The sequence below is a fragment of the Ammodytes marinus genome, assembly GCF_949987685.1.
Source record: "Ammodytes marinus genome assembly, chromosome: 11".
Lineage (NCBI taxonomy): Eukaryota > Metazoa > Chordata > Actinopteri > Uranoscopiformes > Ammodytidae > Ammodytes > Ammodytes marinus.
In genome coordinates this window covers 9,578,500-9,704,164 of record NC_137215.1, presented here as the reverse complement: position 1 = coordinate 9,704,164, position 125,665 = coordinate 9,578,500, and the positions used below count along the sequence as shown (strand labels likewise).

At 41.8% G+C, this 125,665-nt stretch overlaps 7 protein-coding genes across 8 annotated transcripts; 3 read left to right on the top strand and 4 right to left on the bottom strand.

The window, feature by feature from the left end:
• Positions 1-26,381: 26,381 nt before the first annotated feature.
• On the bottom strand, positions 26,382-32,719 carry ubac2 (UBA domain containing 2). The gene is made up of 10 exons (XM_080037339.1): positions 32,577-32,719; positions 32,025-32,149; positions 31,044-31,163; positions 30,248-30,354; positions 29,721-29,844; positions 29,540-29,587; positions 29,243-29,351; positions 28,745-28,887; positions 28,381-28,533; positions 26,382-28,127 (listed from the first exon to the last, which is right to left on the bottom strand). The coding sequence occupies exons 1-10, from the start codon at positions 32,605-32,607 to the stop codon at positions 28,020-28,022; spliced, it is 1,068 nt and encodes a 355-aa protein (XP_079893465.1). The 5' UTR covers positions 32,608-32,719; the 3' UTR covers positions 26,382-28,019.
• Positions 32,720-36,034: 3,315 nt separating this feature from the next.
• Positions 36,035-62,000, bottom strand: dachc (dachshund c; the record flags this gene model as incomplete). The annotated part of the gene is made up of 11 exons (XM_080036922.1): positions 36,035-36,372; positions 37,489-37,593; positions 38,228-38,356; positions 39,620-39,770; positions 40,314-40,510; positions 44,055-44,192; positions 44,326-44,443; positions 45,191-45,369; positions 48,817-48,927; positions 53,647-53,756; positions 61,405-62,000. The coding sequence occupies 11 exons, from the start codon at positions 61,998-62,000 to the stop codon at positions 36,335-36,337; spliced, it is 1,872 nt and encodes a 623-aa protein (XP_079893048.1). The 3' UTR covers positions 36,035-36,334.
• A 7,603-nt stretch (positions 62,001-69,603) lies between these two features.
• Positions 69,604-72,853, bottom strand: mzt1 (mitotic spindle organizing protein 1). The gene is made up of 3 exons (XM_080037370.1): positions 72,591-72,853; positions 71,992-72,137; positions 69,604-70,314 (listed from the first exon to the last, which is right to left on the bottom strand). The coding sequence occupies exons 1-3, from the start codon at positions 72,640-72,642 to the stop codon at positions 70,291-70,293; spliced, it is 222 nt and encodes a 73-aa protein (XP_079893496.1). The 5' UTR covers positions 72,643-72,853; the 3' UTR covers positions 69,604-70,290.
• Positions 72,854-73,332: 479 nt separating this feature from the next.
• bora (bora aurora kinase A activator) lies at positions 73,333-77,389 on the top strand (the record flags this gene model as incomplete). The annotated part of the gene is made up of 11 exons (XM_080036856.1): positions 73,333-73,515; positions 73,693-73,799; positions 73,957-74,002; positions 74,127-74,205; positions 74,319-74,363; positions 74,495-74,551; positions 74,655-74,914; positions 75,365-75,527; positions 75,639-76,216; positions 76,363-76,503; positions 77,157-77,389. The coding sequence occupies 11 exons, from the start codon at positions 73,333-73,335 to the stop codon at positions 77,175-77,177; spliced, it is 1,680 nt and encodes a 559-aa protein (XP_079892982.1). The 3' UTR covers positions 77,178-77,389.
• An 847-nt stretch (positions 77,390-78,236) lies between these two features.
• dis3 (DIS3 exosome endoribonuclease and 3'-5' exoribonuclease) lies at positions 78,237-85,881 on the bottom strand. The gene is made up of 21 exons (XM_080036272.1): positions 85,582-85,881; positions 84,952-85,109; positions 84,495-84,691; positions 84,142-84,215; positions 83,788-83,955; positions 83,390-83,554; positions 83,014-83,127; positions 82,678-82,815; positions 82,408-82,554; positions 82,153-82,269; positions 81,967-82,068; positions 81,733-81,797; positions 81,494-81,578; positions 81,237-81,364; positions 80,936-81,022; positions 80,615-80,771; positions 79,872-80,086; positions 79,393-79,561; positions 79,086-79,244; positions 78,851-78,973; positions 78,237-78,579 (listed from the first exon to the last, which is right to left on the bottom strand). Exons 1-21 carry the CDS (start codon positions 85,798-85,800, stop codon positions 78,511-78,513), a joined length of 2,856 nt encoding a protein of 951 aa, XP_079892398.1. The 5' UTR covers positions 85,801-85,881; the 3' UTR covers positions 78,237-78,510.
• Positions 85,882-86,688: 807 nt separating this feature from the next.
• On the top strand, positions 86,689-104,760 carry pibf1 (progesterone immunomodulatory binding factor 1; the record flags this gene model as incomplete). 2 transcript variants are annotated; one of them, XM_080036442.1, is made up of 18 exons in its annotated part: positions 86,689-86,955; positions 87,162-87,262; positions 87,718-87,916; positions 88,129-88,248; positions 89,129-89,262; positions 89,574-89,682; positions 89,873-89,992; positions 90,103-90,164; positions 90,342-90,467; positions 91,224-91,322; positions 94,745-94,910; positions 96,382-96,532; positions 96,893-96,983; positions 97,690-97,792; positions 99,987-100,117; positions 102,759-102,843; positions 103,857-104,039; positions 104,368-104,760. In XM_080036442.1, the coding sequence occupies 18 exons, from the start codon at positions 86,689-86,691 to the stop codon at positions 104,419-104,421; spliced, it is 2,301 nt and encodes a 766-aa protein (XP_079892568.1). In that variant the 3' UTR covers positions 104,422-104,760. The 2 variants fall into 2 exon arrangements, 1 of the variants encoding a protein (XP_079892568.1); XR_013845086.1 differs by lacking the exon at positions 99,987-100,117.
• A 2,118-nt stretch (positions 104,761-106,878) lies between these two features.
• klf5a (Kruppel like factor 5a) lies at positions 106,879-116,275 on the top strand. The gene is made up of 4 exons (XM_080036647.1): positions 106,879-107,206; positions 108,278-109,421; positions 110,849-110,908; positions 113,886-116,275. The coding sequence occupies exons 1-4, from the start codon at positions 107,042-107,044 to the stop codon at positions 114,062-114,064; spliced, it is 1,548 nt and encodes a 515-aa protein (XP_079892773.1). The 5' UTR covers positions 106,879-107,041; the 3' UTR covers positions 114,065-116,275.
• The last annotated feature ends 9,390 nt before the right edge of the window (positions 116,276-125,665 follow it).

Sequence of the window (125,665 nt, the reverse complement as noted above, 5' to 3'; positions counted from 1 at the left end):
GGTTGGTTGTCACAATGTGTCAGAGTGTCTTTGATGGTAAATTACTTCTTCATTACAATAAGTTGGAAAAAAAGAGAGACACACATTTCTAGCCAACACCTTAAGCTTCAATTTAATGTAGGAATGGCTATTGACAGATGTTTTGGTGATGAGCAATTCTCACTAGAGTAAAAAGTGTGCCTACTTACCCCGTTCTCCCCTACTTAACGGTCCCAGTGTAACTTTTTTTTAATAGGGCATAAGGGTTAAGAAGTTGCATGCTGCATTACCAATCTACTAGAACCAGGCCCGCCCACACAAATGGCTGGGCCCCTGAAAACCTCCAGTCAATGGGCCCCCCTTACTCATACTTTACCGTATTTCCCACACTATAAGCTGCACTGGACTATAAGCCGCAGGTGTTATAATGTTTAATTACCATATGTAAGAATTCGTGCACAGAGGGGATTGTCGGGAAAGAGATGGCTGCTTGAGGAATCTCCCATTTATTAACATTTCAACAAACAAGTTGCATATTTGCAAAACGTATTCAAGTGTTACCATTTAGTGCAATAGCTACTAGGGATGGGCACGAGTGTTTTCACTACTCGTGTGATCGCTTGCATTCCTCGAGGATCAATCGATTCCTCGTTAAACTTTTTTCTATTTTTAGAACGCAATGCATCTGTCTGCAGAACAACGGTTCACCGCAATAAAGCGATCAATGCTTATTGTAAAACAGTCACAGTTGCCATATGATATTAAGGATTTATTCCCACAAGTTTAAAACACATGTTCCTCACTGAAAGTAATTAAATAGACGGGCCACAATTTAATCCGATCGAGTAGTGGGGAGAAAAAAAGAGAAAAAAAGCATGGGCTGCAGTTGTAACAAAAAAAATTGCCTACGTCACCATTTAAAATAAGAAGGGAAGCAAATAATATTAAATGATTGTCCTACAATTTAAATACATATAAATAACTCACCAAAGCAGATATATCCAACCGCGTAATGCTCACTCCATGTCTGTGAATAATTTACCGCGACTAATTCCTCATTAACGGAATGTTACACCGGTCGGTTTTTGAATCTTATCCCCATATTCCCTATTGAAGGCTTCTTAACTGTTGTTGGCTCGGAGCGAATGTGCCTGAAGTAAGCCTTGCTTCTTCTTTACTTTTCTTTCCAAGCGGAGAGCACCTTACATGCTCACCTGGAGTCTAGGCTACTCATTACTAACTGAGAGTAACAGGTGTCATCTCCCCTTTTTATAAACGTAATTTTATCATCTGCTTTGAAATAATTGGACAGTTATATTCCTGACAATGTTCTGGAGAAAGGAGAGACCGTGTTCAGCTCCGCGGTGCAGTGGAGAACACAGGCTGCGCTGCGATGGCACGGAGGTGGCAGTTATTTGCAGTTGCTTTTTGACACAACGCTCAGTTTATTGCACTTGCATCAAAATATTTAATTTTGTTAAACTTTATTTTATCCGTTTTGTGCCGTTTTGTACACATATATAACATTTTAAAATAGGGGCGGCCCGCCAGCCGGCCTAAAGGCTACAAACACTAAAAAAAACAAAAAACTATTTTCCTCATTCACCAATCGAGTTCATTTGAAACGAGGAGTACTCGAGTACTCGATTACTAACGCCCATCCCTAGTAGCTACAGAACATATACTGTGCTGTGTAATAACAGGGTCGAAAAATTGGGAAAAAGTCGCGGCTTATAGTCCGAAAAGTACGGTACTTGTATCAATGTGTGTGTGTGCGCTCATCCCTAAATAAACACATACATGTATTTGTAGATAGACTAACTATCTTATCAACCAGGGACGTGTAGCGAGAGTTTGGGGAGCAGTAGCTCAAGTGAGAAAAAGGACTCTGTTGTGATTATTATATATATATTTTTAAAAATAGTAGCACATTTCTGACTTACTTACCAATGTATTGTAATACCCTAAAACTCACGCAATCGCTTAATATTCAACATATTTTTACAAAATAACATTGGTTTTCTTGAGTATTCACTAGGTTTATCACAGGAGCAGGCAACAACAAAGGACTCTATCACAGATATTGACTATGCTGCGGGCCGCCTCTGAGGTGCAGTAAAGAACTGGTCAGACATCTTTATGGTGTGACACCTGGGTCTGGTGGTCTAATGCAGTATGTTCAGTATGTGACATGAAACACTCATGGAACATTTTTCAAATGGTACCTGGCTGCTGGTGTCAACCTGAAGACATAGGTCAAATACTTTGGACCTTATTGTCCCCAAAGGGAAATTCTTTGTCACAAAAATTTACGTTACGAATTTAAACCTATTTGTAGACTCAGGAAAACAACAGAGTAATAACCTTGTCAACTTTATAAGAATGAAGAAGAACAACAAAAGGTACACCTGTTTTCTGTTTTACCTGAGGAGTCCAAATACTTTTCACAGTTCATAGAATAACACCCAGACACAAGTAGCAGGAAGACCTCATGGAAGAACATGTTAGAGGAAGAGTGACCCAGCCCGGAGGAAGCCCGGGGCCCCAGTCTGGAGCCAGGCCCAGAAAGGGGGCCCGCCTGCGAGCGTCTAGTGGCCGGGTCTGCCACGGGGCCTGGCACAGCCCGAAGAAGCTACGTGGCAACCCCCTCTACAACTGATGGGCCCACCACTCATCAGAGGAACCGCTGGGGTCGGGTGCGCTGCCTAATGGGTGGCAGTGAAGGGCGGGGACCACGACGGACCAGACCCGGGCGGCAGAGGCTGGCTTTGGGGACGTGGAATGTCACCTCGCTGTGGGGGAAGGAGCCGGAACTGGTGTGGGAGGTGAATTAGATCTGGTGGGGCTTACCTCCACGCACAGTCTTGGCTCTGGAACCGTACTTCTGGATAGGGGTTGGACTCTATTCTTCTCTGGAGTTGCCCAAGGTGTGAGGCGCCGGGCTGGTGTGGGGATACTCACGAGCCCCCGGCTGGGCGCTACTACGTTGGAGTTTACCCCGGTGGACGGCAGTTCGGAGTATTCGGCCTTCTTGGAGACCCTGAACGGAGTCCTGCATGGGGCTCCGGTAGGGGACTCCATAGTTCTGCTGGGAGACTTTAACGCGCACGTGGGCAATGATGGAGACACCTGGAGAGGCGTGATTGGGAGGAACGGCCTCCCCAATCTGAACCCGAGCGGTCGTTTGTTGTTAGACTTCTGTGCTGGTCATGGTTTGTCTATAACAAACACCATGTTCGAACATAAGGATGCTCATAAGTGTACATGGTACCAGAGCACCCTAGGCCGAAGGTCGATGATCGATTTCGTGATCGTATCATCTGATCTGTGGCCGCATGTTTTGGACACTCGGGTGAAGAGAGGGGCGGAGCTGTCAACTGATCACCATCTGGTTGTGAGTTGGGTCAAAGGGTGGGGGAAGACTCTGGACAGACCTGGTAAGCCCAAACGGGTAGTGCGGGTGAACTGGGAACGTCTGGCGGAGGCCCCTGTTCAAGAGATCTTTAATTTGCACCTCCAGCAGAGCTTTTCTAGCATCCCTGTGGAGGTTTGGAGCATTGAACCCGAGTGGTCGATGTTCAAAACTTCCATTGCTGAAGCCGCGGCAGGCAGCTGTGGTCTCAAGGTCTTAGGTGCCTCAAGGGGCGGTAACCCTCGAACGCCGTGGTGGACCTCGGTGGTCAGGGAAACCGTGCGACTGAAGAAGGAGTGCTTCCGGGATAAGTTATCTCTGGGGACTCCTGAGGCAGTTGCAAGGTACCGAGAGGCCCGAAGGGCTGCAGCCTCGGCTGTGTCAGAGGCAAAGCAGCAGGTGTGGGAGAAGTTCGGAGAAACCATGGAGAAGGACTTTCGGTCGGCACCGAAGTGTTTCTGGAAGACCGTCCGGTACCTCAGGAGGGGGAAGCGGGGAACCATCCAAGCTGTGTACAATAAGGATGGGACGTTGTTGACCTCAACTGAGGAGGTAGTCGGTCGGAGGAAGGAGCACTTTGAGGAACTCCTGAATCCGACTAACCTAATCCTCTATGTTGGAGGCAGAGCTGGAGGCTGGTGGGGGATCATCGTCAATTTCCCTGGTGGAAGTCACTGAGGTAGTCAAACAACTCCACAGTGGCAAAGCCCTGGGGGTTGATGAGATCCGTCCAGAAATGCTGAAAGTAATAGGTGTGGAGGGGCTTCATGGATGACACGCCTCTTCAACATTGCGTGGAAGTCGGGTACAGTGCCGAAGGAGTGGCAGACCGGTGTTGTGGTTCCTATTTTCAAAAAGGGGGACCAGAGTGTGTGTGCCAACTACCGGGGTATCACACAATGCAATGTGTGCATTGAACAATGCGGATTCCGTCCTGGCTGTGGAACAACGGACCAGCTTTTCACTCTTGCAAAGATCCTAGAGGGAGCTTGCTCATCCAGTCTACATGTGTTTTGTGGATCTGGAGAAGGCTTATGACCGGGTTCTCAGGGAGATACTGTGGGGGTGTTGCGGGAGTATGGGGTGAGCGGGTCCCTTCTCAGGGCTATCAAATCTCTGTACGCTCAAAGCGAGAGCTGTGTCCGGGTTCTCGGTAGTAAGTCGGACCCGTTTCCGGTGGGGGTTGGCCTCCGCCAGGGCTGCGCTTTATCACCAATCCTGTTTGTGATATTCATGGACAGGATATCAAGGCGTAGTCGTGGTGGGGAGGGGTTGCAGTTTGGTGGGCTGAGGATCTCATCTCTGCTGTTTGCGGATGATGTGGTTCTGATGGCATCATTGGCCTGTGACCTTCAGCTCTCATTGGATTGGTTCGCAGCCGAGTGTGAAGCAGTTGGGATGAGGATCAGCACCTCTAAATCTGAGGCCATGGTGATCAGCAGGAAACCGATGGATTGTCTACTACAGGTAGGGAATGAGTCCTTACCCCAAGTGAAGGAGTTCAAGTACCTCGGGGTCTTGTTTGCGAGTGAGGGAACAATGGAACGTGAGATTGGCCGGAGAATCGGAGCAGCAGGGGCGGTTTTGCACTCGCTTTACCACACTGTTGTGACGAAAAGAGAGCTGAGTCGTAAGGCAAAGCTTTCAATCTACCGGTCGATCATGAAGGCTGGGTAAAGACCGAAAGAACAAGATTGCGGGTACAAGTGGCCGAAATGGGCTTTCTCAGGAGGGTGGCTGGCGTCTCCCTTAGAGATAGGGTGAGAAGTTCAGTCATTCGTGAGGAACTCGGGGCAGAGCCGCTACTCCTTTGCGTTGAAAGGAGCCAGTTGAGGTGGTTCAGGCATCGACTCAGGTAAAATAATCCATATATGCCAAAACTGTACAACAATATATCAAAGCCAAATTTTGTAACCATATGGCACACAAAAAAGTAAAGGAAAGTAATGCATAATTGTAATAAAGAACTACATTTATCTGAATTGGAGACACCTGAATTCATCAAGGAAATTATCTTACTGTAACTCAAATTTAAAATAGCTCTTCAAGTCTAGATTATTTTTTGAGAGTTCAAATTAAATGGATGCTGGGTTGAAAGATTCTACAATTCTTGGGAGAACAAATTTATATTTATTTTGTGATTAACACATTACTACAACTAGGTGGGAAGCCAAAAAGGCATACTGTATAAGGGGTCAAATTATAAGTTATACAAGTTCCCTGGCCAGCCTCCATTCCCCCTCAGCTCAGTTTTGTGGTACCCAGTCCACCTGCCCTGGGTAAGGGTGGGGGAGTATATCATGTTATGATGTTTAATCTCTAGCGAACACTTGGCGAATGTTTGTTTATGTTTTTACTAACCACGTTAATATTTGTCTCTCAGAGCCAGTGCCCCGCCTAGCCCATTCCCCGAAATGTCAAAATCGTAAATATAAACAGCTAATGGCTCTGAGTCAGGCTTTTTAAAATTGGTGTTAGCGACTTTTTTTCAGCGTGCCGTGCACACAGGACGGACATAAAGCGGAGGGTAGCGGAGGAGTAGATATTGGCATTTTACCCAAGTTACAATATTTAAAATGTTTGTTTTGTCGTTATGGTTGTGCAAGTTTTAAATGGTTATAGTGAATATTTCTGTTAAAATTAATGTTAAGCTTAGTTAGGTTCTTGGCCTCTGAAGACCATGGGCCCCCCTAGGGCTGGGCCCTAGAAAGCTTTCCCACTTTCTACCCCTTATGGGCGGCCCTGACTAGAACTATTAGAAACATTTGCACACACTTTTCCTACTTTATTTTAGTAACATTTGGTGGGGATGTTGTAAATGTATATTTTCCATGTCAAAATGAGTATTTCTCTGCATGAAGTAATCCGTTAAATAAGCAGACATAGCGTTCACAAGCCAGTCGTTTCGTCTCGGATAATGTAGCATGAGGAAAAAGATGTGAGGCACAAAGAGAGAGAAAGAGGTGCTGGTTGTAATCTGACTGATTGACAAACAAGAAACAAACATGTCATTTTCCCCACGTCTGCTTTATTTGTGCTCCGTTCATTAAAGCTCTTGTTTACCAAAAACTCTACCGAAACATTTTTATATTAAATCCACAATGTTATTGCAATTTCTCAAGCGGAAACACGCTACAGATCTATCGTTATACGAGTTTTGTCCTTCTGGCAAGGACCAGACAATATCATCAAATCAGACTGTGATTTTTTGGCTGCAGTAGGATTTGCCATTAGTGTGATATTGATCATCCGAACACAGTAGGACACATGATGGGATGCACAGAAATCTAATTTTCCTCTAAACCGAATATGGAAGAGGTCGGTCAGCACAGAGTTGGGAATATTCACAGATAAATGCAATGAAAAGAGATGGAGATGAGTACAATCAAGAAATAAGATTAGTACAATTTCAGATAAAGGGAGAATAAAGCAAGTCCAGGGGAAACAGTGCTGCAATACAGAAATGTTATCTGATCTGATCTTTGGATCTGCAAGAAATATTGACTTGACAAACACTAGAAAATCAAGCGTAATATCTTACAACAAGAGTAAGTCTGCAAGCAAAATTACTCAACGGTACATTGATTGTGCAGAACGTATATGTTAGGAATACATTGCAGATTGCATTAATCCACATTAATCCAAGAAGCAACATTGATAAAAATCTTCCCTAAAAATAGGCTCTTGCTAATGTACATGTAAATCGAAAGAATCTCTGACTCAGACTGCGACAGTGACGCGTCTTCTCACAACCATCATGCTATGGATCGAAAGCCTTTTATCAATGTGCTGTATGCACAGGCCAGATAGGGCCTGACAGACAGCTCTACAGGGGTTTCCCATCTCAGGCTCATGCTAGGAGGGACTCCATACAAATCAGGCGCCTGCTTCACCAAAAATCAATCATCACACAAGACAACTGCCTTTCCTTCCGTGAGGACAAACCTCCGATGAATCATACCAAGCTAAGCATCAATTCAATGACGGTTTTAGTGCACAAAATTACAGTGGATACAACTTCCATCTCATCTCACTTCACGTGTTCAAAATCGACTGATATGTTTATCTGAAATCAATAATGCAGGCTAGGTCATAATTACCCCAATCAGTTTGCCTATTACCACACCTCTTGTTTAATTTCAGTAATCTATAGATAATATGCCAAGTCAAGCTCTGCACATTGAAAATGTATTTTTAACACTTTACTGAGTCCTGGCTGAGACTTGTTGTTTTGGCCACGTGCCAATTGGCAGTGGCTGCCTGACCTCATGAAATGACAACAGTTCATTGTCTATGCTGATGGTGTAAGCAGGGACAGGTCAAACATAACCTGACTAAAATGGAGTACCACCACAAAGGGTATACCTACATAATATAATACATACATTCATCTCAAGCCTATCTAATGTCAAACATGAAAACTGAGCTGCATACTGGAGCATGGATGGATGGATTATCAACAACATTTGATTAGATAGCTTGGGGGAAAGCTTTGACACATCTACATGCACATGAACAATATACAGTACTTCTATCCTAATGAGGACCCCAGGCTTACTCCTGTCAAGTCCTAATCCTAAACCCAAAATTACCCTGGAAAGATTTAGCCAGAACACATACATACACATAGCCACAGTTCCCTTTTAAACTGTACCCAGTCTTTAAAGACAAGAGTCCGGGGCTCATACTCAGCTGTGTCCTTTCGGGTAAAGTGACAACAATGAGTGTTAAATTCAGACCTACTTTCCTCAGTAATCAGGTCAGGTCCGGACAGGTGCTCCCTGACTGATAAAGAGCTGGGAGAAAGGAGGGCTCCATTGTCACTGATGTTTGGGGAGTCATTTGTATGACTAACCAACATTAACAAAAAAGTGTGCAAAGCAAGCAACCTGGTTCTCTTCAACAGGGCTGGGAAAATACACTCAATCAGTAATTTTGCTTGGGGAGCTTTGGGGAGAAGAGAATTTGAAAATTTTTCCCAATGTAGTGAACCATTATTGTCCTTTATATCATTTTTTTATTTTTTATTATAACATATTCGATGCTGCACAATTGAAAAAAGGTCCACTACGTCACACTTATGAAACAGTTTGCATTATATATTGCATATTGGTGAATGGGTAGCTACGTAACTTGAAAAACTTGACTTTCCCTGAATGTTTCTGTTGAAACAGGTAGTACAGTAATTTCTATGAAAAAGAATTGGGTCAGATTTTTCAGTGGAAATATAAACGATGTGACATTTCTGCCAGTATCCGAGCGTATTCCTCATACAAACAGGAGAAGAAGAAGCTCAACCTGCTAGCCACAACAGCCGGAGTATTTACTGTATGTCAGAATCATAATGTTAGTCAAACTAAAATCAACTTAAAGGGGCAACAGAACTTACCTCATCCATCAATATAACCGATCATTCACACAAGTGGTGTCACGATACCAGAAATGTAGTAGTCGATACCAATACCAGTTAAATTCCACGATTCTCGATACGTAATTCTTTACCACGGTCAAAAAAGAAAACAAGAAATCCCATGTAATCCAACATACATTCCGTATATTAAACATTATAAAAAAACAGCATTGGCATTTAAGTATTTAAAACAAACAATACTGTCTTTAATGAGGCCTACATATGATCTGATATTTGGCTGTGTGTGTTTGCTGACTTTGCTCCTGGTCAAGATCTTCTTCTGGCTGATACTGTAAAAGGAAAATTAGGAGATTTCAGTCATCAGGTACATCTCAATGAATAAGAAAACAGCAGAGGCTGCATTCACAATGCAGCCTACACACTCACACACACACAAACACACAGATTGCAAGCAGAAGTTTACATTAACTGACATGGTGATGAAAGAGAACATTCCTCCTTAAATATTTATTTAAAAGTCTAACGTTTTATTTTGATGAAGGATGACAAACTGCACATGATGACTGCAGGCTATTGTTAGATTAGCCTACGTTAGCCTAAACACGGTAGAATTTAACTATGGCAACATAACTGATTGGCTACACAGCAATGCCAGCTGCCTTGAACTAAAACAATGGTAACGTTTATTTTAGAATAAGAATAACACTGGATACTTTGTTGTTAATGTGAAGTTAACATGAACTGAAACTCACTCACCTTGAAATATTTGAATGAATCTCTGGACATTGATCTTTAAGATGCTTGGCTAACGGCGAAATTCCGATTGGTGTGTGTTCGGTCCGTTTGGTTCGTCTCCACTTTGAGGCGGAGCTGTCTTTCAGCTGCGCCTGTCGCCATCTTTAACGGGTTGTTGTTGTTATCCCATGCCGGTGTATGGACGGTGCGCACACTTTCGGCGTTCTTCTTCCTTTGGCATTTAGCAGCAGACTAAAACAAGTATAGGCATATATGCTGCCCCGTCAGCTCTAGAGGAATTGCACCTCCGGAACCTACAGTGCCGTAAAAAAACTAGTACCGTCAAGTTTTCTGAATTTTTGCATCGACTGGTACCAAAAGTATCGGTTCTCGTGTCATCCCTAATTCACACTAAGTCACATCATGTTTCATTGTTTTGGCCTCTAAGTGAGAACACCTGAGGTGTGATGTGACAGACAATAACGTTTTTCTTATCTTATTTTATCTCACTTCACGGCCACTGGCGCCGCTATTGAGAAGGAATTTCTGAAAGTTCCATACCACCCCTTTAAAAGGTGCTACAAGGAATTTTTAAATATTTCCGAAACAGTCTAATTTTTCCTCTGATTATCATAAATGACATGTAACAGCAAACAAGACCATCAGTGCAAAGAATGCTATTTGTATATAGTTTTTCTTAATGCCTTTGTCATGGATACGTTCACCCAGAAATTACAGCTGGCATGGTAAAAACACTACTGCTTTTTTCCAAATGGGGTGCAAGAATTAAGACAAATTGAAAGTTCCTCTGAGCAGCTTTAACCTATAAAACATTTTTAAATACACTTTTTGTTTTGTTTTGTTTCTCAACATATTCGAGTTTAGCCTGAAATATCTTTTCCCTTCACAAATTTCACTTTCATTGTCTCTCCTTCTGTGGAACTGTATCAAATTCATCCATTTCCACTCTGCAAACACTGTAAAGCCCATACAAATATTGATCATCATCGGTGAGCAATTAAACATGTCTTCAATTGGCAGAGGCGCATCATACTTTCCATAGGCGTGTTCTGAAAAGTCAATACTGTTGTATTGTATTATTCAGTGCATTGCTCCTGATGCCAGGCACTCCCATCAAAGCTGGCTGCTTATTTAGAAAATTATGCAGCATGCAATGCAAACATGACAAAGAGCAGACTATTGATTTTTTACATTGCAATTGTCCTCTTGACGCATATTGCAGTTTTATGGTCGGGGTGCTGCTGCAGAGGCTTTTCAAATGTCTGCATGCATGTGAAACATATGCATTGGCAAAAATGTGTATTCATCTTTCTCTCAGTGTGTCAGTGGAAGAGGGGCTAAAAGAGAGAGAGAGAGGGAGGTGTACTCGTCTTAATATTGGCCTGTATTTCATGAGCAGAGTGGCAATGGTATATGTTAGTTTTGTACTTGCCTTTGCTGTTGCTGACACATCAATGTTCAGTAGCGGCCTGATCGCTCCAGTCAATCCAGACTCACTGTGCTGAAGCTGCCAGAGGAAGCAGAGGAAGGGAGTTACTTAAAGTACAATAACAGACAGACGAAACGCTTCCTCAGTCATGATGGCGCACCAGAAACTGCCCTTCTAATTACTCTTATTTCATGAAACAACCAATTTTTACGCTCAAGTAACTACACCCAAAGCAGGGTAATAACAGTTCCATGATAATAAGATGGGACGTAGAAAACCAGAAACTTCAACCAGAAATCTGCAGAAAACAAAAAGTGCAAGCAGGAGAGGATTGGTAGCTTAAAATTAAAGCAGGTAAGGTTTTCTCTGCAACTCGTAATTAACTATGTCTGACTAAATTAATAAAATAAAGTTTTTTGTTTTTGGACTTAACATAAACTAATTCTTTCCTCAGTCTCAGTCAATTGTTGCAATACAGAAAAAGTACTGGGGCCTCGGTTAAGAAAGTCAGTCTCACTTTTTTTACATGGCTGTGTGGCAATGTAACTGCTGCTCACTTCAGATCATTTACAAAGTGTTTTATGGCAGAAGGTTTTTTAAATCGCTTTTCGGCTTTAAATTGTGTTTTTCGTTATCTAGCCTCGCTCATTAACAAATCGGTTTGGGGCACACACGATTACATGATATGACATGGGTTTGAATTTGCTTCATTTCTATCATTCCATATGACCTCTCTTCTGTGTACCAGTTTCCAATTTATTCATCTTTGTTTTCTCGCCAATTAAACAAAACAGCTCTTTAATCTTTTGTTTGATTTCTGCTTAGAGATCTGGCTTAATTTAAACACCTTTGTTTACACTGGGCTCCAGATAAAGGTCACTAAATAGAGGGCATCGCAGGGATATTAAACTCTAATGATTATGAGTCCTAATTTAATTTTGAAGACTCAAAACATTCAGTTACTATACACAATCAGAAACATTTTCGGCATTCACTATAACGTTTGTGCTAGGATTGATATCTGAACTCTTCTATTCCAGAGGTAACACATAATACATTTAATTGTTAAATATAACGATGCACATACTATTTCCCACATTATCATACAAGGAAACTAATGTCATTGTGCATCTCTTCCAAAACCAACAAACAAACAACAGTTATTATCTGTATTGGTGTTAACTAGAAGTGCTCTGTGGTTTGCAGTGTGTACAGCTCTACTGTCACCCAGTTTGAACACACAACGTGCTGGTTGTAAACAATGTCGACAATCAACACTGTTTTGTGATTTGGTTTGTTCTCTAAAATTGTCATGGTTGAGTCATGGGATAGTTTAATCAGATAGCATCTGGATTGTGCCATTCTATCCTGGGAATTTGATGATAACTTATTTCAGTGACTCAGCATACAGCAACATTATCTACCATTACAGCTTGACGTAACTTGGTTTGAAACAGCATGAAATCACATTTACCAGCTCAAATGGGCCATTAATGTCTGGAAGGCATTTCCAGAAGATGGAGGGGCGGTGTGAGAGAGCTCATTCTTCTAAAGGACGTCTGAGAAGGCAGCACTCCTGAGTGAGGTGATGAGAGGGAAGACATGAGATAGGCCTTGTCAGTCACGTGGTTAATTGGAGAGGAGAAACATTATGTTGTTTTTATGCAAATACATTAACCCATATCCCGTTAAATGAATTGTAAATGTTATGCTTTATTATTTTAATTAAATGTCTATTGTTTGCCCCTAAGGCCCTGCTACTACATCACTAGCTGCATGTTGACGTGAGGTGTAGAGATATCTGATATGCTATAGGTATGTTACCGCTCCAGATCTAAATGTCAATAATTGTTGTCTTGGTTTATATCATCATAATGTATTGTTATGTTATCTCCCTCAACCCATCAGCAAAGAAGTTATAGCCTTTGCACACCGGGCGTGACGCGAATAAACGCAACGTAAAAGCGAATGTTTTGAAATGTGAATTTTGTCGCGTCTCACTTTAGGTCTGGTAGGCGTAGGCTTATCTTTTTTCCTGGAGTTCACCAACACCCTTTAATCTAAAAGATAATATACAGTATATAAGATTATATATTATTATATATTATATTTATATTATTGTGTGTATACGAAATCTACAAATGTAGCCTACAAGTAGCTCACTAGTTGTTATAGAGAAGTCCTTTTTTCACAGTATATGGACGTTTAAGGCACGGAAAGCACTGCGTGATTAGCCTACTCAATGGCCCTGCTGATTAATAACACCTGGGGTTTGCAATGCTTTCAGAAAAATGTCGTCTGTGAAAAAAAAACTTAGTGTGCATTAGCTACTTTGAATGCACTATACAGCGTTTCTTGGTGCCTAAATATGAACCTTTTTTTAACAACTTGCAGTGTGAAAACACTGACTACAAACTTAAAGTAGGCTATGTTAAGAATTGGCATAACTCGTCTAGAATAAATGAGACACTGACTGGTTATAAAAAGAGCAATTAGCTTGTTAGCATAATTAACATTAGCAAGAAAAGTTGAACCATGAAAAACGGTGGGAACGGGACTTGCATATTACCTTCTAGCCTGTGGAAGCTTTTATTCACCTTTTAATTGTCTTGTTAATTCATCTTCGAAGTTGCCTACAACTTCAAATATTGTCCCTCAGTAGCAGCAAACATCAAAAGTAGTCACTTGTCAGAGATACAGATAGTAGATATTTAGCTGAATATTGCTGCATTCATGTGGTGTCGGAATAATCAGTACATTTCTTCCCGACTGGGAAAATGCAGGTGAAGTGGGTGGAGGTCCTGGGAAAGTTTTGTATGCGCTTCATTTAGCGGAGATTAGCCTCGTTTGAGATGTCGCCGTCTTGCTAAGACCTGCGCAACTATGACGCTCGGCTTGCTGAGCGCACAGCATTTTTGCAGCATTTTTGTTGTGCGCTCAGCAAGACGCGCGTCATAGTTGCGCAGGTCTTGCTCAGACCTGGGTAAGTCGAACGAGGCTAATATCTAAACTAATATGACCCCATTGAACAACGTGGGATGTGTGACAAAATCTCTATCCCGGGCGAAAGTCCTGAAAATGATTGCATATTGTATTTAATGTTTAGACAAAGTGTAATACAAAAAGTATTTCTCAATATGAAGATTAAACTGGTAAAAAGAAAGTATGAGGATATCTATAAGGGGGAAAAAAAAGTCCTATTCACCACGTAGTGTGATAATAGTGTAACCTGTTGTGGTCATTTTCAGGACTTTCGTCCCGGGTAGAGATTTTGGCACACATCACATGTTGTTCAATGGGGTCATATTAGTCAATAGGCTCGTTCGACCTCCGTTGTGGCTCGTCTGGAAAGTAGACGAGAGTAGCCGAGTGCAGTCGGGGGAGTGACGAAAATGCCTGACTGAAGCCGGACAGCTCCGAGTCGGAAGTAGCGTCCTTGTTGCGGATGCAGTTCGTTTTCTAGTTTTATTTTGAAGGCCTATTAGAAACATATTCGCAGGAGAGTCACACATGCTACAACCGATTAGAAGCAGAACACAACACAAAGACGAGTAAACACTTTAAAAGCGAGGGGCATTTTCAAAACAAGAAACGAGATATAAGCTAATATCCCCATTCCCCACACATCTTTATCTTTCTTGTTACTTTACTAGAACACCTACTTTTAAGTGATAAAGAATAATTTACAAGAATAATTTACAAATCCAAATAAAGGAGGTTTAGTATTTCTCCCTTCACATAACGAATATGATCGGCCTAAATAAAGAAGGTCTAAGAAAAGATCCCTTATTATTATTGTAGAGATGGATATGATGAACTGTATTATGATGTGTAACAAACAAACTACTTGTTGTAGTTTTGGTCTGGCTTTGCGACACTACATGTAAAATACAATCCCCAGACCATTTAGATCACTTGAAATAAGCCTATGATTTAATCTTAATGGTATAAAAATCACTTCACCAAGATCTTGTGACTCAAGTTTGTGTTCACTTTTAAATATATCTATACAGGAGAGTTACACATCCAAATTATTTCTATGTCAAGGGTTCAGAGGTTTAACTCTGATTAAGTACATTTCTGCTTAAATGCATATTGTGGCGGCCTAATGATTAAACATAAATTAAAATCAAAAAGAATGGATCGTAATTTAATTTTGAGCGGTGATGTCAGACTTTTGCCTAACCAATTGGGGAAACGCATCAAAGGCACGAGGTTTAAACTCCCAATTAGCGCTCAGCTCCGCCTGTCAGCAAGACGTTTCCCATCAGACATTTCGCTCCCGCAGCCCGTGGGGAGCAACTGCAGCGACTTGCTCCAGTGTCTGTGTCCGTCTTGATACCGCGGGACTTCAAAGTCTCAAGCAGCCGAGCCGCAGCCAGCCACCATGGACATATAAGGCTCGTTCGACCTAACTTTCAGTTCGTCTGGAAAGTAGACGAGAGTAGCCGAGTGCAGTCGGGGGAGTGACGAAAATGCCTGACTGAAGCCGGACAGCTCCGAGTCGGAAGTAGCGTCCTTGTTGCGGATGCAGTTCGTTTTCTAGTTTTATTTTGAAGGCCTATTAGAAACATATTCGCAGGAGAGTCACACATGCTACAACCGATTAGAAGCAGAACACAACACAAAGACGAGTAAACACTTTAAAAGCGAGGGGCATTTTCAAAACAAGAAACGAGATATAAGCTAATATCCCCATTCCCCACACATCTTTATCTTTCTTGTTACTTTACTAGAACACCTACTTTTAAGTGATAAAGAATAATTTACAAGAATAATTTACAAATCCAAATAAAGGAGGTTTAGTATTTCTCCCTTCACATAACGAATATGATCGGCCTAAATAAAGAAGGTCTAAGAAAAGATCCCTTATTATTATTGTAGAGATGGATATGATGAACTGTATTATGATGTGTAACAAACAAACTACTTGTTGTAGTTTTGGTCTGGCTTTGCGACACTACATGTAAAATACAATTCCCAGACCATTTAGATCACTTGAAATAAGCCTATGATTTAATCTTAATGGTATAAAAATCACTTCACCAAGATCTTATGTGACTCAAGTTTGTGTTCACTTTTAAATATATCTATACAGGAGAGTTACACATCCAAATTATTTCTATGTCAAGGGTTCAGAGGTTTAACTCTGATTAAGTACATTTCTGCTTAAATGCATATTGTGGCGGCCTAATGATTAAACATAAATTAAAATCAAAAAGAATGGATCGTAATTTAATTTTGAGCGGTGATGTCAGACTTTTGCCTAACCAATTGGGGAAACGCATCAAAGGCACGAGGTTTAAACTCCCAATTAGCGCTCAGCTCCGCCTGTCAGCAAGACGTTTCCCATCAGACATTTCGCTCCCGCAGCCCGTGGGGAGCAACTGCAGCGACTTGCTCCAGTGTCTGTGTCCGTCTTGATACCGCGGGACTTCAAAGTCTCAAGCAGCCGAGCCGCAGCCAGCCACGGGTGCAAGTGGGACAAAAAGTCTAACCATAATGCAGTGCGCTCAGCAAGACGAGCGTCATAATTGCGCAGGTCTTAGCAAGACGGCGACAGGTCGAACGAGCCTATAGCCACGGGTGCAAGTGGGACAAAAAGTCTAACCATAATGCAGTGCGCTCAGCAAGACGAGCGTCATAATTGCGCAGGTCTTAGCAAGACGGCGACAGGTCGAACGAGCCTATTGACAGTTGAGATATTCTTCGCTAAATGAAGTGCATACAAATCGTATCCAGGACCTCTACTAAAGGGTTTATGTAGGCTACGCATATTTAATGAGATATGGCCTCATTTGCATATTGTAATACATGTTTTAGACAAAGTGTAATACAAAAAGTGTTTCTCTTAATATGAAGATTAATCTGGTAAAAAAAAGTATGAGGATATCTATAAAGGGAAAAAAAAAGTCCCATTGGCCACATAGATAATAGTGTAACCTGTTGTGGTCATTTTCAGGACTATCGTCCTGGGTAGAGATTTTGGCACACATCCCATGTTGTTCAATGGGGTCATATTAGTCTATAACAGTTGAGCTATTCTTCGCTAAATGAAGTGCATACAAATCGTATCCAGCACCTCTACTAAAGGGTGTAGCCTATAGGCTACGCATATTTAATGAGATATTGTCTCATTTGCATATTTTGTTAATTTTTTTAGACAAAGTGTAATACAAAAAGTATTTCTCTTAATATGAAGATTAATCTGGTAAAAAAGTATGTGGATATCTATAAAGGATTAAAAAAAATCCCATTCACCACGTAGTGTGATACTAGTGTAACCTGTTGTGGTCATTTTCAAACATGACAGAACAAAGTCAATATTCTGTTGATTAGGGGTGGGAATCTCTTGGCACCTCACGATTCGATTCGATTCTGATTCCGAGGTCAACGATTCGATTCAAAATCGATTCTCAATGCATCTCAATGCAATTTTTTTTTACGTACATACCTATGTGTGATTTTCAAAAATATATTTATATACACATCTGAGTTTGCTACTCAGAGTTTGCTAATCACTTCCTACTTTTGTAATGATCATTAAAAACAATCAACAGATGAATTACCTTCTCTAATATTGTATTAGAGAAAAAGCTTTTCTTGTCACAAATATGACTTTCTATGACCAGTGCCATAATCAATGCAGCTTGCATTCAACACAATATGGAAGTATGTAAAAACTAAACCGATTCAGTTTAATTTTCTTTCTACTCTTGTGAATCATGTTTCTATAGGATTTCTATTCTATTATTTTCTATGTAATTTCAACACATTGTGCAAAAATTATGGCTTGGAATTCAGCTCTCATACAAAAACGTAAACAGACACAAAGCCAGTGCAGGTCACATGGGTTTGCTGCTCTCTGCCCTTTTGTCGCCACTTTTAACAACTTGCACTTGTGTGGTGTGCATGCGCAGTGGCGTAGGAAATACTAATATTAAATACTAGTAAAAAAAAAATATATTTTTTAATAAATCGATTATTAACTTTTATGAATCAATTATCATCATCATCATCATCAACCTTTATTTAAACAGGCAAAAATTGCTAAGAAACAATGTCTTATTTAAGCAATGGCCTGGTAATTCGGAATCGTTCGAGAGAGAATCGCGATTAATCGGAAAATCGATTATTTTTCCCACCCCTACTGTTGATGGTAAAAAGTCTTTTATCAATTTATGTAGGTGTGCGTAATTTTTTTTCCTGCCTGGCAAAACGCTCTGAGCATTAGGCCTAGGCTCAGGATACAATACAAAATAGTGGATGTTGTTTTTCACGGCCTATACGACGGTAAGAACTTGCTGCATTCTCTTTTAGCTAGCCATTTATCACCTAGCTAGCTCGCTTTAATGTCATAAAGTCAGTATTTACCCCCTTTTCGTTGGGTTAATTTAGGCTATAGGCTATATGTATTTAATTAATTAGTCCTAAAAAAGAGCCTGTGTTGGAAGAAGATAATCAGTGGTGTTAATGTAGGATATTTTATATTTGCACTGAGTCTCTAATACCCTTTTCTCACCTGAATGAGTGGGTCGACCCTGCATAAAATGGACGAGTGTCCCTTTTCCCCACTTTTCCACTCTGATCTCCAGCTGTGCAGTGAAGTAAATTGACTGTGAAGGGAACCCTTATTTTGCACTTTGAACAAATCTTTTATTTCTTCTGCCTTATCTTTTATGTTGGGGGACAATTCACATTTCACTGATGAAGTGCTTTTGATTTGTTTGCTTTTATCTCTCAATGTTAACCTCCAACTGAGTGTCACTCACTCATGTCTCATAAAAAACACACTCCTCGTCCTAAACAATGACTAACAGATCCTCCCCTCTCTTTCCACCTCCACCCCCTCGAATATGTTCATTAACACCTCTCCATCACCATGGCATCCAAAGCTTTTTGAGCTTAATTTTAGTAAGGTGGGGTCACAAAAGGTGAACCAGACAAAGATGTTTTCAGAGGTGGTTACAAAAGCTGTTTAAGCCTACCTGCATTATACAATTGTATCTCTATAAGCACTATCATTACTGCGTGCCACTGCAAACTTGTGGCATTTTTATATTTAGAATATAATAAGTGGTTTAGAATTCAGTTGAAAATGAATTTAGACCATAGGTCTACGCCAAACTTTCTCTGAAAAAATAGCCTACCCTTAAAATCTCTCTAAAATTACTAATCAAATTCTTAGCATCACACAGACAATCTACATCCGAACTGCTTGTATTAACTGTCAAACCAGATTTCCCCTGATGTCAGTGTTGCCGAGTGGTTTAGTTGCTGTGAATAGGCCTTCATATATTTCGGCTTGAGAACTGATAATTAAATGTTGTTGTTTTTTGTTTTTGTGTTGCTATCTATAATCAGAGAGTGTGAGATTGTGTGTGTCACAAGAACTTGGTTGCACTCTCTGCTTGTCACAACCTGTACCGTCAATCAATACAAGCTGTTTGTTTTTCCTCCTCAGATTTGACAGGTCACATACTTACTCTTGGACTGGATAAAAGCTATATTGCGTGCACCGCTAGACAACAAAATTACCCTTGTTTCAAGAGGAGAAATGTCATCATTCTCTCTCTCTCTCTCTCTCTCTCTCTCTCTTTCTCCCTCTCTCTTTCTCTCTGTGTTGGTTACCTATATTCCCACACAAACACTCACCGAAACACATGGATGATTCGGGGACTGCTGTTCTGCCAGCAACATCATCACGCTGCTTCCCACCCTTGTCTCCATGGAGACGAGCTTCCAGAGCTGGCTGGTTCCAGACCGTTGTGAATCAGCACAGACTAAAAAGGGAAGGGTAGTGAGGGGGGTGGGGGGTCTCTTTGTGCTGAAACGTGACTGGAAGCACATTGTGAGCTCTCTGTTATCTCTTACTCCCAACACTGAGGTGATCAAAGTGCCCATCCATTCATGCGTACAGATGTGAAAAACAACCAAGAGTATTCTGATAAAGATGTGTGAGTTTGTCTTCCCGTCATTCACATTTACACAGTAAAGGACCCAGCATCTTTATGTGTATGTAGTGTATTGAATTATTTTCAGCTACAGCACTACACCATTGATTCATTCATCAATAACTTAATAGCCTATTATAATTTTGAATCTGGTGTTGGTTTTGTCCAGTGTTCATTTTAAGGCACATTAAATGTAATTTCGCCCTTTTATCTCTTTCAACCAGGCAGACAAGACAACATAATAAAATGCAGTTTGGTGTTGTCGCGACTGACCTGTAGTGCAGCATATTGCGTTGCTTTATTTACAGGATCTGTGTATTTTTTACCTATGTCACTAAAAAATTACCTTTAAGTTTTCATGATTTCAGAGTTGATTGTTTTTTAGCTCTAGGAATAGCAATATCTGTGTGTCGGTCAGACGCTTTGGTCCAGATAATAAAATAACTATTGGATGGCTTGCTATGAAATATGACACAGACAGATGTGGTTGGGTTGGGTAACATTCACATTTGTAGGCTACTGGTTCTGAAACTATGCCTTTTTTGGTACTTCATTCGATCTCAAACAAAATTGCAATTCCAGTAGTAGTTTTTTTACCTTTTTATTTTACCAAAAAAAAATACAACCCATTGCTTCCTCCTTCTCCCCTCACGAGACCCGACCCTACGTCAGCTGTTGCAATAACTCGGCTTTCAGGTGTTCAAATACGGTACACAACCTTTAGGAATATTTTATGTTCGCCATTGCCCTGACAGTTGAATTGAACAATCCGCAGGGGTGATGTACTCTTGTTTGCTTTGTCTCTACTCTAGAGTAAGATTAGGCCTATGTGTAGGCAGACTGCAAAGGAAAGTGTTCAAATGTGATGCGTCTGCTAAAAAAACCTCTTTGTGGGCTGTTGAGTCAAGAAAACATCTTACTTCTTAATGTCAGCGGTGCAGAAAGACAACCAGAATCAGCTCTCAGCCTCTATGATAAATGCACTAACAGCTGGACGCTCCTACTGTCCAGACAATGTCGGAAGTGTTTAGTGGAGTTAGTTTTATACCGGATGTAATGGATCTGCTGGAACGTGCATGCCTGTGTTCACTTAAGGGAGGAACGGAAGAGAAAGCTTTCATCAGCTTAACACCGTCACCTACTAGTCTGAATGGGTACGCTGTGTTCACGTTTAAGGACACACACACACACACACGCATGCATAAAAATAAACGCAGTCGCGCAAGTAGCATGCGTTCATGCCATACCGTGTGTGTGTACAATTACAGAAGAAGTGAACCTTATCAAAGGTCAGAGAACGCTCAGAGATTCTTTGGGAGTCTACTGAGTGCTGGGGCACAGAAAGAGCAAGGTATACAGTAGTTTATGGAGGAGGGAGAGAGCAATAAAGGCCGTTTCCACTCCTGTCAACTTTCTTGACATTTATGTTTTTTTAACTGTGAGTTTGTAGTGCATCACCATTTCATTTGTGTGAGAGAGAAAGAATAGAAAATAGAGTGAGAAGATTGCGTTAAGGCCAGATTAGCTCATTCTTTTTCAGTTGACACTGAAGCAATTGGCTAGTTTTTAGTCAGATGAACTCTTCTCCCAAAACCGACAACCAATAATTCTGTTTTAGTGGCGTCTTTAAATATTACCTAATGGCTACTGCTGTTTTGAATCTGGAGGTACTTAAGATTCAACTCGAATAAATCATCTCTATTCGGCCACTACAGCACAAACAGAAATAGTGATCACATTTTTGTCTAAACATCAAAATGCTGTTTATGTGGGCCCGACGGTGGAATGATAAGTACTCCCAAAGCTTTCATAATATGTGTACACAAGGTCGGGCATACGCTTGGTGTCAGTGACAGTTGAGGGTCAAGAGTGATGGCTGCTTACCTCACCATGATGCCAATTAGAGGCTTAGAGCAGAGAGGGCCTTTGAAAATAAGACTGGGGTTGCAAATGACTGTTTTCTAGACGAGCATCTTGTGGGAATGTGGTCCTTGTAATTGGGCTCAGACAGGTCTATGCACATATCCTGTGAGGGGTGTCAACAAACAAAAGAAGACCAGGTTGCCTACAAAGCTGTCTACCAGTGCTGGAAGATAAAAACAGGTTGAACAAACCTTCAAAGCCTGAGGTGAACCTACTAAAGCAAAAATGATTAAAGAAGATTGCTCTGCTTTTGACGTAACCAAAACAAGCACAGACTACACAGACCTCAAGTGGCATACAAGAGAGCAGCACACAATGGATGTGAGAATGCCAAATCCCTGGATGCCATTAACTATTAAGTTTCTCTGAAAATGACTACGAGGAAAACATCAGTGACTTCTGCCGCCTGCTCCCTGCCCTGAGAATGGGATGCAAACCTTCTCACATGTGGTTCACGGTGCACAAACACACATAGGCTAAGTACTGTATGTGTGTTTGTGCATGCCTATATGTTTGCTCAAATATGCCATGAGTGCTATGTAAAGTCACAATAACCTGTGAGTGTTAAAACACAGACAGACTGTAATTGTAAGAGGGAATGAAGCAAACAAATGATGTCATTATCTCAAAGCAGGCTAGCTTGAATATTATTACCATATAAGTGGGAGGCATTTGGCATTCTTGCCTTTCATAGATGGGAAAACAAGTAAGACAGAAAAAGAGACTGCATTGTTCAGAATTATTCTCATACATCTGACATTTTCCCTGTCACCCATGCAAAGTTATAGTCAGAGAGTCGCTCAGCTGTTTTGGTATTTGAACAATTCACTGAAACAGCGTCAGGAATACCTCAGCGTGTTTCTACAGAAGGCAGTCCTCGAGGGCACTCCCATGTGCTTATAAGGTTTTTCTTTTCAAAAGCATTATTGTACAGGAGGCATACAAATGATCATGCAGAAACATGATGAGAGAGAGCAAGAGGAGAGGCTGTAATACAGGGTCCCCATGGCAACCCCACAAAACGGCATGCACTTACCATGGCAACAGTGCTGGCAAGGGAATACAGCGGAGACAGTGCCAGAGCTGGTCCTGGCCTCTGGCTGTTTGAAGTGTATACGTGCACGCCAGTAGCACAGCATCAGCAAGCAATTCACTCACACTGACACATGAATGCTAATATATTACACCTCTGTGAATAAATATAGACAATAATAGAATATATGCCATGAAAGATACATGTCAAAACATTAGAAATGATTCTATAGCGGACCTCTAACTTAAAGATGCATTAACAAATATTTTCCTATTAACAATGAATCAAATGAATAGCTAAATGTACATGTGAAAGAAGTCACTTATGCACACAAACCCAACTCCTCAGTTCCCCAAAGCGTTATATGGTTTCTTCTCTTTTGGTTTACTCTCTATCTCCCAGCCCTGTTTCCAGTATCAGGAGAGTATTGTACTTGCAATTGCATACTACTTGCTGTAGTTTGGTCTGGCTTTGCGGGACTAGCAATTGAATTACCATGACTCCAAACAAATGATAATGTTGCTTCGTGTCAGCTTGATGTGTAAAAAAAGATAATAGGCCTATATAAGAGACTGAAAACTAAAACCTCTCTCAAAAGGATAAAAGTGCAGGAGCAGAGACACACACGAAGACATGACTCTGTTCCTATACTTTAAGAGTATGTCATGATATGCAGTATAGCAGGCCTTGGTTAATAGAGCTACAAATGACTTACCTAAAATGACAAATGGGCCAACACAACTGCTGATGCTAGGCCACAGTCGGCTGCACTGTAAACGATTATGGTTTCCTTGCCAGACAAGGAGAAACCCCCAGAACATACATTGTCATTCTATTACTATTGCTGATGCAACTACATTCTCACAAAGCGGTTCAAAATATATAGGACATGCTCACTGGAATGTTAAGGTAACACAAGGTGAATCACCTGTGGACACCCATCATGATACATAATTTAAGCCAATTTGCATAAATAAAAATAAACTAAAATGCCCTCCCACAGCTCAAGAAATCCAAATCCTTACCCCTCCCAAACGAGGCATGATAAATGCTGCACATGAAATGCATTTCACAAAAGAATGTAGGCCTACCTAATGAGGGTTGTTATCGGTGACGTTTTTTTTCTTTAATCGGTGTCTTTAATTAAACAGAGCAACTCAAAGAGACACACAGATATTAATCACTCTGTTTTAAGCGGCTTTTCAATTCAGCAGCCATTAAAAAGTTCAACCGCTTGACTGGGTTCGATGTCAGCTGAGGGTGGAGGGAACTATGCCCCTGTGAACTCAGGAGACCTTTTGGTAAAAAAAAAAAAAAAAAAAAAAAAAAGGCAGCACATTTCTCAACATGTGTGAGTTTAGGTGAAATTTCAAGTGTACCATGAGATTTACATGGCTTTACTCTTATTTTTTCCTTTGTGTTTGAATGGATTAGTTGGGGAACCAAAGGGGGAAATCAAATCAAATCAAATACATTTTATTTGTATAGCCCAGAATCACAAATTTGCATTTGCCTCAGTGGGCTTCACATTGCATATAATAGAACACAGTTAAACAGTATAACATAATATATAATAAAAATAGTGTGGATGCATGAGGACTTCTGATGCTGAGGGGGGACCAGATCCTCGCCGTCTCGCCTCAACCAGAGAAAGCTGGAAGAGGACGGACAAAACCAATGAGTAAACAAAAGAACATTAAGCGAAACACAGCGGCCACAGCGGCCCGACGGACCCGCTAATCCAAATGTGCCAATGCCAATGAAGCAAAGCCGGGGGCAACAGGCAAAATGTTGCCCCGGCGTAATGCATTTTATTTGACTTGAAGATGTGCATCATTTCTCTACATTGATATTCAACCACCCTGGAGCAACACAGTCTGCTGGAGCTCCTCTGCTCAGTGGAATAATCAGAGTAAGTGGGTGTGGCAGGTGCCTGTTATGTCTGGCAATAACAACACCAAAGACCTCGTTCAATGTCCCCATCTAGTGGTAAACGTTAGCTTAACATTAACAGGTGGACTTTTCCCCCCCACAACAACAGAGCAATACAGGTCTTTGTTGTTTTAAAAGTATTTCTTAAATCTGTAACTGTACGTTTGCATCAGTTAGTTGTCTTTTCTTGTCTAATTTCAGTTAAATTGTCGTATATGAGCTGAAAAATATCCTTTCCACTTTTATGGGTATATGCAACCCTTTAAATTCTCATCAGCACCAAAGTGACTCTACTTAATTTTCTTGACTTTGTTATGCAAAATATGTTAACAGAAAAACACTTTGCAGATGAAGCCTCCACTGTTTAGACCCCACTTTCTATTGCTTTCAGAATTACTGTTGCACGTTTCCTTCAACCCCTGGAGGCATCACACATATCTTTCCATTTTTTAAACTTCCTAATTGTTCCTTATTACCCAGTGTTCAAGAAAGATATGGTTGCCTAACAATAGCCTACATTTAATCTGTAATACTTAACAATTGAATATTTCCATTTTAAAAAGCCTAAAAGGCTGACACAATGTCCTTTGAGTGAGAAAAGGCAGACTGCAGCCAAAGCATAAGCAAGATTGTCCTGTTTAATATACAGTGATTTCTGCCTGACAGTTCCCCGGTAGTCTTGGAGACAAGAGACCACTCAGTAGGAAGTTAAAGAATACATCCTTAAAATGCTGGCAGCTGCTTTGGAGCTCAGGGGAAGTTGTTGGAAGATATAATATCCCCTCAGAAATGGTTCCAAAACTTTTGTTGGCTTGCGACTGCTTAAATTGAAACTTTGTCTAAATTGTGACCCAGTATCACAGTGTACGTTTGTCTCTCACTTTTTGGAGGCATCAAAAGGCAGAACCATGCTACATTTCTCTAAAAAAACCGAATAAAAAAAACTGCCATTGAATATGAAATGTATTAATCGGACTGTGATTTATTATCAAAGTGTTTGTTAAAATGATACCGTACATTGCTCATGTACTGTGATTTAACATTCACTTGAACCCATGTGTTGTCATAGCACAACAGTGCCACCATCTGTTGAAATGAAGTACTACAACAATGCATTGTCCTTTTTTAAACTTGTACTGACGCCAGGAAGGATACAATTTAGACCGTTAGGTGATAGCTTCTGACATATGATCCAATTAAAGTTTTAAAATATGTTGCTCAAATTGTAGGATTGCATTTCTAAAACATTTCCACGTAACATCATCTACTCTGTGAATTATTATGTTTGACATTGGCAATTATTTGGGAATAGTGTAAGCGTAGACTCAAGGGCAATTAATCCAAACAAAACTATCTAAGATCTAAGAGTCTTCTCTGAACTGCTAGAATGTTCTCCATAGATCACACAGGGTAAAAAATAAATCCAACCGCATACCATTTTAAAACTTTATATTTCACTTAATGACCCATCTTTCGTCAATTAAGGATTAATATAAACTAAGGATTAGTAATAATACAGACAGCTCTGAAGACTATTTGAAAATGCATATAATAATGAAAAGCTTCTATGCTAAACAAATTGTTAAGTCAGCAAGTTGATTTATTCCACAGGTCAAATATGATTCAGTACAGTTCCTATTAAGTTGTCCATGCAACAACTTCCTCATCACACCCATATATTATATCACTCTTAAAAATACATACACACAAATGACAGACTCCTCTCAGTGGTCATATATTATCAATATTATTATGCACAAAATATAAAACTAGCATCTGCATTTGACATCAATACATAGTGGCTGCAACATTACTTAATTTGGACATTATACACAAAGTCGTTACTATGCAGTGCATAGTCTTCAAAGGTTTCTCTCATTATGATATTGCATAATAAATATCACTGGTCTTTTAAGACTTGCTATGATTCGGACAGAAGTGCTGGCAGAAAAAAAGAGGCTCAAACTTGGTTGAGACGGAATAAATAAAAACCTTGAGGAGTGTGTGTACATATGCATGTGAGAGCATTGTGAAAGGTGACAAACAGTCAAAGGCTACTGTGCATCTGTGCATGCAAGCTCATGTCTGTAAAGGCAATTATGCCATTAACAGAAGAAGTCTTCTCACAGATCCTGAGATAGTCCATCTAACCTTTATCCTTCCAAACAGTCCTGTCTGTCACCGGCAGTGTAGATAGATGCAGAATTACAAATGGGCCAGTCAGCGCATACAGAAGAAGCTAGTTGGGTAGGGCCAACTCGCTGAAACAGCGTAAGCAGGAAAGGGTTGAGCCCTGCTACTTCCATGAAACACTGCCAACGTAAAGAATTAACAACTGTGTAATAAACTCATGGTAAAGTAGGCTATATTGTTAAGGTTCTTTTATGATAAATTCTTAAGTTGTAATCATGACCTCTGCACCTCTCATGGGCTTAAATACAACCGTCTTAGCAGGTGCCGCATTCTTATTTTCACTCCTATCGTCACTGTAAAAGTACTTTACTTCTAAAATGAGATGAAATCCTGACTAATGAAATAATGATGCATTGCCTCAAATACAGTGTGCACACTTTTATTTTGTCTGTTTCTCACGTCATACTTATCATGTCTATCAGGGTCTGGGATGCTGAAACTGACAGCAGCCATTTCTGAAGTAGAGTGGCAGTACATGACAGTGGGGTAATAGAAAAAAAAATTCTCATAGCTACAAGGTAGCATCAATATGGAGGATGTGTGGGATCGCAGCTGATTCTTTTGCTTCATCATCAGTTCTGTTTTCAAACAAATTGCCCACTCTATATTTCTTCCACTGAATAGAAGACTCTTTTTGTTTTTGAAGATGAACTGTGAGAAAAGCTACAACCTGTGTGGTCTTTGTGTATATATTTTCATGAGGAACCCCTTGGAATTAAGAGGTCTGACTCATGATGCCTTGAGCAATAACGCCTGTTCCGCACGAACAACGGCCATCAGAAAGCTATGACGCAAATGTCTTCCATTTTGTGCTTCACAAGTCTTCATTAATCAACCGGCTATCTGGCCCAGTTCAGGTTGGGTCCGCGCGACACACAGCCTTTCAGATTATGTGTGTACAAATGTCCTTTTGTCTTCCGTGATTCACCGTCTTTCATTGTCCCCGATTGCTCCTGTGCTTTGGTTGCCTCTCTTACCGCTTTCTCTCTTAGCCCTTAATTCAACTCAATTGTTTGTTTTTTCTCTCCGTCTCTCTTTCAGTGTTGTAAGAGGAAGTTGGTTGCTATGTTGATATCGTTGTTTGAAGCTCTGAGGGCCTCGAGGGCATCAATCCTGGAAAAGCCCATTTCAACCAACAGTGCAACCTGTGGTATAAAAAAAATAAAAAATAAAATTAGAGAGCAGTGGCAGACAAAACATCACCTGGGAATACTGTGTATCATAAGGTTACCCAGCACAACACAAAGCATAGATGGCCCAGAAAAAGTACTTTTGGTGAATAAGAGTTAGCTGACTGTATCTGGGTTGTGTGAGTCACCCAAGTCATACAAATGTGAAAGAATATCTGTAAATCACAGAATTTTACAAAAAAAAAAGAAAAAAAAGACAATCCCCCACCTGCTCTTCTGCAACAGCAGAGTTGTCCAGTAGTGGCGGTTGTGTGGACTGCTGTGTCTGAGGCTGAGCCTGGGGGCTAGGCTCTGTCGGGGGTCTGTTCTGTCCTCTGTGTCTTAGAGTGGGAAATAACCTCGTCCACTGGAACAACCCAGACTACACACGGACATGGAGACATGATTCAGTACTTTGTAAATATGTGGAGATGTACAGATGTTGCCCTTACTGGCATCAGATTCATCAATAAGTGTGTGTGTGTATGTGTATGTGTGTGTGTATGTGTGTGTGTGTGTGTGTGTGTGTGTGTGTGTGTGTGTGTATGTATGTGTGTGTGTGTGTGTGTGTGTGTGTGTCCGTATCCATCTACCTGTGGCTGTGGTCTTGTGTTCCTCCTGGCCTCGTTGTATTGGGCAAGCAGCAGCTGTTGGTCGAGCATGTCCATCCTTTGCTGCCTCTGGATTTCCAGAGTGGCGCCCATCCCCACGGGCGTCTCACTGCTCGGTTGAGAGCCTTTGTGAACACAGGTGTAAATATCACTCATCAGCAGGCAGACAAAAAAATTGTTGTAATGTGCAAAGTGTAGGGTTTTTTATGTTGTCCCCAAGAGTTAAATTGGAAACATTAATGTTAGCCTAATTGTAGGTAAACAAATCACACATCAATCTTTTTAATTTGCTTTTCCTCCAGTGAAGCACAACGAAAAATAGTAAGTTATCGTAGCACTGTTCAAATGCCTAAGTGTACAAATATTATTCCTCAATTAAGCAGAGAGAGACGACAACTCCATGCCAGGCCATGGGGCACTGTCACAGACCAAAGGATATTTAGAGGATTTGTTCATGGGATTACTAATGGTTGGACTCACTTGAGAAGACCGGCTCCAGAATATATCGTCCAATATAGGACACCCAGACAGGTACAAAGAGGAGCTTCTGTATCCAGAGAAAATTGGAGTGATACAGTACGCCAGAGATCTGAAAGACACATGGATAAGGAAATTGCAATTAACCAAATGATTTATGCGAAAAGTAATCCCACAGTTCACTCACACCAACCCACAGATAACAAACATTTAACTCTGCATATTTGCCTTGAATACAGCCACACTTCTAAAAATACTCTATGAATGAAAGTGAATGACAAGAAGAAATTGGCTACTCACCAGTCCACTGAGTGCAAGGAGCCACATGAAGGGGCTGGAAGTCAACAGCTGTGACACAGAAGACAGAAACAGGTTGGAGTAGTCGGAGGGCAAGTATACTTCATGAACTGTACAATAAAAAGCTAAAAAAGCAAATAGATGGCACACATCCCCAACATCCATGGCTCCTAAATGGGCTTACCTGCAGGCCTACCACGTAGACCAGAGACTTGTTGGTGATGTGGATGTGGCCCAGGATCTGGGTGACTGGCATCTTGGGGATCAACAGGTAGAAAGGTGCAAACAGAGAGAAGACTGGAGCGAGCCTGAGAAAGGAAAAAAAAATGGTACAGGAATAATAACTTAATACTTCACTGAGTTTGTCAAGCCATTTCATTTCTCTCCTTTTGTGGAGGTGAATTATATGCGGCCGCAGTCCACCACCATCGAAAATAGCGAATAACCAAATATAATGCAGATAGGGGATAAAGAAATTCACAATGGATACTGCCAGAGGATAACTTGGTGATACAGTATGTGGAGGTGAACAATTAAGATTTTCCCATGGTTTGAACACATCATAAAGCTCACTAAAGTAATACCAGGTTGTTCATATTTGATCCATGTTGGCCATTAAAGTAATACAAAAAGCCTTTTCTCTTTCCAGTAATGCAGCACATGGGTTAGTGAAGCTCAGCACATGCTGCTGAAGCGACCAAAGATACTCACAGTCCTGCCGGCAGTTCCTCAACCTCATAGTCAAATAGATACTGGAAAGCCTGAGCCAGCAGGAAGTCCATCAGCGCAGAGAGACACCAAGTGCCCAACAGGAAGGACTGGAAGGAAGAAGAGCGCCATTTGTGATGCTTAGAAGTCCATCTACCGCTAGAGATTTGGCCTCTACCATTTATATCGCAGAGAAAAAAAAACAAGTTTCCCCACAGTAACACCACCACAACACGCGGGGGGAGCCAGCAATGCAGCAGAGTTCAAAACGACAACTTCAAATACAAATTTCTATAATGCTGTGATTTTTGTATGGCATAGACTGACTGAAAGTTTCTGGGTTGAAAGTAAATGCAAGTACACTACACATATAGTTATTTTGACATTCATTGAATTTCCCAATATAAAAAGTACTATATCGTGATACTGTTACAACCCTACATAGAACTAGAAAAACCTAGAAAAAACTAAAAGTCTCATATGTGACTTATGCCATTTCAATAAGTTCATACAAACTCAAATGTGTGATTTGCTTAGTGCCTGATGGGGAAGTCATGTGTCCTCTTACCAAAAAGAGACAGTTGCTCATATTGATTCTCACTGATGGTGATACTTATTTTTCTATCCTGTTACAGGTGTCTTAACATTTTGCTTTTGTCTATGAACATAACTGGAGAATAAATCCAACAAAACATGACCCAATGTAAAAGAGCAATCGATCACATGAAATCTATCCAATTTGGACTCTTTTTTGTGTATCCATCTATGTATTCAGCTTACAATGGTTTTTGGTACTTACAGCAAACTTCCTGGTGCCAAACCTCCTCTCAAAGATTCTGAAGTTGTATATGAGCAGGCTGCTACAGAAGGCGTCTTTCACGTCTAGACAGACCAGCCTGCCAAACAACAACCTCCCCACCTACAGCAAAAGGGAGAGAAAAAAATAAGTTACCCATACACAAATACGCCTAACGCACCAAAAAAGGAAGATGGACAACTTTATGACATTGTTGCATAACAATGCCTTTGCTGAATATCAATAACGCAGATGTTGTGCCCAATCTGACATTTCAAAAATCCACACATGAATTACAAAATTGTTTCTTAATTAATTGAAATTATTTTGTTCATCATCTCATGGCCTTCATCAGCAAATGGGACTTGCTCACGTGGAATCATTTGTGATATGTGTGATAATAACGTGTCGTCCTGTATGGGGGGGGTGAATGTCTCTTTTCAAAGATGATGACAACAAGAGTCGACATCATGACGACTGTGCAACTGTGTTTTGTAAGCATTTACATTAGGGTAGTGACTTCCCGTTACGTACTTCTGTCTCTCACTGAAGCAGAGGTCATTTCCAGGCCACAGCATTACTCTTGAGCCACAATACCTCCACTCGCAGCTGAAGAACGTGAGGTGTGCTTGAAAGCTTTTCTCAAAGCTAGTTAGTAATCTTTGAGAACACTGTGAGGATGGTGTTTCTGTTATAACAGATTCTGATGTAGCCCTAAATGCCCTAGATGCTGCCGCCCCCCTCCCTCCCCTCTAGGGTTTATGTTGGCTGTGAACTCAAATGAGAAAAAAAAAAGTATATTTAAGTATTAGTTTAATTATCTCAAGTGATATTGTAATAGCAATTCAATTCAAGATTGTTATAGCATATCGCCTGGTGTCCGGATATCGTGCAACCCTATATATTGTACTCTTCTCTCCAAGTAAATCAAAAGGTGTTGGTTTGAGTCTCTCACAAACATTTAGAGGCTGGAGAGAGACACACCTGGTGCTGCTGTGCGACAGCTTGCAGGTTGTACTCGAACATCTCCTGGTAGTGTGGCAGCAGGGTGAGCATCACTGTCAGCCCATTGAGGACCAGCAAGAGGCCTTTGGACAGAGGAGCCTTGTCTGTGAAGATTCAAAACATACACACCCAAAACAGTTCTCGATCAGACAGATACATTTTCATATGTTAAGGTACAGTAGACAAAAGTTATGTTACTGAAATATAGATAAGCGTATCATTTGTATAGGTATTGGAGGCACATCCTCCTGAGAAATAGGTTTATCTGAATGTTCCATTATTGAAATAAAAAATCGATTACTTTGATCGACGGCAGCGTAGCCGAAACAACCTCTTAAATGGGAAAACAAAATATAGGTCTGTCATCATTAATACGTGGCTAAAACTGATAAAAAACAACCTCGAGTAAATGAATGACAGCAGATTGCTAAAAATTAGCTATCTTAGCTAGCTGTTACCGTTGAAACTGACAGGGGAAGCGGGGAGAGGGCTGCGGCTGCCCGGGTTTCACGGCGGGTCTGGGATACTTACAGAGGCCCCGAGAGCCGGTGGTGGTAAACATGGTGTCCGGGTGAGTCACGGAATCCAGATGAACACCGTTAATCCGAAAAGCGACACAAAACAACACTAAACGACCGAAATAAAGTTGGAGAAATGGTCCATGCTGTGACAGAGAGGAGAAAGACACAGCGGAGGGGAGGATCTCCTACAGGAGCCCGCGAAGACCAAAAGGTTTTCCTTCGCAGTCAAGCTGACATTAGCAGAAAACTGACCCAAGGGGGCGCTATTACTCCGTGTTGAGGAAAAGATGAGGTTTCCTAAACCTTTTTACCGACTGATAACCTTACCTAAACAAACACTACATGTCCAATTCCTGTAATACACACGAAACCACATAAATTGTGGAGTATCAATAAGTTATGTCTCTGATCAGTTGCTAAATTTGTGCTAAATAATAAATAAATAAAACATTTGAAATGTTTTGCTTATGTGCTTTATCTACGACAAAAACGTACAGATGAAATCAAAGATAACACATAGTATATTAATAATAATATAAGGCCTACTATTAATTAACTAAACATGTCATGAATAAAAACTTATTATAAGGAAAAATTAAAATTTAAAAAAATAAAATAAATAAACCTCAAAACCCTTCTATTAGCCTATTTTACGACATGAAATTGGTCCCTGAACGCCACATCCCATACATCCATGATCCCACACAAGGTTGAGAGCAGGGTCAACTCCATCTGCAGACTTTGTCTAAGGATCACTAGAGGTCCATAACCACAGGTTGAGAACCATTGGTCTGGTGTTACACAGTAGGGATGTTTTAGCCAGATGATCTTCCTAATGAAGGGCAGTCTCCTTACCCACAATGCCGTCTTGCTGTTCTCTTTTGCATCTCCGACATGGTATTTTCAGGCCCTGAAGCACTGCTCTAATACTATTTGATCTTTAGCCTTCTCATCAATTACCCCTATTTGCTATATGTAATATGTGTTTATGGATAAGAAGATGTGCACAGAGGCAGCGGACAGGGTTTCTTCTTATGTCTTGGCTCAGCTTTCTGACAGTGGCAACAGTGTTAATTATCCTTGGGGCCTTTTAGCAGGATGTGGCTGCACATGTCCAGATTAATGACTTTTTCTTATGTTCCTCTGGCCTTGTGCAGACAGTGTCATATCTTGTCAAGGTCCAGACTTCCTTTGCAGAGGCCCTGCTTTGTCTTACACCGCAGGCCCTCAGTTTTATAGACATCAAACGGTGTGTATACCTTCATGCCTGGCTGTGATTGCTTTTGAGCCAACTGATCCAATGCTTATGTTAAGTCCAAGTACATTTGAAAATATATTGCGAACAGCTGTCTAATAGTGTTGCATATCCCCATCATCCACAGATGCAGTTGTGTGTTAGTTCCCATTGGTTAGTTCCCGCCCATTAGGTCTATTTGGCTGCCTGTGGTCAGATGTGACTGCAAAGCAGAGCTCAGGAACAGCTTGCTAATTGTGTTTCAGACCTTCGCTGTCACTGATGTAGGAGTGAGGTCTAAAAAGGTTGCTCTGCCCCTGTTCTCAATCAAAGATAATCAGATTAAACAGTGCGGAGATGTGTGTATTTGTATGAGTGTGTGTTTGTGTGTGCTTACCAATAAAGAGACTCCAGATTTGGAGACAGCCTTGACTCCTGCTGTTTGCTTTGTTCATTAAGAGGAGATGAGCAGATGGTTTGCTGGTCTGTTGTGCAGTACACACATGCGGGAGCACACACACACGCACGCACAGACACATGCAAATACACATGCACGCTCAGTGCTGTCACCTTAGCTTTATCCTCCATTTATCTTTTCCATTACACATCTCTCGGCAGGACAATGCAACTCTGTGAATTGTGAGGGATGTGTGTGTGTCTGTGCGAAAGAGAGAGAGAGAGAGAGAGAGAGAGAGAGAGAGAGAGAGAGAGAGAGAGAGAGAAACAAGGAAGCATGAAAGAGAAGAGCGGTGCTGAATGAAGTCACAAACCTTTTTAGTCAAGAAAGCCTCTGAGGTGGTCATCTGAAAAGCTGATGACTCATTCACACATTCATTTGTGTGAATCATTGCTATTCACTTGTCAGCCACTCTGTATTCAGGAAGAATTGCTTGTAAGAAAGGTATTGTTTCAGTCCCGCATCACAGCTTATCTTCATGTGTTCAGGAAATGGCACAGGCTAATTTAGATAAGGGTACATAAGCAAAAACGGGCCTACAGTGAAGATCTTTTTTTTGGCATAACAAATGGATGAAATTTATTACGTATGACTTTTGAAACCTGCCAATTAGGATCATGAGCTGTCTACTGTTAGAGGAATTGATGTGCTTCAAATATATCCAAACAATCAATGTTTCAACAGCATTTGTGATCCTCAAACCCCTTACATAATTTATAACATATTCATCCCTTGAGCCTCTGCACCAGCTGACGAACACTTGGTGTGGTCTCACACACTCTTTTCTCTGGATGGCCTGGTAGAGCTCTGGCTTCAGTTCATGGTGCTTTCAAATGCCTCGTATATGTATACCAAAATATTATTTTCAAATTCTTTATAACAAGTGAATCTACAATTTATTAATATGATGTTACCAGTCATTCGCTAGGCTTCAATCCAAATCCTATGTATTCATTAGTTATATTTTTTTGTCTTTTTTACAAATGTACATAAACTGTGCTCTTAACAAGTTATTGACCAAAGTTTAGCTTTCAAAGTTGCTTACCCATAACATGATAACATGATAAAAATTAGTGAAGCCACACACACAGAACGTGCATAGTCATAATGTTTCACAAAAAGTGCCCCTCACATATGACCATGCACACCACATTCCTGTCTGTCTGTCAATACTCATATGTGTTTTTTTTTTTGGAGATGGCGCAAAAATTAATGACTCATCACCCCCCCCCCTCCCCACACACACACACACACCCTCACGTTTGTATAGAAACAAACACATGGACGCCCACCCTCCACTTCCCTCCTCCACAAACAAAACAGATCTCAAGGGTTTACTGATACAGAAATGCTTTGTTTATCTCACACAAAAAACCCCATCTAAATGACAATATGAATCCACATCTCTGATAGCTGTGATGCATTTAGAATAAATCAATGAAAAGCCCGTCCAATAAGAAAAACAATTAAATTAACGATATATTCGAGGACTGAACTTGTGGAATAAATAAAGAAAGCACTGACACCATTTTAATAAAAAGGATTTGTATTGTTTGTATTGTCAAACTGCACTACTGCATAACATACACAATACAAGTCATTTACTGACTGTACAACATGCCATTATGTTTTTTTTTGATGATAATAATAATAATAATAACAAAAATTATGACTATATACGTATATGTACACAGCTCTGTTACAAGTTAGATTCATCACTTGTGTCCAGACAGACAGCACTGACAGAAAAACAAAAATAAACAACTATACATTTTCATCTGGGATGTATAAAACCTTGATTGAAAGAAACACAGTCAAAACACATAATCAGAATAAAGTACTGGTTCCCACTACGGGCAGGATTTGGGTGATAAATGCAATAAATTAAACAAGAGAACAATGGGAAAGTTCAAACATCACCCCTTGAAATTAATATGGGAGTCCTCCTCTTGAGATGCGTATCTCAGATGCCACTGAGCGAGTGAGCATGCCTCTCGATAGTATTTCTCATAAAAGGAGGAAATCTTCATCACTCTATTCTTCCATTCATCCATCCACCCATCCATCCTGCTCGTCTTCAGTACATCCCAGTGGTCTGCAGGAAAACTCTCCCCTCTGAAATCCACAAAGAAATCTGGATTAACAAAACACAAGGAATATTACAATTGGAATGTAAAAGCAGGTGGAAAACTGCAATATGCTATTAATGCATTCATATAAATATTGAACAATATCGTCTACAACCTTGGCCACAGATCATAAATAAAAGAGCATTATTAAGAAAAGCTTTGGTTAAAAAGTGGTATTTGGCCCCCTGATCCCTGTTCTTTGGCGATAAAACTTCCTGGCACAAAGGGAACCACATCCTGCCCCTGCTGTCTGACAGACAATTCCCCTTTAAATGATTTATTACTGGGTGTTAATTATGCAAATTATGTCCAAACAAACTCGTCACGAGGACAATTAAGACAGCCGTTAATTAGTGGCCAGTTCTCTTCTTGCTTCACTGACATTCAATTAAAAAAATTGCCTTTGAACAAGCACGCTGTCTGGTACTGGCGGTCCTGGCACGGTGCGGAGCAGAGGTGGGCTTGAACCCGTGCAACCCTTTTGATGAAACCCGGTGCCCGAGATCACGGCCGTTGTTTTTTTCTGTCCGTTTAAGTCGTTGTGTTACATGTGGGATTTTCTCATTAATCTATCCCCGCCAAGACAATAACGTCGGCAAAAATAAATATATTAAACTCTGACTGTCTCCATTAATACGGCAGCCCCCGGTGAACTGCCCTCACGCTTCATTTAATTTTGTTCAATTTCCCCAGGAGCTGTCTCCCTGTGAAAACCCTTCCAGTACACCGGTCAGTTGAGCATCAAAAGCAGTGAGTAGGGTAAAATAATGAAATCTGTTGTCCCAGCTCAGTTAATAGGAGCTAAATACCCACTCCCCCCCCCCCCCCCCACACACACACACACACACACAGCAGGTATATCACTGTTTACTTCACAATTCATTCACCGAAATGGCTTCTTTTTCATGACAACAGATGCTGACACACATTCCCATTTTTTATAATTTCTTTGTTTGTGTCTGTTATAGAAGAGTGTTTTAGCAGTGCCAGCAGTCTTTCTCTGTCTAATAATTGCACAGCTACAAGATTTCAATATGAACTTGTTTTTCACAGTTACACACTGAAGAGGCAGTATATATTTTTGCTGTCGGGACACCTGTACCTTGTACTGTTGCCTTGGTGTCCAGCCTGTTGTCCTCGCGGTTGCTCCCGTCCACGTCCTGGGTCAGAGATTCTGGGTGAGGAGGGGCTGCCGAAGATTGATGGCCTGTAGTTTGGTCATTAATTAATAGAGACACTAAATTAGAGACGTGTATAAACAGCGGAGGCTATGTTGCACTGAAGGCTTGGAAATATTTAATATGAAAATGAGAACATAGCTCGACTGTGAGTGGGCATGGGACGATAACCGATTTGTAGGCATACCGCGACATGACAAAAAAACAGGGTTTCAATACCGCCACTATCTGTGTCCACCATTCTAAGGTACTAGAACACATAGGATGTTAACATACAAGTTAATTAATGTTCAGAAAATTCCTGTATCATAACCACATTTACTAGATGAGAAATGTGTAGAAAGTGAGCATGTCTCGAAATACCTTCACATACCTGCTCACTTAAAAAAATGCTTTGCTTAGAATAATTTTATTATGTTATCATACAAGTTTATTAATGTTTAGAATATTCTGTATGCTGTTTAAAAGATTATGTTCAGGATATTTTTTTTTTCATTTTACCCAGACATTTGAAAATAACACATTTCAGAGCTGTAATCACAATACGGTGAAACAGGGTATTTTTGCTTAATATTATCATACTGTCAGAATATCATACGGGCCCATGCCTAACTGTGAGTCCAAAACAGAAATATGTGATATTTTTTCTAAATGTGTCCGTACCTGTGTGTGTGTTGGTGGTGTGCAGTAGACTGTTCTCTGCCTGATCTCGGAGTTTGACTTCCTCTTCCAAAGCCTCCTGTAGTCTCCTCTTGTTCCTCTTCTCTTTCTTCAGGCGCTTCTGAATCAGAACTGAGTCGAGGAGAAGAAGATGACCAAGGAAGTCAGTCACTAAAGTACAAGTAAATGTGCTTAGCAACAAAATAAATCAGATGCTTGTCATATACTTGTATACTTCACTTCCTGCGTATCCTTTGTTGTATGGATTTGTTTATTGTGTTTTTTTTTTGTGTTTGTGTGTCCTGACCTTCCTGGGTCTTTACATCAAGAGTTTCCAGGGACTTTGAAGGTATTGTGAGCTTGGAGTGTTTGTTGTATTGTTGAAAGGTTTGAATGAGATATTAATTTCAGTGATTTAGGCTACAATGCTCCTGGCTCCCACTTCACTATGGTTGAAAGTACAGTATGATCCGCAAGAAATCATCGTTAATGCATTCATAGGGGATATTTGGTTGTCAGGTTTTTTGACAAAACTGATGCATCACTGCTGGTCTAAAACTGCTGGACAATCTTTTCCATCTGGTGTTCCATCTTTGCTCTCACTGTGCTGTACTGTATATGACAACTTTTGTGAACACGCTAGACTTGATTTAGTTTTCAGCATACTGCCTAAAATCAGTCTAATTCACCTTGGCAGACGCTTTGAGGAGGAACATACAGTTGGTGTCCTCACTTCCTTGACTGATTTTTAAGTTATCGGACATCCTCTCAGCTTAGAAGAGGATTAGAACAAAGCTTAGTTTAGCTGCACTGCAGAATTATCAGTGTTTAGATGTAAAAAATAAACACCATGCCAGTCTTTATGATGACATTTAACACTCTATAGCTCAGAAGAAGGGAGTAAAGCATCACACCAACAAACAATAGAAAAATTAAAGGTGGAGTCAGTGTAACTAGAGAAAACTTATTGGCAAAACTCTTTGAGTCAAAACCAGTGAATATCTCCTCACACTTGCTACCTCTCCGAACAGTGTGTGTGCTGAAAAATAAATCTGCTGTTAATACACAGCCTAGGCTCTGTAACCCGTTATGTAAACAAAGGGTATGTAGACAAAGGGACCCACTGCCAGCAACTTGTCGGTTTACAGAGCCTAGGCTGTGTACTAACACTGGATATGTTCAGTGTGCACACACAGTACGGACAGGTAGCGGATCATGAGGAGATATTGACTGATTTTGACAAAGGGTGATTTTGACCACAAGCGTTCTCCAGAACCACAGACTCCACCTTTAAGGGTTTAAAAATAACTAGGGGTTTACTCTGCTCTTTGCGCAAAGCATACTGTGGTGTTTTCCTGCTGCGTGTGAAGCCTGGATATGCATGACGTGGCCCACCTCTGTTTTTCTGCTCCATGCTGAGCTGCCTCTCCAGCGTCTCTCTGAGCTCTCTCTCTCGGACCAGCTCCATCTTCAGCTCGGTCCTCTCCAGCTGGTCCTGCTTCTCCTGCGCCCGCGCGTTCTCTATGGCAACTCTCAGCAGGCCCTGCTTGGAGACACACAGGCGCACATCAACAGGTTACACCATACACCGAAGCCGCTGGGGGGCTGTCTGCCTTCTACGAACTATTAAAAACGCACCGGAGAGAACCCTGTGATCTCCTAATCATAAGCGGATATGTCTGTTTTTATGCCGCATATTGAAAACAAAGCTAATGTAAAAAATATTACCAAGATTTTGCTTAGGGAAATGTTTTAGTCTCTTGTTTTCCTCATTCGTGTAACTGCTGGATTTACCCAGACAGGAAAAAAATAATAACAAAAATGATCTGGATCAAATTAGGTTAAAAAGGTGTCTTTGTCCCTGTGAAAGCCCAACCACTGTGAGTGCTTTCATTGTGACTCGGCTCTTAACAAAGACATGTTAAATCTGAGAAGCAGGTCAGCACACGCCCATCCCAATTACTGCACATACTAAATGTATACCCTCGCCGGCTATTTATCATTTTAGGAAATCCCAAAGAGTGGCTCATCTCCCTTTTTCTATTCATCTCGGAGTATTATAATAATAAAGCCACCGGCAGAGGCTCACCTGGATGTTCGTGAGCAGGGTCTCTATGGAGGACAAGCCTTCCGGGAAGATGAAGGGAGTGTGGTGAAGACCTGCTGCGAGCTTCTGTCCCACAGCGTAAGATACCCTCTCGCAGCCCTGCCTGCCTGACGGGGGTTTCTGGTACACTTGTCTATCACAGCTCTCCCTGCTTGTGTGAGTGGCCAAGGAGCTGGTATCTGAAAGGGCAGAGAGACAGACATTCTTACCGTTTACTCGGCTTTTATCTTTAGCAGACATATTCAGTGTTTTTCTTATTTTCAACAAAAAACACATCAAAAGACCAAAAGCAACAATGAATTGACCGTGATGACATAAAAAAGAAAAAAAAGAAAAGAGGAAAAAAAAACACATCAATGAGTCACAACGTGCTGCTGCTGGCCATTCATTATCTTGAACATGGGCACTGTAGCTTTTCAATAACCATTTGGCACAAAATATGTGACTGAAAATAGTCCCGAAACAAATGCTCTGTCTGAGTGATGTCTGCAAAAGGCTACAGCGTCCAGCTGTTTTAGGCCTTTCTAAAAAATTAAAGTATTTATTTGAGACTTGTTTTTGGCGTGGGGATGAGCGATGAGATGATAAAAGGTTAGGTTTGGTTGACAATAGGTGATCGGTGGCTTTACCTTGTTATCTGAAATAAAGAAACCTTCACAATCAACATTCTCATAATTTTAAATGTATGTAGGCTATTCATATTTTTTTTATTTTTTTTTTATCATTGCCTACTCATTATACCACAAGACATCAATCTGGCAGATGCATTTGTCCAAAGCAACCTACTATCAGTGCATTCAACTTCAGCTTTTAAGTGATATGTTCATTTAGTTACAATTAATTGAAAGAGGTTATTAAGTTATTACTGATGAATGTGAGTAGTGTCCGCTACTACCACCAACACACATATTCTTTCTTTCCTGTTTAATGTATTGTTTCCATGCATTTCGGAGTAAAAAAATAAAATACAATCAAACTATATAAATGTATATATATATATATATATATATATATATATATATATATATATATATATATATAGGCTATATATATCCAATGTTGAATGCAACTTTTTATCACTAATAGCTCACTTATATGTCTATTTAATTTATTGTAAACATATCAAGCCCATCAGTAAATAGGTGTTTACACTAATTACTGTGTGCATGTACATACGCCGAAGTCCTGGTTTGGGGTTTTGAAAATGTGGTTAGCCTTTATTAGATGGCACTCTGCCTATTGATAATGCACCACAGCTTGACATCTCCCATAAAAACAGCTAAGAAGCTGCATTATGGATGACCATCTGTTTGTAAACCTGAGAACTGCGTGTTCCCGATTCGTGACAGTGGGGGAGATGAAGATTAGCCATTTTTCTGCAGTTTCTTTTTTTTTCTTCCTCTCCTCCACATCAGGCAGTTGCTCACTTTATGCGTTCACTGTCATCCGAGCCACTGAGGACGGCGACGTCCTGGGAGTCCGGTGGTTATTGGAGCGGAGACGAGTGTGAACGTGCGATGTGATATCTGGCACTTTTCTCTGTCTGTGACAAATGACAGTGTTTTCTCCACTTAGCTGACCACAGCATCTTCTGCTCCAAATCCACCCACCTCCCCTACTCCGCCTCGGCCTCACGTCTTGGCAACTGTCACATTCAAGGTGTTTCACAGATGAGAAGCAATACCCCCCCTTCCCCCCCTCCTCCTCTTTCTCCCTCTTTCTTGCTAAAAGCATTGCTCTGTAGAGAAAGGTAATTAGCAGGTGCTGGCGAGCTCAGCGGAGGGCATCCAACTACACTCCCGTGGCTCACATACAGACACACACACACACACACACACACACACACACATTCGTAGCCGCTGAAGTGCGCAGTCAGCAGCGTGGGCTCCCCAGGCTCCTTGGATGTGACTGATCCTTTATTGAGTTACTGTTTTACGCCTACTTTACCTCACACTCACACACACACTCACATTTGGCATAAACACACACAAACACCCACACACACACACACCCACACACACACACACACACACACACACACACACACACACACACACACACACACGGTTGCCAGCTCGTTTGATCATTTACCCATCTCCCTAACCAAGGTCACTGTCTGTTTTTCTCTTTTCCTCCAAACTTCATCTCTCTTATTCCTCTCCCACCCGTCCCCAGGGCTAATGAACTTCACCACGTGAAGACTGCCAGTCAGCGGAAGAGAGCGGGAGGGAGGGATGGAGGGAGGGGGGGGGGGGGCAGAACGAGAGAGACAGAGAGAGAATAAAATTCTGCTGATGTTTGGTTAATGGTAGTGAGGTGTCAGGGATGGCCTCTGATCTTTGCTGCATGGATACGTTGTTCAAAGACCACTGAAACAGCACACACAGCCAAAACTGGCTCTCTCACACACGCACACACACACACACACTCACTCCAAAGATTATCATACAATGGATTGACAGAGTGACAGCGCTGAAGTGCTCTTTGAAATTCCGTTCAATCCACGATAAAGCTATCCTGTGATGTTGTAGGTCACATACAAAAGCCTCCGATCCAGCAAATGTACATGTGTTTCATTTGCATGCAGCAAAATCTATTGAAAATCAATTGCATAAATGCAATGTGTGTGTGATGCATGGCATACACGTCGCAAGTGCCATCACTGCTTTGTCAATATGTTCGCGGATACCTGACAGCATCGGATCCCTTACCTGGGAGGCCTTTGTGATTTTTAGATTCGATTACTGAATAATGTGTTTCAGTATTAGAATACATTTGCACATGCGCGTGCACACACACACACACACAGACAGACACACACACACATACACACACACACACACACACACACACACACACACACAAACTCTCCGTCTCTCTTTCTCTCCCGCTCTCGCTGTAGATTTCTGCTGACTGTTTGTCCTTGAGCAGTCCTCATTAAGCTAATGCAAACCTCCCTGACAGAGAGAACCAAACAACTGACGTTGCAGCGCCGTGGCAACGCGGGCCCTAACGACAGGGAGGCGGTCGTTATGCAGATGAGGTCCAGCTGAGAGCGCGGGAGGCCGCCTGGCTCGTTAGGCCGCGGCCCGGCAAATGGCTCGCTAATGTAACACTGCTTCCTGGTCTAATGGAGCCCTGTTTTGCAGAATTATTTGTCTTTGCACTCCGCGGGAAGCCGAAGGGGGGGCCGTCGACAGCGAGGAGGAGAGAAGAGCAGGAGAGAAGGGGGTGAGGCTGTGAATCCTTATCGACCAGTTACGGAGATATTTCTCTCTCATCAGACTGTTGGAAAGCCTTTCTCTCTCCAAAAATAAACAGTGCTAAATAAACCGTCATACACAGCCGCCACAAGTGTTTAAATCCACAGAGGAAGAATGATGACAGAGACGGATGGATATGGATGGACACTGAATGCTTGTTGTACTGTATTGACAGACTTTGCTCAAAGGCAATTGATTTGTCCAAGAAAACAATCTTTACTCATTAATAATCATTCCACAATGAAGGGCTGGAACAGGAAATTCTCAGAAAACAGCAAGACCATGACCTTTGAAGTGACATTCAATAAAGTTGCAAAATGGTGCTAATCAAATGACTTTTTAAATTAAAGACATCTAAATACAAGATAAAAGTTACATTTCAATGTGTGATTTGTCTGAAGAGCAGAGTTTTATTGCTGAACCAGATCCAATGCTAAACAAACATAACAGTGTATCTCACCTCTGTTGGCATGGGCCCTCCTATTCTCCTTGCTGTATTCCAGTGTAGACACATCTGTCTCTCTGGGCCCATGCACCGCACCAGGGGAATGATGTCCTAACACACTGTGACTTGACGACAGGCCGCCATCGAGTGGGTCTGGAAGTAACATAAAGAAAGATACATACCATAACTCATAACTCGAGTGTTGTTACAGCTACAATATACTTCATTTTTTGTAAAAATGCTTTCATGCTACTACCATCAAGACGAGGTACAGGGAAGTACGTACGTGGGTTTTCTGCAGTGCGTTCTGTGTGAGAAGGTGAGCTGGACACACTGCTGTGATTGGACGACATCTGAGCTTCCTCCAATGAGTTAGAAGGGGAGGGGCTGTCACGCACTCGCTCCTACCAACAAACAAAAAATTATGCTTTTAGCTAAGGCTAGCCTCTGGCTATCTTGCAAGCTAGCTGTCACTTGATAAACGCTCTATTGGCTTTCGTTTTTGTTCTTAAGCCCAAACATTATCACAGAAGTTATGTGTTTTTTATAAATTATAATCATTTTTAAATGGTAAAACAGAAGGATTTTACTTAGTAGTCATTCATAAATCACCTAGAGTCCAAAGACTTAGGTATTTAGAGAGAAATTTGACACTCATTTCAGTAAGCCTTGTAAACCATCTTTGGGACCCAACCCTGCGTTTGAAAAACAATGGTTTGCATCGTTAAAAATGATGACCGGACACAACATTTCCTGCAACTAATGAGGGCATTTTGTTATGTAATACTTTGATAAGACTGACGATTGACTATATGCATATGACATTTTTGGTAATATATAATCCTTCCAAAGATTGAATTAGTGAATCGTTGGACTGTTGTCGTACTTTCTAAACTAAGTGACCAACTTGGGTGAGAAGGTCAGAGTTAGTGTCTGTGATTCAGGATATCTCTGAAAAGTAAAAATAGATATGGGGTTGGCTTTAAACCAAGGAACAACTGATTACATTCTGGTAGTGATCCAACAGAAGACAATTACCGGTTTTAAGCTGTAACCCCTTGAAGAAAGAGAGATAGAAACTTGATTCTAGATTCTGATCAAAACATGATTTTGTGTCAGCGAGTTCCTAGTGTCTCAGAATGTGAGTTCACCTTAATGACGGAGGTGGGAGCCCTGTTGGGGGGCTTGGTGTGGAGCTGTGCCACGTTGGCCATGCTGGCCAGCGTGCTCAGTCGGTTCATCTGGCCCATCGCCATGGAAACGGAGGCCGGCGCCAGGCTGGCAGGGATCAGGGGATGTGACATCATCATGAAGGGCAACTGATCCAGAACTGCTGGAGGGGGGTATAGAATAATATAGAGATGTATAGAAGGAGAGACAGAGCACAGGAACAACAAAACAGTAAGAGTCTGCTCCCTCTCATAACGCAAAGTTCAAACCGCATGATCTGTTCATTGGTCGTCAAATGTACCTGCACCTGACTTCTTTCATTTTAGCTTCAGTTGTATATAGTATGTCCATAGGGAGGAAGAGGGAACAAATCGCAAAAGTCCTTCCTCTGCTCGGTCTTGTGGTGTGTACTGAACTAACAGCCCACATTGTCTCAAGTTCTTCTGTAATGACAGGATTGAAACTGGAAACCAATATCAATCCTCTGTGATGTCAATATTACCTGGACTGGCTGCCCTGCCTCTTACACCACAACCCAGAAACAAGTGTGCATTCACGTGTCAAGGGGTTTACAGATGCAGAGCATGGAGTTAAAAAAAGATGAAGGAAAAAGGGAAGGGTAAGTGGCAGAAAACACTGGTCCTGCTCATTACAACACAGAGATATGTAGGCCGCGCTGGCAGGGATGTGTTGTTGTATTTTTGATGCTTCTGTGCTTTTCGGTGAGTGTGCAGAAACACAAATTCAGCCTCTCTGCAATGAAGACAACGGTCTAACTTTCCTTTCAATGCCCCGGTGTTCTTTTACAATAAAACCAAACACGTTTTTCATTGGTTGAAACCCAACTCTCATTATCTCGGCCGATCTCCTCACTCTTGTTGTTTTCGCACTCCTCTCTTTAAGACAAGCGTCCACTATCTTTAAAGCAAAATCCTTCCTCTCAACAGCACCCTAGTGGGTTGTTGCAGTCCCTCTATTCATGAAACAAACAATCCAGTTGAGGGGGGAGGTGGGATGACATAAATATTTATCATTTAATAAAAGGAAAAACAAAAACAAAAGAAACACAGGGAGGAAGTGGAACAAAAGAAGCTGATGGCAGTCCTGGTGCCGGGCCAGCAATGCACGCTGGGTAATTATAAACACAAAGGGGGAAAACATCTTGGACTATATTCCGCACAATTGTCACAAATAATTGAATGAGTGCGAGAAAAAAAGAAAAGAAAAAGGCTATCTAAAGAGGAGGGATGAAATACAACAAATAATGGAGGGAAAGGGAAAGAGAGAAGAAAGAAAAAAAAAACACAAAAGAAAAACTGAGAAATAAAGAGTGAGAGGCGTTGACTTTATGAGTCAGGCTCGCTGGACATATGTGCAGTGCTTTGTGCATTTGGCAGATTAGTCTCTCACTTGCCCAGAGCAGAAACCAATCCAAACAAAAGATCTGTCTGAATGGAGCTAAATAACCAGATGCTCCGACAATCAACCGGCAGCCAAGTCCAAATATCAAGCCTTGGTTAGAAACCAGCGCTCCACTTTGCTCCCCCCCTCCCCAACCCACCCTTGCCTTCTACCTCCTTAACTCGGTTTCCCCCTCACACTATTCCACCCCCCTACTTTCTCTGCCCTCCCATCACTCTCTCTTATGTTTCATTAAAAAACATCAAAAGTCAAAGTGCCTCTCTTATGTTTATCCAAACAAACCATTACAGTAAACAAATAGTTACTGTAAATTTCCCAGAAGATCTTGTTAAATGCAGAAATGTCTGCTCGCCGCTCTTCCCCGGAAGGTGTCACACTCAGCATGTTGTGAGTGTGTGTGTGTGTTTGTTTGTGTGTGTTTGTGTGTGTGTAATCCGAGATTGCCTTTGTAGTGGTTAGAAGTCTGGTAGGGGCCTATCCTTCCCATAAGGCCGTGGGTGGCGGTATGGAAAAAAAAGACGTTGTGCTTATGTGTGTATGTATGCCTTTCGCTTTATGTGTGTGTGTGTTTCCACTTGACTCTATCATTAACAGTGATTAAGCTTTACAGGTTTATAATGGCTGGTGGTAACCATGCCACCTAACTGCGCACAGATGCTGGCAGTCGTAACTGAGTGTATACAATAGTAAACAATGCTAAAGATGGGGACTGTTTACAGACATCACTACACACAAGAAGTGGACTTATGCATACAATTATTTTACTTTTGCCTCCGTTTACTTTGAAAAGACAAGACACATTTTTTTCTTTTTCATTTAATGTCCTTAAGCCTTGCATTATGTACCACATACACATAGTGTGTGTGTGTGTGTGAGTGTGTATGTATGTGTGTGTGTGTGTGTATGTGTGTGTGCATGTGTGTGCGTATGTGTGTGTGTGTGTGTGTGTGCGCGCGTGTGTGTGTGTGTGTGTTTGTATGTACGTGTCCTAGGTTGATAGCGTATTCCACACAGACCCTCCATAAGCCCTGTCATCTGTCTAAACACACTGATGTCGCTTTAACCTGTCGATAACAGTGGGGGTGGTACGTCCCATTTTGTTTGTGTGTGTGTTTGTACGTGTGTGATGGCGTCGGCGCAGAAGCGTGCGTGTGTGTGTGTGCATGCGTGCGTGTGTCCGTCCCGCCAATCGATTGTCCAGCATTTGTCGTTTGCATTCAGGATAGTGAATTAGAGAGAAGACTATTGATTCGGCTTCAGCCTCTCATCTTATTCATCTCTCTATCATCCCCGGTGCGCTCGCTATCGTCCTGCTGCTGCTCCACTTTTTCTCCTTCACCGCAAAGCTGGCCATCAGTTGCAGTAAAGGGAACAGTTTTTAAGATATGACTAAAACATTTTTACCTGCACAAATAATGAGTAGACTAAGCGACTCTATCCCATAATTAGGGGATTCTTCTTTACTGTCAATTAGAAAAATCTGCTTACTTATCTCTGAAAATGAGACTTTCATTGCAGTAAAATGAGCTAATGTTACTCATTATGACCATTGCCATGTTGACAATGAGTAACAGAGCTGGTATGGGCCCTACGCTATGTTGATGTGATGATTAATATCTACTAATGATTTGCCGGCAACGTTTTGAGGCTAACAAAGCGGATGACCAACTGTGTTTTTTCCTGATACGTTTCCTGTATCTCATTGAATCTCACAAGTATGAAAACAAATCCGAGGGCAATTATCACAGTCTTAACAAAATACATTTTTTGTTGATGAGAATTGATGAAAACATAAATATATATCCCAAAAAATTAAATAAAATCTGCTCCTTATGTTTTGATGGTTTGGATTATGTGGCCCAGATGTCTATTTTGACTTTTTCGTTTGAAGGGAACTGACTCATCGCTGTTTAGTTTTTTTCATTCACCGTTTCTCAAAAGGAAGCAGAGGTGATGTCACATCCTGGTTTTAATCAGCTTGGTTCAGCCGCCCGCACATAAACACAGCTGCTCAAGTCGTATTGACTTGAGCGTCGCAGATGTGTACAGACAAAAACGGCGCGGCGTGTTATACGGCCGCAATTAAACATCACACACGCACACACACACACACACACACACACACACACACACATTTGTGCTTGACAGTGTGTGAGTGTGTGATGGACCAGTGGACGAGACTCACCCAGTCCGGGGTTGTGGTCGCCGTTCTCTCCGTTGGGCCCGCCATGTTGTTGGTTATTGTGGTAAGTGGCCATCGCCTCCAGCTTGATCTTCTTGGCCAGGGCAGACAGATCTGAGACAGAGACAAATATAGGGAGGATGGGAGAAAAAAAAGAAGAAAGAAAGAAAGAGAGAGAGAGAGAGAAAGAATCAATAAGAGTCGGATCAATGGCAACCGGTGGAGGATTAGAGCAGTGGGTAGGCAGGAGGTTGTCATGGGAAGACAGAGGCCAGCCATTCATTCTGACTGCACCGCTGCACTGGCCATTTAGTCTGCCAGGGAATCAGCAGTGATAGGAGCAAGCCAAGACATCCATCTCTCCCACACAGGGACATCACATCCCACAGCACAGCAAAACAGGCGGCAGCAGCTCCCACCTTCTCTGCCAGAAAGGCCCTTCTTTATCAGTGCAAATTAGACGCATTAAGAGGAAGAGAAAGTGAAGATACTTTTTTAATAGGGGTTGTGCACTTTTGGGGATAAGACGAAATGGAGAGTGACAAGATGTGGCAGGAGGTCTGAGCCACGTTTTAATTTGTGTCTCCAAACCACCAGCTAGGTAGCTTGACCCACAGAGCGACCTTAAAAACCATGTGATGCCAAAGAAAATTAAATATCTCTCGCACTAATGCAGACAAACACAGCGAATTATTAAAGTCGGACAAACCAGCGCAACTGTGCAAACACCGCCGAGGAAATGCAAACATAGCATAAGTCTTAATTTCCTGATCTTGGATTCATCTAAACATTTGCAACAAACTGAACTGCCAAGTGTTTTTCTTTTCTTTCTATCCTTACACAATGGGGCGAGTGAGGAAGAATAACAGTCTGTCAGTCCAAGGCATAGACAACCCGCGACAAATTGCTCCTTTTTCTTCTCATCTTCTCTCCTTCTCTTCCCTGCCCTCTTTCCTGCTTTCCTCGCATCCCCTCTCCTCACTTTACCTTTTCAAATGTCAGCAACACAGCAGGACATAAGCCACTGTGTTGCGTGTGTGCGTGTGTGCCTGTGTGTGTGTGTGTATGAGTGCAAAGAGGGCGAGAAAAAGAGACTAAGGAGGATCACATCAAAGATTCTCCCTGCCTTTTACGCTCAAATGTCCTCCCTCTCGCTGTCTGTCTCTCCCCTCTCATGTGGCCGGTTCTAATCAGTTGCGCTGACATTGCCGCCGTGCCCTCTCCTTTGGTGGAAAAAAAGACTCTTTTTCCCACTGAGAAAGATGCTCTTGAACACTCAACACAAACACACACGCACACTCTCTCACACACACACACACACACACACGCGCACACACACACACACACACACACACACACACACACACACTCAAGCACCTTTGAACAGTGAGAGGAAGCGGAGCTAACAGAAAATGGCTTCTTTTGAGGTGCGGAATGAAAAGATCAGGGGCCTGTTTCAGGTAGCTGGTTTTACATACTCTGGGTTTAACCCTGCGCTCTGAGTTGGTCAACTCAGAGCGCAGGGTTGATAAGCAACTCTGGGTTTTCGGTTTCAGAACAGTGGATCAGCGTTGGGTTTATCAACTCTGAGCGTGTTCACTCTGGGTGGAGCGTGTGCATAAAAGCCATCGTCAATGGATCGCTGATAACATGATTCACCATGGAAACAGAAGAAACAAATGATTGATCCTCCCACTTCTCCACTTCTCAAAAAAGAAAAAAAGAAATCTCCGCTCCTCCCACTAGAGTTAGAAATATTAACGAATGAGCTTATGGTAGCCTATGGAGAAGAATTAACGGGATATTGTCTCATAACTCTGATCTAATCTCCTCGGCAATTCAGAAAAAAAAACAGAGCAAACATTTTTTGTCAAGAGAATCATTTCGCTTCCGTATGAGAAGCCATAGTCTATTTTAAAAAGTTACGCATATCAGCTGTAAAGTAATAAAGCTGGCGCGGCACAGCATTGCTGCTGACAGTGTTTTATATTTGCTGTATAATATGTTGGCAAGCTATAGTCTAATAGCCTACTGTGCAGCAAACAGAACAGACTGTCGCTTCTTTTAAATGGGGAGTGAAAGACATTAACGTCAAGACACATTAGGTGACAGTTTCCATTGAAGAGCCTGATTGATTTATTACCAGATCCATTTTCCTCAAGTGATCACAGTTTACATTATTATATAATTTTTATATTCATATTAGGCTATTTAACGAGGCTCGTCTGTGACTTTAGGATCGCAGAAGTGAACTGTAACGATCGCGTGCAGCCGCAGCGTTACATGAATCCACCTGACATAAATCTGTTCAGTGACACAGACGTTAAAAAACATACAATACAAATAGGTTTATTAATCTGAATGTAGAGCATGTCACGATGTGTAAGGTGGCCGCCTGAACGGACCGAGGGCTGAGAACAAGGCTGATCAGATAAATGATTGGTCAAACGTAAAATCATCAGGAAATGATAAAAACATCCCGATGGAGATTTCTGTGGAGTGATTTTGCTTCAAACTGTACAGGGACGCGTGTGACAGTGACACTCTTTCTTCAGTCGGAGCTGCAGCGTAAAGTGAAAACAAACTCGGGTAGGTCTAACCACCTCCCGAGCAGGTTAGACCCACGGCGTATGTTGCCGCAGTAACTGACTCTCGGTTGCACTGAACCTGCTACCTGAAACGGAAAACCCAGAGTTTCCACCAACTCAGAGCGAACAAACTCTGGGTTGCCTCAAAACCAGCTACCTGAAACAGGCCCCAGGTTGCAGTGAAGAGCACAAAGCCAAGGGCAACTTTGAGAGCGGTGAGGTGCCAACAATTACTTTTCTCCCTTTCTCTGTGCTACACGTACACACACATACACACAGGGACACACACACACAAACAAACACACTCCACAATAACGACACTGTGGCCTTTAGCAGGCAGTTGGCTAAGACTGTTGTTACAAAGTCTAAACATAAAACAAAAAGGTTATGACATTGCAAATTACAGATTTTTACACATTTTACTACAACCTGAAAACTTGATTTTATAATGTCTTAAAGAGACATTTAATGGGTTAAGGTGTTTTTATTGGCCCAAACAAATGAAACCTTGTTTCTCGAGATTTTGAACGAAATGATAAAATTCATATCAAAAGGGTTTCAAAGGCTTAAAGATTATGTTTGTGACTCGACTTAACCGTGGACCTTGTGCACTTCTGATTCAAGAAAAAAAGACCAACTTGCAAGTTATGAGCAGTTTCTAGGGTGTCAGCAGTGTGAATGCTAATTTGATTAATCAACACACAGGACACCTCCCAGAACCCCGCCTCCTCATGGTATTGATGATGGGTAAAATGTGTCATTATGGGGGCGTGCAGGGAATGTAAAAAAAAAAAGAAAAAGAAAAAAGCCCCATCCTGTATCTTTTCTGCATAGTCCTTTCTTTAAACTCAGCGTGGTTGCCAGGTCACTGCGTTCACTTCCACAAAAAAAAAGCACATTTAAACTTTTACAAACGGCTCCTTTGAGGGCTGAAGCAACAACACGACACTTATTCACTCTTTAACACAGCTCTAGCAGCCAAAAACAGGGATTTCTACTGTGACTTCTGTACAGCTCTGAAGAATTACAATCCTTGACCTTATGAAACGCTTGTGAAAAAGGGGGGATTTAGAGAGTCACAGAGGCTTTTCTCCTTTTAATGAATCTTTGATGAAGAACACACTGGCAGGTGAATTGAGCGGATGTGGCCGTCTTTTAAACTTTAATGTGGTGTTTGTTCATTCTTTGTTTTTTGTAAGATTTTATAACTTTCAGTTTAAAAACGATTCTGAACTAAAATAATTGAAACTGTAATTTATTTGGGTTATTTAAATTTAGTGACAGTTACTGACAAAAAGCCTCATCAAATGAAGAATTGTTAAATGTTGAAGTCAGTGTTTCTAACAGAATAGATGTAAATAATATGTCATTAAAAATACATATATATTTGATTTAAAGGTTTATTTAAATTAGTAAGATATGTTTTAGTTGTACATGAGGTTTTTTTAACAATTTTTAATATTTAAATATTACTATATAATTTTTTTGTCATTTATTGTGATTCATAGATTTTACTATTTCAAAGTTTTCAACCTTGCATTGCAATACTGTAGATAACGAATGTATAAGTAATGACATTTTGTTCCAGAAATTTTATTTATTTATTTATACATCTGCTTTCCTAACAAATGGTTGGAACATAGGCACGGATCATCATTATTGATGAGGGTTTATTGTAACGTGAGCATTTTGATTGACCTTCTTAAAACATTTAAAGGAATGCCTGCATGATTTTTTAACAGCCGGCTGTAACTCAAGTTTGTCAGATAAACTTCGGTGAGATTCAGATTGCATTCCTGGTGCATAAATCTACTCTTTTTTATATATAGACATGCAGAATGAATGCACAAATTACAGATGAGACTTGATCAGGACTACTTTTTGTGATTATTGTTGAGCAATTGTGTACGCAAAAAAATGGGAAAATAATCTGTCAAATTTTGAGTTTTGCCCTCCAGTAAAGTCAAATTGGAAAACTAAATGAGAGGGAATTAAATTATGATTAAAAGATTTACTTTTTTGGAAAGTGCAAATTTTGGAACATGAATATGATGATACACCACCTCTGATGAACAGTTGACATCTTAACTACATGTTGCAGAACTACTACACAAATGATTCCTCTTCACATTGGTAGTTCAGTATGTCTATGCCCCTGTGTTACAGTATATGGTTTATCATGGTGTGCACATAGGTACCGTACATAAGTCCTGTATGTGCATGGTGGTGAGGCCTGGGTGGTCACCTGCAGGAGGCATGATCCCAGCGTGTATCAGCCCGCTGTGGGACAGCATGTGGTGAGTCCCGCCCTCTGTCACACTCTGCAACCTCTTGGGCGGTCGTCCAGGCCTCGAACTGCAGGCAGAAAAACAACACATGCTAACATTAGTCATTAGGCACTTTTAATACCTCACTGCCTCAGTCAAGTCAAGTTCATCATGCTGAGTCTGAGATGGGTGGCCCTGTTAAAGCCGAGACTGTCCTTCAGTCTGTAAACCCCATTGGATCCTGCTGAAGTGTCAACAAGCAAAAACACTGAAACCTGAGCGCCTCCAGGAACGCTGCTGTACAGCAAATCTGACCTCCCCGTGGATGCGAGCAAGCAAAAAAGGACTTTCCCTATGGCATCAATAAAGCACCTCATTACTGTTCAGCTTACTCATTCATTTGTTTGCTTATTAAATGTGTTTGCTCGCCTCCCTCTTCCCCTTACCATCCTTTCCTCGTTTGGCCATTTGGTTTTCCTTTTTTCTTCCCCACCATGTCACAAGTTCCCCCTCAATAGGAGGCTGCGACTACAAGCAGATTCACATGGTTTTGATTGAGCCGGGCATGCTCAATCAATCCTGGAGGAACTATGTGAAAAGCTGTCAGACATCACTTTGGCTCTGACTAAACGGTGTGAATGTCCTGACAGGGGAAATGACACGGGCCACATCAGGCCTAATGACAACCAGCGCGGCTCGTCTCCTCTCATACCAGACTGACATTGGATAACATGAGTCTATGCACGCATATGTGTCTGTGAAGTTGTGTCTGTGTGTGTGTGTGTGTGTTAAAAGGCAGGGCGAGCGAAAGAGGGGGCAAGAGGAGACCTAGATCCAGACAAACAATAAAATATGACAACGAAGATGGAGGAAAAGGTGAGGAGAGGTAGAGCGAGAGGTAAAGAGGGGCAAGGCACCGAGAGAGTGAGAAAAAAGGGGGGAAAGTGGAAAAAAGGGAGAGATAGAGTAGGAGCAGCTTCCTAGCGCGGGTGTCTTTGAGCAGATTTTAATTAGAATCTAATCCAGCCGTCATTAAGGCCCCATAAACGAAGCTGTCAGTCAGGAGATTAATGGCGCCTCATTTGCATATTGCATATAATTCATCAATTACCCAGCAGAAAGGACCAATCCCCTGTTGACACACCCACAGGCGGAGAGGAAAGGGTGTGGGGGGAGTGGGCGGAAGATGGAGAGAGACAAAAAGACAGAGAGAAAGATTGTGTAGTCACTAACTGTGGGAGAAAAACAGGTAGCTAGTCAACGTGTCTGTGTGTGCGCACACACCGGTGTGTGTGTGTGTGTGTATGAAGTGTTCAAAGGTTAATTTGATGAGCCGATGAGCTCCACAGTTCCTGCCCTCGGTTTTAATGAGTTGTTATTATTGTCTCTTATTATGGGCCCAGACCGACTGGGATGTGACAGCTGACATCAGATATCACACACACACACACACACACACACACACACACACACACACACACACACACACACACACACACACACACGCACACACACACACACACACACACACACACACACACGCATGTAGACAGTGAAAGACACTCAGGTAGACCAACACAAATTCCCACACACCACATGACAGACAGACAGGAGGAATGTGCAAGAGGGATGAAGTTCTGTCTATGTGTGTGACTATGTGTGTGTGTGTGTGTGTGTGTGTGTGTGTGTGTGTGTGTGTTTGTTTGTGTGTGTGTGTGCGTGTGTGTGTGTGTGTGTGTGTGTGTGAGTGGGAGTGTGTGTTGTTTTTTTGAAGGCGGGGGTGCTTTCACATCACACACAGTATTTTTGCAGTGCACATGGAGCTGCATACTGTGCTTAACAAAAGCAGGAAATGTAATTTTAGGTCTTAGGTTTGAGGGTAAAGCAACACAGTTCCACTGCAACCGATTTTGAAACACCTTAGATGAGCACACTCACGCATGTGCACACGCACGCATGAACGCACGCAAGCGCGCGGGCACACACACACACACACGAACACCAGTGGGGAGGAAATAAAGTACACAGAGACCAAAGACTGTGGTTGTTTTTTACTGCAGCCACTTCCCTTTCCCTTACTACTGTTTATTTGCACTCACTAATTAATGGCCTGTGTCTATGCGTGTGTGTGTGTTGTGTGTGCGCCTTTGTATATGTTGCAATTTAGGGAGGTATAAAGAACTGGAACCTAATTTTGTGTTTAGTCTGCATGTACGTTGATACATCAAAGTGACCCGTAGAGGGAGGTCTATGTGTGTGTTGTGCATGAGAGTATGTTTTGCGAGTTTGTGTGCATGTGTGTGTGTGTGTAGGGTTGGAGAGCACTGGTTCCCTGAGGTAGGATTAATGAAAAAGCCTTTCATGGAAAAGTCATCAAGCTGAGGGGATGGAATGAGAGAGAGGAGGGGTGAGAGAGAAAACAGTGCATTGTGTGTGTGTGTGTATGTGTGTGTGTGTGTGTGTGCAAGGTGTGTGTGAGTGTGTGTGTGTGTGTGTGTGTGTGTGGAGGAGGGGGAGTGTGGCTTATGACCTCTTTGTCTCAAACTTTAATTAAAATCTCACCCAGACGTCCTCCCTCATGCCAACGCTCTGGCCACACACACTCTCACAAACACACACACACACACACACACACACACACACACACACACACACACACACACACACACACACACACACACACACACACACACACACACACACACACACACAAGAACAAAAACGCATACACCATTTTCTTTGCTGTTTTTAAAAAGGCTAGCCTGCTCCGTACATTGAGTTCTGCCCTCCAAGCTTAGCGTGTGTGTTACCTGAAACATGAAACGGCAAACATGGCAGCTGGAGCTTAGCGCAGGTGGAACAGAAACAAAACATAACAAAGATGACAGATCTCTCTCTTCCTCGCTAATGCACACACAGACACACACACACACACACACACACACACACACACACACACACACACACACACAGTGAGGGAAAGAGAAAAGTAATGAAAGAAGAGGAAGTGTTACAGTCAAAACAGCTACTGGCTTGAAGGGACTGAGGTGCTGATAGGTAGCAGCTGTGTGTGTGTGTGTGTGTGTGTGTGTGTGTGTGTGTGTGTGTGTGTGTGTGTGTGTGTGTGTGTGTGTGTGTGTGTGTGTGTGTGTGTGTGTGTGTGTGTGTGTGTGTGTGTGTGTGTGTGTGTGTGTGTGTGTGTGTGAGAGAGAGAGAGAAAACTAGCTCAAACAAGATTTTGTTTGGAATATATTAGTGGCGGTTTACAGCTCCCATGCTCCCATCCTTTCAATCTGTGTTTATCACACAGGGTTGTATTCGCCGTCACGGTCCGGTTTGATAAATCATATCGTCGCCGCTGTACGCAGGAAGACTTATGTTGCTGGTTAGAGAAGGCAGGCAAAGATTGATGTTGTGATCTTCCCTTTCAAATCGAGGGCTAAAAAAAAAAGCTTGATGCACCATTGTTATTAGGAAAAGCCTGTGTGGTGATGTCATGAAAGAAGCCGGCAGGACGACACACACACACACACACACACACACACACACACACACACACACACACACACACACACAGGACGTTTGATCATGGCAAGAAACTGATCTCCTAAACCGATACCGCCTTGCATTCCTCTCCCACATTCCAGGGTCAAGACGATGTCAGGAGGACTACGTGTGTGTGTGTGTGTGTGTGGTGTGTGTGTGTGTGTGTTGTACTACATTAAAACCTGTCATAGTGAGAGACATGGAGGACCTCTCGTTCTCATAGTACTCTTCTCTATAAAAACATCAAAAGAGTGCAGAGGTTAAAGTTGAGCACATCACCCCACCCTTACACACACACACACACACACACACACACACACACACAACTCCTCCCCTCCATCCTAACGTTGCTGACTTTGACAGTGAGTTATGGCATGGCAGTGGGGCTCGGCTTTGAGGAGTCTACCTTCCCACACACACACACACACGCACACGCACGCGCAAACACACACACACACACACACACTTACCGCTGCCAACTTGCACGGCCGAGGTTTGCCACAGAGAAACAAAGAGCGGGCTTTCGTTGTGCTCCGCAGGCCGCTCCGTCTCATTTATCATACATAGTTGGATTTGACTAACTGTTGCTTAATATTTATTCTACACCTGCTTTCGTGTTTGACTGTGCTTTTGTCAATGTCCCCGGTTGTAGGAACTTGCAAAGACACAAGTGTGAACTTGATTTTTGGACAAAGTCTCAATGTTGTGTTGCCAACCAAACATTTTACAATATATTATATCTTAAATATATACATATTTTACCACTAGTATATAGCCATGCAATTCAATGATGGAATGTCAACGGTTCGTATGGGGACTAATTGTTTAAAAGTAGGTCTAAAAAAAAGAACTGCATCCTCTGAAATCGGTTATCCATCTGTAGCCTATGTATACAGAGTTCAATAGACTTGAAAATAGATAACATACTTGAAAAACTAAGGCACCTAAAACCAAATTCCATTCACCTCTGTTTCATTGGGCAGGTATAAAAAAAACTTTGCCGTTGTGTGTGTGTGTGTGTGTGTGTGTGTGTGTGTGTGTGTGTGTGTGTGTGTGTGTGTGTGTGTGTGAGTGTGTGTGTGTGTTAAAAGTTCAAACACACAAATGAGGAAACAATGTGATGTTATTAACTCATGCTTTGTTCAAAAGGTAACAGGAGATCCCATACCTTTGCAACATTACACTACTTTTATGTATCATGTTGGGGGTGGTGACATTTGTGTACTCTTACCCACAATATAAATATATATCTACAATACACACACACACACACACACACACACACACACACACACACACACACAGTTTGACCTGAGCCAGCCATTTGATGTGTGTTGCTAACAGAGAATGAAACTGTTCCTTTGTGAGGGCGAAAGAAAAGGACGGAGGATCAGGTTGCCTCCTACACGCCATGTTCTCTCTGTGGAACTAATGTCATTTAGCAGCAAAGCCAGCAAACACACAGGCGTGACCGTGTGAGTTTGTGTGTGTTAGGAGATGACAGAGAAAGAGAGAGAGCGAGAAAGTGAGAGTGTGTGTGTGTGTGTGTGTCTGTGTGCCACCTATGCATGAATTATAACTGGGCTTTTGGCTGAGGGTGAAGTCGGCCCTTCTACGCGGCGTGATGACTCAGTGGTCAGGGTGTGTTTGTGCACAGCGGGAGTGAAAGAGTGAGACAAAGAGGAGACGAAGAGACAAAGATAAATGGAGGGGGGGGGTTTACAATTCCCTAACCTCTGCTTCACGACGTTCCGTTTTAATCTTAAAACCAATGAGTGAACAAACAGCTGCAAGAACAAACAGCAGGAAATGCATGTCAAGCATTCTGTTAGTCATGTTAAGACCATCAGACAAGCTTGTTATTTTCTCCTCTGGTCAGTCTGACTGTACTGGACTGGAAAATAATAAGTGATGGCTGTCTTAATCAGTAACGAAAAAACCTGACTGAGCCCTGACGCTGTCAGACAGCCGTAACATCACATATCTTGGAGATGTCCTCGGAACTTTTAAGGTCTAGCAGCCAGCCGGGTCCAGCCTCCCTACTTTAACGAGAAGCATCTTGAGCACCACTTTTTGTCTTGACCCGCTACTGTAACCCGCTCCATTCACACACCAGGAATTACTTAGAAAAACGTATGTTATTAATGGTCTGCCTGCCACAGCACATTTGAAGTCCTAAGACAAAGAATCAAGGAAGTCGTTTGAAGGCTTCAGACGAGTGATGTTTTCAGATCTCATTAACTAAAGGCTGTTTGAGTGTTGTGTGTGTGTGTGTGTGTGTATGTGTGTGTGTGTGTGTGTGTGTGTGTGTGTGTGTGTGTGTGTGTGTGTGTGTGTGTGTGTGTGTGTGTGTGTGTGTGTGTGTGTGGATAATTAGAGACGGCGGAGGCTGTGTGTTTTGCAGCGGCGGGAGAACAACGTTCCCATTAACACCTGACATGGAAGAAAGTCCCAGAGGCAGCCAGAGAGAGGTGCATCTGGATTTTTTTTTTTGTCTCGGTTGGAGGGGCCTCAAATGCTCAGGGCAGGCGCAGGTGTTCCTCCTCCACACACTTGGAGCTGTTAGCTGATTCTCACAATAGTTTGTTTCCGTTTTGGTGTTTGTGGTTTTTCCTTCAACAAGTCACAGCTTGCATCAAAACTACAAAGCTAAACCCCCTAGGTATTTAAAAAATCAAAATGCAGCTCAGGGATAAAAATAGAGCACCTAGTTGATGTGACCTATACACCTAGGAAAACATCAAGAAATTAATAAAAAGTAGTTTATATTAGTTTTTTTGCTGTCTTTCTGTAAAAACATTAACCCATCCTCTATCCATATTTTAACGCCAGGTGTTACATTTGGATCACTCGTGTTCAAAAAAGCAGGGATTAACTGTCAAACTAAAGATAATTCCCCAAAACTAGGGGTAATCCACACTCCTCTGGATTCAAAGCCATGCTGTTACGAGCATGTGGTCTGCACGACACCAGACGTGAGGCACCAGGAAACCTCGAATCCCCGCCAATTTAGCCCCCTTTATCCAGCCATCTCTCTGCAGTGTGCTGGATTGATGACCCACGTAGTTGGTCACCATCGGAGTTCTGCAAAACAGCTAATTTCCATAATCGCATCATAAGCATTCATTTAATCATCTCCTCTGTTCTGATGCTCAGGGCTAAAGAGTGTTGATATGATAAGACAGCAAGTTATTAAGGAAGGGGAGAGAGAGAGAGAGAGAAAGAGAGAGAGAGAGAGAGAGAGAGAGAGAGAGAGAGAGAGAGAGAGAGAGAGAGAGAGAGAGAGAGAGAGAGAGAGAGAGCGCAAAGGGATCAGTGAGTGAGTGAGTGAGCTTGTCCTGATTTAAGCTGCCGCTTGGGGCCAAATGAAAATTAATTAATTTCTGTGAAGAATCAATTTCTCAGAATGACAGTGTCAGATTTAATGTGTGCATATGTGTGTGTGTAAGTGTATCAGAGAGCAGAAAAGACTGTGTATGTGTATGTGTGTATGTGGTGCTGTGTGTGTGTGTGAGAGAGTGCATGTCAGAGAGAGAGATCATAGCCTATGATAACATGACAAACTTTGAAGAGTTTTTTTTCCTTTATTAAGATTACAAAAATTCATTATCGTCATCATCACAGCCTTTATCGCCCGTTTAAATGGTGATTAGTGACAGGCCTATAGCAGCACTAATGTGGTCAATGAAAAGGGGGTTAACTGGACCTCCAGTCAGTCATCATTAAATGCTATGCAACCTCCAAAACAAACAAAAAATAATCATATTCTCAGTCAAATCAATTTATGGAATCTTCCTTAACCAATAAAGTTCACCTGTTTTATAGATACTTCACTATTAGCTTTTGATTTAGAGGAATCTCAGGCAGATATTAAAGTCCTGAAATATTATGATGACCAAATAGGCTACATAAAACATTACACCATAAGGTCAAACTCATCATTCACTATCACTGACAAGTACATTACAATATAGTTTAGATTGTGTGTGAGGCATCCTAGGAGTTTGGAGAGGCCCTGCAGACTGATATCAGATAAACAGAATAAATCCCACGTTTTTTCTCGACGCCTTATACCTGCTTTAGACAAGCCCACCCACCTGCTGCTGCACCCACCGACCCCTCTACCTGAAACATTAACCCTAAAATCAACCGCAGTGCACGACCAGGTAACCCCGTCACCCCCACCTCACCTTGCGTTGGTACAGTCACTGTAGAGCGTCTCGAAGTCCTGCCTGGAGATGAGTTTGCACCGGTTCACCCCGGGCTGGATGGCCCCGAGCCCCCGCAGCACCCGGACCTGCTCCACGTTGCACACCACCGGGGCAATGTCCAGCCGTTTCAGCTTGGTGTAGACGGTGTGGAGCCCGCCGACCAGGTGCTTGAGAAACACGTCGAAAGCCTGCGGCAGGCAGATGAGCTCCGTGTCTTTCACCGTGAACGAGGCCAGTTTGGCACCTTTCACCTCCACCAGTTTGCACTCGTTGTTCTGCGGCGTGCTCTCCACGGGCGACGGGGTGGCGTACACGGGCTTGGCGCCGCCGGCGGACACCACCGGGGCTCCTCCGCCGGTCTTTAACTGATGGGTCCCGTTAGGTAGTAGGAGGTCCGCCCGGAACTGGTGAAGCAGCGCCGGGTGCGTCAGCGGAGGAGCCGAGGACGAAGCAGCGGAGGTGGCCGCAGGTGGCGGGGAGTTGGTGGCCGGAGAGACGGAACTCGGCGCAGGGTGGAGACCGAGAGGAGCCGCGGGGAGGAGAGACGGGGCACCCGGAGATGCCATGGTAGTCATGTCCGCGAATGAGAACAAAAGTAAAACTTCAGAGTCAACTATTCAAGAAAGTAGAACTTTGCACCAACAAAACGCAGTTGCTTTGCGAGACGGGACTGCGCATTGAGTGTTTGCCGAGGATGAGAGAGGGATGAAAGCAGAGGACAGGAGACAAGGGTCCGCGCGTGAAAAAAGAACAGATCACATAGTTGAGTGCGACTGAGAGGAGGCTTGTCTCCGAGGTGGAGATGCTACTGTCACATTATCATAAAGAGGAGGAGCCTGACCATATTCTTAGAGAGTGACGAGTGAGAGACGGAGAGAGAGAGAGAGAGAGAGAGAGAGAGAGAGAGAGAGAGAGAGAGAGAGCGAGAGAGGGAGAGCGCGAAGATTAGCCTACATAAACTTTGGATAAGCCTGTTTATAAACGCCTAACGAAAAGACACTTTAATTTGAATGGTTCTGATGGGGCTTAGTGTGTCTGTGGTACTCAATGTGTCACATCGCTGTGATCTTCCCACATCGTTTGGGACTAATAGCCTTGTTGTAGGCATGTAATTGTATTATCCTTGGAAATATTATGATTTTGTTAATTGTCTTGAGAGAAAATATTTTCCAGATTTAAATAAATACAAGATAATATATATATATAATATAATACAATATGGATAGCATGAGATATACTTTTAATCTGAATGCTTTAAGATAAATAATACAATAGGCTACAAAAAATTATAAGAACAGTCTAAAAATTAGGTTTATTATAGAAAGGAACATACCAAATACTTGACATTTCAGTTTTTTTTCCGACACCAAAAAATCTTATCATATCAGTTTAAAATCAAACATAATAAAAAGGCTTGGATGGGGGTCATTTTTTTCTGAAGGTGAGAATGCACGCATAACTAAAAATAGGGAGGCTACCTGCCAAAGTAGCAGTGCATTCATGCTTAATTTAATTGTGTCACTGAATCTGAATTTGGATCAAAACGATCAAGAAAGAGTCCAACCGGAGAGATGAGAGAATTTACAACTGCTCATAAAGAGGGAGGGGGGGAGGGGCAATAACCTTGGTTTGACAAATTGACCCCTTTACCTGTTCCATGTACCGCTTCCTCATACACGCACACACGCACACACACACACACACACACACACACACACACACACACACACACACACACACACACACACACACACACACACACACACACACACACATCATCATTTACATATGGAGCTCGCAGTCCTTTCAAAGTGGCTTTCACGGAACATTGTGCTGATAATGATCTTGGTCGTGAGGGAGAGAGAGAGAGACACACACACACACACACAGATCTCCAGAGACCATCTCAACATAAGACAAGGGGGAAGAGGATAAAACTCCGACTGTACTCCAACTCAAAGGACTTTAACACTCTTTTCCCTCAAAGACCCCCATCCCACCCCCTCTCCAATAAGCCCTCTTGTGTTTTTTAATTGGCAGAAATTAATCTTTAGGATGTAGATGGTAGATTTACATTCATTAAAAGTCAAGAGAGGAAGCCAGGCTTGATGCTAATCAAATCTGCTTAATTATGCTTAACATGAGTATCTCCAGGGGAAGAGAGAGAGAGGGAGAGAGAGAGAGAGAGAGATAGCTAACTCGAACTTTTTACTTTTTGCCTTTGATAACTCCTGCTGAGTATGGCCTTTTCCTTGCCAAAAAGAAATGTCACGACTCTCTCTCTCCATCTGGAGAAAAATACACCGATAAAGCCATCAGTGTTAAGCAGAGCTGATACATGGAGTGAATTCCTACCTTAAAGTGTTTATTAAAGTTGTGAAGCGCTCAATTTAACCTCCCAGGTCAATGCTTTGCAACTTTTTAGGCTTGTGGCATTATCCCATAATAGATTGACTGATATACTGTTAACACAGTTAGCCCACAAAAGGTTGCATATGCTGGGACCGGATGAGTAATGTGCCAGCCTAAAGGAATTATTTGTGATTATGACCTTAGATGCTAGGCTTTTGTTCAATTTTTCATCCACCCACGGTCTGGTAAGCAAACGCAGTGTTTAGGAGAACCTTGTTACCAGTGGGTTGCAGGTGCCCTGGTGGGAAGTGACTTTGTCTCACAACAGGAAGGTCGCAGGTTTAATTCTTACTGCAGCCATTGTGCTTAAACTCCAATGAAATGAAACAATGAAGCAATATGGCAAATCCTCTCCAGTTACTGAAGTATACAAATATATTGTGCAATGCAGAGAAGAGGAAAGAAACACATTCACAACTAAACTGTCTAACATTAAAGGGAAAGTCCACCAATTGTACACACATTTTGCGTAAAAAGGTGATATCTTTGCTTCTGCTGTGTCCATAAAAAAGAGAAGAAATCAGTCCATTGTAATTCTTGCAATGTTGAGTGCTAAATCAGTGGATTACTCCTCTTTTAAGGACTTACATTTTGTCTTCCTCAGACTTTGCAAGCCTATCCATTTGGACCGCCTGGGAAGATTATTACTGAGTTAATGAATTTTTTTATATCTTCTTTGATTCGTATAATTGCTCCACTTTTTGCCTTTATTCCTGTAATTGTAGCCTACCATATATTCTACACGTATTTGTTGTTCAAATGATTTTTGAAGGAAATAGGTGTAATTTTGTGTTTCAATCTCAGGTTGATTATCTGATTAAATTTGAGATTCACCAGGAATCAACAGCCAGAACCCAAGTCATCATCACTTCCAAGTGTTACTATTGTAGACTAAACACATGTAATTCCTTAAAGAAACAAAATCTAGCTGCATTTTTTCCCTTCATTTTTCAAGAAGTCATATTTGTCTTGCTGTTGTGCCACCATAAGCCAAAGAGACAAAGATAATGTTCATGTTGTGTCGCTGTTTGAAAGCCAAGCTCTGGCCCTTTCCACATGTCTGTTTTGGCCAGTGAGCAGCAGAAGCATGAGGGAAATGTGTAGGTGGTTAGATCAGCCGATGAAGTGTAAATACCACTCAATCTGTTCTCATTAGAGGAGTAAAAACATACGAATCACTTCGCCTCTATTAAAAATGCCCCGGGGTCCTGGTTAAGTGTGTATGTGTGTGCATTAGGTCTTATGTGGTTTTGCGAGGGAGAAGGAGGGGGCGACAGAATGATGTTTTGGCATTTGTGTCTGCAGAGGGGATCTGAAATGCCACCACCATCAGCGCTGCTTAATTCTCAGAAACACACTCTTAATCTCAACAGACAGTTCGTTCCGACAGCCACTGTTATGATTCAAATCAACTTGGAGTGAAGGGTGTGTGTGTATGTGTGTGTGTGTGTGTGTGTGTGTGTGTGTGTGTGTGTGTGTGTGTGTGTGTGTGTGTGTGTGTGAGAAAAAGAGTGAAAGAGTGTGTCATTGTGTTTTGGTATGTGATTAGGTGTATGTGGGTGTGTGTGTGTGTATGACCAAGATATCACACATCCATTGCACATTCCCCTATGATAATGTGGATTGATTATGGATATGATAATGAGAGGCCGGCGCGGCGTCGCGACCTTCACAAGGTCTAATTGAAACAAGCGTTGGTCCTCCGAAGCACTTATCAAGTCACACAGCACATCATTAATCACAGAGAATACAAGCTGTCACTGTAACACACATGCAAACACACACACTTTCTCGATTTTTCTAACATACACACAGACACACGCACACACACACGCTCTCTCCTGTCTACTTTTTCTCACTCTCTTTTACACACACACACACACACACACACACACACACACACACACACACACACACACACACACACACACACACACACACACACACACACACACACACACACACACACACACAATGCAAGCTGTCACTACAATATGCCTGGTATTGTCTTCTTTTAAGGGAAGTGGACAGCTAGTCCACCCTCCATCTCTATTTTCAACAAGAAAAGTTGAAGAACAAACAGGCAGTTGTAGAGTCAAACCTTGTAAAAAAGAAAGAAAAAAGAACAACAGAGGGAATGTTAAAAGAATTCAGCAAACATGAACAGCTGTTCACTTCACCCAAACTCGCCCAAAATTGAATTAGCTCAAGTTGTTTTACTACCTGCTTTTATTAGAAGACAATTTAACAACCAAATGTGATTCCAATGTCTGATTAAAGCAGCATATGGTGCCTACCTGTTAAACACAACGTGTTCAATACAAGCTTAACGCCTCAGTGAGCCACTCGAATAAACTAATAAGCTCAATATCATATTAGTCATTACATAGTCCAACACACAAAATTCCAATCTGATAAAAAAGGTGGTTTCATTATCATCTTAAGGAAAACACAAGGGAGATTGCACGCGCGGCATTGATGCCATCACCAACTTTGCTAATTGTTATTCAATTAACTGCTTTTGTTAATGAAACCAATTAATACTTTAAAACAAGCAGGGATTATATATGATTATTATGCATCTATGCAGAAGACAGCTAATTACAACTGTAAATCAATCAATTCTACATTAATCAGCTTGGAAAATGTCCAAAAACAACAAAGTCACTAAAAGACATTGGAAGTTTTTTTTTCTTTTTTAACTTTAACATATTTTGATTGCCAGGCCATTATCCTGTCTAATGATTGTTAACGATCCTTTAAAGGGTTTATGATCCAATTTCCTTGCAATGAATTTAATTGGGACCTAAATAGTATAATCTTACGGTGTAAAAGTGTAGCCTGTATTTAATCAAGGGTGGTGTACTGGAGTAAGCTGCAACAAGGTCACAGAACTCCTCTTAGGGGAAATACAGTCAGTGAAGCTTCACGTTGCTGAAGGATGGGGGGCCAGACAGGGTCGATCAGTTACGGAAATATTAATAAATCAATTACTTCAGTGTCAGAATACAGACTTTTATAAGTATGATCTTTACAGGGCAATGAGAATATGCTGCTTTGTAATTGGTTATTTAAATAATATAAGATCAGATTCTTTACTTGAGTAAAAGTGAAAAATTACACAATGTAAAAATGGTCCACTACAAGTAAACTCATACTGTCAAAATTTGACTTAAAGCTGCACCGTTACTTTTGACAGAAGAACACACTCTTCCCCTTGCATATTAAAGCTGCAGTGCTATTATTATTCTGGCTGGACCAGCAACTTATGGAGGCTTATGTTTGCTAGTGTTAGCAGACTTAAGAAAGATAAGTGTGTGAAACTGACATGTGGTCAGTTTGCTGACTCTATGGCAATTCTCGACTTGTGCTACATAACAAGAACATGTAAACAGACCATACATATACAGTGAAATGTCTCACTAAAATCTGGAAAAATGAAAATTTAAAACAATCTAATGTCTCCTTAACCTGTAGACTACTCGAGGCCAAAGAGGCCACTGTTCGACAAAAGGTACAAAATATGCAAATATGACTTGTAAACTAAACTTACAATTCAAAGTACTTATTATACTTATATATACAGAAAGAAGGGTCTCTGACAGGGTACATTATTATATATATTGGATTATAATTGCAGATGCATTTATATGTGAGCAGCATTTTAATATCAAAGTTGACTGCATGTTATGAACTATTGGGTCTAGTGTGTAATAACAACAATCATATTTTATATGTAAAATATAGGTTTTTAAACTATAAAATCTGTTAAAATAACTATAGCATATATAGCCATCAGATAAATGTAGTAAATTATACAATATTCCCCTTTGAAGTACACGGGAGTATAAGTATAAAGAAGCATACAATACAAGAGCCCAGCCCAAATGGATTCACAAGACAGCAAAAATACATCCTAAGATTAAATACATCCTAACCCCCTACCAACTAAATACCAACAAAGTTACTTCCTTCAAGAACAACCAAAGTTTTTTTCTATAATCATCCAAACTGAAGAACTCATCAGAAATAAAGGTCTTTTGATTAAAAAATTCTCGCCCTAAAATCACCATATAATGAGATATAAAACATGAAATGGAAGTAGCAAACAAAGCCATGTCTCTGCAGGGAGACCATTAAACTAACCTGTTTATGGCTAATGGTAATTAGTAACCCAAACATAACTGTGATCTTTGACTTTTGGTTAAACTCGGCATCACACAAGGCTCTGCACTGTAGTTGTTTTCTTGAGACAATATGTTTGTCTTCTGTTTGTACAAACATCAACAGACCATCTCTCCTTATGCATAAGGAACTTCTAATCAGTCCAGTCTAATTATTTTTGTAATATCCAATGCACTCACCTGGACCGTAATTGCAACACATACATCTTTCACTTTTAAATGAGACTGCCCTCATTTATCAGAAAAATAATCCCGCCAGCGTGGATAATTATCAGACGTACAAACATAAACACCTTTAGAAGTTCCGATATGTGAAGACCTGCTTAAGTTTATACAGTCATGTGACCTGACCAGTGCCCTAGTTGAACACCTCTTAGATGTTTATGCATATATGGACGCTAATCTCTCGGGCAGGACTATGGGATTTGTGAATATTTTGTTCTACAGAGATCAAAGTGTCGGGCTGGGATCAGGAGAAACCCTTCAAAAACACATCAAACAGAGAGCAATGCATCCTGAATCCCACGCCCACAGTAGCCAATCAAGCCGCGCAAAACTATTTTCCTTTGTAAGAAAAAGAAAAAAGATTCTCTCAATGTGGATCTCCGTCCGTCAACATCTCCTGCGGTTCGCCCCCCACGGAGGCCAGGGGTTGTTCAGGCTTTAGGGGCTAGCAAGGAGACCCACAGCGCTGTAGGCCTATCTGTATGTCTCTCATACTCCGCCAACATGATGCTGGTATTGGTGAAACAGAGAGATACTGTGTTAAGAGATCAAAGCAGCAGTACAGAGATTTAGACCCACAGCCTGTCAGTCAAGATGGCGAGACAAAGCGGAGGGAGACAGAAATGCTTACACACACACACACACACACACACACATAGACTCGCTGGCTTTCTCTGTGGTGTGCCTGGGAGGGGTGAGGCGTTGCTGTCGGATGGCTTAGGGGCTTCTCATTTGTAGATATCTACAGCGCTGCATGAACACCTAAACTCACACACATAGGAGGGACACACACACACACATTCAAAAGCTGATTCAAGCCCTTGCGGATGAGAGGTCGCTTTTAGCCTCTATATTGGCCTGTGGAGGAATGTTCTGTGCTCTCAGCATTTTCCCTCGTCTCGAAGATGAATAGAGCCATTTTACAGACAGTGGAGAAACAACACAATGCCCAGTGTGGTTAGATACGTGATGAAGGGTGTTCATTTCTGGTTGATCAAACACATGTTTTTTTTTTGTCAAGTGTGCAATATATCTCAAATACTTTTTTGTGGATAGAATGAGGACATAAAAGGGGGCCAAGATTTGAGCTCGACAGGACATCCTGCCATAAAGAATGACCTGTGTTAATGTTATTCTCTTTTGTATGTCTGGCTGGGATCCACCCTGCATGTTCTATGGTGTATTATTGCAAAATGTTTAACCGAGACCTTTATCCCTCTCACCTAGTATGGCAGGAAATTATTTATTTTGTAAAATCCTTCAGATTGTAAGAATGATATCACCAGGGACATTTTCTCTGCTACATTCTACAATGGGACCAAGTACAGGAAAAGACAGAAATATCATGGTGGGAGAATTTATTTAAAAAAAGTAAATGATAAAATTACATTACCGTAAGTATTTAATAGGGTTTTAAACATTAGAAAAAAACTTGATAGGAAACTTGCTGTTAGAATCTAACAATGCAGACTTACACCTCAGACTAGAATAACAATGACACACCACCACCTTGTGGCCATTAGCTGTAACATTTTAATTTAGACTTTCAAAATTGATGGTTACATAGACAATGGAAATGGCAAAGGTTTAGGTTGAAAAATGCATGTTGCTTGAACAAAATTAAAAACGATTCATAACATCATAAAAAAGATTTACTTATGGAACATGCAACGCAAGTTAGACACAAGTCAGGTTTCAATGGATGTTCATAAATTAAGGCAGGAAGTAAGTGCTCATGCCACTCTGAACTACACTTGGCAGTAGGAAAAACTTGGAGGAAAACTTAGGCAGAATGGTTGAGCACCTTTTTATGTCAGGAGTAGACTTGAGTTTAGGAAGGGCACTAAAAATTGAAACCTCGACACAAAAACTCAGATGCAGGTCAAAGAGCAGACCAGGAGCACTTAGTCCCCGAGGAGGAGCAGCAGACAGAGGGCCAACACACAGACAAATCTGATTGGCTGGAGAGCCCGTGGTGCGTACAGATCCAGGAACGGGGCCTTATCCCAATAAAGTTCCCAACTTTGCTGATCAGGCTGCAACTTCAATTAGCGCCGTTTTCAGAAGCCTGAAATCGAAAATAAACATTACAAATTAAATGGGAAAGAAAGCTAAATTGAAACGAATAGTAGGAACTCACATTGCGCATATTTTGCTTTTCGATCAAGCTATTTATGATGACATTCCCTCTTGCCTGTAGGATGAGATATTTTACCGATTACCATTTGTTCTTAATAGTGATTGAAATGCTCCCTTTAGGATTCACTCAAAAGATTTAAGCCACAAATCAAAAATATATTTTGCCATTTTGTTTAGCACAAAAACAGATACAGTATATGTTCCCCAATCCATATGCTAATGGCAACACATTAGACAGTTGGTTACATGAATGAGGTGGATGAATTCAAAATTCCAGACAGAGGCAACAAACAACAAAGCAACATAATGCAATGTTAGGAGAGTGAAATATGGACATATTGTAATTATTTTTGTTCAGTTTATGTTATAATAGGTTTTCTGGAAAGGCAATAAAATGCTTTGGAAAGACCAACAAGACAAGAATGTCTGTTTTATCACCCATAGCTTAAAACTCATCATCCTATATTGTTGACGTGCTCACAATGTTCTAGTAGCATAAATGGCAAGGCAGAATATCTGAAAGCTGACTTAAAAAAAAAAAAAAACTTTATTAGGTACACCTGTTCAATGGCTTATAAAAACAAAAAGCTAATCAGCCAATCAAATGGCAGCAATTTAATGCATTTAGACGTGGTCAAGACAATGTACTGAAGTCAAACCGAGCATCAGAATGGGGAAGAAAGGGCGTTTAGGTGACTTTGAACATGGCATGGTTGATGGTGCAACACAAAATTCGGAACCTGCTATCTGAATGTCGCAACTAAAATTGAGACTAATCAGACCATGCCTGATTTTTCAATATTGTCCAATATCCTGTGAGAATTGTAGCCTCATTTTCCTGTTTTTAGCTGACAGGAGTGGCACCCGGTGGGGTCTTCTGTTGCTGTAGCCCATCTGCTTCAAGATTGGTCGTCTTTTGCGTTCAGAGATGGTATTCTGCATTGCCTGGCTGTAACGAGTGGTTATTTGAGTTAACTTACTGTTGCCTTTCCATCATCTCAAACTAGTATGCCCATCCTCCACTGACCTCTGACTTCAACAAGGCATTTTATGTCCACACAAATGCCGCTCACTGGATATTTTTTCTTTTTTTGACCATTCTGTGTAAACCCTGGAGATGGTTTAAAGTGAAAATCCCAGAAGATCAGCAGTTTCTGAAATACTCATACCAGCCCTCCTGGCACCCTCAATATTGCCATGTTCAAAGTCACTTAAAACCCCTTTCTTCCCCATTCTGTTACTCGGTTTCAACCTCAATAAGTTGTCCCGTCCAGGTCTACATGCCTAAATGCATTTAGTGGCTGACATGTGATTGGCTGATTAGTTATATGTGTTAACAAGAAAATGAACCGCTGTACCTAATAAAGTGGCCAGTGAGTGTAGGTTTCCATCTCAATGGAAACATGCACATATAAACAGCTTTGTTAACAGTTTTCAAATTTCCAAATATCATTAGCATAGAGACACAAAAAAACACAATGTAGATAGCAGCTGAAGGCTTCTCAACTTTCAGCCTAACACTACACTAGTTTTCAGTGGGCTGTTTTATTGGCATCGACATCAGTCAAAAGACGGCCCCTACAGCAATATGAAAAGGTTTCAGTACCTTGAGGGATTCAGAAGCTTTACGCAGTTCTTTGATGACTGCAGACAAAGCCTCTGGGTTGATGCCTTGCTCACACAGTCTCACACATATGGACAGCGACTCCATATCCAAACCAGTGTTCAGCAACCGGGAGATCTCCAAAAGCACTGTTGGGAGGAAGAGAGTGAATTTGACTGTGACAGGTCCAATACAATATGTTGTCAACTATTTTTCAAGTACAATCAGGGGGTTTAAGTTTGTAAGACTTTAATACGTTGGAAAGGCCAATATACAATTGAAGACCTATTTCAAGTCCATTCTGGCAAATACATGTGAAAGGTTATGGAGGGAAACAAAGAAATGTATTCACATTAAACATGAAACGTTTGGTTGCATATCGGTTTTGTAGGTATGGTACAGTGTGTATAGTACACATTTTCTCCCCAAATACACATCATAATTAAAGTAACAGTAACGTCATAATCCAAACATAGGCTCCCTGTCAAAATCGTATTCAAGACACGTTTAGACTCTTTAAGGCCTTACATGTAAATACGTGTTTTGGACACCTTTAAGGACCCACAGAAACCCTATGCATGTGTATAAATATATATATTTACCGTCCATTGTCTCCCGGACTGCGTTTAGGTTGGCATTAGCTGCACTTGCCATGGTGTAGATGAATAGTTAGCCAACGCGTGCTAGGAGGTGGCTAAAAAGACTTGAAAAGGTCCCTGACGCGGTACAAGTTTATAGTATTAGAACAGTTCACTCAGATATAAAATGTTTTGTTTTCATTTTACATGACCGTTCAAAAATTAGATACACTATCATGAATAGACTATATTAGTCGCTAGCCACATAGCCCTGCTATCATCACTAAATAAACTGGAGGAGGAAGTGACGAGTTTATCGTTCTTCTCCTTGATTGGTTCCTCAGAACTCCCTGCGTCATTTCTATTGGCTGTTGGGCTGTAGGGCGAAATTGAAATAAACGTTTGAACCCTCACGCTGCTGATTGTTTGCTGACTCTTCATGAAGATTTGTTTTTAGCTGCGTTTTGAAACTCGTGGCTCATTAACAGTTGTAAGTACCACCGGCAAAAAATGTATAGCTAATAATATAATGTGTAATTTATTTTAAAAGTATATTGGAGAGTTAAAAACAAGGAACCGAGTGAAACGTTGTAACGCTGTATTCAAATCTCTGCTACACTTCGAAGGCAACTTCACTCTGAAACAGAGAAAGTAATGTAGTTAACCAACCAACGTAATTAACAAAACAAAATAGAAACGACTCCTCTTACATCGAAACAAAGACTATAATTTGTGTGAACATTTTCTTGGCCATTTTGTTTCTGAAATGAAATTTACTGACTCACTGGACTTTTTGTTGTTTGCTAAGATGGACCATGTTGAGCTCCAAATCACTCCAGAGACTCCAGGCAGGCCTTCCATTAGAAACCCTTTTGAAAGCCCCAATGACTACCACCACCTTCGTGAGACCTTGATGCCAAGCCCGTCTGTCTTCAAGTCCTGTAAAGCTGTACGTTTGGTTTTAACACACAACAGAATTGTTTGACACATGCACAGAAACACATGTCTTCGTGCAAACTTCTAAATGTTTTGTAATGTGCACAGGCTTGCTTGAGTAAAGAGTGTATTTATGTATGTACTGTATTATTTTAATTCACTTCACTTCCTCATTTATTTCTTCCCCCAGACTCCTCCCAAGTTCAACTGGTCTATTGATGAAATGTCCAGTCTTGACCCTGTACACATAGACGCGGAGGATATCCAGCGACAGTCCTTTTACCTCAGCCAAACAAGGTACGTACTGAACACAGTAGCCGTTGTAGATCCGTAGGTAATACAAATTACATTGTTACAGAGCTGCTTATAAACCAATCCTGATGTATTAAATCCAACTGTTAAATTGAAAAGGGCAGGGAATTTAAGTGACAAAACCTTTCTACCAAACATCTAGGATGGATTCAGACATTGAGGCGAAGCGTCAAAATGCTATTGAGCAGGTATGAAATTCTAATCAAATATAAGCATATTGTACAATGATGGCAACGTTTTTATATATGGTATATAAACTTCACTTAGATTGTTGATGACTTTTGTTTTACATTTGTCTTTCTCCCAATAAAGTTTTTCACCAAAGGAGCCATCGTGCCCTCTCCCTGGGCAGCACCAGACCCCCGTAAAGGCCCCCAGATCTATATGAAAAGTAAGTTGTCTTGTGATTTTCTTTTCCACTCCTTAAATGTCTTCGATTCGCTCATGTTGTGTTCTTGTTCTTATAATTCATAAGCATTTCACCTTGTGTCTTTGCACTTCTAGGTACTAAGTCTACCACGATTGCAGAGGAGACGGAAACAAATTCAGGTTGGTATTAAAAAAAACAAAACATTTATAGTGTTTCTTTTTATACACAAAGTGCCCCCATATCTTCTCTTTTTCCATCAATACCCACTAAATAGTTTTTAATGTCTCCCTTATTATGTCTGTTCTAACAGTTGCTTGTCAGACGACTCTTTCATTACCTCTGGCTTTTGATTTGGAGAAAGTACTAGGTAAGCTTCTAATAAAATGACTGAACGGTCAAATCGGAAGACACTGTTGTGACGTGAACATTGAACCATCAGGTGAACCGTGTTTTTCTTCTCTTTCCCTCAGGGGAATATTACCGCCATGAGGAAGCGTGCGATGCTGTGCAGGAGAGTCTCAGTTCCTCGTCCTTAAGACGGAAGCTCTTCCTGGACGGCCAGGGCAGTAACAGCGGCTCTGACAGCTCCGGCCCCCCGAGCCCAGAGAGGAGCTACGACAGGCAGCAGGAGAGGCCTTCACTAAACCAAGGAGAGGGAGGGGTCGAAGCTCTGTCTTCAGTATTTGCTTCACCTTTGTGCCGTGGCACGTCAGCTGCGACTCCCTCTACGGTCAGTGGTGTAGCGATAGATGGATAGACAAATTACTTTATCTTCATACAAAATAAATTTATTTCTTCATAATTGGTACGTCCATTTTACGGTACAATATCTATGTAGATATATGTTTAAAGTTGATATTGTAGAATATGCATTTCTGATCTTTTTTTCTCCCCCTTTTTAAGTAATGTTTTTATTTAGCAACAGATTTCAGCAAGTTAGTAGGTTTGTTGTTATAACTTGGAATCCATAACATATCTTCTGTTAACTAATCTTTTCAGACCAGTTATCTAGATTTATGTAATTCTCAAAAGCAATTCTCAACGTTGCAACTGAAAACATTTCTTGAAGTGATTTTTTTTTAGCAGTGAGTTACAGGTTTCTTTGGACCCAAATGTTTTAAGTTAAATAAACACTATTGCGGTTCAATTAAAAATGTGTTTGATTTGTCTTAACTTTTAGGGCCAGTTCTCGTCCAGTCCCATCCAGCATGGCTGCTTTCGGGACTGCAGCCTCGGCAGCTTCACCAGTCCTATGTTCCCTGATAGGTCGTCTCCTGCTGCTCTGGTCTCTCCCACCGTTTCTCCTATTGTTTCACATGCCGCTCGCACACCCATAGGCTCAGGTACACTTCTTTTATTGAAATAAACTTTACTTCACTATATTATTTTAAAAAATGACACTGTTGTGGTGATGTTAACCAAGTATCTCTTCATATCTGTCTTTATTTCTTTAGGCGAGAGGAAGCAGCCGAGCAATGTGACTCCCCGCAATGTAGACGTCGCTTCCTGCAACAAAGAGAGCCCATTTGTCGAGGGTTGCTCTCCCATTCGTAGCTGCTCCCCACACCAGCTCCACTGCCACAATGAGCTTCAGAACAACGGCAGACCAAATCCCCGGACTAGAGTCCGCTGCTGGGCATCCCCTCCCCTCATCTCCCCCATCCTCAACCCAAAGCTCCAGGACAATCAGGAGGCCGAGGAACAACTCCTCTCCTCCTCGGCTTCCTTCTCCTCCCCATCTTCTTCTTCTCTCCCCCCCATGGAGCTAGATCCAGCTTCACCAATGGCCCGCCATGCCCACCCCGCTGACACAGAGATAGTTAGCCTGGATCCTATGGAACCTGTGAAAATGGAGGAGGACAAGGACACGGGACTGGAAGGGAGGTTGGACGATGAAGAAGAGGACGGTGCAGGGCTTTCGGGGCTACTCACCAGCTCACGTATGGGCAATTTGTCGGCGATAGAGAGCTCTCGCATGTTTGTATCCCTATTGGCGGAGGGAAGCAGCATACGCTACGATTCCAGCATGCAGGTTCGTGTGAGCATTTTCTTTCACAACTTTGCTCTTTTTGCATTACAGTTGACTTACTTTTACATGAATGCATTGATGTTGTTCAAGTCATAATGATGTGTAAGTCCAATGTTATATGTAACGTACTGCTTTTTGTGTGTGTTCAGGTGGACAGCGGGTACACCACTATCTCAGCAGGCACTGGCAGTCTTATAGATGGGCTCAGCTCTGACTGTCAAAGCAAAGAGTTCTTCAGTTCAAACGTGGCAGAAGAAGCCTTCCAAGTCACTCGACACGCCAAAGCAAAGGTACTGCCAACCCTTCACACACACACACACACACACACACACACACACACACACACACAGTGTTGTAGATAAGAGTTTGTGTCATTATATCAAAAAGGGTTTCAACACTTAATTTAAATATGCTCATTAAAAGTATCTTGTAGACAACAAACTGTATTTTGCATGCTAAAGAAATCTATTAGTTTACTTTAAAGGTGCTGTAAGCGGAATGGTTCTTTTAGCTAACTTCCTGTCAGTTACTGCAGTTAGCAGTCCCCTCGCTCGTCCCTACGTCACCACATTAATGCACTGTCTTCAAGCAGCGAGTTATCTAGCACTATTTCAGATCCATAAGTGTGATAAAACATGATAAACCATCAAAACAGACTTTGGGAAGGATTTTTACCTGCTCCGCCATTGTAGGCGCATAAACATTCACCCATCTGTCGCTCTGGCGTGCACCGGCAGTGAGACGGGTGTCGGTTTGTAGCGTTCTCTCTTGTGATTGGATATTAATTTTGTGGATCCCCGAAAAGTTTATTTGCCGATTACATGCAGAGCAGCTGACTGAGAGATCAGCTTTATGAAACGCGCACATTATGTAAGTGATCACTCTGTATGAATAGCGATTTAACATTTAATTTATTTCTAAAAATATGCTTCTTGTTTTCCAGGTATTTTATCCTCACCACTGAGCCATCTGATTGATGCATTTAAAGGGACATCTCTCTCAGAGGAAGATAAAGACGATTAATTTGCAATCAAATACAACACAGTTTACAAAGTGAAATTAATTTTGTTAGGATGACTTGGGTCAAATGTTAAATTAATTTTGAAAATTATTCTCAGCTGAGGGATTTCACAAATTGTTATTGGTTCTTTTAAGGTTTAAAGTTCAAGTTTCCTGACCCGGAAGCAAATGCTATACCATAGTATGTTTAATCACAGGTTAGAAGGGAGAAGACTAACCCTTAGCCTATCTTAGCCCCACTGTAAGACACTGAAATGCTACACTTCTAACTTCACAGTTCTTTAAGACCCAGGATTTGGGTGTGATGAGGTGGGTGGAGAAAAAAATAAAAAATTAATTCTGTACCACACTTGCACAACAGTAACCTACTTGAATGCTGTATTGATGCTAATGCCATCGTTTTTGATTTGGTGCCGACACGATCAACCTAATTGGTCCTGACTTCCAGATGACATCAGATGTGTACTGTATTTATGTTTTTATAAAAACGTTTATCATGAAGATTTTATATGAAAGCTTTTTCTTTCTACTGAATGAGTAGAAATTCAAGTTGCCTGTGGATCTTTTTTGGGATTGTTAGAATATTTATTCCTGAATAAGACTGACACTGATTTATGCCACTAGTAGTGTTTTAAATGCTGATTGAGCCATTTGTTTTTTGAGTATCCATATAAGCATTGGCTGTCATTAAAATGACTTGAATTCTTTGTCTGGCTTGGATGACATTTGTTTTGAGTAGGGTGTTTGTAATTTTTTTCTTTTCAGTGACGACAATGCTGTAAGGGTTAAGCTCCCAATAAATCAAGCATCTTTTACATTTTCTTAATGCATTTTGACCACCAATTATTGTGGTTCAGTTTTAGAAGGTTCAATTCAGTGTATTAATTATTTGAAGGAAAAAAAACAAAGCTGTAGACTACCTTGTCGGTGTTTATGAACCACTTTCTATACAAATATTTCAGAGTTTTACTGATAAAGATTTCTGATGGGTCTACAAAACACACAGGTTTAAAAAAATGTTTTTAATTGGTAGCCTACTACACTGTTATTTCATGAGTAACACTGCATTTTTGACTCAAACAAGTTTTTCAACTATAAAATGAATATATGAGCAGAGTCGTAAATGTGAGGTTGGAGCAGTGCAACTTCACTGTTGTAGATTTATAGAAATGGACAGACTAGCTAAAAATATTACAATTAATGTTATCAATGTATCTAACAGGTTCTTTAATATACTTGATATCTTAATCTGGATGGCTGGCTGGTGGCTTTCTGTTTCAGCGGTCCAGTTTAGATTTTTTGGCCGGTGGTTCAACATCCGGGGCTGGAACACTAACACCAGGGATCTAAAAAAGAAAAATTAAAGAAAAACAATTACCTTTTGCACAATCCTGGTCATTTTAAGTTAACTGAACAAATTATCTTATGACTAACTGAAAACAACCTATTCTCCTCCTCAATTGAACCTAAGTACTGCAAGCTGTTAGGTGAGGCATACAATCTGAAGAAAAATCTCTTTCAAAAAGTCAAATTAAAAATGTTAAGTGAAGTGGGCAATAATTGTGTATCACTGGTGGTTCAAAAGTGAAACCCATGTTGGGTTTAGTGAGGCCTTACCACAGGTTCAATCAGAGACATGCGGATCTTCTGGTGCTGAATATTGGAGTCGTCGAGACTGATGGTGACCTTCACCCTGTCGAATATGGAGAAGGTGTGCTGCTCAACCTTCAGAGAGGGACCCTAATCACACACACAAACAGAAGATATATTTAAAGCACAGCCCACTGGTGGATTTAGTTAGTCTTGATATATCTATCCCCCTCTTCTATAAGAAAAGTAAACTTGATTATACCTCTTCGTCAAAAACAAGGTTTGGGGCCACCTTGTCTTTGGTGTCAAAGAAGACGGTTCCCTCCAGGCCAAACTTTGGGATGAGCACAATGATCGCGTTCTTCCTCACAAACAGAACATACCCTTCTTCGTTCAGTCTGCCTCGGCTCTTGAAGAACAACTGGAAAGCAATTTAATTTATATTAAAAGCATGAATTTAGTTATTAAGTTATGCCTACTTCAGTCTGAAGGTTTATAATGATGGTTCAGAAAATTGCTTTTTTTAATGTGTAAACCTTGTCAAACCAATGTGGTCATATGTGTTTTACCTGTGTATGGAAGGCCACAGATGCCCTCTGTGCATACTGGGACATTTTATGTCTGTAGTTGAGGTTGTTGGAGAGGGCTGACTGCTTATGTTTGTCCATCAAGTCTGGGTAGGTGCTGTCCGCTCCTATGGACACTGCCAGCAGGCGGTGTACTATAATATCAGCATACCTGTTTAGGAGAGCAGATGGAACAGGGTGGAGGGGAGAAGTTAGAACGTTGGTCAATTGTGTCTTTTTTTTTTTTGGCATTTTTATGCTTTATTGATAGTGTAGAGACAGAGTTGAAATGGGGCAGAGAGGGGAGTGACATGCAGAACACGACCGCGGGCTGGAATCGAACCCGGGTCCGCTGCTGGCCGAGGCCCATGGGGGGGACGCCCTACCAGCTGAGCTAAGGGCGCCCCCCAATTGTGTCTTTGTCGTATAAAACTGACACAACATATTAAGTCAAAGATGTGTAGGTCATCCGTGTCATATACCTCCTAATAGGTGACGTGAAGTGTGTATAAATGGGTGAAGCGAGGCCGTAGTGGTGGAAATCACTGTCCATGCCAGAACAGAAATAGACAGCCTGCATCATGCAGCGTGTGGCCAAGATGCGCAGTAGCGTGTTAAAGTACGGGAAGCCGTCCACTTTTGCCACGTCAAGGGAGTCAGCCAGGGCCTTGGCCGAATCTGTGTGGATCTCCACATCCTGGTAGAAAAAGGAAAGAAAGTGTAATATTTAAAGACAAAAATCCTGAGCCGCGCTATTTTTATATAAGCATTATTGATCATATCAAAAGAGTCCAGTTCCTTTACTTTATCAGTCTACTGCAGTGATTTGACCAGGGCTTCTAACATTTGCTTACTGGAACTTAATGAAACGCCTCAATGTAAGCTGATAAGCCGACTAAATGCCTAAAGGTGAAAAAGGGACAGCGCACATTAATGCAGACAATGAGCATAAACGCAGACAAAAACACTATTGGAAAAGACACAAACTGACAGTTTTAGTCATTAAAACCAACAAATCTGAGTGGGCAGAGATTCACGGTCCAGGAACCAAATTTAAATGTGATTCAGCTCAGCATACTTTTTGGATACATGAAGCTTCCGCAAATGAATAGACAACAGCCTCAATTCATAATACAGGCAGATTAATAAAATTAGCTCAAGAAACATTGGCAAATCATTTGCAAACCAAAGTACTTTTGCTGTGAGACCATGTGTCTCCACTCACCTTAGACTTTGAAGCCTTGAGCAGGACGTCGTAGTTGGAAGGAGGTGGCGCTGGATGTTTCCTCAGCATGGCGCAGTCTGGAAACTCATCGTAAATCTTCTGGGCCACTGATATATTGGCCAGCAACATGAACTCCTCCACCATGGAGTTTGTCTCCCTAATAACGAAGAGTGATGGAAGTTATTGACAATGTGTTCAAAACAAAGCAAGACACTCACAGACACACTAAAGAAAAAGGCTTTATAAAATAAGCTCCTGTGTATGAAAGGGTTTCTCAAAAAGGTTTCTGCAGAAGGCTCCCTTTTTTTTGAAGTGACTTACATGAGTTCTTTGGTCTGGAGGTCGATAGGGTCGTGGGTTTCACTATCGATGTGGAAACGGACCTCTAAGGATGACAGCGTCAACGCCCTGAACACAAAATTCAATACACGGTTAGGATAGGAGCGATTATCAACTAATCTAATGTTCTGGATTCTCTCCTCCCATCCTTCTCACTTCTGGTTTTTAACTTGACTGTGTGTAATGTATGGACAAATAGTGACTCAGTAGCATTTTTTTCCCATGACATTACAATGTGCCATCTAACATTTGTAAACACATTCTTCTGGCTTCCAGTCCTCACCCTTTCTCTATCCTATGCTTCTTGAGGATCTTGGCTAGTTTGTTGAGACCTCGTAGGCTCATAGTGGTATCATCATTCATAGCGGTGTCATCAATCCTCATTTGGGCCTCAGCGTAGGTCAAAGACGCCTGGGAAAACAATGAGACACAACTTAATATCAGTATATTAAGTGTATCATGATTGACAATATCTTGATCCTTTCATTTTGAGACTCAAAACTAAAAGATACCTTCATACTTTGACTGTTGGTACTATACCTTGGAGTTAATGACACTTTTTGTGAACCTGGTTTTTAGGATTTCCGCCTTGGTGTTCATCTCCCAGATACATGAGAAAGCAAGCCTGGGTAAAAAAAGAGAAAATAAAAAATAAATAAATCAGAGACAACTGCGTTCGGTTCAGCTAAATCAGCTGGAATGGCAAAAAATGATTGTCCACCTATTCACTGGAGTATTTATGATATTGATTATTGTGTGAGTGCATCTCTAGTCCTCACCTCTCCACATTGGAGCGTAGAGAACAAAGATTGGAGCTGAGCAGCTCAGGAACCATATCAATCCTCTGAAAAGTTATCAAATGAAGGAATCAGTCTCTAAACTCAACTATTTGGTGGCTAAGGAAAGGCATCTTTGTTGACACAACAATATTTAAAATGTCAATAAAACCCTGAAATCTTAAAGAAAAAAAGATTTATATATACAAAAGACACAATTTTGTGTTTTTCCCTTACTTTGCCACACAGGTACACAGTGGTGCCACGGTTGGCAGCCTCTTTGTCCATAGCGTTGCCAGGTCTGATGAAGTGACTGACATCGGCGATGTGGACCCCCACCTACAGCAAACAAATAAAATGAACTGTGGGCTCACATGAAACATAGATACAGAGAGCTCCAGTCACTTCATAGTGTATGTGTACCTCAAGGTTTCCGTTGTCCAGCTCTCTGCAGTGCAGGGCATCGTCTATGTCCGTACATCCCGGAGGATCCACACTGCACACTGTCAGATGCCTCAGGTCCTCTCTCCTCGCCATGTCCTTCACCACACACACATCCAAATGAATACAATGTACACATGGACCTATACGCATGCTTCAAAATTATATGCTCACAGACCCACTGATTAACAAAACTGGGACTACAATATGGTGTATCTCAAGAGAAGCTGCTATCACCTCTGGTGTGATGGCCCAAGGCATCTTGGGAAGGAAGCTGAGCACCGCCTGAGAGAAGGCCTGGTGGGGGACGTCATGCTCCAGAAGCAGCACCTCTTGCTCTGTGTCCTTATCCCCTGCACCTCCCAGACTGCGCACAAAGTGACCCTAACAAGGGGAGGAAAAAAGGTTTTCTCTTGTGCACAGACTTGACATTTCTTTGTACTTATTATTATGTGTGATGCTAGAGAATCTACAACAGTCAATTTCCCTTGTGAACACTCAACTCACATTTGGATATCTAGAGTGTCTGGGCCAGCCGTCGATGGCCACCATGATCCTCTGGCCTGCCAGTGTGGAGGACTGACGCGTTTCAATGCGGATGCGAGGGACACGCCGGTCTGCTGGGGTGAAAAGGTGACGAGTCGACTAAACGGAAAAATAAATATATATAGAAAGGATGGTCAGTGCTGAGGGTAAGAAACAAGGAAGCATAGCCATTTTGTACATTATTTATCAAATTCTAAGCTAAAATGCATATCAGTTTTGAGGACAGCTTCAAAATTTCAAAGCAAGCTAAACTAAACAGTGCTTGTCATGTGGTATTATAGAGCAGGCTACACTCACCTCTTTTATCTGAGACACATTGAGCATGCCACAGAACGGCCTCCAGCTTCTTTTGATGATTCCCACCACTTTGCCTGTGGGCTTCCTGGCCGCGTCAGCTGCCGATATCCTCAACTGCTCAGACGCACAGAAACACAGCAGTAATTAAAATAACGTAGCTACAAAAAGGGTCAAACTGGGGTTGTTATTCAATTGCAAAGTACATTTAAAAAAAAATTAAAAATAAACAATGGAGGCCCTTTGTGTAGCACAGCACGCAGATACTATCCATGCTGCCGAATTTCATTACGACCACAAGAATGGTGACAACATACGCCTCCCCAATAGTACTCAGAGATTTAACCAGTCTAATCAAACCCCCTCTCCCCCAATTCACCGCTTTCTCCTCCTCTCCCTCTTCAACATCATCGTCCTTCGCTGCGCCCTCGTCCTGCAGCACGACTGAGGAGGGCGCCACCCACTGCTCCCGCGGCAACAGCTGCACGGCAACCACATCCTGGTGAACCGATCTGTTGAGGTTCTGCAGACCCTGGAGGAGAACCTGGCAGCGCGTCCAAGGAAACAGTACAGCATTTAGAGTCTGCATGGCACTTTACCATTCATGAAAATCAAATAAAACTTGTGGTCAATTCCTCTAAATTTGAAACTTAAATCTCTCAACGTGACAAATCCTTACCCGAACCCAGATGAGGTCGTCGGAAAAAATCCTTACATCTAAAGATTTTGGATTATCGTTAACAATCTAACTGTGCACACACACACACACGTACGTACCTCTGTGCTGTCTTCTCCCTCTCCCTGGACAAAGACTGTGGCCTCCAGATAGTTGTCCCTGCTCGCCCTGAACGTGCCCTGAAGGAAGGAGCCACTCTTAATTCCTGCTTGGATCCTGGATAGAGGGAGGTGCTCTGGGAATAACACTTTAGTGCTAGTGACCTCATTCTGGAGGGAGGGAGGTTAGAGAAAGAAATCAATGGAGGGAGAACACAGAGGGAGTAATGTCCCAAAGAATTTGGGCACAAAGTAAAAACAGGAGATACAGATACATATTCTACATAGGATCTCATTTGACCTAAAATCGGAAATGTCTATAGCTACAGTATAGTATATAATTGTGTGAGTGTTTACCTTGTCCTCATTGGACAATGCCAGGTGATCCACAAGCTCAGGGTTCCCTATTAGGCTCTTGATGTACTCCTCACCTGGTATGTAAGAGAAGAAACGCTTGTGACAAAGTGGTACACACAGCTGACGCCGTTTGGCAGCATGCTTGTATCTAAGGAGGCTTGAGGCGGCTTCTACTTGCTGAAAAAAATGAATGGTGGTTTAATCAGAGCATGATCCTCCTGCGTTTGCAAGTTGAATGTGGCGTGACTGACATTTTACAATTTTCTTTGGGGTTGTGCTTCTTTAAACTGATCTGTAATAAATTGCATCTGTGCCTCTTCACATGATATTTCCTCTGAATAAAGACCTCTTACATCTGTAGACTAGCAGGCCACTCTCCTCCGCCTTCTGCTTGTTCCCCATGTCATTGGTGAGGAGGACCACCTTCAGCCCTTCTGCTTCGGACTCGGTCGTCTTAAGATGCTGGCTGTACCACTTGGTCGCCACACGGATTGCGCGGTCGTTGCGGTCATTGGCGCTCTCCCCCGGCTCACGCTCGATGAAGGTCTCTCTGGAAGAATAGAAATTATGAGAATTAATTGGTGGCAGGAATTTAAAAAAAATATATATAAATGTTTCACCAGCGAGTGTATATCATGGGGAACTAAGGTCTAATAAGGAGATATAAGTGTGAAGGGCAATATGAATACTGAAGTTCACATGCAACTGCTGGACCATGGATTTTTTCACAGATTATATGTTTTACACATTCCTATCGAGCAATCCATGTGATTTGTCATTCAAGTGGCGTCTTTAAAAAAACAAATGTACCTGTGGTGTTCGTTGGTAAAGGTGTAGAACAGTTTCTCTTTCTCGTGTATGATGTCTTTCAGGCGTTTATAGACCGGTGCGCTGCGGGCGCGTACCTCCTGCAGAACAGTCTGAAGGATGATCACATTACGGATCACAGGATCTTCCAACACGTCGATCTACAGGACACAGGCGGTTGGAGAGAAAATCAAAGCTGTTCAGAATGAGGTGCAAATCAGATGTTACATGGTTATTATAATGGCCTACAACCAAGGGATCACCATTGTCTGCTACATTTATGTTATACCTCTTCAACAACTTTGTAATACTTTGTTATACTGATAGTTAAATAAAACAGAATAGGCCTACCCAGCTGTGTGATAAAGGAAAACAATAAGCAGAAGATCGTACTTCACAGACAGGGTTCCTGTTGCGTAAACCAAGTTAGATTAAACAGTTTGAGAATGACTTAATGACACTCGAAATTAAATTAATATCAAGTATTCTGGCCCCAGTTATATATACATTGTGGATTATTATGTTGTATTACGTTACACGAGAGGCACTACAAGTCTGTAAGGAAATCAACATATTGAACGTGCTTTATGCTGGCTGGTGTCAACGCCTATGAAATCAGAGAACACATGTTACCTGATGCAGCACCACATTCGTATCTGGGACCAGATAATGTGGATAAGAGCACAGGTTGCTCTCGATGCACGCGTCTCTCTGCAGCACCGTGGACTCCTGTTTGCATTGGGAGCATAATTCGCTCCCGCACCAGATATCATCCCTCAGATAATGTTCGCGCACCACCTTCACCACCCCGCCCGACCGGGTCTTCTTTACAAAGGTTCTGGACTTCAACATGATGAAGAGAAAAGCCTTAAAATGGTTTAATCTTGATGTTTTGATGAGGAGCAGTTAAAGTTTCCCCATGTGTGAACCGGAGAGAACTCCGTCTGTTGGACAACCAAAAACCCTTTCCGGAGTTGTCATAAACACGTCAGTAGTTCGTTTTCAATTCGTATTTTTCATTTATGTTAAATTATATGTATATTAAATGCCGGAAGAAAACACATAAGATATGCACGAGGAAGCTACTGTTTTATTTGAAATATATCAAACATACCGTGTTTAATTTTGGTTGGCCATCCAATACTTTCTCAATGAAAACAAAGCAGAAGAAAGGCAGAGAACTCCGAGTTCATAAGAAGTAGTTAGTTGTTTAGCGCCCCTTGTGTTGAGGAGGAGGTACTGCATGGTCGGGGCATTGTAATGACTTACAGACGAGTGGACGTTGAGTGTAATACACGCCCATTACCACAGAGGGCGCTGTAGTCAAGGCAACCTAGCACCGTCGTAGTCGCAGCGTTGGCGGCTAGCAGGAGCTCCGGAGCGGGACCCTTGAAAATAAAAAACAACGAGCTCCTGTCAGCTCTGGGGCACCTCTTTAACATTGGAGGTTTTACGCGTTATTTCCCCCTTGCACGATTACCTTAGTAGTCGGGTTGAAACGCTATAGTATAGGCTGGTGCTTGGTCGGGGTTTGTTTATCTGGTATCCTCGCTGCAAACTAACGTTAAAGTACAAATATCGCGATGTCCGTAAACTCTTGATCAATTATCTAATCTCACGTAATCTCTGCTGCCGGCTCACTTGCCTTGCTAGGTGATAACCTCTATGGTAATAACCTTAGCCAGAGGATAAGGAGGACACACAGTCAGGAGGAGCATAAGAACAAAAAACGATTCAAGAATGCCTCCCAAAAAGCAACAGCTGAGGCCGACAGCAGCCAACGTCTCCAGCTCCCTGGACCTGGAGTCGGAAGACATCAGCCTGGAGACAACCGTGCCCACCACCGAGGACGTGTCCTCGTCCGACGAGCAGCGGGACGGCTCCCAGAAGGTGACCCGCCAGCTGATTGAGAGGAAGGAGCTGCTGCACAACGTCCAACTGCTGAAAATCGAGCTTTCTCAGAAAAACCTGATCATAGACAACATGAAGGCCGACCATATGTCCAAGGTAAAGAGCAAAGATGGAAAGTGTTTATTTGGATAAGTGGATGTGTAACTCATCCCCCTGTTTGTGTCTCTCATGTAATTACCTTTCTCAGTTATATCCACCTGACAGACAGAGGGAGACAGTGACTACCATATGCATAATGATCATTGCAGTAATAGTCCAGTCACAGTGATTGTTTCCTTGTTATGTGTGTGTGTGTATGGCAGATTGAGGAGCTGGAGGAGAGGCTGAATGATGCTCTACATCAGAAGCAACTTTTTGCCCTGAGGCTGGACAGCCAGCTGAAACTAGGTCAAGAGGAGAACAGGTGAGGAAAGTGGAGGCGCAGTGGATAGGGAATGCACTGTAGAAAACACTGCCATGCCATTGTAAATGTTGATTTTAAATTATTTTTTTTAATTTTTTGGGCAAATTATCCATGCATTAACAGTATCTGATTAGTTTTTTGTATTGAGCTTTTAAAAATATATAAATATAATAAAAAGGCTAAATTATTCAATTAACATATTTTCAAGAATTTTCTTCAGCCATACAGCTTTACAGCCTTGTGTGGTGTTTTGACAATTATCTTACTTAGCCACAATTTATACACATCTTATTAAATACCAAGTGAATTTGGAACCACAATTTGAAAAAAATGGATTTGTATTATTGTAAAAATGAAAACGCTTAACCAGTATATCTCTGGATGTGTTATGAAACATGTCCTTCTGCTGGTAAAGCACAAATGTGACCTTTCCTAACGAACACTGTCATAACCAGGAAGCAGCAGACTCTACGTAAGCAAGAGATGGAGGCCATTCTGCTCCGGCAGCAGCAGCTAGAGGAGACCAACCGACAGCTGTGTGACAAGGCAGGAGAGCTGCGCAGGTCTCTCAGGGATCTGGACATCTCCAGGGATAAGTACCAAGAGCTCCGTGACCTTTCGGAAGACAAAATCTCCATACAGGAATACGTAGCTGTAAGTATGTGGTGGTAGCTCTCCCAATCCTCTAGGGGTGTAACAGTACACAAAAGTCACGGTTCGGTACGTAGCTCGGTTAAGAGAAAAAATGCTACTATCTTCTACACACAACCCTGTTGAACCCATCTGATGGTGATCACAGTTTTGATGTATGTGCCTGATGGGTCTGTTCTTTTTTCCTCACGCTTCTCTCTGTGCTGTGTGTTCAGATGCGTTTCTATGAAGCGGTGACTCCTCTGCGCGGTCAGCTGGCCGAGCTCAGTGTGAAGAGAGGCAGCATGACTGAAGAGCTGGATACGCACAGAACCCAGACCAGGGCTTTGATGGAGGTACTGCGCGCACACACACACACACACACAAGCTTGTCATACTCATCTTTCTGTATAAGTTGACATACAGCTCTCAGCTATTCCTATAGCATTTCCTCTCCCATTTGTATTATTCAAGTTTTATCACTTTTTGTGTTCATTGCTCTTCTATCTTCAGTTTAAATCATAGACTACTGTGCACAGTGTAAAAGAAAAACAAAGCTGTTTGTACAGCATATCAATAATGCAACGCTTTTTGTAACCATTTCATGTGTTTGTGACCATACACGCATTCAAGTGTTCTGTTGCACACACACACACACACACACACACACACACACACACACACACACACACACACACACACACACACACACACACACACACACACACACACACACACACACACACACACACACACACACACACACACAAGCACTCAGTCCTCCAGGCTCAGTCACATAATTGGAAATCATAAAGACGGAGAATGAAGAGAGGGTCAAAATGTTTACCTCCATGAAAGTCATCTAGTTAATGCTAGAAGTGTAAGTTACAGCGTCCTCGAAAAGGTACTGTTCACAGCCCGCAGTGTTTTAGAATGAGAGTTGCGTGTTTTATGCAGAAAAAATACATCTATCTAGTCAACAGTCGAGCTGTAGGCACAAACGAGTCGACACATTAACGACATAATGATTCAACATTGTGGGTACATGGGAAGAATTAGACAAAAAATTGCAAATATGAGTAAATGAGCATTGTTTTAATGCTACACGGTATCAAGGCATTGTTACAGTGCAAGTGTTTTCAGGAGGTAACATCCCACTTTTTACACAGTGTATCACATAATATGAATACTCCATGTAATGTTAATGTTTTCTGTTGTGTTTGTGTCTACCTACAGAGCTACGAAGAGGAGCGGCGGCTACGTACTGAGCTGGAGTTAAGGAGTCAGAGACTTACCCTAGAACTGGCCGACACCAAACAGCAGATTCAAGAGGGAGACTATCGCAGAGAAAACTACCCAAACGTCAAACGGTGTGTGTGTGTGTGTGTGTGTGTGTGTGTGTGTGTGTGTGTGTGTGTGTGTGTGTGTGTGTGTGTGTGTGTGTGTGTGTGTGTGTGTGTGTGTGTGTGTGTGTGTGTGTGTGTGTGTGTGTGTGTGTGTGTGTGTGTGTGTGTGTGTGTGTGTGTGTGTGTGTGTGTGTGTCAGAACGAGTCAGGGGACTCCCCAGTAGACCTGTTTATTTTTTCCTACTATAATTTCTTACTTTGACATTTTGTAGTTACAGTTACAATTTCCCTGCAAAAATGTATCTTTTAACCATTTTCCTCCTGTGGTTCTATAGTGAGCGTGACAATTTTGAAACCGAACTGAAGGAGTTAACAAGAAGATTTGAGACACTAGATTTGACGTACGCTGCACTCACCAGAGAGAGGAACACACTCAGCAAAGAGGTTATTATTACACACACACACACACACACACACACACACACACACACACACACACACACACACACACACACACACACACGCACACACACACACGCACACACATGCACACACACTAATACCCATTGATCTGTGTATAGATTAACTGTGTTCTGTCAATGTTTTTCGTTTTTTTCTTCTTCTTGGCCTCCAGGTGGCGACATTGCAGCAGTCAGCGACTCTCCTGCAGAAGGACAAGGAGTATCTGCACAGGCAGAACATGGAGCTCAGTGTCCGCTGTGCACATGAAGAAGACCGCCTGGAGAGACTACAGGTTCATATACAGTTGCTCAACTTTGGAAGCTCATCTGATGCATCAAGGCATATTCCATAACAGGAAGGAATCACTTAACATGCTCTCACATTCTTGTCATTGTGTTCCAGGTACAATTAGAAGACACTAAGAAGGCAAGGGAGGACGCCTACGAAAAATATGTAGCATCCAGGTTAGGCTCTGATTTTCAACACCAGCAGCCAAAAGAGATTATGCTTTTTATGCCAAACAATATGATCTTGATACCAAACAATTGCCAGTAGAGTACCAAAGTTTAACATTGATGGTTTGATCTGCTATTACGCTGTTGATGTTTTTACTCTTGGTTTACCTTTTATTTCCACTACAGAGACTGCTATAAGTCAGAGTACGAGACCAAGTTGAGAGAAGAGTTGGAGAACATCAGGCTGAAAACCAGTCATGAGATAGACAACCTGCAGAGAACCTCCAGGGAGATGTACGAGAGGGAGAACAGGTGACAGACTTTTTATTACATTACTTTTAGTCAGCAAAATCTGGAGAATCATTGTTGGCAAAAATCACTTTCTGTCAAAATCAGTGAATATCTCCTCACAATCCGCTACCTGTCTGTATTGTGTGTGCGCTGGAAATCCAGTGTTAAAACACAGCTCTGTAAATAGGCATTTTGCTTAGCTACGGTAGGCATATATTAGCACCAGATTTTTCTTCAGCGCATGCACACAGTACTGACAGGTAGAGGATCGTAAGGAGATATTCACTGATTTTGACAACAAGCATTCTCCAAAATTGCTGACTCCACCTTTAAGAGATAGTGTGTTTGTTTGGAAAAAAAACTATTTAAGCCTTTATTCAAACCAGAGGAATTACAGATTGTGTTAACATTTCATATCAACTTTTATTTTTGCCAACCAATACATAGACACTCCTAAGAAAGACTTCACTGTAGTTGTTCATCCAAGAACAGATATTTTTCTCTCAATAATCAAGTGCAGATGTAGCCTGTAGTGTTGTCCCTACTTTACATGGTTGCTGAACTGTTGTTTTGCTCCACTGTCAGGGCATAGTGACGAGAGAAAAGACCATGAGCTATCAACACTGATTCTATACACTAACATCAAAGTAAAAGAAAAATACCAAACATAACTTCAATAGAATAAATACATTTGTTTGCCATTTAACAGTAAAAGGAAGATTCAAGAAAGTGTTTAGGGCTTGTTTCTACTGCGTTTGCTTGTGTGTGTTTGAGCAGGAACTTGCGTGAGGCCAGAGACAATGCAGTGCTGGAGAAGGACAGAGTGGTGGCTGCTGAGAGAGACACTCAGTCCAGATATGACCAGCTGCTGGAACAGTGAGTCTTACCATCCATTGCACAGATCAATGTAACGATATATGTGCTCAGAAACTCAGCATCATACTTTCTGAACATTGACAGACGGTTACATTTAGTTCTGTTTTTATTATATGACTAAAAGTTATTAAATAGAAACCGGAAAGAAAAAAAGATGGATACTTGAAAACCCGAACAAAGATCATTTGTAATATCATAACTAAACCTTGAAAATGGTTAAAAAATATACAGTAAAAGCTGCTTTCATAAAATGTAAACTCTATGTTCATGTTTTTCTATAAAATCTTCTCTTGTTCTGCTTCTCAGTATTAAACATTTCTCAAAAAGGGTTGTGTCATCATCAGATATAATGAAGCAAAATAGCAACCACCGCCATGATCGGCAGCCCTGGCCTTTTAGTAGTTAGACACGTCAACTGCCAAACTAAAATGCACTTCCTGGATGTACTGTTAACAGGCTGTTTGTCAAGGAAAGTGAATGAACTTCACCTGAGGGCAACTGTTAAACTGCCATGTATACAGCTAAGGCCAGTTGGTACAGTTTTTGTTGTTGTTGTTGCTGCTGCTGCTGTCAAGGTTAATCACATCATACTGTATTTCCAATTCATTCCTCCCTATTTGTTGGCCAATCAGCAAAGCAAGCCAGTTTGGCTTGTGAGCTGGGGTGTCCAACGCCAATCTAACTGTGATTACTAAAGCAAGAATGTTTGTTTTTAAATATTAACATAATGCGATCTTATCTTCAGCTTAAATTCCTCTGTATTTCCCTGAAAGCTGTGAGGTAGTTCTTGCTCCGATGCTGATGTGTGAGTGAGCCAGCGGCAGTCGGTCATTAGCATGTAATGTGGGTGGGGCAGGACTGTGGTCAGTTTCTTGCTCAAGATCACACGACTGCTTTGCTTTGCTGTAACCGAGAGGTCAAGAGGTCAAAGTGGGAGTCAGAGTTCACTGAAGGTCACTTAAGTCCCAACTGGTGTCACTGGCCAGGTTAAGCCACATACTTTCAGTGCAGGTTGAATGCTAAGTGAGAGTCAGGGTACTGTGTCATACCCAAGACGATTTATATCCTGAGGAATGTTCCCTAAAAATGTGGCTGACTTTAAATAGCTTTTGTGGACTCTCTTTTGCATTGACAAAGTTGGTTTAACTGTTTATTTTTTGTATCTAATGTTTGGCCTAATTTTCTTTTTTTTTAAATATTTTAATATAATGATGCTTTTTAGTCATTTCCCTTCTCCCATCCACCTCTTTTAGGGATCTCTGTCCAGGCTTGTGTTCCCTATCTGTACTCCGTGCAACAATATCCATCTCAGCATAGCCTCAAAAACAGATACATTGCTGTGAACCTTGCTGCACAGAGCAGTGGCAGTAGTGTCCATGTCCTGAGTTACTACTACATGCCAGTCATTTCTGTAGATCCAAAGCACCAGCTGTTGGTGTTTCCATGCACACACACATTCACACACACACACACATATGTGCTTCACTGCCCCTTTGCACTATCTCTCTCTCTCTCTCTCTCTCTCTCTCTCTCTCTCTCTCTCTCTCTCTCTCTCTCTCTCTCTGCTGTGATCACATTCCCTCTACGGGTCGCATCACAAGCCAGCAATGACAGATGCTAGCCACAAGCCTTTAACCCCTAACCCCACGCATGCCCCTATTTTTGGGGCAAAGAATGAGGCGGACAAGCTTGTAATGGCGTCAGATGTTCGTAGCATAGAGGGACCACAGCTTTAATCTCAGCGCACTGTTTCAGTAGGCCAGATATGGTGTTCGACTTGTCGGAAACAAAGACAAAGTATTGAGTACATTTGTCCATTTTCACCTCTCTAGCAGATCTAAACTTGGTATACCGTATACAACACAATTTGCCTTCAGCTGTAAATATTTCCATTAAAAGTGTCAATCGATAGGACAGAGAAACACTTGTGTCTAACTTTCCGTGGTCAATATTACCCTTTTAAGGTACATTTTACTACTCCACGTCTAGATTTGCAGCTGCCATTAATAAAAGAAGGCATAGAATGTCCACCGCATGTGTACATGTCTGTCTGAGCACACAGCTCAGGCCTGTGCTCTATGGATGATGAAATCCTATCAGGTCAGCTGTAATCGAGAGTTATTAATATTATCCAACAACCCCCATGGTTTAATGGAGTGTGTGTGTGTGTGTGTGTGTGTGTGTGTGTGTGTGTGTGTGTGTGTGTGTGTGTGTGTGTGTGTGTGTGTGTGTGTGTGTGTGTGTGTGTGTGTGTGTGTGTGTGTGTGTGTGTGTGTGTGTGTGTGTGTGTGTGTGTGTGTGTGTGTGTGTGTGTGTGTGTGTGTGTGTGTGTGTGTGTGTGTGTGTGTGTGTGTGTGTGTGTGTGTGTGTGTGTGTGTGTGTGTGTGTGTGTGTGTGTGTGTGTGTGTGTGTGTGCTTGAAAGCTGCCTGAAGAAGAGCACTATGCACACAAACTGTTTTTACATTTAGGGCTGCAACACATTATAAGTTAAATTTTCTGTTTTTTCCCTCCAGTTTGCCAAGCAAAACAAATTCTCATATATTTAGGTAGGGATGGGGAATTAACAAATGTTTGGCTGCTTGACAAATTAATTAAAAGATAATGAATGATAATTACACGTTAGAAATTATTTTATAACAGATAATATTATCAACCGCATCTGTTATTGTTGTGTTTGTTGTTTTGTTGATGTGTGTACATTAGCACATCTATGCTCTGTGCCAGCATGCCCAGCCACTTGCACCCCTGGGACGAGGCTTTGACTTCATGCACAATAGTGTCATCTGAAAAAACAGAAACTGTCGAAGGCTTTCTGTCTCTTTCTTCGTTTGTAATTACTTAACACTTAAGTGGGAACACCTTTCTGTGGCTGCCAACTAGAATCACAAATGTTCAAACAAGACCAAACATCGCTGCGAGCGCCATTGAGAAATCCTCTTCTGTAACCAAATGATTTAAGACTTGGCTTTCCTGCTCGGCGACTTAATGTAATGCCGTCTCTGCCAAGCTGTTGGGTGCCACGGAACGCTTTGAACTTGAAAACTCGTAAAAAAAAGAAAAAAAAAGTTGGTTCATTGTGCAAGAAGGCACACCAAATAGTCCCCTCCTTGCCAATTTCCAAACAAACATGCTATCAACGCAAATTATGAGCACATTGTATCTATATGAAGGAAGACATTGCAACATTGGTTTGAAAACAGCAGGCATGTCTGAGCTCAACCACAGGCCCAGAGCTGCGTTCACCCTCTGTATAAGATGAAGCCGCTTTTATTATTCAGACCTGTCTACATAGTCTGTCAGCACCAAGAATACAAACAAACATTATCTAATGTTTTTACATGCATATTTTGTGAGGTCTGGTGTCTGTGTGTGTGTGGGTCACTGCAGCCTATGATTCACCTGTGTGTCTCTATCTGTGCAGGTTTCGTCAGCTCCAGCTTGGTACCGACAGCAGGGTAGCAGACCTGTCCAACCAGGCCAAGCTGCACTCCTTTGAGGCCGAGCGCGCTAATATGGTCAAGGAAGAGACGGCTAAGACGCTGGCCCAGTGCCAGGTGGAGTGTGAGAAACAGCAGAAAAAACTGGAGGTAACACTGAACAATAAAATAAGAGAAAGAGGGAGAAAAAAGGTTTAACCTGTTGATTTACAGGGGTCTATCCAGTTAGGAGTCAATGATAGTGCAGCCTTAGTTCCTGCTAGCCTCTCACCCTCATGATATGATTTTAGACAATTAACGTTACTCCTTTATTGGAACATCATTTTTGTTCGTATGCCATTAACAGAATCAGAAACCCCTTTGCCCCATTATATACATGTTCTTTTGTAAGCAATATAACTGGAAAATATATAGAAATTGTTTTTCAACATTTGCATGAAATGTAGGCCCTTCAGTCATCTTCAGTCGACATGTTGATGGCACATCATAATAATCTACTTAGCGGTGTGAAGTGTCCTTTTTGTATTGTGAATTCATATGAAGTATTATAGTCCCTTAATGCTCACAGATCTTTTAATTGGGCTTAATGCAACCTGCTTAGACCTGGTGCGCACTGCAGAGAATGATACACATTTTAACCGTGTACTTGTTGCTCATATTGTCATTGTCGTCTTAAGTAGTTATTCATCAACCCTACGTAGACATTAATTTTTTACTCTTAGGAATATGTCTATTCAACCTTTTTTATGTCAGTCCAGTGGCTCCTTTCTTATCTTTCCACAGTCCCACACCCATTTATACAAGAAGTTAAATGAGTGCAGATTTTTCTTCATGTCTTACGCCCACCTCTTCACCTGTAAATAACCCTGTCATGCTTGCCAGAGAGCCATGTGTGTTAGACATCTGTAATTATACTATACAATGCACACGTTGATTGAAGGAGGAAGATATTTTTTCTCTTTTTAAAACACATTGAACAAAAAGCGTGTTGAGGATTTGACATTGGAGTCCTTCATTTATTTTTTTTCCCTCCTTTTTTCTTTTCCCTTTTTCTCTGTCTCCCTGTTTTTGTCCATGCTTTTAAATTTGATACAGTAAATTAAGGGTTAGATCTATTAGAGTTCTGTTGGGTTTTATTGTCTAATTATATGAAATCAATTTTAATCAGACACATTTTCCATTCAATTTAAGAATGCTTTTATTCCAGTTAAACTGATAGTGCTTCTGCTTCAAACATGTTTGTTCACATTAAAACAACAATATAACACAATATGACACTTGCAATGTGCAAAAAATAGAATGGAATTCCAACAAAAACATATATTTTTTTTGTAATTAATTGTGCAAAATATTATTACAGCCCTTCTAGTAAAAAAGAATGACCTAATGTAATACTATATTGAATAATCAGGAAAAACACAACACCTGCATATAAGAATCCATTTTACATCATTTGCATTACACTGACAGAATGCAACATTGAAATTTTACCTGCCGAGATAATTTTGTACAATTCACAACTCGGAAAACAATGCTAAAATTTCAGTCATTTGCTTTTTTTTATCTCCTCTTCTCCTATCTTTTTCTCTCCCTCTCTCTCTCCTGTCTTCTTTTACCTCAGCTCCTGACCCAGGAGTTTTACAGGCTACAGACGTCATCAGAGAAGCGCTTGGCGGAGCTGCAGGCTCAGAATGCCGAGCAGGCGTCTCGGCTGGAGACGTATGAAAAGCTCGAGCAAGAGTTGGACCAGGTCACCATGCAGGCTGCCGAAAGTAAGAACACAGCATTAGTTCTTTAGTACCTGATACATTACACACATCGCGGTGAAGACAGAAAGATAAAAGCACAACAAACAACTACTGGATCCTTCAAATGTCTTGGCCTGGCATCAGGAATCCAACGGCATAATAGAACTGTCAGATGGCTTCAATGGATTAATATAAGATGTACAGAACAATATTGTGGAGCTGCAATGGAAAGTTTTGTGACAGCTGATGGAAGAGATGTTTACAGAGGAATATGTGGTGTTAAATGAAAGAATGCTGGTACAGGCTTAGATTTATAAAATCATGATATAGCTCAAGTGAAAAACAAAAACACATTGCCACATTGTTACATGTGTTTGTGTCCAGTTGAGAATGAAGAGGAGGCAGAGAGAGTCCTGTTCTCGTACGGCTACGGGGCCAATGTTCCCACGACGGCCAAAAGAAGACTGAAACAGAGGTACAGTACGTGATAAACTTCACACTTGTAGGACAGGGCACATTGTGAGACATGTCAGTCACTAAACGAAAAAACTGGAATTTACTCATACCGCTGCTATGGGAACTTTTTCCTAAATATATTTCATTCTTAAATGAAAAATGGAAACCTCGGGTGGATATAGTGTTTTTACCATACCCATTCAATTTATTTACAGAGTAGTTTCTGTCTTTATAGTCCTTTTTATTGGTGGTGGCGGCGTCTTTAATTCCTGCTTTGTTATGTCTGAGTAGCTGCTCAACAGGTGTGTGTTGTGCTATTAAACAAGACTTGCTGTTACCATAGTTACCATGGGTGTCCCCAAATTAACCGGGACTGATTACTTGCTTGTATTTTTCTACTTCCTTAACCTTTTCATCAGTGATTTATTTCGAGCATTTTTTAAAATATTTTCCACAGTGGCTTTGCAAGTTATTGTCGAGTTAAGATTTGCCTCTAAAATGCGCAATAAATATACAACAATTATTATTATTAATATTTACAAAAATGACACACTCAATCTTGATTTGAAGCATGCATGTGCAACCAAAACCTTGGAATTGATCCCAACTGTAATATTTTAAGTGCAGGTTAAACGACAACACTCGAGTGTAAACTTGTTGGTGTTGTCATGTTTTGGAATTTCCTAAATGTTTTTTGTGTGTTTGTGTGTGTGTCTGCCACACAGCGTTCACCTCGCCCGCAGGGTGCTGCAGCTCGAGAGGCAGAACACGTCACTGAGGAGAGAGCTGGATAGACACCAGTCACAGACAGGACAGATATCTGAAGAGGTAAAGACACACACACACACACACACACACATAGCCAAATACACACACACACACACACACACACACACACACACACACACACACACGTGCACGTCTGTGTGTGCCTGCCTGGACACCATCATTAATTAGATTAAGTTTGATTTAATGTTTATTAAGAAAGAAAGAAAGTAAAACTTAAATACCTGCAGGTCAGAACCTGAAACACATATCACAAATCTCCCACAGTAACGTAGATTATGGTTTTCCACAGATTAAATCAGAGCAATGATATTTTTTTCAAATGGCTCTCTTACCTCTCTCTAATGACATAACACAGTCAGTATCACAAAACCAAGTTCTGTGGTTGCCTATCATCACATACTATTTACTTTCTCACACCATCGCACGACAACAGCAAAAGAAGAGAAAATGAAAGCGAGCAGCTTGGGAGGTTGGTCAACACCTGTATCAAACACACTTCAGCACTCATTGATGAGAGTGTCTCCCTGCCTATTCTTGTTCCTGAAACTTTGAATCTTCCTTTTAAAGTCCTTGTCTGGAAAATAACTAGAGAGAGAAGTATGAGTCTTAGTACCTGTCACACTTGTTGACACAGTTGAAAACAGTGCCAAAAACCATGACGGCCACGCTCTTCACTCTACCGACAACTCAACACACCAATCACTGAGGCTTTTGTTGTGTTTGGCACACCAGCCGCATGTTTGTGCAAACGCCAAGGCTTGGATTTTGGGTGTGTGTATTTTGTCTGTGTGTGACAGTGTGTGAAGTCACATGGGTACTACTCGTGCTCTGAAGCGAAAAATCATCCAGTAAAATGTTGAAAAACGTGAGAATGACAGCTTTAGCACTGTGCTTGCTTCCCCTTCTCCACTCCCTGTAATGTATAGGATTGTGCAAGCCAGAGTAAGACAGGCTGAGCAGATTTGAGACTAAATAAGCCAGCCATTCAAATGTCAGGTGTGACTGACTGGCACTGGTCTGGCATACCTCACAAGTCATGTAGTATGAAAGGAAAGGGTGAAATAGTACACGTTACACACTAGAAAGGGCAAGGGTGTTAACCACTTACACCACCCACACTGATGCTCTGACTAACTAACTATTGTCCTTACCCTCCCACCCAGATCCACTCACTACTGCCTGGCTGTAAAAGTGGTTTAATGTGTAACACCCTAACTTTATCTGTTGTATCGCAGACTAAGCCAAATACTGAGTAATATTGTGTAAGGAACAGTACAGTGATTGCTAGAAGGACGTTCTAAAGATTGTGCATTTTTATTGCATTTCCATGCTATGTCTTTTTCTTTAATTAGGGTGTTACCACTTTTAATACAAAGGCATACAGCTTAGATACACCTCCATTAAAAACACACATTTGTGAGCACTTAAGCCCCTGATGACACCAGAGATAAGGAAATCTTGGGCGTGGTTGTTCAAGAGTCATTCGCAAATATCAACAGCATTGCAATATTCTAAAATGTTATTGACACCTACATCTAAAGTCAGTTTTAAAGTAGAAATATTCTTTTACCTCTGGCATTCTATTTTAAAAGTGAATGTGCTAGGTACAATGCACATCATGGTGACAGACGTTTAGCACCCGGTAGTTAGCTGTTGCGTCATACCTGACTCTCCGCTGTCTGTCGAGTCGTACAGCAGATGAGAAAAAAATGTAGACCTGAGTCACATGTTAATGATCAAGTGGGGAGGGGAATAATGAACCCAAGGTGACACTGATCTTGTGTAGGTAAAGTTAGCATTTCTATAAAGGTGGTGTAGCAGAAAGTCTACACATACAGTATAAGACACATCTCGTCTGCCTAAGAAAATTATGTTAAAAAAGAAAAGAAAATGACATGTTGCACTTACAGTATACATATTATTTTATAGTATGACTTATTTGAAGGAATATCTGCATGTTCTGGCTTTGCAACCTCATTTTTGCATAAAATACATTAAAAAAAAAAAGTAATGTGGGGGCGCCTTTGGCTCAGTTGGTGAGGCGTCCCCCTCCCGGGCCGGGCCCAGCAGCGGACCCGGGTTCGGTTCCCGCCCGCGGTCGTTCTCTGCATGTCACTCCCCTCTCTTCCCCATTTCACCTCTGTCTCTCTGCACTGTCAATAAAGCATAAAAAAATGCCAAATAAAATATCTTAAAAAAAAATAAAAAAAATAAGTAATGTGTTGTTCCTCAGTTGCTGGCAGCCAACCAACTGTTACAGCATACGCAGCAGCCCTATAGCTACCTGATTGAGACGGTGAGACAAAGGGACGCACAGATCTGCACACTGAAGGAGCGCAATACCTCGCTCGAGGGCGATATCAGGTACGTGTACAGAGCACACGTTCACAGAGAGGACATGTGACTCTCTCAACGCAAATACATTAGAACATTAGAACTCTTTTCAAATGTAGGCCATTCATTTAGGTGATCTGCCCTGCTCGCGAAACTCTTTGTTTATTTTATTGTTTATATTTTGTACCATGTAATTTACTCATCATGGCTGCAGGTGATATCTCTGCTTAATCCCCATCTCCCTTGGTCCTCTTCTTTCCTTCTCACACCAAGCTCTGTCTTCTTGCAAACTGTACTAGAATATTGTCTATGCCCAATAAGTGAGTTTCAGTTCGCATCAGCTCCCCCTTCCCCCCGTACTCCTCTGTATTTTATCCTGAGAAATATGCAAACTGACAGACTGCAGGTTTTCTCTTGCTCCTCACTACCAGTGAGTGCTGACCTGGGGCAAGCAGGAGAAAATAAATCCTGTTTTAAAATGCTCTCCAGCTTCACAAACCTACCTATCTGACAGAGATATTGACGTTTTCCTGTGGCTATGCAGTGCTATCTGTTCAACAGCAGAGACACCGCTCACAGGAGATTCTACCTTTTATGTAGGGAAGTCTCTCTGTTGTATTCAGAGTTTTGTTTGGTGATATCCACAATTCACTCATCTGAAATCGGCTAACGACAGCGTCTCAGCAGTGCGGGCACATCCAAAGGGTTTCATTTTTTCCCCCAAAGTTATCAGTGAACAGTGGGAAAGCTACCAAGCTGTTGTTTGAAGATGTGCATTAAAGAGGCCCCCATTACAAGCTTCTGCCTGTATGTCTCACTGCCCCAGGAAAGAACACTTTGACAGTACTGCATAGAGCTGTAGTTATTCTAAAAAGTTATAAGCCTAACAAACGTACGAAAAAGCAGTTTATTATTAAAGGAATACTTCACCCATACAGAACCAGAATTCTATCAATATAAAATAACTATTAATATAATGAATTAGGTTTTTCTTCCCTCAGTCTTCCCTTGGCCCAGCTGTCCTGTTAATCCTAACCCTTACTGTGATGTTAGGCAAACGGCCCTAGTGTGAGTGCGCCCTAAGGGCGCACTCACACTAGGGCCGTTTGCCTGTTCCGTGCTGCAGGAAGATTCAGCACGATTCCCCCCCCTCCCCCCTCCCCATTCCCCCTGCTGGCCCGTGGTTACACTGCTCGTGGCCTGGGCACGATTGCACCTTGCCTACGTCACCGTGCGCGTTTAGGATTTGGAGCGTAGTCTACTTGTAGGCTATACGACTGTTTGTGAATATTTTCATCCGGCCAAATTTGCATCATATATTCCACTTCCACATTAGAGCAACGAGAATCCTTAAGCTATTGTTTTTTTTTAAACGTAGCCTTGACGTAATAGGTCGCGGTGAACAGTCTCATATTTGTGCAGCACGCTGTTTATTATTAATATAACAGCCCGTCATCAGACCATACCTACCGGATGGTTTTATACACATCGATCGCTCCATCAAGTAATCCAAGTCAGACCTTTTTGTATGGGCAGAGATCGTTTTTCTAAGTGTATTTATAAAGTTTATTGTTAAACCTTAATGTAGGCTACTGTTTCCTTATCACCGAGCCGCGGTGTGTTGTTTTGGGTGCGTCTCCACCGCCATGCGTAAAGGCAGTTATGACAGCTGACGGGAGGAAAAAGAAAAAAATCATCTGACGAACGCAAGTAAACACGAAAACCTTTTTGCTTTGCTTTCTGCGCTCACCTATTTAGCTCTCTCCCTCTTTTATTAGCCCACACCTAGGCCTACACACACGTTAATTCTCACACATTTAATGTAGCTACAAGTCCAAGTGGTGGGCAATTCTGGTGCCGACTAGTAAGGCAGCGGACGTTAACGGACTATGCATCCTTAATAAATTCACGTCAGGAACGCCGCCTGTGCGCTTGCTTGTGCGCGTGTCATCTCATTAGCATCTGTACTTTGGCCACGGCACACCTCTCCCAGGTGTGCCGTGGCCAAGGGGCTGTTCCGTGCTGGAATACAAGTTGGTGTGGTCACATTAGCCAAACGTTCTAGACTTTAGTATGCAAATGAGCTTTGGCACGGGGCCGCGGCCCTAGTGTGAGTGGCCCCTTACAAGAAGGAAACTGTAGGGTTAGACAGTGAGACCATAAAACACTCTTTCTGCCTTTTCTCAGGCTAAGATGATCCGATTTAATTTTTGCACATTTATACTAAATAGGATCTCCTAGTTCAATACACCTTCATATTCCAACCGGTGAAGTAGGCCTTTAAGGATATATTAGAAATCCAAGAGCATGTTGAGTGTATAGCTGTTGATGGTTTTATTACACTGATTCATGCTCTCAGTGCTAGTAAACTAAACTGCTGTCATTTAGGCTGACTGATTCATATTGCAGCATTTTGTTAGTTGGTTACTTGTTTCCCTTAAATCAAGCATACAGTAAGTAGTCTACAAAGTTACACTTACATACTTAACTATGCATGTTTCTAATATTGTATGATAATTCTGCCTTAAAAAAGTAGTTTTTCATAGGACTTACTTGTTCAATATGCATTACATTACCCTATTGCTAGATTATTATATTTAATGCTGGTAGTCAGTGTAATAATGTTTTTCTATGAACTCAGGATGTGATCTATTTTTGGTTGTAACCCCAGTTCATTGAGGAAAGAACGGGCCACTCTGCAACAGGTGAAAAACAACATGGCAGCCGATCTGGAGCGACTCCTCAACCATCGGGAGGTACAGTACAAATGATTATGCTAACTGTTTGACGTTTGAACTTTTTCCCATTCTATTCCAGAAAAAACTTCCTTTAAAATTGTATTGGTATTTTTCCTGTGAAATATTACCAAGAATAATGTATTAGGAAATATGTCTTCTGATTAATTTTCTGTTCAGCTAAATCGTTAAATCGTTTAATCGTTACAGTTCTAATGTACTGTATATACTTCAAATAAACAGGACACCCAGACAAGTTATTTGCACTTTGTCCCTTAGTGATTGTTTGTGCTTGTATGTGCGTGCGTGAACGTGGGAGCGTTTGTCCCCAAGCTAGCCGTTTGCTGTATGAAGTATGTGCCCTGTCATAGACAGCTGTTCCTGAGCCTGGCTGTTTGGGATGCCACCAGGGCGCGCGGGTGTTTGTGTGTGTGCGTGTGTTTGTGTGTGTGCTCGTGCGTGTGTGTGACATGCCGCGGCTCATGTCCTCAGGGTGATAAATAGAACCGTGAAATGGCCCACAGTCCTCCCCTCTAGACCCCTCCAGCTTGTTGAGCTTATTGCAGGTCGTTCTCATAGTTGGACCTCAAGAGTTCAGCTGTGTCGGCCTGTGGTTCAAGACAAACATGTCTTTAGTAAGAAGCAATAAAACACATCAAAGCAAATGATTCCCCAGAGATGTTTTAGCATCATTGTTTATTCATACAAAATATCTGAAATACTATTATCATAAAAATCTTTATTTCATCCCCTGTTTGAAATCCCTGTGACAGAAATGACCTGGTGATATCTGGCATTTTTAGAAGCTACACTTCCAGTTATTTCTCACAAACATCCCTTTATTAATAGTTTTCGATTCAATTGAATTCAAATCACTTTATTTGTCCCGGAAGGGCAATTATAAGAAACGTAGAGTAGCATCAACTAAACACATAGAAATAACTAACATAAATGAACAGACACAATTAAATAAAGGGCATGTTTAATGCTGTCTGTATCACATCCTTCTTTTTGTGAACCATGGGACTGTCCAGGAGTTAGCAGTGATGAAGCAGGTCCTGATCAGCATGAGGCCTGGCGGGGGAGACACTCTACTCCTGTTGGAAGCAGATAAAACTGCTGTCGCCTCTGGTGCAGGAAAACACCAGTCCAAACCCAAACGCCTCTACAGGACCACGGAAGAAGAGTCGCCAAACAAACCCAAACCCACCGTGTTTGTGAGTGTCTGACTTCATTGGCAACACCCTTGTATGAATCACACCACCGTAACCTGTTTATACACAGTTTTAAGTTTAGACAAAAGAAGCTCGTCACCGTTAACAGGAAATGATAAATCCTTTATTTGTCATATCTTTTCATTTGGGGCTTTTCACTGCAGTCAGCTGAGCAAAGATAGGGCTGTGTAGTATCTATCCTTGAATCATGAGAAAGTCAAATAGGTGATAATATTTCAAGAGTTCAAACAAGAGCTCTCGCTGCCATGCTCTTCATACTTTTCCAACATTTTTTTTCTCTTCTCATCTCTTTGTCTCCTTTCATTTGCAGACCAATAAAGAAGCTCCTGGTTGGTACCAAAAGCTGAATCAGAAACCCAGATGAATTCCTTATGTTACTCGTGGTGCTATTACCTATCACTCAGGGCTTTAACAAGCTTATCTTTTATCAAGACTATTGTGCTTCAAACCTGTAAATTAAATGTATTTTTTATTATTTCAACAACGTTTTAAATTGAAGGAGAAACTGTTTCTGATGTCCAAGTGTTTTTGTTGTTCTTCTCACCCTTGGTTACATTTTGTTCAGAGAGGATAAATTCCCCCGCGTACTAGTCCAAAACCAGAGGCATTACTTTCCATGGGGTACATATTCCTACCTAACTGAATGCCCAAAAATTCCTCTTTCCTGGCAGTGGTCTATTTTATAAGGTCTGTCTATCATTATTTCTTCATCTTTTCCAGTTTTTGCTGATACTGGTGGCTACAGACAAACAGCATTGCAGGAAGCTTAGCCTGTGATTTGCGCAAGCTGAGGCTCCTTTGGCTTTAAATATAGACATAGTGGGCATACCTTTATCATTTCAGCCCACGTTCTTATCGGTGTCATATTAAACTTGGCCAGAGGACTGCTTTAAAGCTTGTCCTTTTTCATCAGTTTTTCCCCGCTCTAATGCTATTTCTAAGCGAGCCGAGAAAAATTCCCAGTACCCCACCTACTTTTCATGATTTATGAAATAACTAGAACACACAACACATTTGTATTTGCTTAAGAAACAATGCTTTTCATTCATATGAACTAACAATTATTGGTATGACTGCAGTCAGATTTATTCATGCCCTTTTTATTTAATTTCTGACTGCATTTTCAGTAATAAACTGTTATCTATGATAAGTATGTGATTTTGAGCTTTGTAAATATTAATAGCTTGGACTGAAAGGAATTCATATTGTGGAGGAAAGACCAATTTTATACAGTTTCTGGCTTGAGGGGTCTTGTGAAATACTTACTTGCATTATGGAAAATATAAGATCCTGTGTTTATGGATCTTAACCCACATTACAGGGAGCATTATAACACATCTCTTTGGAGTCCCCTAAGTTCATGAACATGACACTCTTTTAAATCTGCCTTTAAGGGTTGACAGTAGACAGAAAGGTATGTAGTGTCGTTGGAGGCCCCATTCACTAAAATGTATATAGAAGTGTTCTTACTTTGCAAATGAAATCAGTGCACACCAGCTAATGTTGTTCTTACCACTGAGTATGTTAGTGGATCAGAATTATTCAAACTGATGTAGTGAGGTTACAGTATTTGCAGTAACCAGCCATGCCCCTATTTTTCTAAGGAAGGACGTATTCCATTTCCCTAGAGGTGTATCATGGAGAAATCGGGAAAGATGTTGTAAGAGACAAAGCAACAAAAAAAAGTAGATGTAATGACTAAAGAAATTGAAACAATAGTGATTGAGGTGGAACCTTGAAAAGGACTTGTTCATACCCTCAGGGGTTAAAACAAATGGCTTGAGCTGCAATAACCAAGGCAGCGAATGTTGTGTTCACTGGAATGTAGCTCAGGTAAAAAAAAAGAATCTAATAAAAAGTAAAAGTATTTATGTACATGTAAGAAAAACAGAGCAGAATAAAAATTATGGAAAAAGTGGGGAACATGGAGCAGCTGATTTGTCAGTCAAAGATGAGAGACTCGCTACAGTTATTTTCAAGAAATGATAGTAAAAGTGATGTCATCCTCTGCAAGGACTTTTACCAAGAGATAATTTATTTCAGTGATTTGTGATATTTTTATTTTAAGCTAGGACTGTTTTTTTATGGTAAACTATTTTAATTATGAAAATAATTCCAGAATATGAAAGGGCTTGAATGTCATGATTAAGTAATACTTTTGGCTAATGCATTAGGAAATTAATGATTTTAAATGATGTCTATGTTTAAATGTTTTAATGAATAAGGTTTCAATATGCTGTAGCCGACATTAAATGGTCAGTGACAGCTGGGCCTTCACCATTTTTGCGTTTGCATGGTCTGAGCCTGGAGTTCACGGTTAGTAGGCTACTAATGTACATAAAAAAACATATTGATGGATCTAGGATTTGAACGTTCGCGCGCAAGGCTAAGCGCAGATTTGTGCATACGCGCTTTTTATGAACAAGGCACAAGTTGAACAAACTAGTAGGCTATGGCTCACTTAGGCAAAACATTATATACATTTCAAAATTGTATGATTATATGAATATTTCCCAAGGCCTATTTTCCGAACCCCTTCCAGATTTATAGCCTATATTCTGATAGGCCCATGCCCTATTAAAAGGGATTCACAAAACAGACCTGTGTAGCCTACATGCGGTCTGGCTGCTCCTGTGCACACTTTACGACACTGACTGATAATGCATTTGGATGGAGCGTAGGGCGGTGGCCAGTGAATGAATGATCAAAGCCTTTTTAAAGGGTTGGTGGGCGGCGCGTGTGCTGTATTTACACTGGGCCGCTCCGCCCTACAACAAGAGCTAGAAAACTGTGTGTGGGGCCGGTGGAGGGATGAAACAAGTGGAAGAAGAGGATGTAGCAGACAGCAGGCTCGCACTAACAGCTCCACCACCACACGCTCTACACGCCGTCGGCTCCACTTCTGTCCCCACTAAGGTCGTAGCGTAGCATCCTCCCTTTAGCTACAAGACGAACGATCATTTGCGGCGCTGCATCGGAGCTCCATGGCCGCGACTCTCACGATGAGCGGCGGCGGGCAGGAGGACCCCTTCTACCCGCTGCAGAAGGCGAGTCTGCCCGCTGGATTCCCCCTGGAGGACTCGCTGTTGTTCGGCTTGGATTGCAAGATCCCAGATACGGACAAGGCTGGACTTAACGACTACGCTCAGGTAAACCGGTTGAAAATTTAAAAACCGACTTCACACATTAGTGATGTATTTCATTGAATGGGCGTGGCAGATTGTTTTTTAAACCAGGTTTATTTTTTTTATTTTTTTGCTGGCCTCAAAATTTCAATCGGCCTCAGCTGTGCGATGTGAATCATCACTCCGATTTGCATTATGGTCGGTAATAAGGGAGGCAGGCGGTCTGACCAGCTGAACGCGAAGCCTGCAAACGCATTCACTGCATGTTTTCTACGCCGGCCAGTTGGTCAGCAGTTGTCGGTCTCTTCTTGGCGTCACCATCATACCACGCTGACAACAACTGACTCCAGCGTCGGACAGAAAGGTCCCGGTAACTCAGTCCCCAGTTAGCAGCGAAGTTGTGCAACAGAGGAGAGAGAGAGAGTCCTATGTGTAACAGCTGGTATAGGATCAGGAGCCTAGAAATAGCAGCCCATCCCCAGACTACTGCTGCTGCTGCTGCTGTTGCTACTGCAGCGGACAGGCATGGGTGTTTCCCCTCGTTCCCTTTCATGTTGCTGTTTCATCCTCTGCTGCGGGGCTTCTCTAACTTTTATTCCACTTAGGCTACAGCCTTCAGATTCCCAGGAATTTTAGACCATGATATGTGAGCGAGGCATTGTTTGACAAAGTTGTCCACCTGTGAGGCAAGTTTGATGCAGTCTGTAAACATAACTGCAGACTTTTCCTAATGTTTTTGTCTGAGGTTCTGGATCAGATTCTTTATTTCCAGCAGAACCTGGCCTGCTCTCCAACTGTTGTTGGCCTCACAGCTGGTGGGTTTTTGAGTTCAGCCTTGCAGGCAGAGAGGGAATGTGGCAGCCCCCTATTGATGACTACTTGATAAATGTTTTAGCGGTGACTGTCCTATCAAACCTTTGTCTTCTCAAAATAGCGCCTCAGAATAGTTTCATGGTGGCTCACTAGAAGAAGCACACACTGGACTGAAGTCAGAGCTGGGTACATATCATTTAACCAAAGTTGACTTTAAAGCTGCCAAATGAGATGTTTCTAAACAAGACCTTTCTTTCTTCATGTGTGTCTTTTTATCAACAGGCAAAGTGTGAGATGGACAGGTATCTCTCCCCTCAGTCTCTTCCCCTTCCAGACGGCCAGCAGAAGTCACAGAGACACTGTGCGTCTGTGGTGGATCACTTCTTCACTGACGACCACACTGGGGCTCCCTACACCCTCAACATGAATCTTTACTTCCCCGATGCCGCCTACCTGAGGATGGGCTTGTGTCAGCAGGCGCGGCCCCCTCAGCACCAGAACCACACAGGTCTTACCCAAATCAAAACAGAGTCTGCCTCCCCGTGTTTCTCCCCCAACCTACAGCTGCACTGCCACAACACTACTCCCACCAGTAGCTGCAGCACATCTGGGCATGGCCCTGGCAGCATTGCCATGGAAACATCAGCCATAAACATGACGCTAACAGGGTTACCAGACTTCACCAGTGTTTTCAACCAGGCGGGGGGTGACCACGGTCGCGATTCCGTGCCAGAAGTTTTTATCAAACAGGAAATGTCGCCACAGTTCGAGCAGCATGCTCTCCATGACAACAGCGGCTCACTGTTTCAGCTTCTAAACTCCGGCTTGGACCATCACCAAGGCAACGGTATGGAGGCTCAGCATCATCATCATCATCATCATCATCATCAGCAGCAGCAGCAGCAGCAGCAGCAGCAGATACAACACACTTCCTCTTCCACAATCCACACGCCTTTCCATGATATGCCGGTAGCTTCTTCTGCATCTCAACAGGAGCAGACAGTCAAGCCTGTGTACTGCGGCCTTGGTGGAGGGGCGTACACACATCCTCACGCTCAGGCACACCCTCAGTTCCTGCAGCAGCAGCAGGTGCCCTACCTGCCTCCCTCCCCGCCAAGCTCGGAGCCCGGGAGCCCTGACAGGCAGAAAGAGCTGCTCCACAACATGTCCCCTCCTCCCTCATATGCAGCCACCATCGCCTCCAAGTTAGCAACTAGCACCCCTGGACCCGGGCTGGGAGCAGGCAGTTTGGCTCTGCCTCTCACTACCGGTCCCACACCAGCCCCAGGCCAAGCAGCAGGCCTTCCCCAAGCCCCTGCTACATCCCCAGCCCTCACCCCAGCTCAGACCACCATGCCTGCCCGCTACAACCGGAGGAACAACCCAGACCTGGAGAAACGAAGAATTCACCACTGTGATTACGCAGGTTAGAACAATAACACAGCTCTGCCAAGGTGCATGAATGCTTATTAGTGTGTGTGTGTGTGTGTGTGTGTGTGTGTGTGTGTGTGTGTGTGTGTGTGTGTGTGTGTGTGTGTGTGTGTGTGTGTGTGTGTGTGTGTGTGTGTGTGTGTGTGTGTGTGTGTGTGTGTGTGTGTGTGTGTGTGTGTGTGTGTGTGTGTGTGTGTGTGTGTGTGTGTGTGTGTGTGTGTGTGTGTGTGTGTGTGTGTGTGTGTGTGCGTATTTTGACACTGTGCTGTGGTCAGGGTCATATCTGGTCACTCACAAACATCAGCTTTGAGAAAGCGTGATGTTTTTTAAGACACCTGTGCATTTCTTCAAAATAACAAAAAAATAAATCACAACTTATGTTTTGTATAACTTACCAGGCCAATGATTCACGATATATGTATTACAGCCACACCAGAGATTATGCTGCATTAAAATATTTTACGAATGGAGATCATCAGTCACTGCCTTAATTAACTGTCTGCATCTATTATCTCACCTCAAACAGCCCAGGCTCTCTCAGCCGTGAGCTCTTACACGTTGTTGCGGTTTTAGAGTCATCTCTGGTATGATATTGGAATGAACCTGTCTGTGTGTGTGTGTGTGTGTGTGTGTGTGTGTGTGTGTGTGGGTGTGTGATTAGATAGCCTCAAGTCATTTGACCTTCATGCCAACACAATATTTGCATATAGTCAAACTTAAGAATGCTTGTGCAGTAAGACAATAAAAGTTTTTTGACTCACACATTGTATGATGTGCAGCTACTTGTAGGACATGTAATGTCAACTCGCCTGTGGCAGCGTGTAAAACGGGCTTAATCGGAGCCTCCTGCTGCATGTTGGCACACGTCGAACTTCTTAAAAGTCAGATGAAGCAGATCCATCATATCCACCCAAGGACAGATATACACTTCACCCGAGTGTATATATTAGTCACAGTGCTGCAGCTGCTCTTCTGGCTACTCTCTACAATACATACAATTCAATCATTTCTCTTTATAAAGTCATAATAAAGCTGAACCATATCTCTTCAAATCAATCAAAATCTCATGACCTTTTTGACATTGTAATCTACATACTTTGTTATCCCCGAATTTAAAATACCTCGACTTTGAAGTCAAACTAACAGGTGTAGTGAACAGAAGTGTTCGACAAAGCGCGTGGCATGCCGTTGAATTCATTGTCAAACCAAATCCATATACACGAGCGCTTTTTTAAAATACAGAACAACGGAGACACACATTGACTACATAATCTCAATCCAAACGGCTTCTGTTCTCCATTAGTTCACATTTCCAGCATACCACGGCTCAGCTCATTGGGCAACTGCATATCTGACTGGTGAATGAATTGGATTTGAATGTAAGCCTTCTGGTTTGTGTTTATTTCCCTGTCTTGTCATCAGGCTGCAAGAAGGTCTACACCAAGTCGTCCCATCTGAAAGCCCACCTCAGGACTCACACGGGTAAGACATTCCTCTAATGAATGCGTCTTTTTAAACGGGGGGCAGGCCTGAAAAAATGAGGCTGCCCACGCAACTCTTATTTTGGTATCTGCACTGGCACCATGTTGCTAGGCAGAGTGTTGTGTTCCTGGCATGTGTGTGTAAATGTATCCTACCCCATTCCCATCCTCTGCCCAATATACTATTCCATCAAAACAGGTGGAAGTGACACACTTCTGCCAGGGGATGACTCTCAGACTATGTTGTTCGGAGTGCTAGACGTATGGTGCCATCTCTCTTTTTTTTCTTCTTCACGGACCCCAGTGCCCGTTCCGACGTTGGCGTTAAATAATGCTTTAATATGCTTTTCGGAGACTGGTTGGACGTGTTTACCACTATAAATACATCCAAGATCTGTCCGAGCAAATGCAAAAAATATCTTAGATGATCTTGTTCCTAATATCTCCACTCCCAATCATCACAGCCCTTCTCCTTTTCCTTTCTTTCCTCTCTTTTTTAATTGTTTTCCTTTCCTTCACTCTGTCTCCTTCCTTCACATTTACATTTGAACTATTAGTTTTGAAGGAACAAAGTCAACAAACACGCACTTAGGTGTTGGGGCCCCACCTCACTGCAGCTAACAAAACAAGGCTTCTGTTGATATCCATGCATTCCTCACTCATCTGGACACTCACACACACAAACACACACACACACACAACTCACTCTTGCCACAACGCGATCTGTTCCATTGTGTGCGTGCCTCGCGTTTCAGTTTTGGGAACATGACGCGACAATTAGACCTGCCGTCATTCATGCTGCAGGCTGACTGTGGTTCTTGAAGTTATAACAGACCGCAAGATGAAAACAGGGATGTAGCAGCAACTTCCATATCCCCTGTGCTTTTGTCACACCATGTAATGTTTTTTGCCCCCTCCCTTCCCTTTTTCATGGCTTTCATTCCTCTAATCATCTTCTTCCCAGATTTGTGTTGTCCTCCCACCTTCAACCCCTTCTTTCTATCTTTGTCCGTTACTCATTCTACTTCCCTTATTCAGCTGCTTGAACACACACACAAACGCACACACGCGCACACACACGCGCGCACACACACACGCCTACCTGTCAGTAATCTGTATAAGATGATTCCTAATGCGTTTGGGTCCCCGTGGGAGTTCCCACTCTAATCTGCACCAACATCCATTACCCTGATTGTGTGTGTGTGTGTGTGTGTGTGTGTGTGTGTGTGTGTGTGTGTGTGTGTGTGTGTGTGTGTGTGTGTGTGTGTGTGTGTGTGTGTGTGTGTGTGTGTGTGTGTGTGTGTGTGTGTGTGTGTGTGTGTGTGTGTGTGTGTGTGTGTGTGTGTGTGTGTGTGTGTGTGTGTGTGTGTGTGTGTGTGTGTGTGTGTGTGTGTGTGTGTGTTGCAAAAACTGAACACTCCTCCCAGTTTACTCTTTCTTTTTTGTTTCTTGGCCTTTCATTGTCTCCCCATTTCCTTCAGTTTAGCGCGCGTGTGTGTCTGTTTGTGTGTTTAAAAAAAACAGAGTCTCCTAACAGGTTTACTGTGATTGTTGAAGCCACTCTGCAGAGCTGCGGTGCTTGTTATGCCTGCTTGAATTATTTTGTGATAAACCTTTCTGAGATTTCTGCTTCCACCTCAATTAAATAGAGGGGAATTAAATTATGTTAATGATGCATAGAGCTTTGAAAAATGATGATTTTTTCCCCCATAACGCTTGTCTTATAAGTCTGAGCCACAGAACATACTGTCAACAATTTTCATTATTTCTCTGATAGAAATACTTCAAATTAAAACTGTCAATGGCAAAGTCTGTGGACTTAGGACTAAGTAATGGAGACATTGTTTCTGTAAAGACTCACTGTTGAATTACTATTTAGCATTTGCCAAGAAGATGAAAACATTGTCTACTTATCTCTTGTCCTGTTTTGATAATTATTCATTTGAATTAGATGATAAAAACAACGAAGAGCAGAGGCAAAAAAGATATAAATGATGGCAATTAACGGGAGACAAAACAAAGGCAGAAAGAGTGTTCTTTCCTAAATGGCCATATTTCCTAAGCATTAACCAGACTGAAATAAATACATGGAGATAATCACATCTTGCCTTTGGGATAGTTAACATTTTTTAAAGGTAATTTCTTAATTTAAGTTCCACAAAGCAAATTACATCCATCTCATTTGAAAAATACACAAAAAAAAGAGTCAATAAAAACAAAATGATCTTCCCACGAAAGGGAAGTGTAAAACTATATTGTAATCTGGGTAGAAAAACAACAACCTTTAAGCCCACCTTTTGGCCTTTGGACTTGGATTGGTGGTTTTGTATCACAGGGCTTGTGTGGGGCATTCACCTGTGGCTTGATATGGAGCCACGGGTGAATCAGACAAGTCACACTAGTTTTTACACAGTGCCCTGGGGCTGCAGCTACAGATGACAGTAAAACAAAATGCACCGTCAAAGAAAAATGCACAGAGGCAGACGAACCGTCTGTGGGAAAACTGTGCAGAGTTGGTCTTGATGAATGCCCTTGACAGCGTTTTGACAGCATATGTTGATAGACGACTGGAGTTTTCAGTAAAGCCTGTTTTCCCAGTCCCTCCACCCACCTGTATGAATAATGTAACTCCGGGGAATTGGCGTCTTGTTTTAATGATAATAAGCGTCACCACTAACCAGTGGCCTGCTTATTAATCACATTATTGACACAGCTCTGCTCTGTCACGCGATCGGGCAAGAAACTATGCGGTTTTGTCTGTTGAGGGCAACACGCGTCACTCACTCAGACTCTTGATTTTTTTTGCACAGTAAACACAACAAAAAAACATAGGCAACATAAATATGACGTATGCAAATAAACATACAAAGGAACATTTCAAAAGAAACAAATTGTACTGGTGAGATTAAAGAGCACCCAGAGGCTTGTAAACGAAATCTCTCCTCAAAGATATATCCTTGTTGTCTCCCTTCCTGCAGGTGAGAAGCCTTACAGGTGCACGTGGGACAGCTGTGACTGGCGCTTCGCCCGTTCAGATGAGCTGACACGTCACTACCGGAAGCACACGGGGGCCAAGCCCTTCCAGTGCAGTGTCTGCTCGCGCTCCTTCTCCCGGTCCGACCACCTCGCCCTGCACATGAAGAGACACCAGAACTAACGCCGTTTGCGCACACATACACACACACGCACACACGCACACACAAGCACTATCTTTACATGCGTAAAGCACTCACTCCATCTTCCCCCCGACAACTTCCATGTTATGAGCTGCCTCCACTGACACTACAATGCAGCTCCTCCCGGTGCTTCTGTCATCATGTGCTCAAATGGTACGATAGTCTAACTAACGTGTTTCCTCTAAACGCAGAGAGTGGGATAGTTCGGACGTTGTAAAGTAGGAAAGAAGAAATAGCCGAATAACAAAAAAGAAAACGGTAGCTTCAAAATGTCCATTCGGACTCTTTTTTTGTGTGACTGGAATGAAAGCACTTACCACTCAAAAACGTGTACATCTTTTGTGTTCTAACATAGAACTGCCTTCATGTTCTTGTTTTGTTTTTTTTTATAATGGAGAAGCTGTTGTTTGCAAATCTAGTCAAGCCAAATCTTTGTTTACTCCTTGGTTTGTTAGTTTGTTTATATAACTGGAATATCCAAATTATTATTATTACTTATTTTTAACCAAATCCTTTGGTTTGCACTAGATTGGTAAATCTAAGCCTGAGCCTCTTTTGGCCCACTCATCTCACTCATTACTGGATCAACCATTATCATTACTGGACTGAATTGTCTGTGAACGCCTCACAAATCATTGATGTTCGGATATTAAAAATTTAAAGCATTCATACTCCAGAGAGAGGCGAGATGGAGCAGGAGGGAAAAAACGAGGGAGGGGTGGAGATAAGAAAGAAAGATTTTAGATTTTAAGAGGGAGGAGAGAGATGCTAGGACCACTGAGAAACAAAAGAGGTGGGCGGCTGCTAAAGAGCAGCAATTAGCGGATTAATTATTCATGTTGCCTTTTCGACTGATTTCCAACCCGAGAGTTGTCAGCAGCAGAACCATTGGACGTGTCCTAGAACTCATTGAGTTAAAACACAATTGACTGTATTTAATGCACAAGCCTTTTTTTCAAAATACAATTACTGTACATCTGACTCTTCCTCATCATCAACACCTTATTAAGTGCCTCCTTCTGTGGTTTGTGTGTTTTTTTGTTCACTGGTAGCAGACCAATGTAGACAGTCCTTTTTAAAACACACATGGTGCTGTTTTTATCTCTTAATCTATTGGATCTCTAGACTCGGCTTGGAGAAAGAAATGTCAAGATTACCCAACATTCATTGTAATTAGCAGTTAAGCTCAGGCCACTTCACTGACCTCCTGAAAATAATGTGTATTTTTTTTTGTTCAGTTAAAAACGGCTGTCAGTCCTTTTCTCTGAGGGGGTTCTCACTCTCGGACTCTGTACACAACTAACTCACATCTCGGCTCTATCAGTCAACCCAAACACGGACATTTGTGTCAAAAGAATGGGTTCACATTTGTCTCGAGTGTTGCTGGTCGCTGCAAATGTTCCTCTTGTCCATAATGGCTATAAAAGAGATACCTGCTACAAACATGTTCAATGCAAGTGAAGGGGGACACAATCAACAGACAGGAATTTCCTACAAAAAAAAGGAAATACTCCTTAGATTGTATTGTTAGCTTTGTTTAAACTTCATAATTCATAATTTCTTTGTCTATTTTCCACAGAAAAGGGTTTCCTTCATCTCACTGTTTGCATTGTAATCATTTTTGTAACCCAGTATGAACAAAAGGAAGATAAAAACCGAAAAACTTGAGAGCATTGAAGACTTGACTTGAAGAAAAAGAAAATGTGAACCCTATCCTTTTATATACACTTGAATGTCCATGTTGATGGTGTGATTTAGCCTGCGCCTATAACTGTATTTGTTCATTCACTGCAGGTAGCATAAAGATAATATAGCACTGTAATGTATCATGGTAAATCTGACTATTTATTTGATTGTGTAGAATTGGGGGTTGTATCATATCAACCGTCTTTCTCCCCAGCAAAAAATGCCTTAATGTAAATATATGCACTGTAAATAACTTGATGTTTTTTTTAGTTTTATTTTCTCTTTTGTTATTATTTTGTAAACAAAAGGGCAAAAAGAGGAAAAATGCCCTGCATCCAAAAAATATTTGAGCCTTTTTTTCTTGTTGCATTGTTTTATATATTGTCCTTCCAACAACTTATTTTGTAGATTTGTTTTCTTCCTAGGTAAACGTTCCAAAGACTAAAGTTGTTTTTTTCTTCAACTGAGTGAAGCCGATCCTAATAAAGTCAACTGACACTTTTACAGATGTGCTCTTGTGCTGAAATTGATTGGAAGATTTCCTTCTTTAAAACTGCTGACAGTATGTCAATTTCAGGTCTTAGGTGTGCCAGTAGTATCCAAGTATCCAAGGATACATTTTGTTTTTTTGTCCATGAGGTTCAAATGAAAGCAGTGTTTTGAGTAAGTCATGCTGTGATGAAATAAGAAGTGTGTGTGTGTGTGGGTGGGTGGGGGGGGGGGATATTAAAACAAGCTTTATCAGGGCCTAAATGAAACAAATGAGGCATAACCAAGCTAAGTCTCTTTAATATCGAAACGTGTTTTCTGCGGTATAGTGCTGATCTGCCGGGCCTGGGATTGTGTTGGACACACACACTTAATGGTTTAGTTTCAGCGAGAGGAGAGTAGAAGGAGAGATGTTGGGGAGAGGCAGAGCGCTCTCGGTCCGGGACCTGCAAGTAACCTGCAGCACCCTTGCTGATCAACAAACAATAGGCCTTTGAAGTTACGGCGAGAGACAATGGACAAGAAAATAAATCTGACCACCACTCTGGGACCGTAGGGGAATCCCACTGCAAAGAAATGGACTTGCGCACACACACATATACACACATACGTGCACACACACCATATGTTCCTGATTTAAGTCATAAATGTGACCCAGAGTCTCTGTTGTAATCTACCTCAGATGTCAGAAAAGAGAGGGAGGTGGAGAGGGGGCTGGAGTGAAAGCAGTGAAATGCAGAACAATCTAAACAAAAGAATCTCCGGGGAGACCCAATCAGCCACTTCCGTCCTCCTACATCTCTCCTGTTCTCCTCCTCCGCTTTTCTTATTTCATTTCATTTTTTCCCTCTCTCTCTCTTTGTCTTTCCCTGCACCATATCCCCCTCTCCTCCCCGGTGGAAAGCATTGTATGAAAAGTCCAGGGGCGCTGCTCCGCGGGTCAGAGTGGACACTGTTCTCATAACCTGCTCTTTAATCATCCACCTTGTCTCCCTGTAGTCCTCTCTTCCCCTCTCCACCTACAGTAACAACTTTCTCCTTTTCTCTGCTCTTCTTTTGATTCCTTCTTGCCTCAAGCTGTCCACGTTATACACACCATGTGAACATGTGGACGTGCAGGTGTATTTCAGAGTGTGTGGATATTAAAAAGTCAGGATGAATGTTTCACACACACACACACACACACACACACACACACACACACACACACACACACACACACAGACACTGCGGTGATGAGTGAGTGGGAGCTACCGGTTCATGTTTTGGATCAACTAAATTAATGTCACACATCTGGAAGAAGGCTCCTGCCTGCTCCACCCTCCGCTGTGCTGCGTTGGTGTGATTCCCAGTTTCCCCTCTTATGAGTATGTGTGTGTATGTAGGTATAATGTTTCCAGTGCTCCTCTCTTGGAACGGACCACCCACTCAGAAGACCAATAGAATGACCACAGGGAGCCCGGATAGACACAGACAGACACACACACACACACACACACACACACACACACACACACACACACACACACACACACACAAACATATGCAACTCCCTCCAAAGTCAACCCTTCCCAATATTCTCAGAATAGAACATGTTTTTTTATCAGAGATTGAGGAGATAGCTCAACAGCTGACTATGTGATCACAAATTTAAAGATAATATCAGAAATGGAAGAGTTTTTTTTTGTCTGAGACACTACGTTCTTTTTCAAAAATGTTGCCTCAGGTGATTCGCTCACCTTATCCAAAATGTTAGAGGTTTGAAATCAAACATGAGACGGAGTCTCTACAGGGGATTGTACTTTTAGATCCTCCATAGTGAACAGCTATAGGGGAGATGCTGTGAGGACAAACACAAGCACTGGAGGGTAAAGAAAATTCCCAAATTGCATTTGAATTTCACGTGAACATTCACTTGGTACAGCTGCCCACAACAGCAGTGGCCTGCCCACCATAGTCTGAAGGGGCACCCTCAGCACCATCTGAACTGATTACTTTTTCGGAGTGTGTCTCTTTAGGTAAGGCAATTTGTCCACTATTTTGTTGTGTTGGTAGTTCAATCCCTGGATCTTCGTGTCACACACAGACACCGAACCACATATTCCTCCCTGTGGGCAGGCCAGCTCCTGGCATAGTGGCTCGCTCCCGTCTTTGTGCGTAAAATGTGTGTGTGAATGGGAGAATTAGAGGCAAATAGTAAACCACTTTGGTTAAAAGTGCTACATGAAAGGGAGTCCATTTTACCATTTCACTCAACTCAACATTAGCCCCAACTAAAGATGAATTATTAACTGGTTAAATGAGGTATCAGGGCTTCAGACCCCTCAGGGAACCTGGAGGCTTAGTTTGTGATTTGATTAATTGCAAATGTGTTTGGCACAGCAATCCTCGTTGGATTAGGTTGTTTTCCAACACAGGAGTATCGCTTGGCTTGTGGGGCCCAAGGCAATCTGAAATGGAGCTTGCTAGTCTGCGATGTGCTCTGCACCTTACTTAGAGGCACCATGACACATGTACACACAAAGAGAGGGAGGGAGATATCATAGTTCAAGACCTCTAGATTGCCACTTTTCACAAATCTGGGATTCCAACTGGCTCTGTGATTTTCTCATTGGCAACTGTTTCCACATTTGGAAAAAACAACCGAGTCAACGATTGCTTTGCAGGCAGAATGAAGAAAAAGGGATACGGCTATAGTCTGTCAACATACAGAAATACAACATTTTAATTGGACGTATTTTCTTAGATCGTGTTAACATACTGCTTCAAGCAATCACAAACACTGTTTGCTCCAACAGTGTTGTGGTAATTACTCATGGGGGCGACAGAATTTACTCACTTTAGCTTAAAGCAGGGCTGTACGCTTATTTTTTAAAGTGGTAGCACTGGTGCTAGCAAGCAAAAAAAATCAGTAGCACAAAAATAAATTTGGTAGCACACAAAGTATGATCGAAAACTTGCATAACCTTAACCCTTGCATTTCGCTCTAATTACCTTTGAGCATGTCATCTTGGTCTCATTTGAGATTCTCAATTAATATTATTTCCTAGTGTGTGCAGTAATAATTGTAGAAAAATTAATAGGGGTGCACTGATTGCAATTTAGACAAAATAATCTAACCTGCCAATTGCAATTTGGCAGGCTGTCGCACTAGTTAGGGTTGCCACCTTGGATTTAGGAAAAAAAGGGACACTTGAATGTTTGGGGCGGAGGGCTCGGCCATTATTAGGCTACCAGTTCAGACTGACCAGTGTAATGATCTATAATAACCATACACACCTACAGTGCTTTTTACAGTATAGGCTAAATAGGGAGACTGAGGTGGGTGGGGACCCTGGACCTTGTAGGGGGGCCCCGGAAGAAAAAAATGCAACCTTTTAAAGTAAAATTCATCAATCTGGTGCACTTTGAGAATAATATTGCATGCAACCATGCCCAGGGGCCCAAGGGCTCGGGGGGGGGGGGGGGGGGGGGGCTAAGCCAGAAATACTGATAGTAACTTTAAATGTTGCATTGTCAAAGAGCTCAGTCACTCATGTCAATAACAGGGTCCAACAAGGAATAGCCTAAATATAAGGAAATAAATCATCATGGCCCCAACTAGGTGACAAATAGAAAAGCAAGTGCAAAACAAAAGCATTATTAGCTCTGTCTAAGGGGCTTCATGAGGGACAGCTAAGCCCCCCACACACAAACAGGAATAAGCTTGCTATGTGTAAATTCTATACTGTTCATGAAAAGTAGCTTTCCACCCTGTATATGTTGCAATGGGCCCCTCCATCATATAACATGAGTCTGCAGACCAATCTACTGTACTGTTTTCACAGTTGCAGAGTAAAGAGTGCCTGTTTAAGAAAAATAATGTTCCTTCTGCAGCTCAAGATTTGATTAAAATGTTCCTCTGCTCTGATGCATTTAACTTTAAAACGGTACAAAGAGTCTGGGCCCATTATCTCATAATCCGTCTATGAACCAACTGGTTTCCACAATCTTTTTTATTTTCGCGGGCAGCATGCACAAGCATTATTTATTAAAAAAAAAAAAAAAAAAAAAAAAAAAAAAAGTGTGGGGCCCCACACAGGGTCTTGAAACGGGCCCCGAGATCGTTAAGACCGCCCCTGCCCGCCCGCCTCTCCGATGCAATAGCGGGCGCAACAAACTCCTCGGCCCGTGTGAGACGGCCTTAACTACTGAACGAAGGAAGGAAATCAAATGAGGTTTTGGCATTTTCCCCAAAAAACGGGTCACAGCTGGTGAAAAAAAGAGAACAATTCTGGGAAAAACGGGACGGGTGGCAACACTAGCACGAGTGCGATTGGAGTTGTATTCATCATCGCACGTGATCAATTTCAGTAGCAAATGCGATCAAAACTGTCGCACTGTACAGCCCTGGCTTAAAGTCTGTTTAGTCTATAAGAAAGGGAGTCAGTGGTTTATTTATTTGCCCCTGAACAGGTTGATCCCCCCCTGTCATCATCATGTGAAGTTGACAGCTGATGAGTGGCACAGCGCAAAATAGTTTTATTTTTTAAATGGTTGTAGTTATTTTATAAAAGTTTCATTTTAACTTGAAATACATGACATAATGACCTAGACAGCCAAATATTCCTAAGCAGTTTCAGCTGCTGCTCTGTAAGGGCGAAGTCTTGTTTTAGTCACAATCACAGTTGTTTCGGCAATTTCAAATTCTTTGACTCTGCCTCACCACTCGAAACACAACAACATAATATCAGTTGTCAAGGACTAATAAGAGAAAGATGACATGTCTATAAACTAAAAATGAAAGCCACAGTCTCAGATCAACTCATTTAGTCCAACTCTTGCCATTCTTTAATACGATAGCCTTGAGCCACCCTAAGTTACAGCTCATTTACTCCCTAGGTAGGTTCCTTTGCATGAGTTCAAAGGACACACCCATTAGGCTTTCCTCCATATCAGACAAATATCTTTGCACCTGCTGAGCCACTCTGGATAACACCCTAAATGTGGGCCTACAGAGGGTACAACAAAACCCTTTTGCTTTCACACTTTAAGTGAGGAACTTGCAACATGTTTCACGACTTCTTATCGGGATTTATGAAAAGAGAAAAAAGAGTCTTAAGGCTATATATCTATGGGTTTATATACATACGCTTAATCATAGGTGTTTGCTCACAGTCAAATACGAGACTGTTGGACTGCGCTGAACGCCTCCCTGACCAAACAGCTAATAGTTTCCTCTTGTCTTCTCGCATGCTTTATGGTTTGTTTGGTAGATTAGAGGTGATGAAGCCCATGTGTTAGTCATACGCTCCAACTACTGGGAGCTCATAGGGTCAGTCCAACATGGTGTCAGCTGTATAATAGAGTTACAAATGCAGAATTAAATGTACTCTTTGCTGCATGAATCATGTTTTTAGGGAGTAAAGAAATACAGTATTTCACCCTGTTTTTGTTCTTTTTTTTTCAAGATTTGGGTCTTCTGATGATTAAAAGCAGTAACATATGAGTTGGGAAATACATATTAGAATAACAGCAACACATATTGTCCTCTTGTTTGTTAGTAATCATTTTATGCTTTTCCAAATACTTCCAACCACTTCCCTTCATTTTCTGGTATCAACATCCGTCTTCATCCTCAGTAAGCAGTTGCTTTGTGTACAATCTTTTGCAATCCTTTGCGAAGGAATTTGTATGTATGGCATGTTAAATATTCTTTCCTGTTCCATCCTAAATGACATCGGTTTGTATTAGTAGATAGGAAAAACAATGATCGGGGTCGTTGTTTCCTCGATCTTCGAGCATGCATTGTCCTATCAAGTACAACACCCGCACAAACAGGGTTTAGGAATACTGTATAGGCTATATTAAAGCAAGTCTTGAAACCACCAAATAGGCTTTTTTGGAGATTATTTTCAGTACACATTCTTGTAAATTGTCTTGTGTTAAAAGTGTAAAATGGTCAAATAATCTTGAGCTTTTCCTGCACATCGCCACATGTTTCTCCGCTCAATCACTGAAAGTGTGTTCCCACCCCAAAATGCAACATTGCACCCATTTCCGCTCGTCACTTGATTAATCAGTAACATATCTGCAGATATTGCTGCATGTAAACTATCAAATATGGGAGGGGGCCTCTCTGTTGACTAAGAATAAATTATCTGCAGCTTAGGGTCAAGGACTTGTCACTCAGAGTGATACTGAGGAGTTAAAGCTGGGGTTTGAGCACCTGACTTATTATTGTTTCAATATTAAGTATTCAAATGTTAAATTTCCACGTCAATCTTCATGGGGAAACCTTAAGCTCTTGCCATAACAAATCGACCCCCAGTACGCACTTAGAAAATACAATAGTGCCCTTGTTAGGTTTTCCTTAATGTTGATTGCTCAATCTTCGGCAAAAATACTCCCAAATTCCCTAATGAAAAAGCACTGTAGAGACAATCCGAAATTCATAATTTGATGGATTTCTGTTGAAACACTATTCTCAGGCGGGATATAAAACAGGCATTTATCACAATAGAGCTGTTATGAGATATCAGTGGGAAAACTGATGTTGATTTATGTATGGAAGAGGTTGAAGGTCAGGGCTTATAAAAAAATAATGATGGTTTTATTTTTGGGAAGTTTTAATTCTCACAAATGATACATAGTTTCCCTAGAAGTAGACAGCGCTGATTTTGAAGACAAAAATAAATAAATAATAACTAAATAAAATAACTACACTCAACAAAAATATAAACGCAACACTTTTGTTTTTGCTCCCATTTTTCATGAGATGGACTTAAATATCTAAAATTCATTCCAGATACACAATATTACCATTTCTCTCAAACATTGTTCACAAATCTGTCTAAATGTGTGATAGTGAGCATAATCTCACTAAAGCATAATATCTTTGCTGAGATAATCCATCCCACCTCACAGGTGTGCCACATCAAGATGCTGATCTGACATCATGATTAGTGCACAGGTGTGCCTTAGACTGTCCACAATAAAAGGCCACTCTGAAATGTGCATTTTCTTGCTTTATTGGGGGTCTGGGGACTCAGAACCAGTCAGTATCTGGTGTGACCACCATTTGCCTCATGCAGTGCAACACATCTTCTTCGCATAGAGTTTATCAGATTGTCAATTGTGGCCTGTGGAATGTTGGTCCACTCCTCTTCAATGGCTGTGCGAAGTTGCTGGATATTAGTGGGAAGTGGTGCACGCTGTCGTATACGCCGGTCAAGCACATCCCAAACATGCTCAATGGGTGACATGTCCGGTGAGTATGCTGGCCATGCAAGAACTGGGACATTTTCAGCTTCCAAGAATTGTGTACAGATCCTTGCAACATGGGGCCGTGCATTATCTTGCTGAAACGTGAGGTTATGTTCATGGATGTATGGCACAACAATGGGCCTCAGGATCTCATCACGGTATCTCTGTGCATTCAAAATGCCATCAATAAAATGCACCTGTGTTCTTCGTCCATAACAGATGCCTGCCCATACCATAACCCCACCACCACCATGGGCCACTCGATCCACAACATTGACATCAGCAAAGCGCTCACCCACACGACGCCACACACGCTGTCTGCCATCTGCCCTGAACAATGTAAACCGAGATTCATCCGTGAAGAGAACACCTCTCCAACGTGCCAGACGCCATCGAATGTGAGCATTTGTAGAATGTAGAAGCTCAAAGCAGTGTGTAGAGAGAGCTCTGCTGTGCTCGCTAGGGTAAGAGGAAGAGTGTCCCGAAAATCTACATAGTTTTTTGTGATGTGATTCATGTCAGGTTGCTCTATAGCAGTTTTCAACAAGAAATGAAGACCAGAAAAGTAGTATAATAGGATCTCTTTAAAGGCATACTAGTATAAACATAAACAGCTGCTGGCTCGTAGCCAGGCTTTATAGATCTCCGTTAGCGGAGCCATGGTTGTGTGTAGACACCCACATCTTTTTCAGCGTACATACGTTATGGACAGGTAGTGAATGGCGAGTAAAGTAGATTTTAGCTGATTTTGACAAAAATTGTTCTAGATTCAATCGCTTAGTATGCCTTTAAGGGGGATTTATTTATTTCTAAAACGTAGCTGTCTCTTATGATAGGCTATGTTGGATGAGTTAAAAAAGCACTATTTTAACTAAATTGATCTTTCTTTTTATGTGTTTCATTATTCCAACTTACACTGGTTAGTCACATTTTAACTTTGACTTCATGTTTCTGGGACTTCCAACTTTATTATGATCCTGAAGGAGATTGTGTTCCAATCTTAATTCCCCCAGTTTCTGTGAGGGTTTCTTTCTTCCAGTTTCATCCCAGAGCTCAACACACATGCTGGTTGTGTGGATTAGCCACTTAAGCGCCCGCAAGAGTGATTGTGTTTATCTTTGTGTCGCCCCCATGATAAGAAATGTAAAAGGGTTTGTATAAGGTTTGTGTAGCCAAGGTAAACAATCAATGATAGATATATCGAAGAAATTGTCCAGAAAAGGAAAATGAAATGTTTTCCTGGGGTCCTTCCTCTGTATCATTCACTTTTCTCTCACATTTCCTACAGTTGGGATTTAAGATGCCATGTAAAGGCAACATCTACGGGCAGAGACCCTGTCATTCCCCCTCTCTCTCCCTTCTTTTTATGTGGTTGTGCAGTACTGCCTTGTTCAGAGGTTGAAGCTCTGACGATGAACTTCATGGTCCGTCATTTCAAGTTCACAAAGGCAGAACATCTTTCTAAAAAGTCGCTCAACCTCTACCTGTCTTTACTGTGACATCTCAAGTCATGACAGTGACATTTCTGGAGATAACATGTGAATATTTACAAATTATATGTCAACTGCTGACAACCCACACACATACACAACCTGTGTCTGGGAAGCAAGAAGACTTGGCTTGAGTTTATTTTTTACAGGATGCGATGTGACCAGAAAATTGGAGAATAAGAGAAAAGTTTACTCTCCTTTCCATTGAAGCATTAAATGAAAAACATCCCTATGACTTAAACCTCAGACCATTTAAAAATCCTCACTTAACTAGGCCGTTTGGCTGTGGATACTTTGTTATTTTCAGCTCTGGCCTGGAGGAATATTTGCAGTGGGAGGATAGCGATGCACACACACACACAGACACACACACACACACAAGCACGCACGCACGCACACACACACACACACACACACACACACACACACACACACACACACACACACAGACACACACAGTATTCCAGGTCCTGTCCGGTATATGACAACACTCCTTTTCGTGGCATTTTTACCCATTAAGAAGCTGTTTTGGAATAAATACGTATTTGGCATGCGAATCAAAGTCACAAAGGCTCTTAAAATACAAAATAAAATATAACGACTATGTTAAAAGGGCATATAACTAGACTATTAAATGTCAGCATGTACACACGCACTGACAGACATGTAGCC

Coding starts and splice junctions, on each gene's coding strand:
- mzt1 (XM_080037370.1), bottom strand. CDS start 72,642: ATGGCAAGTGCAGCTAATGCCAACCTAAACGCAGTCCGGGAGACAATG. Junction 72,138..72,590: donor AGTCCGGGAGACAATGGACG/GTAAATATATAT, acceptor TCCTCCCAACAG/TGCTTTTGGAGATCTCCCGG. Junction 70,315..71,991: donor AAGCTTCTGAATCCCTCAAG/GTACTGAAACCT, acceptor TTTCGATTTCAG/GCTTCTGAAAACGGCGCTAA.
- dis3 (XM_080036272.1), bottom strand. CDS start 85,800: ATGTTGAAGTCCAGAACCTTTGTAAAGAAGACCCGGTCGGGCGGGGTG. Junction 84,216..84,494: donor TGGCCTGCTAGTCTACAGAT/GTAAGAGGTCTT, acceptor CTTACATACCAG/GTGAGGAGTACATCAAGAGC. Junction 78,974..79,085: donor ACCTTGTTTTTGACGAAGAG/GTATAATCAAGT, acceptor GTGTGTGATTAG/GGTCCCTCTCTGAAGGTTGA.
- ubac2 (XM_080037339.1), bottom strand. CDS start 32,607: ATGTTTACCACCACCGGCTCTCGGGGCCTCT. Junction 29,352..29,539: donor TCCTTGCACTCAGTGGACTG/GTGAGTAGCCAA, acceptor TGTGTCTTTCAG/ATCTCTGGCGTACTGTATCA. Junction 28,534..28,744: donor ACACAAGACCACAGCCACAG/GTAGATGGATAC, acceptor GTCCGTGTGTAG/TCTGGGTTGTTCCAGTGGAC.
- klf5a (XM_080036647.1), top strand. CDS start 107,042: ATGGCCGCGACTCTCACGATGAGCGGCGGCGGGCAGGAGGACCCCTTC. Junction 107,207..108,277: donor GACTTAACGACTACGCTCAG/GTAAACCGGTTG, acceptor TTTTATCAACAG/GCAAAGTGTGAGATGGACAG. Junction 109,422..110,848: donor TCACCACTGTGATTACGCAG/GTTAGAACAATA, acceptor TCTTGTCATCAG/GCTGCAAGAAGGTCTACACC.